At 38.2% G+C, this 144179-nt stretch overlaps 4 protein-coding genes across 9 annotated transcripts in view; 3 read left to right on the forward strand and 1 right to left on the reverse strand.

The window, feature by feature from the left end:
• The first annotated feature begins 9616 nt into the window (after positions 1–9616).
• smarcd3b (SWI/SNF related, matrix associated, actin dependent regulator of chromatin, subfamily d, member 3b) lies at positions 9617–51449 on the forward strand. Of its 4 annotated transcripts, XM_036596336.1 has the most exons (15): positions 9617–9794; positions 23445–23656; positions 26687–26776; positions 32718–32760; positions 36279–36401; positions 36601–36723; positions 39018–39113; positions 40797–40817; positions 43508–43609; positions 45795–45956; positions 46080–46177; positions 46729–46864; positions 46988–47110; positions 47811–47912; positions 48027–51449. In XM_036596336.1, the coding sequence occupies exons 1-15, from the start codon at positions 9717–9719 to the stop codon at positions 48078–48080; spliced, it is 1563 nt and encodes a 520-aa protein (XP_036452229.1). In that variant the 5' UTR covers positions 9617–9716; the 3' UTR covers positions 48081–51449. The 4 variants fall into 4 exon arrangements, with proteins under 4 accessions (XP_036452229.1, XP_036452230.1, XP_036452231.1 ...); XM_036596337.1 differs by lacking the exon at positions 40797–40817; XM_036596338.1 differs by lacking the exon at positions 26687–26776.
• Positions 51450–61355: 9906 nt separating this feature from the next.
• Positions 61356–75890, reverse strand: chpf2 (chondroitin polymerizing factor 2). The gene is made up of 4 exons (XM_036596137.1): positions 75256–75890; positions 71153–71717; positions 69719–69901; positions 61356–66570 (listed from the first exon to the last, which is right to left on the reverse strand). Exons 1-4 carry the CDS (start codon positions 75528–75530, stop codon positions 65299–65301), a joined length of 2295 nt encoding a protein of 764 aa, XP_036452030.1. The 5' UTR covers positions 75531–75890; the 3' UTR covers positions 61356–65298.
• Positions 75891–78774: 2884 nt separating this feature from the next.
• abcf2b (ATP-binding cassette, sub-family F (GCN20), member 2b) lies at positions 78775–93495 on the forward strand. Of its 2 annotated transcripts, XM_036596139.1 has the most exons (16): positions 78776–78945; positions 79096–79140; positions 80792–80970; positions 81529–81741; positions 82736–82918; positions 84753–84924; positions 85125–85220; positions 86156–86258; positions 87822–87917; positions 88547–88666; positions 89145–89234; positions 89667–89777; positions 89924–89986; positions 90165–90293; positions 91238–91441; positions 91552–93495. In XM_036596139.1, the coding sequence occupies exons 3-16, from the start codon at positions 80823–80825 to the stop codon at positions 91666–91668; spliced, it is 1845 nt and encodes a 614-aa protein (XP_036452032.1). In that variant the 5' UTR covers positions 78776–78945; positions 79096–79140; positions 80792–80822; the 3' UTR covers positions 91669–93495. The 2 variants fall into 2 exon arrangements, with proteins under 2 accessions (XP_036452031.1, XP_036452032.1); XM_036596138.1 differs by lacking the exon at positions 79096–79140 and having other exon boundaries at positions 78775–78945.
• Positions 93496–108183: 14688 nt separating this feature from the next.
• prkdc (protein kinase, DNA-activated, catalytic subunit) overlaps positions 108184–144179 on the forward strand; it is a 47735-nt gene continuing 11739 nt past the window's right edge. For both annotated transcript variants that reach the window (XM_036596564.1, XM_036596563.1), the window contains exons 1-66: positions 108184–108451; positions 109065–109141; positions 109236–109340; positions 109501–109575; positions 110721–110829; positions 110973–111085; positions 111169–111268; positions 111390–111445; positions 112362–112392; positions 112477–112634; positions 112725–112871; positions 114048–114212; positions 114369–114537; positions 114621–114670; positions 114865–115008; positions 115764–115913; positions 116102–116214; positions 116384–116543; positions 116741–116821; positions 116946–117065; positions 117578–117737; positions 118065–118171; positions 118418–118508; positions 118707–118870; positions 119035–119187; positions 119531–119638; positions 119964–120190; positions 121017–121111; positions 121210–121309; positions 121443–121576; positions 121718–121948; positions 123191–123420; positions 123560–123768; positions 124321–124453; positions 124546–124704; positions 124815–125018; positions 126460–126648; positions 126801–126905; positions 127000–127167; positions 128169–128296; positions 128389–128596; positions 128748–128926; positions 129523–129691; positions 129868–129933; positions 130033–130096; positions 130735–130880; positions 130979–131116; positions 132534–132653; positions 132806–132949; positions 133775–133926; positions 134208–134339; positions 134509–134620; positions 134713–134840; positions 134938–135087; positions 135874–136047; positions 136405–136503; positions 136680–136890; positions 137042–137234; positions 139554–139757; positions 139862–139977; positions 140063–140194; positions 140373–140552; positions 142146–142357; positions 142554–142692; positions 142921–143109; positions 143897–144121. In XM_036596564.1, coding sequence (XP_036452457.1) covers positions 108274–108451; positions 109065–109141; positions 109236–109340; positions 109501–109575; positions 110721–110829; positions 110973–111085; positions 111169–111268; positions 111390–111445; positions 112362–112392; positions 112477–112634; positions 112725–112871; positions 114048–114212; positions 114369–114537; positions 114621–114670; positions 114865–115008; positions 115764–115913; positions 116102–116214; positions 116384–116543; positions 116741–116821; positions 116946–117065; positions 117578–117737; positions 118065–118171; positions 118418–118508; positions 118707–118870; positions 119035–119187; positions 119531–119638; positions 119964–120190; positions 121017–121111; positions 121210–121309; positions 121443–121576; positions 121718–121948; positions 123191–123420; positions 123560–123768; positions 124321–124453; positions 124546–124704; positions 124815–125018; positions 126460–126648; positions 126801–126905; positions 127000–127167; positions 128169–128296; positions 128389–128596; positions 128748–128926; positions 129523–129691; positions 129868–129933; positions 130033–130096; positions 130735–130880; positions 130979–131116; positions 132534–132653; positions 132806–132949; positions 133775–133926; positions 134208–134339; positions 134509–134620; positions 134713–134840; positions 134938–135087; positions 135874–136047; positions 136405–136503; positions 136680–136890; positions 137042–137234; positions 139554–139757; positions 139862–139977; positions 140063–140194; positions 140373–140552; positions 142146–142357; positions 142554–142692; positions 142921–143109; positions 143897–144121 — 9378 coding nt within the window. In that variant the 5' untranslated portion in view covers positions 108184–108273. The remainder of the gene's footprint in view (positions 108452–109064; positions 109142–109235; positions 109341–109500; positions 109576–110720; positions 110830–110972; positions 111086–111168; positions 111269–111389; positions 111446–112361; positions 112393–112476; positions 112635–112724; positions 112872–114047; positions 114213–114368; positions 114538–114620; positions 114671–114864; positions 115009–115763; positions 115914–116101; positions 116215–116383; positions 116544–116740; positions 116822–116945; positions 117066–117577; positions 117738–118064; positions 118172–118417; positions 118509–118706; positions 118871–119034; positions 119188–119530; positions 119639–119963; positions 120191–121016; positions 121112–121209; positions 121310–121442; positions 121577–121717; positions 121949–123190; positions 123421–123559; positions 123769–124320; positions 124454–124545; positions 124705–124814; positions 125019–126459; positions 126649–126800; positions 126906–126999; positions 127168–128168; positions 128297–128388; positions 128597–128747; positions 128927–129522; positions 129692–129867; positions 129934–130032; positions 130097–130734; positions 130881–130978; positions 131117–132533; positions 132654–132805; positions 132950–133774; positions 133927–134207; positions 134340–134508; positions 134621–134712; positions 134841–134937; positions 135088–135873; positions 136048–136404; positions 136504–136679; positions 136891–137041; positions 137235–139553; positions 139758–139861; positions 139978–140062; positions 140195–140372; positions 140553–142145; positions 142358–142553; positions 142693–142920; positions 143110–143896; positions 144122–144179) is intronic.

Below are 144179 nucleotides of genomic sequence, written 5' to 3' on the forward strand. Positions count from 1 at the left end.
TGAGAAATTTTATTGTTTTTTGAAAAATATGTGCCCATTTTGAATTTGATGCCAGCAACACATTTAAAAAAAGTTGGGATGGGGGCAAGTTTACCACTGTGTTTCATCACCTCTTCTTTTAACAACACTCTGTGAGCGTTTGGGAACTGATGAAACCAACTGCTGTAGTTTTAAAAGAGAAATGTTTTCCCGTTCTTGTTTGATATAGAATTTCAGCTGCTCAACAGTTCAGGGCCTCCTTTGTCATATTTTTCATTTCATAACACGCCAAATGTTTTCAGTGGTGACAGGTCTGGATTGCAGGCAGGTCAGTTTAGCACCCAGACTCTTTTAATATGGAGCAATGCTGTTGTAATACATGCAGAATGTGGTTTTACATTGACTTGCTGAAATAATCAAGGCCTTCCCTGAAAAAGACGTTGTCTGGATGGCATCATATGTTGCCAAAACATGTATATATCATTCAGCATTAATGGTGCCTTCACAGATGTGCACGTCACCCATGCCATGTGCACTAATGCACCCCTATACCATCATGAATACTGGCTTTTGAACTGTGCACTGATAACAAGCTGAGTGGTCTTTAGCCCGGAGGACACAGCATCCATGATTTCCAAAAAGAATTTCAAATGTTGATTCGTTGGACCATTGGACACTTTTCCACCCCCCCCCTCAGTCCATTTTAAATGAGCTTGGGCCCAGAGAAGGTGGCAGCATTTCTGGATCCTGTTTATATATGCTTTCTTCCCAACTTTTTTAGAATGTGTTGTTGGCATCAAATTCAAAATGGGCATAAATTTTCCAAAAAAACTTTGAACATTTGATATGTTGTCTTTGTACTAATTTCAATGAAATACAGGGTTTAAATGATTTGTACATCGTTGCATTTTGTTTGTATTTATATTCTGCACTGCTTCCCAACTTTTTTGGAAATGGGGTTGTATATCTTTAGATCATAAATTTAGGATTAACATTTTTTTTTATGAAAAGAAATAACAAGCATTGCAAACTTAATTTATAGCATCCATAGAGATGCACCTATATTGGAATTGTGGGCTGATGCCAGCGTCCAGTATTTTTCACATACATATTTCCCGATGCCAGTACATTAACATTTATATATCTACTTTGATTTCTGCCTTTATGTATCAAATCTGCTCAACATTAATGAAGGCCTGAATGTGCTTTGAGATTGAGAGAAGTTTTCGGAATGCATTAATGGCATAGATTTGGGTGCCTACTGACTTCTAGTCTGTGTAGGCAGTGTGAGCCTTGTAGCTCCAGTGCTGAACTAAAGAAGCAAAATTTGGACATCAGTCTTGTCTTAGCTGATAAGCTATACCTGGAGTAAGTGGAGAATCGAGCAAATCTGATTTTTCATTCCTTTCATTCCTTTAAGTAAAGGTGGGCAAAATAGCAAAAATATAGCATTATGATACTTCCAGCCTTTTCATGATGCACGATATACATCATGATAATTAGTTTTTATGAAATTTTGAATCTCATGAAGCTAGAAAAACACTAGTAGCACCATATTTAAACAATATTATCAAAACAATGTTTGGTGAATTTTATTTAACATTTTACTTACGGTGTTGCACTAAATCCGTGTTTTTTAATGAAACTTAAGAACTGACGATATTCACAATACGCTCAGATAAGCAAATTGTGACACCCTAACCTTTAAAGGTGTGTTTCCCCCCAAACTAACTTACTTTAATTTTAGAATTGAATGTAACAACTGAACTGGCTCTTTAGTATGTTCCCTAGATATTCATGTCTGGCATTAGACCAAGACATGGCCTATGAAGCTAATGTAGTAACCAGTAAGGAAAATGTATACCTCACCAATTAGATGCAAATTATCTTGGTCATTTGTTGTAAGGGGAACATTTTTGGTTTTAATGTATTTATTGGTTTGCCTGCCTCTTGGTAACTTGACCTTTTGTGCTTTGCTTTGCTTTACTGTGCTGTCTTGCTACGGTATATCATGTATTTGTGTCACTGATCTGATAAAGTTTCACATTTCCTCTTGTACGCATAAAGGACAAAGCAGCATAGCCAGCCTGCTGGCCAACATAAATAACGTACTAGAAGCATTTTACACAAATTTTATACTGAAGGCATTCTTTGGCCTTGCAATTCATTTAGCATTTTATGCTAACTCCCCTCACTCTTCATTCAGGTGAGTGCACTGTTACAGAGAACAGGAAAAGCTCATTAGTTTGTCCCAGAACAGCATGTCCTGTGCGCTTAGGGTAGGACGGGGGTGAGCTTGGGGTTAACTGTGAGGAGTATGTGATGGCTCAGCTCTTTCAGCGCAGATCCTGCCAGCACCCAGAGGATAAAGATGCTTTGTCCCAAGGAGCCCTGCAAAATCTCTTTTGCTTCCCCCTGCCAGCCAACCCAGACTGTGACGACAGCGTTGGTGTCTTTTTTCATCTGACAGAAGTGTTTTAGTTTGGTGAGGCAGTCGAGCAGGAACTGTTTAGTCGAGTCACTGGATTCATCATATTTTCACTAACAATCTAATAACAATCTCAAATTCATCCACACCATTCCACTTTAACTCGTACAATTATTGTTCTTTAGCTATACATTCAATTTGCATTTTATAAATAATAAATATCAGTAAATATGATGCACAGAAATGAAAATTCTTGACCAAAAACTGAAAACTGAAAGAAAGAGTTCTTTTACATGTAACTTGCCATTTTATTTATGTAATAATACATAACATTGCTGATGTTGAGGGATAACATGAGGCTTGTTGTGAAAGAGAACTGACAAAGAACTAGAGGACTAATTTAGTTTTAAACAGCTAAATAATGTTAAATATTTAAAATGATGAAAATATAAAACTTCATGGTTTCCTAAAGGCATCTAAAGATAAAGTACAACCCCCCCAACCCACGATATAACGACGAAAACATCTCCTTTTTAATACATAAAGCATGAGGATGTGGCTTTGGAGCTCCCATGTAGCAGTCTGAACTTTCTCCAGCAAGGGGCGCTGTTAGCATGCAAGCACTTCAGTGTGTATCTTTTAGAGAAGAAACAGCCGTGAACCTCAGCAGAATCTAAAAATGCATGTGTTTGCAGTAACAACTTTCAAAATGAGAAGTGAATGAGGTTATTACCAAATGATACTGAGTGACTTAGTATTATTTATGTGATTTCCATTAATAAATTAACTACATGAGTTGCTAAATGCTAAATACCATATAGGTTGTATAGATTGATCTGCTGCTGTTCATGCTTTTTGAACGCGTCTGTGTTGACCAGCGCTGGAGAGCGAAGGCAACAAACTGTTTTTAATCACTGTATCACAGTTTCATTATCATTCAGATTAAGTGTTTTGCTTTTTTGGCCAACAAACAAAAGGGATGTAATTTTGCATCAAGTAATATTTATATTGTCGCTGTCCAAAGAAAAACAAAATAGTAACTTTCACACATAAGTCAGTGTGAAGATGTTTAAACTGGCTGTTTAAAAGCACCACGGAGGACCTTGGAAGCGTAACATGGCTTTGCATTTGTGTTTTGAAGCATTGGTATCTCTACCCTTGGGCACTGTTTGTCTGCTTTTGCTCAGATTTGTCTCAGTATCATTAGTTTTATTCGACTAAATGTCTGACATTTGGCAGGGAATGTTCTGTTTAACGACTTCTCTGTCTGTCTCTAGTGAAAGCTTTTTAATTATCACTTCACATTGCTGCTGTTTTATGGCCTTATAAAATCTTTTGGTTTGAGCTGCTTGGTCCGGTCACCTTCTGCTGGTTCAAAATCCAAATTATAGACTTTTAAAGTTTATAGTTTAGGGGAAAATCAAATTGCCCTAAATGTAGTTGATCAGCCAAGACATGTTTGGTGCCTGAAGTTTGCCTCTTTAGTTTTGTAGCGGAGCTACGAGGCTAATGTAGCTAACAAGCAATGGGAGCTTATAGCCACCAATTAGTATGGTGCAAACCCCTTTTCCTAAATAATGACCTGCTGGCCTCAAGCCACATTTAGTTGTTAAGTCATCTCATATATTTGCCTAGTTGGTTTCTAACACTGTATGACATGCTGTTATCTATACAATGGACAAATTGTGGACACAATTCAGGCCTCAAGAAGGCCACTAGTGCAGTTTTTAGCTATATGACATACTTTAGTCCATTTTCATATTTCTGTGAATAACAGTAAGGGGAGGGGTTGTGTACATTAGATTTTTTTGATTAAGTATGTCTTTAAAAAAACATTTGTGTTGTAAATGCATGATATACTATAACGTCTGTCTATATCTGCACTGCAGAATGACCATTGTTGGTCCCACCTATGATGAAGGTCCCCCTTCCTTTGACCTGCAGAAAAAGCACAATGCGTGATAATGCACCAGTGTGTGTGGCTACACTGCGTATTACTGCAGTGGAATATGCTTTTCACAGGAAAAAAAAAACAATGCTAGAGGGCTGAGCTCTCGCATAAATGTTCTTTTTTGCCCTCTGCAGGAGAGATAGAGAACTGCAGCTGAACAGCTCTCCACCCCCTCCCCCCCCCAGTCAATGAGACTCGCATTTGGTGGGGGGAGAGGAGACAGAGGGGAACCAGCAGGGGGTACTCAGACAGACGGTTCTTTTCGTCTCTCAAACAGAGATTTTCCTCCCCTTAGTAGTAAGCTGGTCCCCCACATGGATGGTGCATAAGAGGAAAACGGCTGTTACAGTTCGGGACTAGTAGGATATGTAAGATTATTGGATTTGTACAAGACAAGGCTATTCTAATCATTTGATGGTTCTATTAGATAAGACAGTGTTCAGACATGAACATGAAGACCTTTATCAGTCATCTTTGGAACATAGATCAGTATCATACACAATGTGTATGTAACATATACTGAGATTACAGTGTAATTATGTATATCAGTTCAAGATATGTGAAATGCATCTCATAAAGGCAGAAATGCTTGATTATCAAGCAGTAATGTACAGCACAGAAGCACAATGCAATATGACTAGATCAAAGCATGCATTATGTGCCAGAGCAGCAGATTATAAATTCATATCTGTTGTAAGATCCATTCTTTGTCAACAGGGGGCACTGTTGAGTCAAACTAGAGCTTTCTAGAGCTCAGTCTCAATTCCCCTTTCCAGTCAGAACAGCTGTGAGCAAGGCTCAGTTTGAGGGATATGCAAGGGGGACCACCCATTCCTCACCCTTTCCATCCCCTTTTGATAAACATTATGTAATATAACCTAAGTCTATTGTACATCTTTTAATGCCATCTGTATTTGTGATTTGTTGGTCATATTTGTGACCTCCAGCCCTACCCAACTGTTTGAACCCACGCTTTTACATTCTGACTACTGGCTGTTATCTAGCCAATGACGCTTTACCTGTGATAGAAATGTCAGTTGAAGGTACAGTTAAAGGAGAGAACTGAGCATCCTTCTTCGAGCATTTATGTAAAATTGAAGGAGATGTTAGGGAGAGCTGGGTAAAAGCTGAGTTAAAACAGTGACAGTACAATACTGGATCTTTTTTCTTTTTTAACCTATTAAATGGCCAGGGCCCACCAGTGGGCCCAAAGTTTTATTACAACCTTCTATAACCTAAGCATAGCTCAGCTAGTTAACATTGAAGTCCCTGTAGTTACAGAGTAATAAGCCTTAGTATATAATAAGTCTGGGATTTTATTGACTGATCTATCGATCGATTGATTGGTTGGTTGGTTGATCAGTGATTAAACTCTGCAAACTGCCAAATAAATTTTTTCTTCTTAAGAATCCAAGGCATCTGTTTTTGGAGGTTCTTCAGAAATTAATTCAGAATGAGTTGCACCGTCTAACAGTTCCCTGTATAACAGTTAGACTGCATTTGGTGGGAAGTTTTTCACAAATTCGGTTCATTCAGGAGAAGAACACAAATAATTGACCTAAGAGATCTGTGTGGGAATCTGTGGAAAAATTCTGTTTCATTTACTTTGGATGTTGAGATGTCTCCAGCTGGTCTTATCTTGTTTAAAAAAGGCACAGTCATTTAAGTTAGTGCTGTGAATCATTGCTTTAGATGGCGAGGCATCATTATTAAGTGTACGATTAGGCCTGAGAATTATAAATAAAGTAATGCTGTGAAGGCAGTTGTAATGTAATTGGTCAGACATGTTCCTTGGTTGGTTAAGTGTCTGCATGAACACTCCTTAACAGCACAACAAATGTGGTTGGTAGTTATTGTTGTAGGTGAAAAGTACAGAATACATAAGTGAGTAAAATGGTCATAGTACATGGTCATATGTATGCCTGAAAGATCGGTTGTTTTTATACAGAAATTTTCAAGAGCTGCATTTTTAATTCTGCGCCATATTGTCAACCGTTTTGTCTTTGTCAGTTTTTTAAGTGAGGACATTTAAGAACTCTGAGCTTGTCAGCTGCCTGTAGATGCAGTTTAGGAGCAACTAAACACCCATGTGCTGTGTTCATGACAACATAACCACAACTAACTGTCAGTCTGGCATTCTTCATTCAGAATTCAAGCCTCAAACCAGAAAAAAGTGGTTATGCTGGTCTTCCTGGCAATTTGTAGAAGAGAATGGTCAGAAAAAACACAATGAGATATTTTCCCCAATTCGTTCAGTTAGTCTCTCTGGGGCAAGTCTCGTCAAAGTAAGATGCTAAAGGGCTGGAAATCAGAGACTGTGCCAGCAGCCAATTAGCATTTAGCATTTAGAAACATTGTCATTCGAACAGCCTTATGAATAATTCAGCATCTCCCTGTGAAGGTATGGGGATGAAATAAGGCTGTGAAGTGGCGTCACACTCCAGCTAATGACTCACTGTGCTATGGAAATGTGGTGGCAGTTGATCTGGACTGGCTGTTTTTTCAGTTTCCATACTTCAGTGCTTAGAGTGCACTTGACTGACTATTAGTCAGCGGGACAAAGAGCACTCAGAGTATGCAAGTACAGAAGTGGATGAACGGCCTTTGTCTATTTTACCTGATGCAAGCTTTTGCCACCGTGCTGTTAAGTAGTAGCTGTTGCACCAGCCGTATACATGAACCCACTGCAACCTCAGGTCACCCACCACTCTCCAAAAGTCTCACCTATAGTTCTCAACACTAAAGCAATACAACATGAAATAAAACGACAGTTTTTGGTTAATGCTTGTACAGCACTGCTTGAATCATTTTTCATTTTATACAGTAAAGAAGCCGAAGCTCCATCTGTCTGAGGTGGTATTTTGTTAAAATCAAAAGCATATTTTATATTGAGTGTGAAAGCAGGTAGTTCTCAGTAGGCCAGTAGCCTGTATGTTGTGGACTGGCCTAATTAATTAAAGCTGCAGTAAATGGACATTTCTGTTCAAACCCACTGAAATATTAAAGCAGACTTCCATGCATAATCCATAATTTAATACATGACTCTTTACCTCAGAGGTAATTCAGCAATGCTGAGAGGACCAGCGAAGCAGTAATATGCAACTTCAAAGCAAAATGTTAAAAAAATGAATGTATGTATGTATTCTGTCTTTAGGCTTCAGTTTATATATATATGTGTGTATATATTATATCAGTATAACATCACAACCTTATCTTTTATTGTTGACATGTTTGCTTCTTTATTTTTGCACATGTACACTCATCAACATGGGCAAGATTATGAAGATTTTTCTAAATTAAAATAAGACAAAAACGTGTCAATGGCTATAAACAATAGCATCTGAAAATGCCCATAGCCACAGTGAGAGTATTAATTAACAAGATTAAAACAACCAGAGCTGTAGCAAACCTGTGGACGCAAGTGTAAAAATTCCTCCAAGGATCACGAATCGAGATTTGCAGAAGGTGGTAGCATTTTGTGCTCACCAGTTCTCCAAAACTACAATCAGACATCACTTTCATGCCAACAATCTTTTTGTAAGGTGTGTCAGAAGAAGGGCTTGACCACAAATGGACAGAGTTTGTTAGATGCTCTTGGAACTTTCACTGGAATGTAAAAATTGGCAAGAGAAAAAAAAAAGTACAGACGAAATTCCTACTACTGCTTCTTTTTTCTGCTATATGATGTGTTTTTGTTGATTTTAATAGATAACAAAAATGCGGTACAGTGTCTAAACCCACATAAGCAAGTCTTTTTGACATTACTTAATCATTCTACGTGGTTTATTTAAGGCAAGCATATGAATATTTCCACCTGCAGTTTACATAATGGTAATTGGTGTACATCACTTGTTAGCCAACCAAACATGTTTTGGGGTAAGGAGGGGAGGAAATTGTGTAAATTTGATGTTTTGCCAAACTTTGTCTTAGAGATGGACAATATAATCAAAGTCGTATCAGTATCGGCAGTTTGTTTAAACAATATTGGCATCAGACAGATATTTAGATTTGACCGATATTTCAAAGAAATATTTTTTGTACTCTGGAAGATCACCGTAAAACTAATCCATGTAGATCTTTTCTACAATTTATAAAAGTTTTTGTATCAGAATCGGCCTGTAATTCCTATAACAGTGCATCCCTGCTTTCCCTTTAATCTTAAGTTTCCTTTAAAGGGGAATTCCACAGATTTTTCCAAATTTCTGTATTATTAAATTTTTGAGACTAAAGTCATTGAGAGTATTTTGATGTGAAATGGACCATTCCAGAGAAACATAACGACTCTGATTTCTTTACAGTGATGAAGAACCATTGAATCTACATGTTTCTTTTAAATTTAAATTTCAATAAAATTGAAATAAAATAAAATAAATTGAAATAAAATAAAAATATTTTTTTAAAGTTATTTTTAAAATTTTACATTTTGGGCCACAATCTTTTCTCAGAGGTTTTGATGTATGTATGAGGCACATGCAATTGTATTAATTACTATTTCATACAATAGCTTTCTGTGAGACATTAAACTCTTCAGACGTCTGGTTCCTATCAACTCTCCCATTTTTCAAGAACGTAGCATGTCACATTACTCTGAATGTTAACATAATTAATTTTGCAGAAATTTTTCAAATTTGGTGGAAGTCCCCTTTAAGTCTTTAATATACAAGGTTGTAAGTCGATAACGTTTAGCCTTATTATTATATTATATTGAACTAACACTGCTTCAGATCCGGGCTTTCAAATGACTGACATGTCAGTTTTGCTGGCTGTGACTGCAGTGAAGGAGAGAGAGAGAGAGAGAGAGAGAGAGAGAGAGAGAGAGAGAGAGAGAGAGGGTAAGTGGCTTCACAGCAGTAACCAGTCAGGGAGCATTCCCTTATCTACTGATGGAATGCAACAGCTGCTGGAGCCTATGGGAGTGTGTGTGTGAGCACGTGAGAGAGAGCGCGAGAGAGCGTGTGTGTGGGCCGGCAGGAACCCCCCTGAAAGCCCCCCAACTCTCAACCCCCCACATTCCCTCTCAGCCGGGAAGACGGCTCAACCAAACGTGAGCGAGAGAGAGAGAAAGAGAGAGAGAGAAACCAGAGCAGCGCGTTCCAAGTGGAGCGAAACAGAGAGGGAGAGAGAGGGGGAGAGGAGGAGAGGAGGAGAAGAAGGAGAGAGTTAGAGGTGGAGGAGGGCAGAAAGCGAGGAAGTGGAGTGAGTGAGTAAGAGAGGGAGCAGGAGGAGGAGGGGAGGTGGGGGGGGTTGAGGAGAAGGAGGAGGAGGAGGTGAACGGAGGGTGAAGAGGAAGAGAGGAGAAGGGAAGGAGAGAGGGAAAGACAAAAGAAAGAGGAGAGGAGAGTGGAAGTAAAGGGGGAAATGGCTTCGGAGGACACAGCCGGAGGGGCGCGGAAAGCCACCAAGAGCAAACTGTTCGAGTTTCTCGTCCATGGAGTGGTGAGTACCCTCCATGTGTGTGTGTGTGTGTGTAAATGCAGTCTGTGTGTGTGCGCGTGTGTGTGTGTGTGATCGCTGGGAAAGCCGTCCATGTGAAGGTTATTTCCAGTCCTAGCATGCTGCTCTTTCTTTTTAAAGCAGAGAGAGGGAGGGAGGGAGGGAAGTAAGTCGAGGGAAACGAGGCATGCGTTTGTGTACAGAAAATGAGAGAAAGATCAAAAGGGGGAAAAAAGCAAAGAAAGGCTGAGGCTAGCCGTCCAGTCATTGGAGGACGGATGCCATGGACAGCGTGCTCCAGAACGGCGAGTGTTTTCATTCAGAACAATGCGCTCCTTCAGCCCAAACACAGCACACTGACATTATTCTAACTCTTCTGACCACATGAACGGCTGCTCCAATAACATTCGAGCATGCAGCATATTGAATGGTAGGTTCTCTGTCAAGGGCTGGCTCAATGAACTACACCCAAAAAAGGGATCTAAGGAGAACTACTTCTGGTTCCCGAAAGAGCCTTTGAGTGGGTTTAAAGAACCATTTTTGTAAATGAGGTGTGTAGACGTAAAGAACCTTTTTGAAGTTTAAAGGATCACAATGTAAAGCTTCTATTCCAAGTAAAGGTTTTGTCAGAAACTGTTCATGAGTGTATTTTAACACATAGATTTCATAGAATAAAGTTAATAGTAAATAAGCTTTATATTCAGATATTGCCAAAATTCTGCTTAGAAAAAAAGGTTAGGTCAGAAAGGTTGAAGTCTTTCAGAGTGGTTTGATGTGAAGTGCACCCCTGTAGAGAAGCTTGACGAGTCAGAGTTTTTCAGTGGTGGTGATAGTAACCAGACGTCCAAAACATTAAATACCTCATAGAAAGCTACCTCACATACAAATATGTTACCTGATAATAGAGACACTGTTTAAAATAGCTTTGAAATAAACTGATCTATAAAAACTTTTTAAACATGATTTTTTTTTACATTCATAGTGGAAAGGTACGTGGAAGGTGTTGTGAGGCAAAATAATAAATAATAAAAAATAATAAGTACATTTTTTTTTCTAATTTACCATTATTTTGCCATCAGTATTACATACAAAAACTCAGAAGACACTTGCATGTTCACTGTCAGAGGGGTGTGGAAAGCCACCGAGAGCAAACTGTTTGAGCTGAGTGGCTTGATGTGAAGTGCACCATTGTAGAGAAGCTTAATGAATCAGATTTTTTCACCAAAGCAGACCTTTTGAATAGTTAGTAAAATGCCTATATTTGCATTGCAGACATTGAAACCCCTAGTTCCAGTCACCACCACTGTAAAGAAGTCTGAGTCTGTAATTTTCTCTACAATGAACTATTTCACATCAAACCACTCTGAATGACTTTGTTTACATCACAGCGATTATGTTGAACTTTTGAAACACGGGTGGAATTCCCTTTCAACTCCACACTTGCCGTCTGAACCTTTTGTTCATATACAGCGCAAGTGTAATCTTTTATTTATGATAGCTAATGCTTCGTCTAGACAGGACCTTAGACAGTATCAGTGTGTTGTCAAAGCAGATTTGGAGAGAAGCAGACACACTTAACATACGTGACATATGAGGCTGAACTTTACATTTGCGACCATAAAACATTTGATGAGTTTTGAATTTGTAGTATCAATGGAAACTGAAATCCATGGACATTTTCAAGCTACTGCTTTACTTTGCCTTAGCAGCAGATGATTTCAATGTCGTGAAACTCAATCAACAAAGCAGCTCAGCTTTGGACCACATCAGCCTTTTCTTCTTTACAAGAAAGATCTAGGCTGCAGTACAGTCTGATTTGTCCTTTTTTGGTTGGATCTGAGATTCTGGCGTACGCTTTTAGTGATTACTTTTAGGAGAGTGAGCCCTGCTTGTTATGTACTGCCAGCAGCAGTATTGTAAATTCACTGTAGAAAGGTCTTTAACTTGCTAAATTGCTCTAGAATGTCCCAGTGATATTTAACAGTTACAGTAATCAGCCCTGACCTACTGCACGCTAATATACTAATGTATGCGTGTTCGAGAATACAGAATGAAGCCGCAGACTGAGTGGGCAGCAGGCAGTGAGCAGAAAGGCAAACTAAAACTGAGTTGACGAATGAATGAAGCAATCACGTCTCTACAGACTAATTAACCTTGACGAGTCTTTTCTTCCTGGCCGAATGTTTCCAGCTCCTTATTTTCGCTTCCTCTTGCCTCTTCACCTCTCCATCTTTCCATCTTCGGTGTTCATTACCTTTATCTCAGCTCTCTACTTGTCATCTTCCCTATATGTTGTACCTCACCAGCTCTTTCTCTCTCTGCTGCTGCTTTAGTCTCTTTTTAAGCAGTACAGGGGCATGGCAGTGTTCAAAAAGTAATCCACCATACTCAAACAGGAGGCTCTTACTGTTGCTATCTCGACTTTGGGTGAAAATGTTTGGCTCTGGAGGAAGAATGTGGAGGTTCGGCCTTGTTTCCAAGGCAAGGAACAGTGTGTGCATATCAAGGTTTGCAGTGAAGAGGTGATTTGAACAGAATCCAGCATGAGTCCTCAGCTTAGCTGCCTGTTATATACCAGTGGAAGGAAGTCTGTTGCCTACAAATTATTTGATTTTTACAGAAATGCTGATAATCTTAAGTGTTCCTTTGCAGACTTCAAAGATAAGGTCAATGAATACAGGTTTTGGTTTAGAAAAACTAGCTGATGACAGTCTAGTAGGAACTAGTAGATGATCAGCCCTTTCAGGCTTATGTGTGCATTCTTTGCATATCCTTTGCATTTATATTCTTTCTTTTTTATATAGTAAAAGTGTTCCTCCAGTCACTGCTGAATTGTTTTGGTTGTAGTTGCTTGTGTAGGTGGAAAACACAGTGCATTGGTTAATGACAGACTGGCCTTTACTGTGTAACTGTGTAGATAAATAAAGATGGCCTAAGGGTCACTCAGGGGGTGGAGTTAGTTGGACCATGCTTTCCCATTCATTTAGATCTGAAGCCCTACACTACTGAATAGGCATATAGGCCAGTGGATTAGAATTGGCCATATGGTAGTATAGTAGCCATGCAGTGGTCATATAGTGGTCATGTAGTAGTTGGCTGTATTGTGGCCATTTTGTTGCCAAATAGTTGGCCATATATATCATGGTAAAGTGGCCATGTAGTAGCCATTTAGTGTGTATATAATTGGCCATATAGTGGCTGTATGGCAGCCATATAATTGACCATGTAGTGATCTTAATTGGCCATATAATGGCTGTATAGTAGCGATATAATTGGCCATATATAGTGTCCATACGTGGCACCATGGCACATAAAGTGGAGGGAAAATAACATGTCATTTTAGTCAGACTGTTTTGTAAAATTAGGGGTAATTTGTAGTTAATTTGAGCTCTAGGGTACAGTTTAACTGGTTCTTGTGGAATTCCTTAAATGACCATTTCATTCACTCTTTCATTTAGGGTAATGTAGAATCCTTTCAGCTGAATAACTTTGGAAAAACTGACTTGAGAATGCATGAGTAAACCAGCAGGCTACTAAAGATATCTTTTTCTTTTCATTTCAAAATGTGACATTGCAACATGCTCTCAGAACAAGCCAACTTTGACCCAATTGAAATTCATGCTTGACTTTTGTTCAGCTTGTGTCGTTTGTGCAGGAAAAAAAAAACCTGTAACTCAACATGAGTGAATGACATTTTTCCCTTCAGTGGTAATCAAGGTACATCTAAGGAGCTGTCAAATCAGCTGTCAGTGTAATTACAAAGACAGGAGCTTCAGCAGGAGACGCGAGCGTGCCGGCGGGAGAACGCTGTTTATCGACAGGGTTCAGCTACAAAAGCCTGTCAGTCAGGGTTGATTGGCAGCTCAGATACTGTCCCAGTCTTTCTCCAGTGCAAAAACATGCTGTGGCTCAACCTGACAAATTAGAGAGAAAATATGTGGAATGAACCATTTTCCGTTTTGCCTTCTTGCTCAACTCCTCCTCAAATGATCTTTAAACATAGAGGTCACAGTGAGAGGAAACCTGCATTTGTTTGTCATTATTTCAAAGTTTGGATTCCAGGGTTAACTAGGATAAATATTCATTTCTAAAGGCAAGTGTAGGCTACATTTAAAGCTAAACTCTTAGTACCAAAAAAGGCTCACTAACAATAGCGGAACCCTATTTGGTGCTATATAGAACAATAGGTTCATGAACCATTCAACCAGTTAAATAACCATTTATGCATTCAGATAGTTCTTTGATTTCTCATTGTTCTATATATAACTGTTGCCTTTACTGATGCCTTGAAGAATCACTTTTTAAAGGGTGTACTTGCAGATAAGAGGAGTTCTGTCCAGTTTTCGATTGGAACAGCCTCATTTTCATTATGGGTTAAAATATAGCCCCCCTACTCTTTTAGGTCCACTTGCCTAAAAGCAAGTTTTACAAAGAATAACGATAAAAATTGATACACGCTCCATATACCCATACACACACGCGCACAGTGGAGTGCTGAAGGTCATGGTGTTCTTACCCACCGCAGCGCTGTGTGTGTCTGTTCATTCAGTGACACACTCTCCATGGGCGGGCCTGAGGGCTGAGAAACGCTTTGGTGCGTGGAAGTTGACGGAGACAGAGGGTCAGAGAGAAATAGAGTGTGTGTGTGTGAAACTTTGGAACAGGGATCAGTGTCTTTTTGCAGAAATCATAATGTAATTATGCAGAAATGCTCTTTTGGGCACTTAATACACATATGCAATATACATGTTTGTCCTGTAAATAACTGTCCACTAAATGGCCAGTGGATTTTGCCAGTCTTCTCCTTTTTCGATGTAAACTCGGCAGTCCTAATGCTAATCACACAAATAGTATCCCCACCCATCAGGCTGTGGCTCCTCCCGCCCTCATATCTTTAACAAAACTGTGTTCCCCAGTGGTGTCTCTGTGTTCATGCTGGAGAAATTTACAGAGCAAAAGCTAACAAGCAAGCGAAAGTTAACCTAACAAGCATTGCTATCAAGCTAGCTCTGTCTGCCTGTTGTCTGTCCATCCATTTGTTCTACCGGGCCCACCAGCTTTTCCTGGATGCACATGCAGCAGTAAAGTGAATAAGAACGTTACCTTTTTTAAGATGTCAGCATATAAAAGCTTGTTTTTAGTGAGTTATACAGAGCAGGGATAGTCTACACCATCACCTGCTTATGAAAAGCCTTTCACTCATTTCTCCCTCCTTTCAGGCAGTTGTGCTTAATTCTGCTTCAGTGATGTAGCAGGCTGGGAGCAGTGAACTGAAAGATGTCAATCATGGCACACTCATCAGAATATTAGGACCACACTCACACATTTCTCAGATAGCTCTGATAAGTGATTTTTAAGCCAAGTTTATTACACGTTTATCTTTTCTTTCATTTAAACTTTCCTGGATGTTTAATACAGCATTCAAATTTGCACTGTAAAAAATGGCTCATCAGTTGAACCTAAACTAGCTAACTAGTTTTATTCAACCTAAATAAATACTTTGAATGAACGATTCTTTCACTCAAAGAGTTGAATAAAACGAGTTCAGTTGCTTGTTACCACATAAAGTAATTTTTCAGGCTGAACTGATGAATCATTTTTACAGTGTAGTGTCATACAGATATTGTTTCTATTTTACACTGTATTCCCTAAGACTGTAAGCTTGATAAGTTGAAATAGATACTGTGCACTAGCAAAACAGCAGTGTGAACAATACCGTAAAAACTAGAGATGGCACGATACCACATTTCTTTTTCTGGTACTGATATTAAAACCTTCAGTATCAGCCAACATCGGTACCCATTAAAACTACCTAGCTTTAAAATACGCTGCTTTTAATCAAAGCAGTTCATTGAAGATGGTTGTCCAAAAGTAGGATATCATGCTCAAACACTCTGCTACACCATAGGAAGAAATGCACAGCTAACATCATCAAAACAGTGGGAATCTGTGCTATTTCAGGGTAGATCTGTCACAGGATTGGATCAAATTCATTCTTTTTCTTCTCGGATATAAGATCCAAAATTTTCTGCCAGTGTTAGCCCTCATTATGCCATTACTAATAAAAAGAAAACATTGAGTTTAAAGCAGTGATTTTATGCGTTATATTCTCTTGAGCTCCTGCCATTGTACACAGTTAAAACTGCAATTTCCCAACAATACAGCGAAACCTTAGACAGCTACACCAGTCTTAGCTACACCTCTTTTTACTTAAACATACTTTCTTTTTGCCTATAATCAGCACAATTTGCTCAGAAAGTGTATTTATGGTGTAATTTATCCTGATATCGATGTCATGTCACCCCCAAATAATCTCTTCAACACGTTGTCCCATAACCCATTTGGTGGTGTGTGATGCGGCGGTGGGTGGTGGGGTTTTGTGAGCCTGTGCAGCGAGAATAAGAGACACTGAAGTTCTAATAATGAGAGAAATTTCAGAAAAGGCCACAGCGGTGGTTTGCTCTGTGTAATTAGCTATTGGATTATTCCTAGCTGCCTCGGTCCCACCATTCACAGCTTTGTGGAAAGGATAACAAAAGCAGTACAACAGCAACCGGCAGAGAGAGCAGACAGCTGTTCCAAAGCAGTGAGTGACAGCAACACCTGGCAGCTGACCAGACAGAGAACAGAGATGCTGCAAAAACAAAGGGCTACACAAAGGACAGCTACTTCAGAAATGGAGTTTCATCATCTGATGCAAACCTGAACCAACGATCACATTTACACACATGAGGGGACAGCTGTGGTGTAGTGAAAGCTGTCCTGGAGTCTTTTTCTAAGAGTTCATGAATAAGTAACCAGTCTATTAGAAGGGGGCTGTTTCAGGAGGAATGGTCAGAGCATTCTGAAGGTGACCCAAAGGTTATTAGCTTGACTCCTATATATGCGGTCTGGAAGATAAAACAGTAGTGATAATTATCTAATTTTTTTTTTTTTTAATCAGTCATGCACGATTGGGATATGTTTACCTCAGTCTAGTATTAGCATCACAGTTAGTCAACTAGGTGCCAAAATATGACTTATTCTTTAGATGGGGAGGAAGAAGTCTAGCTGTTTGCTCGTAACAGCACAACAGTCAATGTGAATCAGAATTAATAAAGTAAAATCCTTTCGTACAGTGACGTATGTTGGACTAAAAATCGAAAAAAAAAGTCCACACTATCAGGACAGTCAAGCATTTTCCCATTGATGATAGGTGGGTGTGGTGGGAGACAGAGCTGAAACATGACATAACTGGTTAATATAATTTTTCCTCACATGGTGACGTAATCAAAAATCAGAAGGTGATTTAGAAGTGGGCAAGCCTCACTAAGCTTTGGTGGAATGTCATGAGAAAAGAATTTTAAATTATATAATGAATCATGTTTAATATGACTAGATAGCTGACCATGTATAGGGTTATTTTAGTTTTCAATTTTTTATTAGTAGGGTGTTTATTTTATTTTAGTTTTAGTTTCAGTTAGTCTCAAAGGTACATTCGTAGTTTTAGGTAATTTTTGTTTTCTGAAAAGTACAATTTTTTAGTTTTTATTTTGTTTCAGTTTAAGTTTTAGTTTTTAGTATTATGATAGTGAGTGTTTGATAAGAGCAGAATAACATTAACACAACAGTAGACTGAGCTCAGCTCAGCTCCAGCTCTACTTAAAAACAGCCAAACGCTGAAGGGATCCACTTCTAAACTTTCATCCATTATAGTTTTTGTGTTTTTAAAAACTGTCATTTTTATTTCTATTACAGTTAACGGGCACATTTTTTTACTGCTGGTTTTCAATTTTGTAATAGTTTTAATTGACTATAAACACATGAGAAATTACCTAACTAGGTGAAAAGGGTGAATTTTAATTTTAGGTTGTTAAAAAAAAGGCTGTGAATTTGTTGGAAATGCCTAGGAACGAAAGGAGACAGTGGGGAAAAAATGTCCACACATCACTGTGAAATAATCAGTGGAATATCAGGTTTCTTAAATCAGACGAAAGACAGAGCAACTAGAATGATTCTTCAGAGTTAGTAATATTATTCAGACTTCAGCGTTAGTAAATGCTTATAATAATTATCGATAGTTATCAGCATGTTTTGGCAAAGATATCACATACAGTCTAAGGAATAGCTTGACTAAATATACCAATATGGCTAATAATGAGTGGTAGCTTGTAGCCAGCAATCAGCATGATGTCATTTACGTAATGCTAAGCGGTGGCTGTTTGTTTTCACAGATTGTTCGTCATAGCTTTTAGACTGAACTATATCCTTTGTTTATGTATTTATGTGTTTTGGTGTCCCCACTGGACAACATTGCACATCACTGGCTCTAATTTTGCAACCCATCTCTGCTTGATTTGCTCTTATTTCACAATAGTGTAGAGTCCAGCTTACAAGCCTGCAGGAAAACACCACCACCCCCCATGCCAAAAACACACACATACTACTGTACACACACCAAAGGCAGTCACATTCGGTTGTGATGGGGTTGGAGCGTTAGTCAGTGGTTCATCAAAGGAGCAGCTTGCGGGAAAAGTGCCACCACCGTTGCCTCTTGTCTCTGCAGTGTTTCCCCCCAGGTGCTAACCTTAGCCGTTATCACACCAAACACAGACCCCGGATCAGATCAGGAGATAACGGCCACACTCGCGCTTTCACAGCACATTCCTTTGCTCGCAGGGTTCAATGGGAACACTTCCTGCATGGCCAAAGAGGACACGTCTTTCTCACATTAAGGCCACTGGGTGAAAGTAATAGTCCTTAACACCACAGCTCTGCAGCAGTGGCTGAATGACAAAAAGTTTGAGCTTGTTGGAGGAACTTTTGGAAGCGTGTTGCTCTCTACCTTTATCTAAACAGGAAACACTGTCAGTCGAAAATCTCTGATTAAAATTAAGCATGTGAGCAAAGAGGTTTTATTCAATATCACAGTATCGGACTTTATTGAAGTTTGTATTAATGAACTTAATGAGCCTATACTACCTGAAAATACTCTTAGCAAAAAGGGTGCAGTATAGTGTCAGAGGTTTTTTAGCTTGTTTTAAAAAAGTTCTTTCAAGTCAAAGAAAAGGAAAACACTGTAGGTCAATCAGTCAGAGGTCGCAGGTCGGAGATTTTTTCGGGCCACATCATTTCTCCTTACAAAAAGGAGGTTACATGCAAAGGATTTATATATATATATATATATATATATATATATATATATATATATATATATATATATGTGTGTGTAAATATCCTTTGCATGTAACCTCCGTTTTAAATGCTGCTAAAAAGAATGTCCTCCAAACCTGATATAGCTTGTTTTGATTGGTCTGTTTTATCCTGTTTCCTCTCTTAAAATAACACCAAAAGGAACCTTACACATTAATGTATATGTTAACAAGACAAAGGCCTCTATTTTTAGTAAGGAAACATATTATTTGTTTTCATTTTATGCATTTTCAACTGTTCTTTCAAAACAGTCTGTAGCACCCTGCAAACATACATTGAAGTTTATGGTGATTACATCATGGCTATCTATCAAATATAATTCTAAAAATATCACTAAAACTGAAAAGCAATATCACGATATACTAGTAGCACCACTAAGAAGATATTTCAAATACAAGCCTGTTGCGTTTGTGCAGACATTATTGAATCACCTTTTCATCAATGGACCAACGTTACAGCTGATTGTTGTCACTCCAAAATTTTTCCTGCGTGATTCAAGAAAAGCTTTGTCGGCCTACCTGATAGCTGTCTGAGTAGTTCGGTACAGCAAATACAAGTGGCCTTGGCTGTGTATTGTTAACTGAAGCACTCTTGGTTTCTTTAATGGCAGGGTTAAATCCATTGTTATTTTGTTTATTTTATGAGCAGCAACTAGCTCTCACAATACAATCAAAGAGAAGTGGACATATCTCAAAATCAGCAGCCCAGCTTAGAGGAGATTTCTGTTGTTTTATGCTAGCAAACCACATGACTGCACTACAGTGGATGAGGACTGATGCTGCAGGGAATTGTTGTCACTCCAAGCGTTTTCCAATTGTTTGTTTATGTCGTCACAGTGAAACTCATAACCAAGACTAGCTTTATCTTGACCATCACTGTATTGAACAGTTCAAGACTAAATCCTGTCAGCCGTCTTTGCCAGTCATTTTTCCCTTTACCATGAACATAGTAGATCAAAACATGTTTGGTGTCCAACGTTTGTTTATTTAGTTTTGCAGTGGAGCTACGAAGCTAATGTGGCTATAACAAGTAATGGAATCATGCTTAAATGATCCACGCTTACCTCAAACCTTACTGAGTTGTTGTGTAGTCCGGAACATAAATTAGGTGATTTAAAAAATAATGCAAAATAGTTGCCTCAAAAAATTAAGTAAAGTTACTTAATAGGTTCAAGTAAATAACTTTATATTTGAGTTATGGGTACTGTTTATTTTTCAGTGATCAACACTTGTGCAGCAAGCAAAGTTAACTAATTTTAAATCGTTTCAGCTGAACTAGCAGAACTCTCAGTTCTGTTTACTCTCAATGTAGTTAGGTTAACTTAAATAACTAGATAGGTTAACATCTCATTTAATTGCCCTTTGCTGCAAATATTCATGTGTGCACAGTGCACTGGAATCAACTATGAAGCAACTCTAAAACAGATTGTTTCATACAGTAATGAACGAACAGCTGCCTGTCCAGTAGCTACTTATCATCTTATGCATTTGTTTACAGTGATGAAGAAAGGAATTAAACACGAGTCACTTATTTCTGAAAACTCGGTTTCATGCATCTTTGCAATTCTTTTCAGAAGCTCCTCTGGGCTGGCATCAACCGTCTGAAAGCGTTCGTGGCTGTAGGCTGAAATAATAAATACCATCATGGTGAGAATAACAAAAACATGTAAAATGCATCCAAACGTAACATGAGAATATGCTATGACACAAAAATAACATTGTGCAAAATGTTTTAACTAATTTTAATTCTTTTTAATTAATTAACAGAAAGCAACAAACTGCTAAGAATGTGGGGAAGCTTTTTGGGCAAAAGCCTCTTCAGTCTGTAGTCCTTATCCAATTAATTGATCTTAACTAGATTTACCTCAGTAACTAAAGATTATACAAGAAATAGTAAGTGTTACTAGATTTGCATTAGTAAGTTTAACAGATGAGTAAAGTAAACCAAATAAATTATGTGAGTGCAAGTGTTACATTTTACAGTGTAAGCTTTCCGGTGGAGGTTTGCACAAGGCTGTGTTTTCAGTCCTACTCCTGCAAGATTTCATCCCGCTTCTGCAGAAAATCGGAATCATTCGTCCTGCTCCCGCCCATAACGGAAACGTTTTGTCCCGCGAACTGATGTCCAGTATCTGACACAGTATTTTCACAAATACGTTATCCTCTGCTGAAATAACACAGTACTCATGGTCATCAGACTCACTGTGAAGTATCTTCACCAAACACCATTTATTCCCAGTAAATTGAAAGCAAGAATTAAACAGAATGGTTGTTTTTGGTGTTTTGCTGGGCAGCTGTGGCCGTCAGACTGAAGGCTCCACGTCTCTGTAAGCTACAAGAATTTGTATGTTGTTCACACGACCAGTTGCTTCGCAACCTTTTAGGATGACCCAATTAATTTTACTTGTCTTACTGTCATCATTTTATATTGCTTATATACATAATTTAGTGATCGTTCGACTTTATTTAGGCTATTAATTAAATTGCAAGATTTCTCTTTATGCATGCCTCATCCCGCTCCCGCCTGCAGTGGGCTGGTTACCCACCCGCTCCTGCAAACAGCAATGAAAATTAGTTCCATGCAACAAGATATTGTTGTGTGCCCCGTGGATCCCACCACAACCCACGGGAGAGCAGACCTCTACTTTCCAGTGTACATAACCGTCTATTATTTAAACTAAGGCAGCAAACACATCTCAGTTGAATGGCTTGTAGGTTTGATTATATCTTTTTAAGTAATGCTAGTCTTGTATTGTGAACTGAAGAACTGTTGCTTTCTAATGGTAGACCTTAATCCAAAAAGCTGTCATTTTATTTCTTGCAAGAGTTTAATTTAAGCCAATAGCTCTGAAGAAACAACCTAAACGTCCTGTGCCTTTCTCTCCTTACAGAAAGCACACAGTGATGCCTTCATCCTACATAATCAATGACATAGCTCAAATGTCCCACACTCACAAACGTCTGGAATTAGATTAGACTAAATTCAACTGTGCAAGCATAAAGAGATCCTCTCAAACTTCAACTGCTCCACACATGCTGGCTGTTGCTAGAGGAGTGAGCAGCACAAGTGGAAGGGTGTTGAGACATTTATTGTGCTAAGTCATTTGTGCTTTATTGAGTAAGCATGGCTGGTGAATACAGCTCCTTTTGTTTGCCAGACAGACAGCTGTCTCTTGTCCGTGTCCAGTTTCACTGCTAGTATGTGGATTATTGAGGTTGGATGGTGTCTGTCGTCATTGTAAAATGATATCCATCATCCCCTGCCACAGATTTACTCCAAAGTCTTCAACACACACCTGCTAGCACAAGAGCCCCTTATTTAAACCATGACTTTATAAAGTCAGAGATCGTCTTCCATTCCTTCAGGCTTCAGTCAAAATGAACATTAAGTACAAATTATTGTTTTGACAGCATCAGAAGAAAACAGGAAACGTGTTTAGCAGAAATTTATAGTAAAGCCTTCAACACTAAATATAATATCAAATCTGTCCGTATTTCATTTGTCTACTTTTTAGTTTTGTGCACTCTACTGCCACACTTCCATCCTTTCAATCTAAAAGACAGCCAGTTTTAGCTGTGTCCTCCCAACAAATCTGTTCCCAAAGAAGTCACTGACATTATGTTCGCCCTTCAAAGAGACCCCAAAGGATCCCAAAGGACCCCAAAGAGTCTGAAAGGATGTAGCGCTCAAGATGTTACTGAGAAAACGAGAACATTTGAAACATAGATTGGACACACCTAATACTGAAACATTTGATACTTCTATGTAATTTTCTTGTTTTCCCAGCACTGAAAATGAATGACTTGTATTCAGTGGCCAGTTTGACTATGAATGAAATGAAAGGGTGGTCTCTGACTGTGAATTATCTAGTTATGTGCTATCTGCTGAAACTCAATTGATTCTCAGTTGCTTTAGGGTTAGAGCCAGATTTAGACTTGATGTGTTGAGTTAATGTTAGGGTTAAAGTGAGTGTTGCATTGGTTAGGAACATTTAAGGTGACATTAAGATTTAGGTAATGACAGGGTGCACACCCACAAAGCAGCTATAGCAGACTTTCCAACTTCTATAGGATGCCATAATTGTTAAAATTAAGGTTATATTATCAATAAGGTTAATGAATCTATGTTTCCTCAGTGCTCGTACTCAGTTATTATCTACTTGCCTTCAGTTTTGATTGGACTGTTTTTTTTCTGTTTTGTTTCTTTTAAAAGGACAGCAAAGGGTATTTTTCAGTTTTGTGAACATTAACCAAACACAAACTATATTTCCACATTGCGGTTTTTGTTATCTCAAAAGCTAATAGACAGCAAAAACGAATAATTAATATTATTATGTGCTACCAAGAGTACCCAAGAGTACTGGTATAGACTGCAGTAAGAAAGGGAGTTTAAAGGTTTTTTTCTGTCTTGTCTCTGATTGATCTCCCCTGTTTCTCTCTCTCTCTCTCTCTCTCTCTCTAGCGTCCCGGCATGCCGTCAGGTGCGAGGATGCCTCATCAGGGGGCACCAATGGGGCCTCCAGGGCCACCATACGGAGGAAACCCCACCGTCCGGCCCGGACTGACCAATCCGGCCATGGAGGCCAACCGCAAACGTCCCGCACCCTCGCAGCAACAGATGCAGCAACAGCAGCAGCAGCAACAGCAGCAAGCCGTACAGAACAGAAACAGAAAGTGAGTATCATAAGCCACACCCGCGGCAGGGAGTGGAGTATTGGGGCTGTTACCATGGCTACAAGTCTGGAGGACTTGTTTGAGAAAGACTTCCAAAAAAAAATTAGCATAAATAAACTAAAAGATGTTACTATGACTACCAGGACTTGGCTGTAGTCTCACCTACAGCCTTGACGCTTCCACAAAGAGTGTGGCTCAGAAGCTGTTGCCAAGACAACAGACAAGTAAGCCGTTACCATGGCAACAGCCCCAGGGCTGTTACTATGGCTGCAGGCGTTAGACGGCAAAGGCGCGTTGAATGCAGTTGAGGAGTCTGCACGGCTGAGCTGGAAGTGATTGTGCAATTGGTTGCACTCCAGTTTTGTACTTTGCCTTTGGTGATTTTTTGGTCGTAGGTAAGTTGTTTAAAAAGGTGCAGGGATTTAAAGACTCATGCAGCCATGTGAGTAATCCTAGTAGTCTGTGCCACGTTATAATAACAACTCGGAGATTTTCTAACATCTGAGTAAAGCAGCATTTCTATGAAAGCCACATCCCAAACATGACAGTTTGTTTGGACACCACTGAACTGCCTATTCATATTCTATAAGCTAAAATGTCCAGTATTTCAATAGGCATTCACTCGTATGGCTGCAAATTGCATGGCTTTTCTCTTTGTGCATCTTTAATGATGCAGTTTTCATTTAGATTCCATACTCTATTTGGGGAAAACCCCACTGAGATTTGTGACTTCTTTCAGGATGCCCTGAACAAAATGGCATGGCAGGTTACATGATCTCCCAGCACTAAACAGTATAATGCTAATCCTTCCCTCAAATAAGGAGCTGAAAAGGCTTGACCCTCCTCCAAATCTCTCAGCAGCTTCTTATAAATAATGAACGGTCCCAAAGAGAGATAAGGCATGAGATGATAATGTGTTGAGAAAGTGCTTTGTAAATTTCTTTGCATCAAGAGATTTTAGCCTATTTCATTTTAAGATTAAAATTCCTCCATAAACTACCAAATGCCATTAACATTGATGGTTATGGAGATGGTCAGCAGGTAAGAAATAGAGTGCAGGGACAAATGTAGAGGACTGGAGTTAATATTACTGATGTAGTGTGAGGAGAGAAGACTACAATCAAATAACAATGGTGTTGTCACAATTACACATAAATTTAATTATAAATGCATATACACAGTAATGTCTAGAACCATGACCTTAAAGAGCCAATGAAACCCTAAAACGGAATTGGCAATAAATAAGAATAAGAACCATCCACAAAGTGAGAAGTGAAGAGAATAGCAGCACTGATGGCAATGTTTATAAGTGTTTTATATTATTAAACATTATTTGAACAGTTTAAAAGCCCTAGTTTTAGTCACATTTTATCAATGTCCTCATGAAAAAACGTCTATTAGAATTTTTCAAAACACATTTTTTTATTGTTTGGCTTTATTTAAAAAAAGGTTTCTTGATTACTCAACAAAATAATTGATAGATCATTTGATGTACTAATGTAATCAAAAGTAGCTCTAATTGAACCTAGTGATGGTCTCTGTCTACTGCTGTCTGTACAGTGTTGTGGTCAAATGCACAGTATCATGCAGAGTCTGCAGACAGCTTCAACTAATAAGTTATTGTTTTAACCTGCAGACTCTGTTTGTAGTGGCTGCCATTACTTATCAGTCTGCCCCCCAATCTCTCTCTATCTCCTCACGCACCCACCCGTTAGCTGCCCTCTCGGTTTGATTGATCCACCCACACTCACTTGCTCTCTTATCCTTGTCAGATACTGTAGTGAAATGTTATCTTGCATTAGTAGTATCTGTACCAGCTCTTTCTGCTCTCGGCCAATCGATCACCACAAAGGCCGTGTGTGTTTAAACGTGTATATGTGTGTATGTGCTGTTGTGTCTGTTATGTTAAGCTGTCTGTAGACCACACATACACTGTGTGTTAGCTGTTCTGCCCCCTGCTGACTGATCTGAATGACCCGAGGTTGATTTGAGGGTGTTCAGATTGACCGTTTGTGCTCTTTCACACGGTGCTATTACAGGGTTCATATGAGGGCTTGATGAATATTAACATTTTGTCATGATATGAATTCTGTACCTATGGAAGCTCATTCCTGCCAGATAGAGACAAAAAAACGCTCATGTTTCTAGTAGTAATACTAAGTAAGATACTAAGACTTAGTATCTCAAAATAAGTATTGACTTAATATTTAAAAATAATTACTTATTTTCTCAAATTTTCAACCTAGTATCTCAAGATAATAATGTATTTTCTTAAAGTTTTGATGTAGTGTCTTGAAATATTGACCTGTTTTGTTGAGACTTGGAGTTATTAAGATGAAATTTATAAAATAATTAAAATGTTTGGATGACTAAATTTCAAGAGAATAAGTAATAATTTTGGGATAATATTTCAACATAAGTCAAAAATTCATCTTGGCTGACAGGAATGAGCTTCTATGAATAACCAATACTGACTGCAAATATAATTTTTTAATGGTCAAATATTCACCCCTCATAATCCAAGCTTTTTACATACTAAGGCTTATTATTCAGTAACTACAGGGACTCCAATGCAAACTGATTGAGCTATTCTTATGATATACAAGTGTGTAGTACAACTTTTAAGGGGTTAAAAAAAGTCTAATAGTTTTAGTCAAACACTGAATTTATATGATTGTCAGTGGTCAGTTGTTAAATGCATGTTCATATGTCTATTAGTGCTGTATTATATTAAACCAACTGTTCTACCAGAACCTCAAGACGATAACCAAGAAACGACGGTAGCCCTTCTCATACTTATTCTAATTGAAAAGTAATATCAAGCTAATTCATTTCTCTGCTTTTCATTTGTTCATGTGTTTTTGAGTTCTTTTTAGTTTGAGACGTCCTTTGGCCGTCTTTGGTGTCTTAATCATTTCCATCACCCATAAATGGGCTAAAACCCTAAAGACATTCAAAGACATTCTCAAGAACATATTTAAACCTCAGTACTCTCTAATGAAGGACCCTTCAAATCCCATCGACTCGTAGGAAGCCTGTGGGATTTCCTGGAGCCAGTGAGATGCCAGGGAGGCAGATGGACATGAGAGAGGCCCAATCAGATCCCACGCTTGGATCAAAGTAGGAGTTTATCATGCTGCATGACAGATTTTCATGCATTTTTTGACCCCACCCCCGTCCCTCTGACCCCTGCACACCCCTGAGGTCTGTCTCATACCAAACCAGTCTGAGTATCCCTTAACAAGCATTTTGCACCTCACCCTTAAAGACTGCCTTCAGTGTGAAGTGAGAAAGGTCAGCTCTCATGAATATTCATAGAACTAATTTTAAGCTCAGCCAAAGAAGATTTTAAAAACCGAAGAGTCTAAAGTGATCTAGAACCGCAGCCACGTTTGATCATGTATTTTCTGCATCAGTTTTCCTGTCTCACACTGTTTAAGCATGGATGTGCATGACATATGCTGCTGCTGCATGGCATGATGGGAGATGTAGTTTCTGAGAGATTTTGATTTCAGTGTAAATTCCAAGGAGTTGAACTCACCAAATGCAACATGTTCACAACGTTGCAGGACTCAGCGTGTCCCAGTTGCTCTCCATGAGTCACTTTCAATGACTTCAGATCACTTTAAATGACTTTAAAAATTCAAGACCTTCTGGACGTTGAGTGTTAAGTGCTTCTAAGATGCAGCCTGTGAGGTAGAAGGTCTGCTCTGCTGTTTTGTTTAAGGACATGAGATCTTTTTGATGGTTTTTGTTTTAGGCATGGTCAACTTGATGCTCTTTGAGTATGTATGCGTCTGTGTGGTGTGGATCAGTTACTCTTGGCTTTGTCTGTTGAACATGCAGTGTCTTTTTAGTAGAGGTGGGCGATATGGCAAAAATATGTCATCACAGTACTTCAAGGCCTTTTCCCAAAACATAATATGCACAATATTGAGTTTTTCTGAATGTTATTAGTTTTTTTATTTGAGGGATAAAACAAAAAAGAACCATGATTAAAAAAATACTGTAAAAATGATGAATAAAGTAAATTTTATAAAGTAAATGTTTCACATACTGAACTGTGGTTAATTCAATTAAACAGGGTTATTTATGATCTTTCGTTGAAATATGCTGTTGGTCATTGTCCTTTATATACTGATGATATCCACAATATGCTAAGAAATTCTTATTGTGGTGTAATTTATCACAATAACAATAAATATTGTCATATCGCCCACCCCTACTTTGTAGTATGACTGAATAATATTGTATATTTAAAAAAATTGACCAGATAAACTATTCCCAAATGAAGCTAATGATCACTCTTTCAATGGAAAGTGTTCATTTTGGATTGGGGGAGTATATGCAGCAGTTCAGTATTCTGATTAAGGCTGCATAATATGGACAAAATAACAGATTTCATTTATACTGCAACATACCTTCATACTTTCCAGTATATTAAAACCACTCTAGTTGCTGCTTGATGTGATGTAGTTAAAAAAACATATACACTATTTACAGTGGGTTCCAAACGTCTGAAACCACATTTAAAAATCTGGGAATTGACCATGTTAAAATGAATTCCATGATTTTTTAAAACTTCTGTATAATTCAGTGTTTGAGAGGTAAACAAAGTCATTCATAGTGGTTTGATGTGAAGATTTCTTCACAGTGGTGTTGATGGGAACCAGGAGTCACAATGTCTACAACACAAATATAGCCATTTTATTTACCATCCAAAATAGCTCAGTCTCAGGCAGCAGACAGAATATTTGTAACCATTTCATGTCTGTGAGGGAGTTTTTAGAGGCATTACACTTTTCAGATGTCTGGTTCCTATCACTACCACTGGGTCCAATTCTGACTAGGTAAGCTTCTCTAGAAAGGAGCATTTCACATCAAACCTCTCTGAATGACTTTGTTTCAACATTAACCATTTCATTACAGAGAACATTTAAAAAAATGTCTTTAAGACTTATATACAGCAAAGTTAGATATTTTTAGTCTTATCTCTTTCACTGAATCTCACGTTCAGACAACTTTCATGTGAATTGATCTGTTCATCAGAGGGTTTTCTTCTGGAGTTTCTTCTTGAGCACATGCTGTCATCAGAGCAAAAGAGGGACATAACAAATACTAAGAAATTCTGAAATTCATTTAAATCTTAAAGAAATTCTTCTTTTCACTCAGATTGTTATGCTGATATAATGTGTAATGAAAAAGTGTGTTATATTAGAAACAAACCCAAAAAATACATGGTAAAGAACTGATGTAAATGTACAACAGGAACACTGCAGTAATCTACTGTATTCCGTAAATATAGCAGATTGTTATAAAGTATGGTGCATTCTGGGAGAAACAGGTTAAATATCTTGTCAAAGAAGTTAAAATGCCTGATTTTACAGTAATTAGCTTTTATTTGCAAAGTATTTTGGGAAAGTGACCAGTACTTTGTGACGGTCTTGAGCAGCCTATCTTTGAATATTTTAGTGACGAGAATGGAGCTTCCCAGCATTCAATAGCTAGATAGATCTGGCCTGTTAGCATATATCTTTAAATGTTTTACTAGATAGTGTCATAAAACTGAAGACCCTCAGACAGCTGTGGGTTCACATTAGAGCACATATGAGCTGTAGAAATACAAGAGTGCAGGAAAAAACAACTGCGTTCAGAAGTACAGAAAAGTACCATCATGTTATAATACAGTATAAGTACTGTAAATAAATACTTTATGTTTTGTAGTGTAGAAGTATTTTCACTAGTGCTCTCAGACCTTTGAACCCCACTGTGTGTTTGTTGGATATGAGCGCCTTGATTCATCCAAACACCAAGAGAACATCTATGATTGGTCAGGATGCTCATTGCACACAATAAGGACTTTAGGCATTGATAGCTGTTGTTACGGCTGCAGAGACCATAAATCTGTATGAACATAGTAGCCTTGTTACTAAGCAACAGCAGGACTAAACATGACTGTGGGACAGAGTGTTTGACAGTCTTGCCTGACGACATACCTTCACAGAAATGGAAAAATCGACTGAATTATCCAGTGTCCTTGGAAACTTTGCACTGAACTCTTTGAAGAAGTGGTATCCTATTCAATACTTCATGAATTTATCTTGCTGAAACCCCATGTTTTAGGGACTGCAACAAACTGGTGTCTGTACTGTAGCAAAACAGCAGGATACCACAACAGTAAGAAGCACATTTAAGCATGAGCACAGCAGTGTGTTTATTTTGAAGTTACAATAGCAGTCCCTTAAAATCTCTATCACAAAATTCAGTAATTGGTTAGAGGCTCATTTGTTCAATGCACACTGCATTGTTACTACTGCAAAAGCTGGTGTCATGATAATGTTTAAAGAACAATATATCGTGCAGCAACTGACTAGATACAGAACAAAAAGCGGGATTTGAGCTGGATTAGTTTTATCAGGTCCAATAATGTACTTTTGCAGGATTCGACTGGCCAGTCCAGACAGGAAAAAGTGTCTGTCTACTTTCCCCCAAATTACCCCAGATAGCCTGGATGTTTGTGTCAGCATTAAGATTAAAATTAAACAGGTCCCAACAAACAAACAGCAAAAACGTACTCCCAGTTAACACAAGATCGAATTTGGCTAGTAAAGTGAGCTCGTTCAACTGAACAAGTGCCGCCCAACAGGACAGAAATCACACTGTTCTGCGAGAAAAGCTTTCAGATATTTCATTTTCATTGTCCTACTAATTAGGCCATCAGCAAAAATTGCTGTAAATTACTGTTGTCTTGTTTTGAACTTGCCCAGATAATTTAGTGCTCAAAAGCTCTGTGATGACTCAGGAGGCTTAATGGTGATAGCGTTTGACACAAAGAAGACATGAAAAATGGCAGAGATAAAGCAGAGATGAGAGTTTAGTTGCAGATAAACATGAGCAGTATTATTTTGGCAAATCTGAGCAAAATATGTGGCGTTATTGAGGTCTTAGCTAAACCTCAAGAGGAAACACGTGAGAAACACTGGGCTTTTTCTCATGAGAAACATCTGAACAGCAGGAGACCTCAGCAAAAGTCTCCTTTGTCTCTCCACCTGGTCTCGTTGTCTAAGATGGGTTGGCAACCCAAATGTTAAGAACAGCCATTTTGTCCCTTCAACAAAAAATCAGAACACCTTGGGAGCCACAACATTTTATGTCCATTTTACCATTTTGGCTGTAAATATGTCTCAGGAAGTGCTAATGTACTTGCATAGGCTAAAAATTATACAAACGAAAATACATACTTTGCTCTGCTTTAAGCTTTAGCCCAGTTAGAGCCGCTTTTCTCACATCTCTGGCAGGAAACTTTTCTTCAAAAGTAGAATATTTTCTTGTGAAAGTCTCTAAACGTTCAACTTTTTACGAGGCTAAAGTCATCTTCTCATTCGGCAGCTTCCTGCTTGAATTTTCCCGTGCCACCTTAAATGGTGCCTGAGGTGCCAGAATGCAACTGCTGCACCATTTAAGGTGGAACGGGAACAAGAAGCTGGCGAACAAGACAGTAACTTTAGCTTCGCGACTTTTTAGTGTTTGACAAGCTGAGTGCTTATCAACTCAAACAAGTCCATTTGTCTCCAAATTATTGATGTTCATCTTAAATCTCCCTCTTTGCCTTTTCATTAGCTACTAGCGAGATGACCCCTGACATAAAGGAACTATGCCAAGTCTAGCTCAATTTTAGTCTTGCCCTCCGGTCGCTGGATTACCAGGCTTTGTTATTACATTGCTATTACAGAAGAAGCTCCAGGTTTGATGAATTATAGACAGTAATTCCCTCTGGAATTACAACTTAGTAGACTACTGACCGCAGATTTGTACATGCGTTAAAATCACAGATCTCGTTGGTTATCACTAAAATTACAGCACCTCTCCAGCTAAAACTAACCCAGCTCCAATAGGCCTTATCTTTTAATTTACAGTAATGATTTGTATTGCATTTAGACATGAAGTTGTCTCTATGAAATGAAGTAGTGAGATCATTAAAGAGAACTGAGAGAACAGTTCCCAGTTGGAGAACTGTTTAGAGTGAGTGATGGTTGAATGGTGATGAAAATGCTGAAATGCTTCTCATATTAAAAGAAGAGTAAAGCACAGGCCTAATTGGTGGGTTATGCTTTCTTTTACAGCTCCCTAAATTCTAGATATTTGTGAGATACAAACTCCAAAGTACTACATAATGCTTTTGAGTAGCATCATGGCAATTTCTGAAATGCCCAACAGGTTCTAGCTATTGAGCTGGTAAGATACATAGTAAAATATCATTGTTTTAGGAGTAACAAGGTGGTGAGTACAAACATAGTCACCCTAGATTTCCATGTAATGTCACATGTTTAAGCGGGAAAGTAGATTAGAAACATCTCCAAGAGCCGAGTAAGTTATACGGCTTAAAATGATGTAACCAAGTACACAAATAGAACCGTGGTACAGATCATTACTTTCTTTTACAGCCCCGATCATTTCGTTCATAGGTGAAAACAGGTACATACACTGTAAGACTCTTTGTAATTTATTTGTATACTGTCTTTTTATGCCATGTAACACTTTACACAAAATAGTTACGTAATGCTCACACTTAGTCAGTTAATATCTAGAACGTGCTGGGCATTTAAGTGTAACTTAGTCAGACTGCTTTGGAGCTTACTATGATGTTACCTAGAAGAATTACCCAGTACTATGAAGTTTGTACCTCACACTTACCCATACTGAGAACTTAAGGGACTGGAAAAGAAAGTGTTACCAAGTGCTGAACAAACCCAAGCCCACCTATTTCAAGTCTAGATTCCTGTTTAGAGCTGTTTTCCAAATTCCATGGTGTGAAGCGGTGGGTGCCACTCTACTACCCGTCTCTGTGCCCATATTGGCAGGCACCATCTGGGCTGGCATCACTTAAACACACACACACACACAGTCGCGCGCCGCCGGCATTCTTGCATCCTGGACCAGCCCCAGAATTTTAGCAGATGTCCCGGGTGCTACACTATCGGTCTCCATAGTAACATCTCTTTTTTTTTTTTCTCGTTCTGTCTTTCTCTCTGTCTCTCCTTTTTCTCCCTCTTTTCTGCAGCACCAAGAGGAGGAAAATGGCTGATAAGATTCTTCCACAAAGGGTGAGTGGGAAAACCTCAGCGATTTGGTTATTTGGATATGTATGCGTGCCTGACTGCAAGTGTTTGTATGTGATTTTGATCGTGGCCTTTCAGAGAGATAATAAGTGATGTGTTTTGGGTGCTGCCCAGAGAGAGAGAAAGGGCTTTGGGAGGCTCCCTGTACATTTAGGTCACGTTTTTCAATCAGCGGTCAAACTTAGTAGGGACGATGTGTTCTCGCAGTGACATTTGTATTCAGAGAAGAGCGCCAAGCTTCCACAGGTGTGTAACCATAACCCAAATAACGGGATGAAGAATGTCCCAGAGCTGGCTGCAGGTGCGCACAAGGCAGCATTAGAGGCTCGACAGTGTTAGCGTGTTGACTTGGCTTTGTAAACTAGCACTGAATCTGACGTAGGGATGCTCCGATATGGGAATTGTGGGCTGATGCCAGTATCTGAAATTTTTCACGTACGTATCTGCCGATGCTGATGCCAATACATAACATTTATAAAATGAAGAGCTTAGGACAAGATCCACCTGGATTAACATTATGGAGAAATATGGCATGTATTTCTGTTGGGTTACAAATGCAGTAATATTATTCAAATACAGACAGTTTAGCACAGTCGCCCAGCATCGCCTAAACGTTCTGCTCTTCCAGAGTGCAAGAAACACATCATCAAATATCGATCAAATCTATTTTTTTGGCAATTAACCAACACAATCTGATATTATCGTTCATCCCCAAATCTGAATTCTAAACGTGTTTTTAGACTCTTAAAATAAGGTGCCTGAAAGTGTTCTTTGTGATGCTTTAGAAGAACCATTTTTGATTCTCAAAAGAACCTTTTTAAGGATGGTTCTTTGGAGAAACCATTTCTGTAAATAAAATGCATGAGTGTTAAGAACGCTTCTAAGGTTGAATCAACTTCCGCATAATATGAATGTTCTAGGAAGAACCTTTAAATTGATAAAGAACTGTAACATAATGTGAAGAGATTTTATACCTGAAAGGTTCTTCATACTCATGTGTCTTCTTTACATTGTTCTTTAGAGAACTAAAATGCTTTTAGTTCTCTTTTTTTATACTTTTTTTATACTTTTTTATACTTTTTTTTAAAGTCTTTGCGCTAGAGGCAGGCAATATGACTAAAATATAATATCACGATACTTCAAGAAACTTTCACAATACACAACACGTCACAGTATTTGTTTTTGTTTGTTGTTTTTTCTGGCAAAAAAGTTGCAGTAGAGCCACATTTAAAAAATACTATCAAAAACTGAATACAAAGGTACAACCCTCACTAAATTCAGTTCAACAGGACTAATTATGCTCTTATTGTAATGAAGTATGCAGTTGTTCAGTGTTCTAGAAGCTGATTACATCCACGTATTGTGGCATATTGTGATATAATTTATTATGACAACTGTAATTATTGTCATATTGTCCACTTTGCACTGTTTGAAATCAACAACTGCCTCAGGATGCATGGAAAAACATAAATGCTCCATAAATGCATTACTTGAATTAAAATCTCATTCTACTTTTCCCTAAAGACCCTTTCAGTGGGAAAAACCATGTTTGTAAATGAGATGTGCAAGTGTGAAGAACCTTTTTAAAGGTTAAAGAACCCTCACATAATGTAACCGTTCTAGAGTTGGCCCGTGAGGACGTTCGATTTGGCCCACCAGAAAATCACACAACCCCATCCCATCACCCAAGGAGAGAACAAACATATTTTTATTCAATATATTGCTTAATAAATTCCTATTTTTCCATTTAAAATGGTACTTTGATCTCATTTAGTAACGAAATACTGTGTGAAACTTACCTAACTTCTTTATCTACATACTACTGTTTCATCTTTTTTTGGCCCAGCACAAACGTAGCACTTTAGTAATTTGGGCTCCCCTGTTCTAGGAAGGACTGTTACATTTGCTATAAAACCTTTACGTTTTGTGAAAGTTCTTTTAACTTTTAAAAGGATTTAATTCTCAGATCTACTTTTTTTCAAGTATGGTTCTCATTGGAACCAAAAGTGGTTCTTTGTGACACCTTATTTAAAGAGTGTATGACAGTAACAGTATATACATTGTCTTTCTAATCTGGCTTTAATTCAACCAGTTGAGCCTTTTTGTCTTTGTTTTTGCTTTTGTTGTTGTAAAGCACTCATGAGAGCAGAGATATGATAACCTGAGTGTGTGTGGATTTTAAAGACAGAATGCAGGGGTCAGGCCTGTGTGTGTGTGTTTGTGTCTCAGTCATTTGTGTGAGAGAGTGAGTGGGTGTGTTATCAGACGTGTGTAGATACGGCAGAAACACAGACGCCGGTCACATTACTCATAGACTGAACACGTCTGCGGCACTCTACATAGTCCTGATAGAGAGAGATAGATAGATAGAAAGAGAGAGAGGAAGAGAGGAGAGAGAGAGAGAGAGAGAGAGAGAGAGAGAGGCTGGTGCAGTATCGGAATCTATGGGTTTGTGCCCGGTATAGAGTGAAGCTTCTGGAACTCACATCCTCCAACCATCTGTGTGTGTGCATGATAATGTGGCACTGGAAGGGTTTCTGTGGATTCTTGGCAGATAGCATGCACACACACACACACACAACACACACACAGCACTCCTAAACACTACTGCGGTGAGTGGTGGAGGGGTCATTGAATCTCAGACAGACAGAGTGAATAGTCATGCATATAGATGAATAAGAAAGCTTTTTGAACATACATTAATGTGCAAAAGTGAAAGACCACCCTTCATTTATTTTATTTCCAGTCCAAATGGCCATTAAGTGCATGTGGACTGACCACTGAGTCCAGATCTCAACAAAACTTAAAACAATAGAAGCTATAATAAAGGCAAAAAGTGGACACAATAAATACTGAAAAAGTGATATTATATTTAGTTATTGAGGGTTCTGTGTATTTTTGTTAAATATGTTTCCTGTTTTTCCTGACACTGAAAAATTAATAACTTGTACTTCATGGCCGTTTTGACTGGACATGAAAAAAATAAAATTTTAGGTTTTGCACAGTAATGCACATGCACATACACACACCCAACGTAGACGAAATGAGAAGTATTATTTAATCTCTTAAATTCCAGGCTTATTATTCAACTATTAATGTTAACACTTCCATATCATGGAAAACTGACTATTTGCCGCCTTTTGTAATTAGAAGAGTTTTAAAATGTCAAAAACTACCATTCACTCCACAGTCCATACATGGAAAATAAACAAAACAGCCCATTTTGATGTGACAAATGCCAACACCATCAGCAGTTTTGCCCCGCCCGCTTATTCAGTCCACCCTGCCGTTTGAATGAGTGCAGGGCAACCAATCAGAACAGAGCTCGTTCATATATATATATATATATATATATATATATATATATATATATATATATATATATATATATCAGTCTTAAATGTATAACAGAAACAGCCTGTTTAATTGTAAGGGATTGAAAATTGGTAATATGTGAGATACGTAGGATAGAGGACGTTTTGAACTGTCACCTCCTCCCACAGATCCGTGAGCTAGTCCCGGAGTCCCAGGCTTATATGGACCTGCTGGCATTCGAGCGCAAACTGGACCAAACCATAATGCGCAAGCGGGTGGACATCCAAGAGGCACTGAAAAGACCCATGAAGGTCAGTAAGACCATTATCCAGTAGCAGTACACAAACTGTATTATTTATTATTTAGTTTAAGTTGAACTTTTATAAGGGATCTGAGAGACTTTTTCTGTGAATGCATTTTGAAGGACTAATGTGGAAAGCATTCAATACTAGTCATGTTTAAAGTTTACATGGAAACTTTGTTTGGTTCAGGGTTATTTTTCTATTGCAGCAAAAACGCAAACTGCGAATCTATATCTCCAACACCTTCAACCCAGCCAAGGCTGACGCAGAGGACTCCGATGGCAGCATTGCATCATGGGAGCTGCGGGTGGAGGGCAAGCTACTGGATGATGTGAGTCAGTCGATGCAGTATATACATGCTCACTTACTTTCTCACTTCTTATAAAGTGTGATACGGACATATACTGACAACAGTAACTCATATCAGAGTTCTCATTAAGCACTATTTCATATAAGGCTATTCATAAAGTACTATTGCTTCATATAAGGCTATTCATAAAGTGCTATTCCTTCATATAGGGCTATTTATAAAGTATTTGTTTTTCATATAAGGCTGTTCATAAAGTACTATTCTGTCATAGAAGGCTATTCATAAAGTGCTATTCCTTCACAGAAGGCTACTCATAAAGTACTGTTCCTTCATAACGCTATTCATAAAGTACTATTCCTTCATAAGGCTGTTCATAAAGTATTATTCCTTCATTAGGCTATTCATAAAGTACTATTCCTTCATTAGGCTTTTCATAAAGTACTATTCCTTCATTAGGCTTTTCATAAAGTGCTATTCCTTCACAGAAGGCTACTCATAAAGTACTGTTCCTTCATAAGGCTATTCATAAAGTACTATTCCTTCATAAGGCTGTTCATAAAGTACTATTCCTTCATTAGGCTATTCATAAAGTACTATTCCTTCATTAGGCTTTTCATAAAGTACTATTCCTTCATAGAAGGCTACTCATGAAGTACTATTCCTTCATAAGGCTATTCATAAAGTACTATTCCTTCATTAGGCTTTTCATAAAGTACTATTCTGTCATAGAAGGCTACTCATAAAGTACTGTTCCTTCATAAGGCTACTCATAAAGTACTATTCCTTCATAAGGCTATTCATAAAGTACTATTCCTTCATTAGGCTTTTCATAAAGTACTATTCTGTCATAGAAGGCTACTCATGAAGTACTGTTCCTTCATAAGGCTACTCATAAAGTACTATTCCTTCATAAGGCTATTCATAAAGTACTATTCCTTCATAAGGCTATTCATAAACTACTGTTTGTTCATATAAGGCTATTAATAAAGCACTATTCCTTCATAAGGCTACTCATAAAGTGCTATTCCTACATAAGTCTATTCATAAAGTACTATTCTTTCATATAAGGCTATTAATAAAGTTCTATTCTTTCATGGTACTTAATTTAATGTTTCTGTGATTACTCTGGAGTCATGTGCAACATTTGGGTGCCTGGTCAAATTTACATGTTTATAAATTTAACATATTGGGAAGGAAAGTAATACATAAAATATTGCCCATGCAAAACTGTTTTGTTTTTATGTTTCATGTTTATCCAGCATGTTAAAATCAGAATTCAGTTCGGTCTGTCCTCGGACCCTTTCACCAAACTTCTATTTGTCTCTTCTTACACTGAGTCTGTGTAACTTAAAGAAGCTCATTTTTATATTGAACTATTCAAAATTGCTGACTGCTGAGGTATCTGCTAATGAGCTACTTATGAAGCTCCTCAGGCTCCCGGTTCTCACGCCAGCATCAACACCAGAGCCGGAGGAACTGAAAGAGCTGAAAACTGCGGACCCTGTGCCTTTGTCTGAGTGACCTCATAGCCGCTGAATGGCAGCTATGTGTGTTTTACAGTGGTGGGGTTAAAATTACTCATGTAGACTCCAAGTTTCCACCACGGCAGAATGCCCCACTTACCAATGAGGTCACTCGCCCGCTCCTGTGCAAACATTAACGTTCTTTGACTCCTTTGACTTTCTAGTTTTATGCCCCGTTTCACTGACTCCATGCTTTATATCTGAGTAAAGTTGCGCTCCAGAAACATCATGGAGCAGAAAGTTCTCTGACTATGGAAAAGACAACACAGAGAGAACGGCCTCCAAAAGCATTCTCTGAAAGTTCAAAAGGACTTTCTCTACTTTCCGCCATAAACAACCATGGTGTTTAGTCTCAGGATACATTTATGGGATGTTTGGCCAGTGATTAGCTCCAGCGGTTGCTTGTTTTGCTTGGATAAGAGTGAGGCTAAGAGTGAATGGTTTACCAAAGAGGTAGTAGCCAGAAGTCCTAACCAAAGCCTGAACGTCTGGCCAAGTGCAGCTTAAGCATATGCTCCGTAAGCACCCAAGTGGAAACAGTAGTCATTGATGACAGTTTTATACATTAACACCACACTTTGGTTTGAATGCTGTGATATCTTTCAGTACACCAAACTTAAGTGAGCCAGCTTTCTACTGAATCTTTCTGCAGTTTCAAAGAAAATTCAGACTCAGAGTTTTCTGAAACAGCATTAAAGCAAATGAAAGGTTCCAGTTGCACATCACAACACACATGCACACTAATTAAAACCCTCATTAATTTGTTATCTTCTTCTTTCCTGTGATTCTCAGCCAGGAAAAGTGAAAAGGAAGTTTTCCTCATTCTTTAAGAGCCTGGTCATTGAGCTGGACAAAGACTTGTATGGACCAGACAACCACCTAGTGGAGGTGAGCATTTACTACTACTGTGATCCAATTGCTGGGTACTCTTCATCTCCCTGTGAATTTATAGTGTATCTCCATTTTCATTAACTCGTTTTACTACAAACACGCCTCTCACCACAGAAAGCTTTTAGTCCTTTTGCTGAATTTCATATATTTTTTTATTAGGGATGGGCACATTAGGCATATTTGCTATTCTGATATTCCCATGTATAAGCAAATAGTATTCAAACACCCCAATGATAATATGAATCCTAATGGTTATAGCAAACTAAAAACACAGAAAGGTTTCTGTTTTTTGTATATTGGATCTGACAATTCAGTTAATTTAGTGATGTATCTTTGTGGTTTAGGTAGAGAGACACAATAGCAATCCAATATTTTTTTTCTTTAAACACTACTAGGCTTTAAAATGAGCTTTTATTAATTGAAGCACTTCACTTAAGATGAGCCTCTAAAAGTAGGCTATGGTGCTGAAACTACTCAAAAAACACAGGAAGAAATACACACTAACAACATCAAATCACACAGTGTGAATCTGTGCTATTTCAGGATCGATTTGTTACAGCATTGAATCAGATTCATTCTTCTTTCCCTCCAATATTCAATCCAGCATATTCTGCTGACCTAGCACTAATACTCAATATCAGATCAGTGCCAGTTTTAGGCATATGTTTAGTACTACCAGGCCTACAAAATAATAACACACACGTCTTACAGTGTACAAAATAATCCAGTCTTGTTTTTATTTGCCCCCTTAAATGGCCAGGGCCCACTGGCAGGCCCAAAGTTTTAATTACACACTTCTATAACATAAGAATAGCTCAGCCAGTTTGCATTGAAGTCCCTGTAGTTACTGATTAATAATCCTTAGTATGTAATAAGCTTGGGATTTTAAGAGGTTAATATATTTGGAGGTATAGCTGTTAGATGTAGCCATTTTACAGTTATCAGCTGCCTTTGCACTGATAGATCTGTGTTACGTGTTCAGCCAAACACTTACTTGAAAACTACAAGATTTATTTTCATTTTTCCGTACACCTTATATGAGCATCCAATTAAGTGAGTTCAGTTAACCATGTTGCTGGATCGGATCTTGTAGGGAAAAAAGAATTAATTTGATTTTAATAACCACGCCCATCCCTAGTTCTTTTAAAAGTGCTCGGTCTTCTCTTGTGATTTTAATGTTAATTTGGTGTGGATTGAGGTCGGGTTTGTATTTAGCTCATCAAGAATTTGAAAATTTAGTAGAAGTTACCTAACATATGTAGAGTTTGCTGCCCCCCCCCTGTTTAAAAAGAGCTGCACTGCTGAAATACACGTTTCACATTTTCATATCCGTCCCTGTCATGTTCTGTCCTGAATGCGAGTTTATGCTGAGTAAGTGCATGTTATCTAGTCAGTAATAGAGAACATCGGTAGACTAGCCTTATTTTCCAAGGATAAAAAACGTACAGGGCCACAGACTGCATCATCTCGTTCTGCACAATTACAGCATCATCTTCCAGAGACATCCTGTCAATAGATGCACTATATACCCTGTTATTTGCCATAAGTGATCATCATATAGACTTTTGCATGTCAGGGTTAAGTAGTACTTGGCGTTTGTAGTTGCTAAGCGAGTGTTGCATGCTTTAGTGAGTACGGTTACCTTGAATCTCTGGGAGCTTGAAATGTTTTTCTTTTCAGCTGCTGAGCAGCAAGGCTCAGGTAAGATCCAGCCTTGCTCACACCATAAACAGAGTCTGTTAAAGTGGAGATTCTTTTAATCTTCCTTTCATTCTCAAGTACACATGAACAGCATGAAATAGTCTGTATTGTACAGAATTTGAGTAGTTTTTTCAGGTGAACATGCAACACATTACAAGTTGTTAGACATTCCTACAAGTACTTAAAGTGCAAGCACGAAAAATCTATGTTTAAATTATATGTGGGCAATTTTCATTTAGATTCTTTATTATAGACTTCAGAATTCATATTATTAGAACATTATTGCTATATAATGTAGCTGTCTCGGTGTTAAAGCCACTGATTTCAAACGTCTTTTTTCATACACACATTTTTACACTGCAGGGAGAATTTAAGTTCTACAGAATTTTTTGTGGCTGTATGTGCTTTGTTCCTGTGCTTGTATTTATTAGGGGTGGGAATTTTTTTGGCATCTCATGATTCGAGGTGGATTCAGGGTTCCAAGATGCGAAAATAAAACAATTTGGTAACTCTGTAATAACAGGCCACTATATATAGAAACACAATTATTATCTAATAGTGTTTTAATGACTGTTAATAATTATATAGTTGTTACTTGTGCATTAATAGACTACAAAAATCTTATCTTGGCAAGTAAAATTATCTTCAATCTAATCAATATATCTAATATTTCTCATTTTGACATTGTTTTAAGCTTATTATAAGTATTTACGTTATATATAGATTCATTTTTCTTGTTTAAATAATTTTATCAAGTGCAATCATCTCACTGTATTGGCAGATAATTTAGCTTATTTTAAACAAGCAAATTTATCTGTCATTATAGTAAGATCATTTCATCATTTTTAATATTATATTAAATATTAGATATATTCACTAGATATGATTTCACTTGCTAAGATATCTGCAGTATAAGTGCCACCATTTCAATTATTAATTGTTTAATTAGTGGCACACAAATGCTTAAAACACTGTAAAAATGTAAATGTATCATATTTAAGTGTAATAAGTAACACAAAATCTCTTTACAAATACATTTTAATAAATACTTTATAATAAGGGTCCAGTTAATGATTATTATTGTTAAAAATTACATATTACCCACTTAATAATGATTAACTAAGAATGTTGTACCAGAAAGTAGCAAGAAATAAATAACGGCATAATTGTTTTGAAACAGGGCATAGCCAATTAATTATCAATAATGATTATGAAATGTTTCTATGCAACTAAGCAAATGCTTATTATTTCAAGTTATACAATTTATGAGTAATGATTATGGAATGAAATGGAAATGAATGGAAATCATTATCAACAAACTGTAATAAGTTAATTGGTTTCTACAATACAAAATAATGATTGGTTATTATAATATGTCAATAATATTTGATTATTATTGATGTGTCAGTTATTGAAGATCATTAAGTAAATGGTTAATTATTCAAATGGTGTCATTTATTAATTTTTAACAGTCACTAGCAAATTATTGATGATAAAGTTGAAAATGATAAAGTTATTGTTTATCAGGGTCTGTTGTCATAAAGTATTACCAACAATTCTTGATGCATCATGATTTTTTATATATATGTAGACTATCAATAACTAGTAGTGTTGGCTTAGGTTAGGTCTGTACTCCTGTTTCACCAACTAATCGATTTAAACTAAAATCTGGAAAAGCACTACATTCATATTTGATATTTGATATTTTGTTTCTTTATTTTGAGTCATTTTTTTGTACACAGTAGTGGTTTTCAACCTGTGGGCTCTAGGCCCCCTCAGTGAGCTGTGGTGGTACCATTGGCAGTTTTTTATTTTATTTTTTTTTACTGCGAAACTTCATTACAATATGTAGACATTTAACCCACCATCATTTTAGATGGGACAAGTATACATGTGATGATTATTTTCAAAAATATTTCAGTTGATTGATTGGTGTGGGAAAATGCTGGAGTGACATAAGCAACATAGCTAGGTAGTTATGTGGATATTTTTAGGTCAATATAAAATATTTCTCTTTTTGAACTTATGGAATTTGCCTGTCATGGATAAATCACTTCAAGCAGAATTTTATGTGATATTTTTAGTGCTTATGATGTTACGTGATATATACAGTCAAGTGAAGTTCAGTATATTTTATTGTGTTGTACTTGTTTGTATTTGAAATGATTGGGCTGGTCAAATCTTTTCTGTGGGCTGCAGAAGCTGTGACTCTTTAACTCAGAGTGTTTATTTTTCACCAGAAATATTAGGAACTGATAAAAGTGTTTGTTAAAAAAATGTCTGAATAATACTAGATTAGGCTGTTAGCCTGTTTGGTGGTTGTTAATCAAAGCCATGTTCTTATGTATGTTTACTACAGTTAAGGTCTTTAACTTCATATAAACAAAATTTGCGACAAATATGTGACGACAAACACACATGCGCTGAGAATGCAATGCATGTGATCCTGCACCAAAATATCCTACTTTATAAAGCCTGTAGCCACATGTGAGTTTATTTTAGTAGGCAGAACACAGAGCCTGTATAAAAATACAATTATGATGTTCTGTGAATTGAATCAGAATCTTTAAAAAGAGACTCGCGATGCTATAAATCTGTTTTCCCACCCCTAATATTTATGCATGAATTTGTATGTGTGTCTTATATATTTTTGTAATGTTAACAAGACTGATTTCTGTTTTGCGTCTTAGTGGCACCGCACTCCCTCCACTCAGGAGACTGATGGCTTCCAGGTGAAAAGGCCGGGTGATGTTAACGTTCGCTGCACTCTGCTCCTAATGCTGGACTACCAGGTGAGGGTGCCACAGAGCACAGCTCAGTAAGGGTGCCACATAGTGCCTACTGCAGTGTTTTCCAACCTGGAAGCTTCTTGCTGTGCACATTCTAGTACTTTCCCTGCCCAAACACATCTGATCAACCGAATCAGCTCAATAACAAGCCCTTACTGAGTTGCAAAGGGTGTGTTAAAGCAGAGAAAGCTTTAAAATGTGCAGGGCACAGTGCCTGCTGTATTGAAGATCAGCTCAGCAGTCATGAAAAGAGATGCACAATGATATCAGCATCACATCTGTATCAGCAGATTTTTTATATAAAAAAACAGATGATTAGATTAGACCAGTTTTTCCAAGTAATTATTTATGACATATTTTGTGTACTCTGGGGGCTGGATTCTAAAATCCCTCACAACCACCATAACCCACTAGGACCATAATTTCTTCCCAGCTTGATCATAACTAGCTGCTCCAGCAGTTCTCAGAACATTTGAGGCACAATTTACACCAGTCTTATCTGTGGGTGTGATTGTAATCAAATTTAAGACCACCTCAGAGTAATCTTAGCAGATAAAGGCAGGAAATTAAGGGTTTAATTGCACAATGCATTATAGAGCACTTATAAGAATTTTTTTATTTTTTATGATATATGTTGTTGGGAGTGAGCTTTACTCATACAAGAAATATTAGTGCTTTATTATGATTAACACCACCTGTATTAGAGACATAAAAATGTCTGTTATTCTTTTCAAAAACATGTTGTGTCCAAAACTGTTACAAAAAAATATACAGCATTTTTGATTAAAACTCTTTATAGATTTTTATGATCTTTCAACATCATAATGACGAGAACACTCCCTCTTGTTGTGAACCACACTGAAATCAACTGAAAAGCCATCGAAACACATATAGGACAATTTTTTAATTTAACGTATGAGAACATTGACTTTACTTAAAATAGCAGTAAAGAAAGTTTTTTTTCCCTGTATTTTTTATATACCTCCTTTTAAAGAACACAGTTAAAGCTGCAGTATGTAAGTTTTGGGGATTTGGAGACCTCTCTGGTGGAAATATGCAATTGCACGCAATGTTGAGGAAGAACATTTTGTAATGTCAGTGGTGCTTCGGACCCCTGATAAATCTGTTGATTGTGAGTGCGTTAAAGAGTATTGAAAGAGAACTTGGTGAAGGACGTGTCTTCAGAGGACAGTAGTCATTATATCTTCAACAGTATAATGTTGATTTTGAATTTGAGACCTAAACATTGAGCCAGACCTTCTTTTTGCGTCTGTGCATGTTAAATTAATATGTTTTTTTTTCCTCTTGACTCAGTAATGCTACTTCTTTCAATTTTAACAACAAAAATCTTACATAATGCTGCTTTAACAAAATGATTAAAATATCATATATTATAATAAATTGTCATAATACAATGTTAAATAACAGTAATGTAAAATAAAGAAAACCTGTCCATCACACTTGTCTCATCGTTGTGATTTAACTGTGACCCCCAAGGAAGTTCTTGGCACTTTTTTCCAGTATTTATGATAAACAAAAATAACAGGCATTTGTGTTATGCACATATGCATATATAAAACATAAAAAAAAAATTAAAAATGCAAAATTTAATGTAAGTTCTTGCCATTATTTATACTAGGCCAAGCATGCTGACGTACCATGCAGGCTTCCTCACTCTCTTTTTCCATTGACTGTGTGCATTTTGAAACGCTGTCTGGCATTGGTAGATAGCAAAACAGCTCACATGTCCCTTTCCTTTAAGGTTTGGCCATGGCTACCTAATGATGTCCTATTCTTCTTTTGAGAATGAGGCATGGGGAAGGTCTCTCTAGCTGGTCACAGAGCAGTCCTGGGTTAAGAAACTGATAAGGCTGTTATGACGGCTTTCGTTAGAAACCTCCATGACACTTTGAGAATCCAGCAGAAGAGCAGAAGGTTTAGTTAATGCTGGGCTAACTGTGCCAAATATCTGCATTTTATTCAGTGTACTGCATTTGCAGCCCTCTCCAAATAAACGTTAAATATCACTGTAAAGCTAATCCGAGTAGATTTAGTCACAATTTCTACATTTTAGAAATGAAGTGATTAACGTTTTATAGATACAGTGAAACCAACAACAAACCAAAATGTACGTTTAGATATACGTTTTTGTATTAATTTACACAAAATATATTGTTCTTGTGTGCAGCCCCCCCAGTTTAAGCTGGACCCACGGCTTGCTCGTCTGCTGGGCATCCACACACAGACCCGCTCCTGCATCATCCAGGCCCTGTGGCAGTACATCAAAACCAACAAGCTGCAGGACTCCCATGACAAGGAGTACATCAACTGTGATAAGTACTTCCAGCAGGTAAGAGTGACCAAAATAGTCACTCTGTACTAACCCTGACCATGCTGAGATTAGACACATCCCCTCTGATAGCTCATGTGCCGCTCCATTGTTAATGTTGCTAACGGAAACATGCTCACTCAGATTTTTGACTGCCCTCGGCTGAAGTTCTCCGAGATCCCTCAGCGCCTCACCAACCTGCTGCTGCCCCCTGACCCCATCGTCATCAATCACATCATTAGGTCAGTCAGTCTGTCATATGAAATCTGCCTCATTCTAGTGTAGTTCTATTCTTCACATATTGATCTAAATTTATATCTAAATATATATATATAAAATGAAATGAAATCTAACCTACGTAAGTAAAACGTACAGGTTTGGACATTACAACATACATGGTGAAACTGCATTCTTTCAAATTCTAATAATGGTAACTGTCTTGCTTTTAAATTCAATAAAATGACTGAATTTACATCTGCATTGCAGTCAGTGACAATTGTTTTTATCAAGTTTTATCAGTTTTTACATTTATTTTATAATATACTGTATGTTTTATTACTAAAAGTTATTTACAATTTTTTTTCTTAAAAGAAACAAAGAAGCTAAAAACAGAACTTATATATAAAATATATAAAAAAAACACTTGTTCTCTCACTGACCAAGTAAGTGATTAGCTGGACAACTTTCTGGTGAGCCTAATTAACAGGCCCCATGCTGTGCAGCCTTTAGGCTATCTGTGACCATTTGAATGTAAGCGTTTATTAAAGATGTTGCATTGTGTTGATGCTTGTAGTGTGGACCCTAATGATCAGAAAAAAACAGCCTGCTATGATATAGATGTTGAAGTGGAGGATCCACTCAAAGCCCAGATGAGCAACTTCCTGCTCTCCACTGCCAATCAGCAGGAGATTGCCACCCTCGACAACAAGGTACCTCAAGCACTTAGTAACACGTTGCCATTATTATAGACACCTTTTGGTTTATACATTTACACTGTCACTGTAGAGATCTTCAGGTATGATATTTGCCATTTCTTTTGTAACATTTTGCAGATCCATGAGACCATTGAGTCCATCAACCAGCTGAAGATTCAGAGAGACTTCATGCTCAGCTTCTCCAGAGATCCTAAAGGCTACATTCAGGACTGGCTGAAGTCCCAGAGCAGAGACCTCAAAGTTAGTTTTTAGACCTATTTGAGCTGGATTTTATCTGGGGAGGTTCTATAGTTTAAGGGATCACAGACACGATCCAGCAGTCTGCAGCAGGGGCAGTTCACCCATTTAAGCCATTAAGCATGGCTTAATAAAAATAAAATGGAAAAATCAAAACAAATTCAAGATCGTAACTTATTCATATATAATTTTTTTGTGTTTCTCTATATTTGGCAAACCTAAATGCTCCACCACACACTTCACATATTTTGTCTCTGTCATGTGCTTAATACTGAAACTTTTCCACCAGCCTGATCTGCAGAGTTTGTATTTTTGGGATCCATTTGTTAAAATTTCACATATATTTTATCCTGTACAAATTTACAAATTGACCAGTCAGATCTCTTACACATTACGCAAATTACATTACAGAACATCCTCTGGTAAAACTAATCCAGCTCCAATAGTGCTTAACTCTTCTTTCAGCTCCAGAAGTGCATTGATATGTTGTCACACTACTGTACTACTCAAATGGTGTATATCCGTACATGGATTTAGATATAGCTATGAGCTTAATAGATTGTGGGTAGTTTTAGAGGCATACATAAGCAAAAGAATCACACATTTAACACAGATTGAAGAAAGTGGATCTATGCTAATTGTGACACTGTCAGAATTCTGGGGGGGCCTAGCCTGCTAATGAGTACATCCTGATTGTTTGCAGTTGATGACTGATGTTGTTGGGAACCCCGAGGAGGAGAGAAGGGCCGAGTTTTACCAGCAGCCCTGGTCTCAGGAGGCAGTCAGTCGCTATTTCTACTGCAAGGTGAGACTGCTTTCTATCAGATCTATTTCAAGCATTTTTAAGAGTGCTACCACCAAGGAATGTCACTCTGTCACGTTTAGGTCAGTCTGACTGTTTCACATGTTATTCTCCTAGATTCAGCAAAGGAGGCAAGAGCTGGAGCAGGCCCTGGCTATGAGGAATACTTAGACTGCAGCTAGACCTCAGCAACCACTCTGACAACCCTTCTTTAGTCTGAGCCACATGGATGCCCCTCATTATCCTCATATGTTTTTTTCTACAGAGAGTGTGTGTGTGGGTGTATATGTCTGTATGTGTTTGTCGTCACTGTGACCCAAGGCCCAATCACGCAAAGCCGTTTAGAGGAGCTCTCCCATTTGTCCCTCTCAACCAATCCTGGTGCTCTGACCCATAACATTTGCATTAGAGTAGAATACTGATGAACCTACAAGTCACATGATTGATTTTGTAATAATACCAGTACAATCTATCAGCTGCCAGTGGATGTAATAATAAGCTCTACACTGTACCCCTGATTATATATGTATAAACAGAAGTGAACAGTTTCTGTTCCCTTTGCAATCTTGTGTTTTAATAAGCAGTAGTGGGCAGTATACCAGTTAAACTGGTGTACCGTTTGAAATTCTTCCTCAGGTATGGATTTTGTCATAACCGTTACATCTGTATGCTACAAATAAGCGCAGATAATGTGACATGTAAGCAGTTCAAACTACGCTAACGTTCGCCCGTTGTGTGGTCAGCTGTGTAATCTGTTGCATATGAAGTAGTCCACTGTTTTTGGGCCAGTGGATATAAAGGAATGGCCGGCCTTTTGGGGATAGCTTTAGTCTAATATGGATACCAGACTGATTGCCATGCTTCCTCTCATACTGCCTGAGATACTGCCTGACTATAAGCCACACTTGACGATCTGAGGCACTAGTATATGGGACACAAATGACATGGGAAATTGGACAAATTTCTCAAGTCATTTGCTGCTAAATGTTCTTGGACGTTTTAATTTCTACAAGGCTGAGGTTGGCTTCATATTGAGCAGTTTCTTATTCAGATTTCCTGTTCCACCTTAAATGGTGCAGCAGGTACATTCAAACGAATTTCTTAAGTCATTTGCTGCTAAACGTTGTTTGACATTTTCTTTTCTACATGGCTGACGTTGGCTTCTTTTTGGGCAGTTTCTGATTTGAAATTCCCGCTCCACCTTAAATGGTGCAGCAGTTACATTCAGGTGCCTGTACAGGTGCCAGAATATAACTGCTTCTTAGTTTGAAGTGGAAAAAAATTAGAACAAAAAGCTGCCCTATGTGTTAGAAAGTATTAGACAGCAGTATTGACATAGGTGTGGTGTGAAATATGGTTCTTATTTAAAAGTGAAGAGATAACTCAGAATAATAAAAATTGAGGGTTTACTTAAGCGTCTAAAATGGTTTATATTTGGAAATATACATATACAGTTATATATACCAAAACTGTCCAAAATTTTAATATACCATGATACATATTTTTGCCCACTACTACTTTAAAGTAATTTGAATTGTTATCAGACTCAAGCTTGTCATGAAAATGGGACATTCTTCTCTATCAGTTCTTGCTTCATTAGCATTTATAATGCATGGGGCCCATAACGTATGTCTTGGCATTCTGTACTATGAAGTATATCAAGCTGAGCCGCTGGACAGCAGCAGATACAGGAAATTCTGCCTTCTACAGCAGAATATTAGCATTTGGCTGACATTATTGTAATAGCAAAACTCAGTAAAAGTATTTAAAGATTGTTTTGCTGTCTTTAGCTTATCTTGAGGGGGACAGATGAAAGTTGTTGTGAACACAAGAGGCACATTAGACAAAAACAATACTGTCCTGTAATTTAAGGCAGTAGTGCAGCCGCTTCATTAAACAAGGTTAAATTGTGTAAATACTGGGGCGCAGATTCATGAGTTGTCTCTCCGATTAGCTGTAAGATATTATAAATGTGTTTATACGTTTGACCCAAAACATGGACGTTGTGGGACATGAACAGTACTGTTCTCGACATCTGTTTCCGGCCTGTTTTGAGAGTCCCTTCGTGTTTGATGTCTACCAAAGGTCACAAACTCTTAGGTTTTAAGTATTTATTAAGTCATTTCATAATGAAGGGCACCAACTAGTTGTTAGACATTAAATATATAGAAATTAGACAAACTAAATATCATGTTTAGTTTGGAATTTGAAGAAAAACACCTCAGTCACACACCACACCTTTTAAAACCTTTTGCACTAAGTGGTTTTTCATCGTTAACTGTCACTTGAAACAAACAAGGGAATGAAATGAAGGACAGCTTATTTTGTTAATATAGTCCCGTAATCTCATTGGCTGTGCGTGTTCTCAGCCCTCTACTGGATCTTAGCATTCAGGTGGAGGCTGACCGGTGTCATCCAATCAAGTACCTGAGATCATCAAACTTCTTCTCGTTGAGGAGAGTTATGTTCACCCGTTTTTTGTGGAACCTCAAGAAGTTAAGAGGGTCTGTTTCATTTTCTAAGGCCTATGCATGCTGCATGGACAGAGCTTTTTATACTTTCATACAAGGACGTTTAAAACCCTTCTGACCCAAAGGGAGGAGTTCAGAAGAGCACTGGCCCATGGTGACTGGGTCAAACCTACGAATGGACTACGCAGAGACCCATTTGGGTCATCTTACTGTTAAGTCTTCTGTCTTCTTGTTGTTTTGTCTTTGTAAAAGACCTAGTGATTTTAGTATTGGGAAAGAAAAATAGAAGCACACAAATTGATTTCTACCAGGACGCGGACTGCTTTGGTCTGGTTCATCATCAAGACTAGAGCGCCTCCTACTGAACCTCCTGAATCCAGCATCTACACTGAAGCATCACCACTTTGGAAACTGTGGTAGCAGCTAGCTGTTTCAGTATCAACACTTTGGACTTGTGGACTCGACCTTCAACCCTTAACATCTTTTCTGTTTCTTTTATCTCCTGAATGATTTGCTCTCCAAACCAAGTGCTACGAGGGCCAATTAGCACTGTTGTCAATTTAGCGATGGGTTCACTACTATGTATGCCTGTGGCTCAGGGTAGAAGTTGCCCTTTTTCACCAGCTCAACCTCCTAAGGTGAATCTTCCTGACCAGTACACTGGAAACATCAGCACTGGTCTTACATCTGCATTAAAGGGCAACTTCCACCAGCAGTGTGCCTCGGCGATATAGAAGTTGCTACTAACTGTTGATATAAGATCTATGAGCTTTTAGTAGAATGAAGAAGACTGATTGAATGTCTTCAGATAGGTCAGTTTGTACACAGTCAGGGCACATGAAGTATTAGAGAGCAGTATTCTAGGCCTTGTTAAAGTAGTTGGTTGAGCAGGTTGTTTCCAGTGGTTGACTACGATTTCCTTTCTATCTGATTCTGTTGTACGTTTGTTGTATCACCTTGTTCCAGTTTCAGCGGAGAGAAACTAGTGTGAGAGCCACAGCTGTGACTTTGTGGTACGGCGTGGATGTAAATAAACAAGCATTTGCCAAAGTTTGTAAAAGGGACCCGATTCTGAGGCTGTCGTGAGTTTTATTTGAGTGCGCATGAACTGACTGTAAGCTCATTCTGAAAGTCACAGCATACTTAAGAAAGCAGCATATGATACCTTAAAGTGCAGCTAGACTTGTGGGACTTATGTATATACTCACCGAGCATTTTATGTCCACTCACTGTCCACTCTATTAGACACACCTACTTTGTTGGTCTACCTTGTAGATGTGAAGTCAGAGATAGTAGCTCATCTGCTGCTGCACAGTTTGTGTGTCCATGTTTGTTTGGTTGGTGGACTATTCTCAGTCCAGCAGCGACACTGAGGTGTTTAAAAACTCCAGCAGCACTGCTGTGTCTGATCCACTCGTACCAGCACGACACACATCCATGCCACCACCCCGTCAGTGTCACTGCAGTGCTGAAAATGATCCACCACCCAAATAATACCTGCTCTGTGGTGGTCCTGTTGTGGTCCTGGCCATTAAAGAACAAGTTAAAGATGGATTACAGTCATCAGTGTAATTGTAGAACTATAAAGTGCTCCTATATGGTAAGTGAAGCTGATAAAATGGACAGAGAGTGTAGAGACAATGAGGTGTTCTTAATAAAGTGCTCGGTGAGGATATATACACATGTTCAAAAGTTTGGAATCAACTCAAAGGTTTGGAATCACTGTTAATTTTTTTTATTATAATAATAGGATGCTGTTACTCTACAACTTTGCATTCTTCAAATCATTTGTATGAAGCTGTGAAAAAAAGGTAGATGTAGAGCTGTAGATGAGTCCATAATAACGGAGAAATTGTAATAAAATTAATATCCAAAATGCCTCATGTTTGAAACATGGTTATCTACTCTATCAAGAGATTATTATAAATAAGGAATTACAGTATATTGCTAACTATTTAATAACTTTTTGATGTTCCCAAAAAAAGAAATAATGAACAAAACCTTACACTTACACTCACTTGCTTACGCTTACTGAGCACTACACTAATACAAAGAAGGGCCTCCCTTTGTTCTCAAAACAGCTTCAGTTTATCTTCTTCGTGGCATTCCTTCGGAATTCTGGTCCATGTTGACATGACATTGGCAATTCCTGCAGATTTTTCAGCTGCACTCTCATGCTGTTAATCTCCTGTTCAACCACACCCCAACGGTGTTCTACTCGATTCAGATCCAGTGATTGGGCAGGCCACTGAAGACCACTGAACTTAACATGTAACCAGTTTGAGATGACCATGCTAGTAGTAGCCATTAGTAGATGGGTAAATTGTGGCCATGAAGGGATGCACATGGTCAGCAACAATACTTAAACAGGCTGTGGCATTCAAGCCATTGATTAGTCCATGGATTCATGCTGTTGGTGCCAAATTTTGACCGTACTATCTGTGTGTGCCTCAGCAGACTTTGAGATTCATCAGACCAGGCTACGTTTTTCCAGTCTTCAACTAGGTCTGATGAGTTGTGCCTTCTGAGATGCTTTTCTGCTGACCACAAGTGTACAGAGTGGTTATCTGAGTTACCATAACCGTAGCCTTACCATACCTCAACCCAGCTTGAAACAGTCTGGCTTTTCTCCACTGACCTCTCTCAAAGTGTTTCCCTCCAAAGAACTGCCACTAACTGGATGTTTTTTCTTTATTGCACCATTCTGAGTAACGCTAGAGTGTGTGTGTGTGAAAATCCCAGATGTGCAGTTACAGAAATCTGCAATATAAGATCATTTTCACATAATTGTTAGTATTATGTCAAATGCAATGTCCTCCATTCTATTCTGAAATAAAATATATGTTTAAATATATGTTAATATAGAAATGTAGGCTACTATTTCACTTATTTCAGAATATTGCATTTGACATAATGTGTGTGTATATATATATATATATATAGGGTCTGTATCCCTAATCCACACTTGAGTTCCTCCCTTTCATAACTACAGAACTTACTTATTAGTTTCATAGTAGTTTCTAATTTATGTGTAATATTTTCTGAATAATAAGATTAAGATTAATAACTGGATAAAAACCTGCAGATTAAGGGGCTCATTTCTCAGACCAGGTCTGTTATAACAAATCCTGTGCAATAAATTTCTTTGACTTCACAGATAAATCACAATAATCTCTTACTGAAAGACAACAAAGCAGGCCTACAGTAAGTCTTTTGTGATGGATGTGTGCACGTGTTGCTGCGTCCAGTGCAGACAGATGTGTCATTGTCCCTCTCACTGCTTCCCTCTGTCCTGGGGAGGAAACAGGTGGCCGTTTGTGCAGCAGTCTGAGTGCGCATTAATAAGGTCCAGCCTCCTCATCATAAAAAGAGCCCTTTCACTTGCTCTCCTGTTCTCACCCACCCAATCTCTCTCTCTCTCTCTCTCTCTCTCTCTCTCTCTCTCTCTCTCTCTCTCTTTATTACGAAAATCTAGAGGAGTGCAGTACTTAAAAAAATCACATTTATATTTAATTCTACAAAATTGGTTCAAAGTTGAAAACATATTTTTTAAGTGACTTTGACTTTAGACTAGAATCCTTTTGCTTTGAGTGACCTTCTGCCCTCCCTGCTGAAAAAACAGAAACCCCTTTATGTCCTCACCTAAAAAAAAATCGTATGCAGACATCCACAGACAGAAGTGCCCACAGTTTCATTGTGGTCATCCTGTTATAGAGTGGAATCAATGCTTCACTTTCACAACGAACGTTAACCCCAGCTGCCAGCTCACCGTATGTAAATGACTGTGCTTGACTGGTGAAAGAGAGTGACGTAAGATGTGATTTAACCCTAATTATGATGTGACAGAAGTGCGGGGGTGTGACTAACACAACAAAAAAAAGCAAATTAAAATAATTTCAAAATGTAATGGGACAAATTTGGATGACTGTAACATTTTTTTCCTTACAAAAATGTAAATAGATCACTATTAATCCCAGGAAAGTCGTCTTTTACAGCAGCACAAAGTACAGTAAAGAGCAAAACAGAGCAAAAGTATTGCCATAAGCTTTTATACAGATGCATAAATAGAAAAAGTAAAGATATATAATAAAATACTAAAACAACCATAAAACATAATGTGCAGTATAAAAACAAGTAAGTAAAATCGCATAATCATGTATGTGACAAAGCAGTGGTGCATGTCACGTCCAGTGAATGAACCGAGTGACTAAACACTGTAAACGATAACATACGTTAATAGTTGTGCAATATATATACAAACATAAAAGTATAAAGTATCTATTTAAACACACATAAGCACCGAGCTGGTCACTGTAACTTTTTGGAGTAAGCTTTTGTTGTCACTGTGCTACATTTGCTCTGAAACATTTGCTTAAATAAGTACATTTTATTTCAAAAGTTACTTAAAGCAAATGTAACAGAGTAAATGTAGCCTGTTACTGTCCAACTCTGTGACCATCTGTGTGCTTATGTAATGTACTTTTGTTTGTTTTTTTAGAGATAATGTGTCATAAAGTCTATTTGAGATTATTGTATCTGGGAAAAACATATTCTTACTCTTTTGAAATAGAGTTTGATGTAGTATACAAACACTGTTAAAGGTTCAAATCATGTTGAATCCACAGTCCATGTATTTAAACTAAGCTGCACACAGCGCATTTTGAATTCACTGTTTTTGTAATGTTACAGAAAATGTACATATATTTAACTATTCAGCTTAAAGCAGGTTAGCTCAAACTGAAGTCAGAAGGTGCTTGGACTGCATTCAGCTTGGACTGCTTTTTGAATGCAGAGCAATGCAGGACTGCCAATCAGAAGAGAGCTCATTTACATATATCAGTCTTAAAGACACAGTAAAAAGCTTGTTTAATTCTAAGGGATAAAGAGAGGTTGGAAAATGGTCATTTAAAAATGAATTATGACTGTTTATGGTGCATAACACCACACAAAGGTTATAAGCGCACCTCCATTAAAAGATAAAATACAATACAAATTCTGGATATAGGTCTTTTAATAATTTAGCTTGATTTGACTCCAGTGTGTGATGATTAAAATATGGAGTTTGCACAATGCTAATTGGTGGCTATAAGCTTCCACTACTTGTATTAGCCTTGTAGCTCCAGTGCAAAACTAAAGAAGCAAACTTCATGCACCAAACACTGGCTGATCGATTACATTTGTCTCAAGTATTAAAACAGTGTACATTTTTTTGTGGAACTATCAGTTTAAGCTCTCTCTCTCACACTGTCCCTCTATTTCTCTCAGCCCCTCTAGACATGCAGTATGCGTGCTGAATTCCAGCCAGGCAGGAGAAGGCCTGAGGGGGGAAGGGGGGGTTTGAGCCAGCAGCAGCAGAGCAGAACTCATTTACAGCAGCAGCCGGAAGCTGCTTCAGCACAGCCTGCTTACTTCTTTTAGTACTGCCGTGACACTGAGGAGCAGGCAAATTTAACACAAACCCCCAACCACCTTACCTGAGGCTTCTTCTGAAACACGCACTCCCTGCAGAAACCTGCATTTCAACCCGCAGAAGTCATGACAGTATTTCTTTTGATAACAAAAGCATGGTGTAATTCCATATGAATTATTTCTAATATGTAAAAACAAGTAGAGAAATTCTGTTAATTCAAATTTTCAACCAATGCCACACATGTGTTCATAAGTTCAAGAGGAGATTTTTTTATTATGATCTATAAGTGTGTGAATAAGTGAATATGTATGACATCGTCTTAAAATCTCCAGCAAAACACCTCTGACTTTTAAATTATTATTTCAGGCTTTACAGAGTGACTTACACACCATATTTTAGCATGTTTCTCCTGAGTCAGTAATGTGACTTCTTTCAATTTTAACAAAAAAAATCTCACATAGTGCAGCTTTAATGAAAAATTATCGCTGTGTGAACAGTCTTGTTCTATGGAAAAAAAAAAATATTCTTTACATTTTTGTCACATTCTTGTCATTTTCATCTTGTCAAGTCAGAAAGGTGCAGACTCAAATACAGAATGTATTGAGTACATGTAACTCATCATGTAACTCGCTATGTGATTAAAAGTACGATTATTGTCTTTCACAATTTCACAATTCACAATTTCTATGTATTTGCTAATTTAAACATATTGGAAAAAATAAAACATAAAATATAAAGTGTGCAGAGCTGTGCCCTCATGTAGAGGATGTTTTAACTTGGTTTCCCTGAGAAAACCAACAAGGCATGTCATCTGCCCTGGGGCGCAGATACTTTTGCATACAACTGTAGCACAACAACAGCAATAACTTGATTGCTGAGGGCTAATAATCTAATATGTATATGTGTGAGTGCCTTTAGTATGTAGACACTGTGGAGGCGCTCTGTGAATAAGTGAACAAATGCCCAGGATTGAATTCTATATAAAGATCTACTTATTTCTCACAGCCAAAAACTTGAATTGGGAAACTTCCTTCAGCTTCAGATAGAGAGCTCAGAATCCATACGTTCACCCAGACGCTTATGAGTTCAGTTTGGTTTGCTTTCTTTCATTATTTCCAACCATTTAGATATAGAAGCAAAGTTCTCTCTAAGATAGAATCTGCTGCTGTTTCTGATATTAGGACCTGGTATCTGGTGTTGTTCCAATTGATCCACCCCTGCAACACAAATTAGTCCAGCTAACGGGTCAGGGGAAAACCACAATGTAATATTGTACATGAATGTTTGAGGATGGCTTCATGAGGCCTCTTTGGCACTATAATATGATATTTTTGTGAAGACAAACTCACTGCAGAATATCAGCATTTCCCCAGGATTATAAAGCACATTTAACAGATCGTGGAGAAAACTATTTTTCTTACTTTTTAAATAAAGGAGTTTGATGTATTATGCAAAGATTTTTGAACACGTCAGTCTTTACGACACAGTAACAAAAACAGCCTGATTAATTCCAAGGCATTAAAAGTGGTTGGTTAATGGTCATGTAGATATTAATCATAATTATTTTTGGTACATAAAAGCACCTAATTGTCAGAAGAACACTAGGAGAAAAACAAAAAACAAGAAAAATGATATGAGCATACAGGCCCTATTACAGTGAATACTGGTATTATATTATCAAGTAGGCCAATGTTTTTCTACCACTGGCCGCAGACCACAAATAAGCAAAGAAGCACCCTCTGGTGGTCCTTGGGCCAATACTGAGGGGGAGCCAGTGGACCTTTTTGTTTTGAAAATCAGTGAAAAAATAACTGACTTAATAATAAGACAAAGATATTAAACATATTTTAAATCGCTAAAGAATATTAACACATCACCTGCAAGAACAGCACATGAAGCAGCTTCATCTATTTCTTGCCTCCCCTGATGTTTCACTCTATTCACTCTTCCACGCGCAGAGTTTCTATGCTGCTGAAACAAGTACAAAACAAGTTTACATTAGCCTAATATTTAATGTCATATGTTACATATCACTGTATTGAAAATTCCCAACTACAACAGCCCTAATATCAACAAAGCACTGAAACAGAAATAAATGCAGAAAAAGCTTTTTTATGCACGTTTGAAATAAAATTAGGTCTTGACCGAATCTCCTGGACAGTGGGCAATGACAGAGAAGTCAGTGCTAAAGCTCTAAACACAAATTTTCTTTTCTCTTATAGATTATTTTAAAGATGTTTCCCTTAATAGTCAATGTCAGGACCTGAGAAATTTAAAAATAAGCAAAAAAATTGTTCTTTCTTTCTTTGTTGCTTTCTTAAGATAAATAGTTGAGCCTTGGGGTGGAAAAGGTTATCCCTGATATAGACTGTGTGATTAGAAAGCTGATACAGAACAGTAAGGGGTTGCAAAGCTACAGACAGACACAGTGCAGCGGTATCCAAATCGCATAAAACATGAGATAAAACTGTCTGGAAGATTTCTAATAGTGTGAGCTAAATTACTCTGAAACGCATTCAGAATACAAATGATAGCCTTTTTCACAGAAAAAGCTCCTCCTGCCATGACTGAATACCGTTAGTATTCACTTTGAAGCCCTTCAGACAGGAATCAGAGCCTGAGCACAAAGTTAAATATGTCTCAGAACTCTAGAGTGCAGTTCCACTTCTCACAGACCACAGCGCTGCTGAATCAGCTGACAGTTAATAGTTTTAATGTGTAGTAAAATGCCACATGTGGGCCGCACTTCATGAAATGTTTGTTCTAAAAGGCTAAAAGGAGTCAGCATGTTTTACTTAGATTGTGGCTGCTGTTTGATGGAGCACAGGATATTGAACTGGCCTCACATGAAAGCTAACAGGCATAAAGATGGTAAGAGGACGAGAGGCCTCGAGACCTCTATCACGAGAACGCTAAAAGCAAACAAACAGGTGGAGCTGCTTGTGTGCTGCAAATCCTAAATAAGAGTAAAGATACATTATTTTAGGCATTTAAAAACAAATAAAAGTGTCACATTCATTCACTGTTGCTCCAAATTACCAAACCAAGAACATAAATAACACAAACAAACTGTCCTCTGAAGACAAATGCATTTAAATACACCAAGTCTAAGGCTTTGGTCACACTGCAGGCCAAACCGGACTTGTTTTCTTTATAATCCTTTTAGACTGACTGTTCAAATTTCAAGCTACAAGTGACCAAATCTGATTTGTATAGTCAGACTGTAATTCCATTGTTTACATATACACATTGGTTGCCATAGTAACGATGCACGCATGTGTGCGCTGACCAGGTAGGGGCAAACCTAATGGTCTAACTAGCTAACAGAACAATCATGCTCTAATTCACAACACAGTTACACAGTTTAACTACAGCATGAACAGAATTTACCGTTAGCGAAAGCTGACCTGGTCAGCACACTGCTAACAAGCTCAGAGACAGGCTTCAAGTTCAGATCATTCAGCGAAGTAATCACTGTCAACAACAGAGTAGTAAAAAGATGTTACCTAAATTGCTATTAAAGCTTTTACTCTAGAAGTTTCCCATTAATATGACCTAGTATCTCATAATCACTTGGTATCTCATAATTATGACTTCCTATCTAATAATAATGAGATACTGTCATGCTTACGACTTTTAATGATTTAATATCATAGTTATGATTTAGTACGTCATTATTATCACTATTTCTTAATTTTGACTTGCTCTTATATTTATGACTTAGTATCTCATAATTATGAGATAGCAAGTCATAATTATGAGATATTAAGTCATAACTATCAGAAACTCATCATGAGGCATTAAATCATAATTATAAATCATAACTTTCTTAGTAGTCAGTAAGTCATTATGACACAGTCACCTTTTTTCCTTTAAGTGTCAGTAGCAGCTTTCACGAGTGTGAACGTGCACCAGTGACCTTCTTGTCGCACATTCTAATGTCATTAACTGCTGCACTCCAATGATAAAACACATATAATCTGAACATTTTAATCTGATTTGGCTGTAAATTGCTGGCAGCTTTGGATTTCAGATGGTGTTCTTCCAGCTCTGCTCCCATCTGCCTGACTGCCTGTCTTTGTGGCTGCAGATCTGTGTTTCATACTGGTAGTGTGTGAGTAGGAGAGACACTTCGCCATCATCATGATTGTTTGTTTCTACTTTGTGACTTTTTTCTCTTTACTGTATTTCTAAGTCAGGGCAGCTGTGTAGGGGAAAAGGCCTGCTTTCTTTTGGATGGGTTCCTTTTTCTCCTGTTTACTGGATAGACAGGGTGCGAGGGTAGTGATTTTCATTTTGTTTTGTTTTTCTTTTTTAGGGTAGGCTTAGTTATAACAATTCATGGTCAGTTAGTGGGGGTTATGTTTATTATTTTAGGCATACTTATCCCTGACGATAACACTGCTATGAAGTAAATAAACATTCTGTTTGGCTTGTATTCTGGTGTGGGAGCAGGAAGGGAGGACAGGGGGCCTGTCTTCGGCTTGGATTTCTAGGCTGTGATATGTTTGTATGCAACCAAATCAGTTTTAAATTCTTGAAAGCACTGATTTCAAACTTTTGAGTGATTGAAAAAAAAATGGCCAGACTGATGCTTAGATTTGGTAGATAATTCAAACCAATATTTGATGCTGTGTTTATTGCATTCCAGAAGAGCTGAATGTCTGCTTTTTGTTTATTTTACTGCATTTTTATTCCTACACACTTCTCAATAGGCCTAAGTCAGGCTGATGTAGTCCCAGGTTCTACATTTTATAAATGTACAGCATCGACAGATTCAGTCACATGCTAAAGTTATCCATCCATCCATCCATCCATCCATCATCTAAACCGCTTATCCTTCTGGGTCGCGGTGGGGTGCTGGAGCCTATCCCAGCTGTCATTGGGCGGAAGGCAGGATACACCCTGGACAGGTCGCCAGTCCATCACAGGGCAGACAGACACACACTCACACCTAGGGGCAATTTAGCACATCCAATCAGCCTGACTGCATGTTTTTGGACTGTGGGAGGAAACCGGAGTACCCGGAGGAAACCCACGCAGACACGAGGAGAACATGCAAACCCCACACAGAAACAACCCTGGTCATGCTAAAGTTATGTTTGTGCAAATTATGTTTGGTCATATTACATGTTTTGAGTGAAAATAATTTAACACATGCTCTTCTGAGAATAAAGTTCTGCACCTTTTAATGCTCTGTTTGTTAAATCACTGTTTGCTTGCTGAATTTTACCATATTGGGGGAAACCTAAAACATGGCCTGTGCAAAAGTTCTAAGTTTTATTTTTTCCAATATGTCAAACTCAACTAATACACAGAAACTGTGTACTAAAATTTGCAAACTTAAATAGCATATTTAAGTTCTCTGTAGAGTATTTGTTCATTCATTTTCACTTAGAATGTCAACAGAACATGAGCAAACTTTTGCATGCGACTGTAGGAACATTAATAATATCAGTTAGCAGCATCAGCTCAGAATCCCTATATCAGTGCCTCTCTTCAACGAGGCCTACAATATATATAAAGGCCCTGGTCTACACTGTGTATCAAAACTGAAAGACCACATTTTCACAAATATTCAGGTTTTTATTTGACATCAACAGGTTCAACACATTTCATTCAAATCTCATACAATCATGTACGTAAAGAAAGGCAAAAGGCTCAAGGTGCGGTTGAAGCAGGAGCTTAAAAGGACAGTTCAACATTTTGGCAAATAATCCATCTTCTGGTTAGTCATAAGTATGAATTCATTTTTCCCCTCACTGTACAGTCTAAGGTAACAGAGAGGGAGGACCTCTCAGCTTGGCAAATTTAATGGAACATCTCACTGTAGTTAACGTTATACGTTATTAAACAGCACCTTTATTATGATCACAGTCAGAGTGTATATAATTAGCAGGGCAGGGACGAGTGGTTAAGGCTACTGACTACAAACTGCTGGTTTTAACCTGTCAGGGCTCTGTGAGTGAGTCTGAAGAGTCACACTGAGCCGTTAAAAATCTTAAGCAAGGCACTTCTTACAACAGGAGCCAGATGTAGTTCCCTTTTTTCACTGTAAAATCTAATTAAACAGGCCTAGGTTTCCCAGAAATATCTTAGCACAAAAATAATTCTTAAATGGTAGAGTGAACATCACACTGAGCACTCTTTCTCTTCCAGTTAAGATGATCTTAACACTAAGATTCTTTTGGGAAACTGGGCCTAGAGCAGTTGTGGAGGAACTCAATGACCCCATCTTGGTTACAAAATCTTCATTTTTGATTCCCTGTGAAGTATTTTCAACCCAACTGCGCCAACTGTTCATTCCCCTAATGACAAGGGTTTAAGGCTTTGCTTCTCAAATGACAAGAAAGCTGTAGGAAAGAATGCACCTAAGGAAAGTAGTCTCAGCATTATATGTAAAATTAATTATTATTATCATCATCATTATTGTTAGTATTACAAGCAGTCAGATTGATTCTGACTCCTGGCAACCATATGGATAGTGCTCAGAAAATCCTGGCTCGGAAAATTAATTTAGCAGAGAAAAATATACAAACTGTACTGCGCAAACGTTTTAGGCACATGAGAGAATTTGATTTAAAAAGCTGCTTTAATTGATCAGCCTTGTAGACGCCAAGTATTAACTACAGTTCTCATCCAATACCTGGTTCACTTAATCAATATTTCACTAACTGTGCTGCTGAAGGAATTTAGTACATCTATGTGATGACTTTGGACCTCATAGAGAAATCTGGAACCAAACTATGTTCTTCAAACTAGCTCACAAGACATCAACTCCTTCCTTCAAAATTAGAAATGCTTGTTACTTTTTACTAAATTTAAGTTTATTTCTATTTGTTCTAATGACATATGGTGATTTTACAAGCACACTTATTTAAAAAACACACTTATTGCCAAGATAGACGGTTTTAAACAATGTGCTGAGGTGCCTAAGACTTTTGCACAATACTGTATTTATTTGCCAAAATGCTGAAACGTCTTTTTAAGATCAGAGTTCACTACAATTTGTTCACATATAATAAGTCGGTGTCTCTAAAGATTTATTGAAATGATGTATTCAGTAGATGTGGGCAAACTGCACACTGAGGGCCGTGTGCTCAAGTACCATTCGTAAGAATTTGTACCATTTTAAATATTTTCTACCTGCAAAACGTTTATATATTTCTTAAAAGGAAATACTTTTTACTCAGTAATGTACTATTTCTCACATCTAGTTACTGTTCAAGTTCAATGTTTGCGTTTAATACAATTTTAATTTTGAATTTTTATGCATTGTAACTTGGGTTGTTAGTAAAAGCTGCTTTTGCTTCTACTTAGGTCAATGTTTTCAACAATTTAGTTGAGTTGCAACCAATCTCTGTAAAATGACACCCAACATTACAGTGATAAAGCATTAAATGTTAAGTATTACGCTAGTACAGTACATGACTACATACCCCGACAGCATGTAATCAAATACAGCATTACAATGTACTTGCATAGCACTTAGGTTATATTTATAATGCTAATAGTAGATAGACCTACAATTAGGGACACCAAAACTCAAGTTTGACCAGTAAGTCAAATGAATTCCTTTTTTTCTTCCTAGGAAACTGATGACCGTTAAGAATTTAATTCAGTTAACCGAGAATTGAACCACCCAGTTTACTATAACCAGGTGGAGTAGTCATGTACACAGAGTTGAGTTCACTACGTTTCATTTCAATGAGAGTGAGTCACTATGACCCTGTTTACACCTTTTCATTTAATGTATCTTGAGTATCAGGATTACATTCAGATAGAGATTACCCACGTAAAAATGCCAAAACTCCTCTCAATACTCCCTCGGCCGCTCTGCATAAGGGGCAAAAACCCCCACCATACTGCCATGTCTAAACAGAGACATGGCGCTTTCATTACAGCTCCACTGAGTTTAAGTCAAGGGAGTTAAATAAAATAGAGTGGCAGTTTGGTTAATCTTTACTTCCCCATAATGTTATTTACTGTCTTGCTACATTATGTTTTAATGCATGACCTAGGAGACTAATTATTCAAAAAAGCCTATGAACGTGAGAGTAAGGAAATTAATAACGTCATGCAAAATTATGATTTTCAAAGCAGAAACAATCTTTCAAATAGAACAGGAAAAACAAGGAACAACTCAGACAATCAGTTGTTGAGCTGATTTGCATATTATGCACCACATGGAAATCAGATTTCAGTCTAACCAGAGAAACATTTGACTTAGTAGTGGGCAGTAAAAAAATCCACAGTATAATTAAAATTTCTGGTGTTTTCAGTATATATCACTGTATATATATATATAGACATAGACATATAACATTTTAGATGGCTAAGGTAAGCCTATTGTTGCAGGCTAACAGGAGCTTATTATGCTGGGATGTTCCTTCACTTTTTCGTAAGAAACATTTTTAACAACCAAATTAAACAATAAATAATTTTGCTATGCAAAACAGTAATAACAAAACTGAACAAAACATAGATAAACCTATGTCAGTATTGCTTTGTAACTCTAACCTCTAAAGTGCCACCTTAAATGGTGCAGCAGTTATGTTCAAGCACCTGAATGTAACTGCTAAACCATTTAAGGTGAAATAGGATATTCAAATAAAAAGCTAACTTCAGCACAAGTCAATTGTCTCATACTTGTGTCCCACAGACTTGTGTCTCTGACTGTTTGGCATTTGGAATTTGGAAAACATTATAGTCATTTATGTTTCAGTACCAGCTGATCCACAGCTTGTTTCACGCACAAGGCCCCCACCGCAGCATTATCTGGCCAAGTCAGGTGGATTCTCAGGCAGTAGCAGTGGAAATAGAATCACGACAATTGCTTTGGTGTCCATGTTAGGCTAACCCCAAATGACCAGCCATTCCTTTATGTTCGCTGCCTCAGACACAAAGTAGACCACGTGAGATGCAACAGACTAGTCAGGGGAGGGACTAGATCGAAGGACTGCTACATATTTATTTTTACTTGAAACGTGACAACCATTCCTCGCTCAGCCAGTCAGCTACTCTTTTTGTGCGTCACATTATCTACGTGTGGCACACAGGTGTAACGATTATGAAGAAACTCATATATACCAGTATACCAGAAAACTGCTATACTGCCCACTACTAATTTAATAAGTGTAAATGCATGTGGTTAAACTCTTATCAGGTAACAATCCAGATAAAAAGACACATCAAACAGGTGTAAACAGAGTCTAAGACTCTATGCATCGAGTTAAAAGATCAAGCGCCATCCAGTCAAGTTCACTTTATGTAACAACCAACAGGCTAAACCCACTGAATAAGTTCTTGTGGTTTAACAAGTCCCATTCAATGAGCAAGAAAACCTTGACTGAGTCAATAAGACAACCTCATAAAATCTGAGTCATTCAGTGGGTCCAGGTCAGATAGTTACAGTTTTAGTTGCTGCTTAAGGTCCAGTAAGGCCCGTTTGTTGGTAGAATGAGATTCACTGAGTGTGATTTACAGTCACAGTAACCAGTGTTGGTTCCTAGGTACTGTTGGCCTGCTCTTGCTCAAACAGTGCCATAGCCAGATGAGATCGAGAGGCCAGCCCCTCTAGATTGCTCAGCACACATCGATGGTAGATGTCTTCACTGAACCGAGGGTTACAAACTCGACGAACGTATTTCTGCACCAGAGCTGGCTCCACCGCCCGGAACACATGCAGGCCCGAATAACGCACAAAAATCTCATACACATCCATGCTCTCCAGCATCTCGTCGTTGTCCAAGATGTCAGCCGCCATTCTGGTGCGGGCAGCCATGTAGTCTGCATTGTAGAAACAGGCCTCCTCGAAGACGTGGCGGTCAAAACGGCCATCGCGCAGAGCCTCTGAAGAAAAAGACGAGGCAGCAGAAGGCTGCTGGTCGCGGTAAACAAGAGCAGGGCTGTATTCTTGGAAGTGGATGGGGAAGAAGACCTGCCAGTTGCTGATGGCGTTCATTCGGCAGCGGTTCAGAAAGTCAGCATTCACCTCAGTCCAAACGCTGGCCAAAAAGAACAAGGTGTCCACTGGATGCTTCTTGGAGATGATGTCCATAAGCTTGACCTGTGAGGGTACCTCTGTTTTGACGCTAATCCACGGGATCTTCACGTCACTGTAGCGCTTCTCCACCTCGCCAATCATGGCCTTGACTCCAGCAAAGACGTCCGTTTGGCTGACCCTCTGTGCATCGAAGGGATCGTATACAAACAAGAAGGTAAGCAGAGCATTGTCACGAGTGTCCAAAGCATTCATGACATATGTGTCCAAAAAGTTGCCTACAAAGTCCTGATCACGTGCCGTTACTGGAAGGATGACCTGCACCCTTGTTGCTTCAGTCACGTATGGCATCGGAATGATCTCGATGGCACTGAGAGGCCTCAGTAGGCCAACTCGCTTGGCAATGACCTGACTGTGACCCTTCTGTGTAAAGGCCTCCAGGGCCAAGTCCAACATGTACTCCATGCCTCGCGTAGGGTCAAAGCGGCGGTAGCCATTCAGAAGCCGTTGCTTGCGGAAGCGTAGCTGCGGTTGATAACGCTCGTTCAAGCGCTCCACAGCCGTCTCCAGAATGGAGTTAACGTCCGCGCGGTCAGCTCCACGGAGTTCACACTTTGGTGAGCTGTCTGCGCATGAATAGATGTGGTCTTCGGTGAAGTACTCCCAGTTAATCACTTCAAAGCGCGTCTTGGGTCGGAAAGGTGGGTTGACTCCAATGGGCCACGTGGCACCAGCTTTGCCCTCTGGAGTGAGCTCACTCAGGTTACTGATTTGAACCTGTGAGAGAGCAAACAACAGTTAAAATGTCTACTCAGAAAAGGCTTGTTAATTATTTGATTAGTTGGACGTTTAGGCTGTAAATGGTCAAAAGTGGCACTTTCAGTTTTTAGCCAAAGGAATAAAAGGATGAAAATGTCAAAAATATCTGTATAGAGATTAAATAGGACTACAGTGAAGTGAAAAAATATAACACAACAAATCATCTGAATGATAATCATCTGAATGAAAATGAAAAATAGTGATTAAATACACTCTTAGTCAGCACAGGCACATTGACCAGCTAGGGTTAAACAATGGAAAAAAGTCAGCTGGAAAAATATTTCGTAGTTCCTATGAGGACAATACACAAATGATTTATAATCTCTGTTCATCATGAATAGCAAGAGGTGGTATGACACTTAAGAATTTCTCCACTACAGGTTTGTTACCACTTGAAAACAAGACATCTCCCTCAATACACAGAGAGACAACCACAGGTAGCCACAGGTTTTAAAATGACAAAAAAATCTCAAGTGACAGTGCAAAGTTTAATTAAAAAATAACGGAATTCATTACCTTGGATGAAATTCTGGAGCCTACATAGTGTAATCATTTTACCATTTTTATTTAATGCAAACTTTTTATTTGTTGTCAACTTAGTTTTGTCTTATTGAAAATAGACTTTGTCAATAATAAAAGTTTTCTTTACTTTCTTTGTTAACTTGTAGTTGTCATTAATATATTTATGCAAATGCCTAAATAGAACAGGAAATGTTAAGATAAACAAAGAAAATGTTCTTTCCGTTCTTGGCTTCAGTTTTTGGCTAGGTGTGTCTTAAATTTTGATTTCGGCCAGGAATTTTTAGTGCATCACTAATGTTTTATGTAATGTTCCAATCGTCTAATCAATGCAAAATGATTAATTTTATTCAGATATGAATAGAAATTAAGAAATTAAATTGCTCTATCCATGCTCTGCACACAAATGCATTCTTTCATAGCAACTGCTCTGATGTACATGCATTACATAAACGTAAATCATATTCAATGAAATTTAGAGTGCACTATTAACTGATATTTGTTTTGAATGCATGTGAAAAGGCACACTGTCACACTGTAAACAACACAGTCCAGCTCAGAACCATAACATTTAAATCTGGGAACTCTGGGAATATTGTGTTGCGACTCTAAATGCCAACCTAAATTCATTCGGTTGAATGGAAAATGCTGTAAAGCTCCTAACAGTTGCTACCTAAGGAACACATTTATGGAAAGAGCATGGACAGATAAAGTGCCCAACACTTTATCCACCACAACAACAGATAGTAGAGGAAGTGAATCCTAATTTACAGCAAGTAAGTTTACTCTAGTTCACTCTGACAGTGGGTCAACTATTAAATTCCTTCTCCTCTGCAGGCACCCTGTTCACCCTGATCTTCAGCCACCCCTGTGAACTGTTTGCTCAGTCTGCAAGGCGAGCCTCCACAGCTAGCTTGGTAATCCAGCAGTGGAATATTAGACTGAATTTCCCAGTGGAACAAACATCTATGAGCCAGCCTTTCATTACCCATCACAGTAATGCCTTTCTGCTTGCCTTTCAATAAATCAGCAGCGTCGTAATAAAGTGGGAGAAAACTATTTAGTACTCTTTCCTAATGACTACAGTTTCACCACACATTATTTAGTCTGGTCATTAGCATGGTTTTTATGTTTGACAGGAAGCTGATTTTACATGTGGAAGGTTAATATTATTGGGGCCTTTTCATTACTTTCAAAAAAAAACAAAAAAAAACAGCAGTAGTGACCTGTGAGAAAAATGAACTACTGACAAATTGCTCAGACGCTAAGTACACTCAAACTGTCATCTAGGCTAGACAAAACATGCAGGGGGGAAAAAGAGCTTAAGGCTAAAATACCAGATATCTATGTGAATATTTTTCTGTGGAAGCCTGGACAAGAAAAAATCCCATACATTCGTCCAACATAAGATTTATTCCCTATATCTAATATCCATTTTGATGTTTATAACATGATACAATATGATAGCCTCCTTGTAAACAGACACTGTGGCATACAGTCTTCAACCAAAAAACAAGTTTCAGGTACCTTATATATTTTAGTTTTGAGCATAATTTGAAAATACCAGCTGTCCTTTAAATTCTATGAAAACCTCATGATGACCAAACTAAAAGAAACTGTTCAAAAACTGCTTGGATCAAAATCTCTGTACATTAACTTACATTGAAAGTTAAGAAAAAAATGTTTCTCCTTCTGTAAAGTTACCATTTTGGAGATACAAGGTTTTTGTTCAACAGTGACGATATAATTTAAAGCACACACTAACATATGGTCCAAAAGCCTGAGACCACAAGTGAAAATGCTTCTACTTTGCTTTCTTTTCTAATTTAACTAATAATGTCTTTCACTACAAATTATATTAGCAATTTAACATACTAAATGAAAAGTACAATCTTTGAAATATAACTTAATATATGTTATTTACTTATATATTATATATATTATATATATATTTTTATATATATATATATATATATATATATATATATATATATATATATATATATATATATAAATAACAGAATTTCTTAGTATGTGGTACTGTATGTCCCCCTTTGCTTAAATGTCAGCGTGCACTCGAGACATGAACTTCAGAAGTTTGTATAAAAACCTCTGACAAGCAAATAAAATCCACCTGCAAGTCGTCTGAACAAGAGTTTCAATAAAACAAATAAGACGTTAAAAAATCTAACCTTTTTGTACAAAAGCCTTTACAATATCACAAATGTGCTTAAATTTGAACGTGACCTAGAAATAATATAGAATTTTAGGTATTTCTTCTGCATTTTACTCATCATAACTTCTCTTTGTTTTCATTTTTTCAAAATTTAAAAGTTTCTGTTGTTTATTTCCAAGTTGAAAAAATGAAAAAATCCAGATCTTCAGCATGGTCAGATTTCACTGTAAATCGCTGGACGTCACTGTATTACTGCATGCTATTATATTCTGAAATCAAACACTGCGCCAAAAAGCAAAATCTAGCATGAACATATTATTGCTATTAATCAGTTTATACTGCCTATTATTATATGCAAGAGATTTGTGAAACAAAGGACAGTTTACTACAGTAATTAGGCTACATACGCACCTGCAGCTGCTGTATTTGAGCATAAGTCCAGTCCAGTTCAATCTGGCTGTAGCGTTTGTGCAGGCGGTACATGAGCGTTGGCTCTGAGACAGGGTGCACAGTGAAAGCGTTCTTGAATTGGGAGCTGTCTTCACGCTCAGGGTCTGCGTTCTTCTGTAGCTCAAAGTAACGGTATGTCATTTCCTAAAGAACAAAATGCATGTGATAGGAAAGTAAGTACAATATTGTTTCATTTGCAGTATGAATTTAAAATTACACTGTTGTAATAATAATGAGAAATAATCAAATAGGCCTAGCTGTAATGTAACAATGCAAAACAGACTCCATCTGATCCTGGTTTAAACGACTCAATGTGAAAAGAGTTATCAGCCTTATAAAAAAAAGCCCTGCCGCTACATGAAGCCAAACATGTGAATCCCATTTAGACAAGCATTAATTCTGTATTAAAGTTTCTCTGATTGGCTTGTGTTAGACAGCAATTTGGACAGCTTTACTGCTCATCATTATCAATGATGCTATCCAAGTTAAAGTGACGACATAACACCACAGGGACACACTGGACTGTTAGGAGCACAGCTGCAGGTTCATGGCTAATCCTGCTGTTCTAACCGCTAAATTGCACAACAGCCATTTGAAATAGCTTACATACAAAGTCTGAGTATTAGTTTCATACAAAGTCTGAGGAAATGAGGAACAACGTCACAATAGATGATGGGTTTACTGGAGACTTTCTGGTCAGGTAATTTATGGCAATTTATTAAATGTTAATTCTTAAAAGTTACACTTATCAGCAGAGATAACAAAAGCATGCTCTAATTTTATATTAGTTATTTCTCACTCTCAGCTCATTGATACTAGCACTAAAACTGAAAACATGTAAAACGTGTATTCAAAATGTTAGAAGAGGAAATATTTGATTATGATACAAATTTGATTTGATAGTTTTTGTTGTACAAATGGCTTTGTGGAAGAAAAAAAAACATCAAATAAAATAAAAAAATGTAAGAAGTGCAGACTAGCCTATATTACTATTTATGTAATTAAATTACATTTAAACAGTAATAATATATTGTAACTAAGTAGTAACTGAAGACTTCTATGGATTTTTTCATCACCCTAATGGAAATTTAAGGGATTCCTTTTCATGTAAAAGCAATTTTCTTCACTTTTTTTAAATAAAAGACTTTGATGTAGTATGTAAACATTGTTAAAGTTTCAAAGCACAGATTATTTACATATATCAGTCTTAAAGGCACAGTAGCAACAAAAGCAGCCTATATAATTCTATGGATGAAAACAGTTTGGAAAATGAATGACAGTTTTTGTTTCATAAATCCAGGCCCTAAGTGGAATAAAATACAAGACAAATGTAGAATATAAATCCTATAAGACTACACCTAGTCTAGTGCATATCTGTCAACTGTTCTGCCTTACCTGATGCTTCTCCACACAGCTCAAACCCAGGTAGTCAATGATGCAGCGGCCAAGCCACTCATCGGGCCTTACGCTTAGGATGTCGTTGCGGCAGGAGTCCAGGTGGGGCTGCAGTCGCGCCAGAAGGCTGCGTGACAGCAGATAGCCGTATCCACCGTGACAGTAACGAGCACGCTCCTCGCCACCAATAAACTCCTCTGCACGCCCCATATAAAGATCCTGCCCTGCACTCAAATGCCCCACGAGATCCATCACCCGCTCCGCCTGCGTGTACGTGTCGTCTTGCGCCAGGTAGAACCAGTCGTATTCATTGCCATGGTGCTGATGTAGGTGACGTATCGTCTCATACATCAGCCACACGGGTCGGTCGTCACCGTGAGCGACAACAGTCATACCATGAGGTATCTTAGTGCTTCGGAGGCCGGTGAAGAAGAAGGTTCGGTGGAAGCGGTGAGCCACTGTGCGGTTGACTGCTACACCCATTGTGTTCAGGGTGGTGCGCGAACTCAGGATGCCCACCAAAAGACGCTCTCGAATGCCAAGCTCTGTGTGGATATAACGCGTCCTGCACGGGGGGGGAAAGGAAGAGATGGGAAAAGGTTAATCCAACCTGTCAGAGAATCCACAGCTTTTTATATTTTCCTCTCAGTTTAGTCACTGCTAATAGCCAGGACTGCCTCCATCACACACTGCTACCAAACTGAGAAGGTTAACATGTACTTCCTCTGAATCACAGGAAACCCTGCTGTGCGCATGTCCACCAGGCTTGAGCCAACAGACAACAGTTTTAACATTTATATGTCTGAAAACACACCAACTGTGGGTTTAAAATGCACAAAAGTAACTATGTCACATGATCAGTTTTGTTTGCCCGTGTCCTGTAACACCTCTGACATGTTGACTAGCATCAGAACATTCTGTAGCAGCGTGAGGTAGATCTTTTTTCTCCCACCCATTGACACGTTCGTTAAACCGATAAAGCCGTGCTGCAGCCTTCCACACACAGAATGGCTTCCCTCACCAGACAGGAAAGGAGGCTTAAAAGATTTTTATACTGTAAATACATCAGATATCAAAGGCAAAAAAGATAAATCACAGCTACAGTAACAGTGACCTTTAGGGTACATCTCTAGGTTAAGCTTTAACCTTTCTGACCAGAAAGCAAGTGCTGGTTTGAACAGTCATGCTTAACTAGCTGTGCTGAAACCGGTTATTGGAGAAAGGTGCCGTAAGTGTAAGGAGCAGCCTGTAGTCTGTATTTACAGCTCCTTTGTTCTGTGTGTACTGTTACTGCAGTCAGGTGATGTGCTGATAGCACAGGAAGGCCCCCCACACGATAGAAGACGCCACCTTTAACTGGTAATAGCTAGGGTCGCGATCAGACAATGGTATATTGCACACAACATCCTAAGTCTAGCGTCCACTCTAGTTCCACCCTGTGGATACTGTATGCACCTTTGTCTTGTCAATCCCTGTTTGTATAAATATCACTTGTTCTGTGCTTTTAGGTTTTAACTCCTGCACGTATGCATGCATTCCACTCTCGCAGGTGTAGGTTACTGTCTTGTAGATTCATTTTTGTAGTTTCTGAGCATATGATCCTGTCCCAGCTGTTTCTGAGTTGTTCACCAGTTTTCTTGCTTCCCCATTCTAGTTACTCTCATTTTTGACCTTTGCTGTCTGTTTATAACTGTGATTATGGATTAACCTGTAATTACCTGCTTATTACCTGACCCCTCTGCATTATGCGATTATTGGAGAAGCCCCTATTATGGTTCTTTCACGCTGTCTTCTAGCCCCATATGTTACACTACTTGAGTGCCAGCACAACACTGCAATTTATTCTTGTTTACACATTTTACGAACAGGACAGGGAAAGCTTCCAGCCCCCTTTACGACTGTAACAGGGACAGATTGCTGAGGGCGTGTTTAAAGTTCTAACCAATATCTCACTAAGCATCTGCAGGAAAAGATGAATAGCAATCACAGTAATCGCAAGAGCTGTGGTTCATTTAGATAATTACTCTGCAAAGGTGGGACGTTATATTCAATATATTGACACTTAACCTCTACCAGAGCAGATTAGAGAGAAGAGCAGACACCACGACAATTAAACTCGTACTAGACAGTAATCAGCTTAAGTTAATAAAGAAGCTTTGATACAGACAAAACAAGATTGAGTTCATTCTTTTAAATCAAGACAAGCTGAAAACTCTTCTGCTAAATGTAGTCTCTATTCTCTATTAAATATTTATGCACACTTTTATTTATGTTATGCCTTTCTATGGTCTTTGATCCACAGGATCTTTGTGTCTGAAGCACAAAAACGATAAGACAGAGGTTCAAGCCTAATGCATACAAGGAAAACATCAGCAGAGACCTACTGCTAAGAACTGCTTAACTACAGATTAATCAAAGCTTCTTTCATTAAATGAACTGAAGTGAACTGTCTGCAGGCATAAAAGTATGTTTAATGGGTTTTAAAAGGCAGGCAAATTTAAATGTAAAAGTCAACCCCATATGTATTATGCAGAAAAATGAATCCTCAGTAACGTGCGAGAATAAAACAGACATTCACAAAATTACTGAAGTATTTGGCTGTGGGGGAAGATAGAAGCAAACTTCACACCTGAGCTTAACACTTCGTCTCTACTTAGATATCATTGCTCCTCTGAAATTGTGTAAACAAGAAAACAATCTACAAAACTGGTTATTCATTCATTAATTGGCCATTTGGACAAAACTATATGTAATAAAGCAAACATGACAAAATAACAGCTGAGATTAACAGCAACAACAGCTAAGATTAATGGCTTTTCCACAATTGGTCATGATCACCATCATACTTTGCCAAATACAGTGGAATATTATCACATTTTCCCTTTGTCATATTGCCTGTGACATACCAAAGATGTGTTTCAACAACTCAGCAGTCGATGAAATATGAGACTATCCCTCTCAACGGATGACTTGTTTAAAGTCAGAGGTCTTAACATAATCTATCATTAAAGGTCTTTTTGGCAGGATACAGGAAATACTGTATATCAGGGAATGGAATTCACAGCAGGGCATGAATTTTCCACACTGGTTGCAGGCATGCTAGGCTGCCATTAATCATGCAATAAAATGTTTCTGTGATACTGCACACCTTTTAGGCAACAAACCTATCTTTTTTTCACTCAGATTTAAGATGATGTACCATTAATGACACTTACACATATGGGTGGGTGATACAGCAAAAATATTATGTCACAATATGATGCACAATATCAAGATATTTGGTTTTTGTGAGATTTAATAAGTTGCAATATAGAACCTGTAGCACTACATATAAAATGTAATCATAACAATAATAATACTCCTACAACTGCAATAATGTTTATTCTATGTTTTACAAACTGCATTGCACTAAATACAGTTAAACAGGCCTAATTATGCTCACCGTGCAATGAAACGTAGTTAGTCAGCGTTCTTCTGACATTTTCCGTGATATACTCAGAAAAGCATATTTGACACAATTTATCACAATAACAATGAAATATTCTCATATTACTCACCCCTAATATTACACTGGAAGTTTCAGATGTTATTTACCATAATGTACCAGTCAGTAATGTGGACACATCTAGTTACAGAAGTGCTTATTTTTATAATAATGGTGAAAACATGAAAGCTTTGAAAAACATATGGAAGTATACAGTATCCATCAAAAAGTGTTAAATCATAACTCTCATACTTTAGATTCTTCAAAGTCGACTCCCTTTGCCCTGGGCTTTGAACACTCTTGGCATTCTTTCAAGCAGCCTCACCTGGGATGATTTTTTAACAGACTTAAAGAAGCTCCACATATGCTGAACACTTGTTGGCTGCTGAAAAATATTTTTTGGGGTGTTTTGATTTATTTATATTTGTCTTAAAAATAGATTAAAGCATAACTCTTTAGATAAAATGTCTGTAGGGTCTGTATGGACATACGGGTGTCCATATTTTTGACTGGTACTGTACAATTCACTTCACAGCCCTGCCTCAATAACACCACACCCTGGGGTACTAGAGTGGACCCATATCATAAAAGAACTGTGATATCAGCCAACTTTACTTACCTGAGAACTTTCTTATGTGGCTTGCTGGGATCTTTGTGATAGGGTACAATACGTGGCTGGAAGTCTTCATTCCCATCCCCTCCATTGGCTCCCTGGTGCTCCCCAACATGACTGCCCTGAAGAAGACCACCGTTCACCAGTTCATTACTGCAGCCCTCCTCAGTGTCTCCCTGTGTCCATGACACCATGAGCAGACTGAGGCTACAGCCCAAAGAAAGGCCCAGGATGAGAGGCAGGGCAGGGCGGAAAACAGCCAGAAAAGAGGAGAGGCGCATGATGAAACAGATGGATCAGTGTCCTCCAAGCCTCTGGATGGCAAAAACAACCTTGAGCAGCCTTGACTCAAGTCACAGTGCTGTGAAACGTTTGCTTTGCAAACAGTGTAAATTGTAACTTCAGGAAGTTATGAAATCCTCTCAGGGATGTTGTAAGTCACTGTGGTCATCTACTGACCGAAATGCTCTATGGGATGCAAGGCTGTGAGCATTTTCTCTTAAGAACAGACACTTAAGTTACGAGCATAAGGTAAAACAAAACGATACGACATTTCTTAACACTTAATAAGTAAAATATTGCATCCCATCGTTTAAAAGATCTTTCAGTCTCTAAGTGTACAATGCAGCTCTCAGTTCTTCCTGCTGTAAGAAAGTCATACACGGAACTAGCTAGCTACTTCGACAAGAAAAATGTCTTATATTTCTTAAACTAGCATTCATTCTCGCACCAAACTGAGTCTCTTAGTTCATGTCGCCAACATTAAAGCACACATTTTACCAGCATTTCGGATTTCTCCTTCGCTAGTTCAGATACTTCAGACTTCTGTTTTTCTTTATCAAACGGACATCCTCCATCCAGTCTCCGAGGAAATAAAACACACAGAATCGAAAAATGTACGTTAATCTGAGCTGACTCCTCTCTCCTCTTCTGTAATCTTTCTCGACGTGGTCTCCTCTTTTCTTCCCTGCTCTTCTCTCAGCTCCTCCAGCTCATCAGTCCTGCGCTTCGTCCTGAAACGTTACTCAAACCGCGACCGTTAAACGGTCGTTTGTTTCTCTCGCGCGGAGGAGAAGTGCTCGTTTTGTCCTTCGGTAGTAAAGTTCGTCTTTTCCTGCGAGTAAAACTGGACTCTTTATTTAAAAATGGACTGGTGTTAGCGCTCCAGCCTCGACCACCACATCGCTCACATCTCGGAGAGAAACAGGCCGGACACATCCACACGGCGGGTTCAGTAACAGGACACCACGGGAAACAAAAAACACACACACAACGTTCCACACCGTCAGCGTCTTAAAGGGGAATTCCCCCATTTTTTAAAAACGTCTGCAGAATACAGTGGTTAAGATGTAAACAAAGTCATTTAGAGTGGTTTGGTGTTAAATGATCTGCTGTAAAGAGAACTTACTGAGCTTGTTCATAGTGGTGGTGAGAGGGTCCAGACGTCTGAAGTGTTTAATGCTGCCTCACAGAAATGTATTGCACAAAATTGTTATAGATATGCTGCCTGATGCCTGAGACATGGTTTTATGATAGTTTTGTGATAAATTTGTTTTCTAAACTGTAAAATAAATGTAAATGGGAAATAATACCCATACACTTTTTAATTTGTTTTTTATTCCAAACTATTTTACTATTATCAACGTTCCATATAAATATAGGTTAGTTGTCATTTTGGATAATTTGTCTGAATAACATGTATATATTTACACTGTGAACACCATGACCCCTGGTTCCTACCACCACCTCTGTAAAGACATCTGAGTCGATAGGTTTCACTACAAATGCACCATTTCACTTCAAAACAGTCAGATGTTGTTTACATCTTAAAGATTAATTTATGTATAAAATTTGAGAAATTTTAGAACTACCCTTTAAAGTGGAATTTCTACATAATTCAGTGGTTGAGATTTAAGCAAAGTTAAAGAGGTTTGATGTGAAATGGTGCCTTTGTGGAGAAAGTTATCAACTCAGATTTCTTTACAGTGGTGTTGATAGGAACCAGGGCTAGCGATGATCACAACACAAATATATAACCATTTTATTACCATTCATAACCAAAACAACTAGTGAATCTATGAATCTACATGTGTTTCCTATGTTTTTATACATAATGAGAGGTTTTCTTTTGGTACTCCATGTCATACAACAGACCGCATGTACCTTTCATGAACGAATTAAAAATAGTTTGCTGCCAAGCCTTTATCTCAAAATTATTGTAGAGCAACCACTCAGGCATCAGGCAGCGTGTTTGTAAACTTTTAAACTTTTGTAATAACTTTCTGTGTGCTCGCTTTTAGAGGAAAACTCTTAGGATGTCTGGTTCCTATCACCACCACTGTGAACAATTCTGACTCAGTAATTTTTTCCTGAAACAGAGCAAACCACTCTGAATGTTTACATCTTAAGGTCACACAAATGTACTGCAGGTCTGCAATAAAATACATTTTTTAAGAATGTATGTTAGTGAGGAAATGAATGTGTATTTACTCAGTTACATTTTAGTCATTAACATTTAGTTACTTATTCATTTTTGTGTTTGATTTCATTGTGTTATGTTGGTGGCAGCATCTGTACTGTGTTGTGATTAGTCACACTTAGAAGTTTATCATTTTATTTCAGACCAAGAGTGCATCAAAAAGAAGAACTACACCTAGCAAACTTCAGTTCCTCTACTGATAGACGATGGAGTTCCCCTGTAGTTCTAAAGGTTTCACAGAAGTAACAGTTCTTCTGAATGTGGGTTGAGACGACTTTACCCACCTGTGGAAATATTCGTATGTGAAAAGGACGATCCATCCAAATTAAATAACATACTTAAAGGGGAGCTCCACTAATTTTTAATTTCTGCATAATTCTGTGTTTCATATGCACACAGTGTCACTCAGAGTAGTTTGATACGAAATGGTTCATTTGTAAAGGCTCTAATTTCTTTACAGTGGTGGTGATGGGAACCAGGGATCACAAATATAGCGATTTTATTTATTTATCCAAAACCACCAGAGTCTTCTGAGTTTTTATATGTAATGTTGATGATGGTAAAATAGTGGAAAAGCTGAAAAAATAAGTTTTCCTTGGGGACTACTTTGCCTTAGAATACTCTTCTTGTATCTTTCCACCATTAAAATATGTTTTAGACCAAAAGCTTTATCACAAAACTACATCAGGCATCAGGCAGTGTACTCATAACCATTTCATGTAAAAACTTTCTGTGAGGAAGCTTTTAGAGGTGGACGTCTGGTTCCTATCACCACCACTGTGAACATTTCTGACTCTTTAAGTTTCTCTATAACAGAGCATCTCAAATCAAACCACTCTGAATGACTTTGCTCACATGTTAAACATTTATTACGCAGAAATTTGGGAAAATCGGTGGAGTACCTCTTTAAGTGACAGGATAAAGTGACTGAATAAACCTGACAGACTGGTGTTGTATTATTGTGATTTAGTTCAGCAGCATTACAGTTGCGTGGCTGTCGCATGGAGGAATCGGTCCCGCCCATGGGTGGGCGTGGTCTCTATTCTCTCTGCCCAGACCCAAACGCGGGGCTCCAACAGTGGCCAAGTAAGGAGAATAGAGCCGGGTTCTTTAACACGGGCGCGGACTACCACATTCAGAGTCAATTAAGGAAAGTAGAGCTGGGTCTCTGTAACAGCTTTATAAACTGTCACTCACATCAGTTATCGCTCAACAAGGTAAGTAGAGCCGGGTCTCTATGCTTATGACTTACTTTATAAACTCACCAGTTGACAGCACTAGCTTAAGTGTTTCACGCTTCACGTGTCCGCGTTAGTCTCTTTTTGTATTTCTCTCTCTCTCTCTCTCTCTGCTGTCTCTGCTGTCAGCTGGTTCTCACATGCTGCCGCTGCTGATGGTAATAGTGTGAGGGGGTAAGAAAACATACTGGGTTTTCTGTTTATAATCTTATTTTATGCACGTTAACTTAGCTGTGACTCTAACCCCGTCTTGTCTGTAGTGTTGTTTGAAAACTAAATTCACTGTTCTTCGTAATAAAGTCCTAATATCCGTAGGCCGGTTAGCTAAGCTAACGTTAGCATGTCGGCCGGTTAGCCAAAGCGCCGGTACAGACATGCCGCAGATAGCTGGCTAAATAACTTACATTCTGCAGTAACTTATTGTTTCAGACAGATTTTCTAGAAATAAATGTTATAAAACGACCCATAAGGGTCGGTGTCATGTCTCCACAAAGGGTAAAACGAGCTGCTGTAGTTAATGAGTGGTGGCTAAGACCGTTAGCTGCCCGTGTTGAGTGTAAGTGTAGCTGCAGTAGGCCCGTTTCAGGCTGCTCACGGTAACCTACATGTCAGACTGCTGCGCCACAGAGAAGCCTCTCTCCGTACAAACTGCTCTGCTCAAGGGTTTCCCTCCGTCCTAAATTACCTCTGTTAATACAGAAATAAACTTGAAGATGACAACTGACAGCTAACACATTCCTTTCGTCAGTATCAGCGAGCTGTTAAACTGTTATAAAACAGACAGTTTGGAAAGTTTGGAATCAGTGTTTTCACTATGAAATCCAGTGTGGCTGCAGATTGGCGTATAAGGTGATGCTAATAAACTAGTCCATACAATTTGACAGGTTTTACATAATTATTAGGACACTAGGAAGTTGTGCATAAGAATAAGATCATTTTTGAGGAGCTGTAGAAGATTGTAAAATGACTGAAAAGGCTGTACATCACTGATCATTTTTAATAAAGTTATCCAGAATTCATCATATTTTAAAAGTAGCAGCATATTTTAAAATCTCAAGGCAGATTACAAATGAATGTATAGATAATTACAGTACATTATTTATCAGTGTATTCACTTCTTGTTCAACACAATCATGAAATATTGAATCAAATTTCAAAATAGTCTGTAATGTTTAAATCTACATTTTGTTATTATTGTACATAAAAAAACATTATACAACAATTAAAATTATTGCTTTGAATTTACTTGATTCAAATGTGGTCCCACACAAATGAAATAGGTAAAATCAACACAATTACTGTCATTTATTTTACTTACGTTTGGCAAGAATGGTACTGATATGCGTTTTATTCATGTGGAACTGATGTACACATTTGAATCAAGTAAATTCAAAGCTGCACTTTTTTCATTTCACATTTTCATTTAGTCCTTCAGAGTACGTGTTACAAATTTCAAAGACCATGATTCTTTTTTTTTTGCCCACATATGTGGTTGCCTCATAGTTTATTTATTTTTTTAACAATTCATATCAGTGTAAACTTGAACTGTTGACTGTGCTAATGAACCTTTGTGGAAGGACTGGTACGATTTGATCCAGTATTTTCACCCCTGGTTTATTGCCACATCTTGGCAAAGTTTCAGTTTGCTAAATGATAAGCAAGCTTTCCTCTGTTAACAGTAGAGCAACAGGAATATCTGAGATCCTGCTCATTTTGCTGAGTATTGTATTTGTATGTAAGAATGCAGACCACTGCTAAAATTACGACAATTACTGTGACCTTTGCAGTTATAATGATAACGGTTAACACACAGTATACTGTGTAGCCCTTCCCCTAGGTTGCTGTGCTCTGTGGCCATGCCCTCAGACCTTGCTAAGAAGAAGGCCGCAAAGAAGAAGGAGGCAGCCAAAGCTCGTCAGCGTGTCAAAAAGCATGAGGAGCTGAGCGTGGAGGCAGAGCAACCAGAGGAAAACGGAGTGGTTCCAAATGGGGAAGCAAACGAAGGTGTGTTTTGTTCATCTACTCAAACTCGGATAAAAATACTAACAGTGAAAGACACAGCAGCTTCATTAATGCAAAACTTAATAGTGTAACTACACAGTAACTACACTTGAGATGAGTTTTCTCCCTAAAAAGGTAATGTTAATGATTTTGCTGTGTACTCTCATTTCTTATCGCATGCAAGATGACTGGAAGTTAGTGGGCTATTCATACACCTTGGAGACGTTGTTATTCTAAGCTACAGGGGGTGGAAAAAATAACAGAAACGCCAAATGATATATTTATATCAAGTACCAAATAAGGAGTAGGATCCAAAGAAGATCCCTCTCCTGGTCCAGCCCTTCTTGGAATGCAAAATCTTTATCCTTCAAAAAGAAATTCTCCAGATATACCTCCAATTCTGGGCTCTGGAATTGATCATAATGGTTCAGTGATACTTACTATTTACTATCTCTGCCATGCAGTTGAACCATTTTGTGGATGTTTTACAGGGTACTACTGTTTGCATCTGTTTGTTCTTTTCTCTCTTATCCATCCCTCTTCTTGTTGCACTCTCTGCAGATGTTACTGCCTTGGCTAAAGAGCTGGATGAGTTTGAGTTGCGTAAGATGGAAGCTCGAGCAGTCACAGGCGTCTTGGCATCCCACCCAAACAGTACAGATGTTCACATCAGCAGTCTTTCACTTACGTTCCATGGCCAGGAGCTGCTGAGTGACACAAGCCTGGAGTTAAACTCGGGCAGACGCTACGGTCTTATTGGCCTCAATGGCACAGGTATGGCAGCCACTGTGCCTTATACTGTTGTAGTAGATACTGAAACTAGATAAAATTTGCAAGCGCCATAGTCTGAGTATGTTAAAAGAATTTTCCATTTTACTACCAAATCTCTGTCAGCCACAACTGTGTCATACCATCAGTTACCACAGACAATAGTTTCATAAATTATAAATAAAGTTTATATAAATAATACAGATTTACAGCTTAAAGGGCCCATATCATGGAAAACTGAATTTCTCTTGCTCTGGAATAAAGGAGTTTGAAATAATATGTAAACATTGTGCTGCAAAAACAGTCAGTTTTGAATTCCTTGTTTCTGTGAAACTAATTTACCTATATCCTCCTATTCAGTCTATACAGCAATTTAGCCCCATTAAAAGAGGCACAATACAGGGCAGCCTGTCAAAACAGAGCTCATTTACCTGTATCAGTCTTAAAAACCTAGTAACAAAAGCCTTTTAAATTTTAGAATTAAACAGCCTTAGAAGATTGTAAAATGAATTATGACTATTGTTGGTACATAAACCCACACAAATGTCATAAGTGGAAATAAAATGCAAGAAAAAGTAGGATATGAGTCCTTTAATGTACAAAGGCCTTTGAGTGAAGGATTCATGAATGTGTTCTACAAAAATAAATGTCTCATATAATTTTTTGCTGATGGAATTCAGCACCAGGCCAGTGTTTTTCATACATTCGTGCGCACATTTTGATTCACTTATCTTTCTTCATGGAAAAGTACAGAGAAACTTACTGGAATTATTGTCCATGGTAATTGACCACACACTACAAATAGAGATTAGGCTGAAAATACTAACAGACCCTGCTGCCTCAATAAGGCTACTGTAAATTAGGTAATAAAGATCTTTATGATGTATTGTGCTCCTGACAACCTGATGCTTAAAACAATAGACTTTTGAGCTAAAGGGATTGACAGCAGTTTGATAGCTATGGACAACATTTATCAGTCTCTTTATGACAATTTTGGCAGGAAAATCCATGCTCCTGTCTGCTATTGCCCATCGAGAGGTTCCCATCCCAGAGCACATAGACATCTATCATCTGACACGTGAGATGGCTCCCAGTGAGAAGACAGCATTGCAGTGTGTCATGGAGGTTGACGAGAAGAGGATCGAACTGGAGAAGGAAGCAGAGAGACTAGCCCACGAGGACTGTGAGTTACACATTCAATCAGATTTGGTCAAAACTGGAACAAAATAAGATGCAATTTTTGGCTGCAAATAGAAAAAATTAACAAAGTGCTATAGTGATATGTAACCAGAGTGTTTTTATGGTTCATCATATCCACAGAACATATCACAGAACACAGTGTAGTCAATCAACCAAGGCATATTGGGAGTCCAGATTTTGCTTTTTTAGTATAAAACTGAAGCTATGAGGCTAATGTCGCTAACAAATACTAGAACTGAGTAGTCATTTGGATGGCCCCATATTTATTCTGTAAAAATGCATCCCCAAAAACTTCTCTCAACCCGCTCAAATTGCTTCTAGGTCATGCAGATTTGCTGATATTTCCAAAAAAGTTTGGACCCTGTGGAAATAAATAAATTTAAATAAAACCATAATGCAATGATTTGCATTGAAAGTGAGACATTTTACCATTTCATGAAAAATATTAACTCATTTAGAACTTGATGGCAGCAACATATCTCAAAAAAGTTGGGACAGGGGCAACAAAAGGCTGGAAAAGTAAGTGTTACTAATAAAAAACACAGCTGGAGGAGAAATTTGCACCTAACTCACATGACTGGGTATAAAAAGAGTATTTTAGAGAGGCAGAGTCTCTCAGAAGCAAAGATCGGTAGAGGTTCACCAGTCTGCAAAAAACAATTTCAGAAAAATGTTCCTCAACTTAAAATTGCGAAGACTCTGGATATCCCACCATCTACAGTACATAATATCATCAAAAGATTCAGAGAACCTGGAGAAATCCCTGTACGCAAAGGACAAAGCCGACGGTCAATATTGGATGCTCGTGATCTTCGGGCCCTCAGGCGGCACTGCATTGAAGACATGCATGGTTCTGTACTGGAAATCATTGCATGGGCTCAGGAACACTTCCAGAAATAATTGTCTTGAACACAGTTCGCCGTGCAATCCAGAAATGCAAGTTAAAGTGCTGGAACACTGCCGTCTTCTGGACTGAGGAAATGGACTGAGGCAAAATGGAAAACTTCTGTAGTCAGATGAATCAAAATTTTAAATTCTTTCTGGAAACCACAGATGCCATGTCCTGTGGACTCAAGAGGAGAAGGACCATCCAGCTTGTTATCAGCGCACAGTTTAAAAGCCTGCATCTCTGATGGTCTGGGGTTGCATTAGTGCCTATGGCTTGGGCAGCTTACACATCTGGAAAGGCTCTATCAATGTTGAACAGTATACAGAGGTTTTAGAACAACATATGCTCCCATCCAGACAGCGTCTCTTTCAGGGAAGGCCTTGTATATTTCAGCAAGACAATGCTAAACCACATACTGCATCCATCAATACAGCATGGCTTTGCAGAGGAAGAGCATTTGAAGCATCAGGAAACGAAAAAAAAATCCAGCAAAGAATACCCAGGACTGTTGAGCAGCTAGAATCCTACAAGACAAGAATGGGACAACATTCCTGTCCCAAAATTCAGCAATTGGTCTCCTCACTTCCCTGAGGTTTACAGTCTGTTGTTAAAAGAAGAGGGGATGCTACACAATAGTAGACATGGCCCTGTCCCAACTTTTTTGAGATGCGTTGCTGCCAAAACAAGTTAATATTTTTCATGAAATGAAACTCACTTTCAACATCTGATCTGTGTTCTGTGTTCTACTGTAAATAAAATATGGGTCTATGAGATTTGCTGATCATTGCGTTCTGTTTTTATTTACATTTATTTACATTTTACACAGCGTCACAACTTTTTTGGAATTAGGGTTGTTGTTTACAGCAGAGTATGGAAAAAAATAAACCTAATAAACAAATTGAATCCTGTGCTCCTCTCCTTCCTGTAGCAGAGTGTGAGAAACTGATGGAGATTTATGAGCGTTTGGAGGAACTGGACGCAGACAAAGCTGAAGTTCGAGCCTCGCGGATTCTGTTCGGTTTGGGCTTCACTCCAGCCATGCAGCGCAAAAAGCTAAAAGACTTCAGTGGTGGCTGGAGAATGCGCGTCTCGCTGGCCAGGTAAAACATCATCAAAATTTGGGAAAAAATTGTGTGTGATTGATTTGGAAAAGTATGAGAGAAAGAAAAAGACATTTATTTATCTCTTTTAAAAACACCTAAACACACATATTTATCATAGTTTGTATCTGGTATTTACTTCTATCTCTTTTGCTTTTTCTTTCCCACTCCTTGTCTTTTTGTGTTCTCCACACTCTTAGAGCTCTGTTTATTAAGCCCTTCATGTTGCTGCTGGATGAGCCCACCAACCACCTTGACCTGGATGCCTGTGTGTGGCTGGAAGAAGAGCTGAAATCGTATGTGCTGCATTTCTGCCACTCACTACATCTCTAAATTAAAAACTCTCTTTTGAATGATTTGAGTATTTGTTCAGTACATTGGTTCTTGATTTAGTATTCGTAAGCTTTGCATTTACATTTACATTTACATTTACATTTACATCATTTAGCAGACGCTCTTATCCAGAGTGACTTACAAAAAGTGCTTTGTCTATCCAGAGAAAGTATCTTCGCTAGTTACCGATAGGTTAGAGAGAAAGCCAGTCCTGAGCTCAGATACTGCTAGAATCAGAAAGTCATTGACACCTAGAGAAAAAGGAACAGAGTTAAACACAGAACAGTGCAATACAATACAATATGTAAGTGCTGTACAGTACATTACAATCAATACTTAATTCAGTGCTCATTTAAGTGCTGTATAAACAGATGTGTCTTCAGTCTGCGTTTAAAGACAGCGAGAGACTCTGCTGTACGGACAGCCAGTGGAAGTTCGTTCCACCACCTGGGTGCCAGCACAGAGAACAGTCTTTGCCATTTGTCACGCTTTCCATGTGGCCATTTAAACATAAAAAGTACAGGTGCCTAAGAAATAATGGGAGCACTTTAACAGGAATCCAATATGTGTCACCTACGATCCTAAAAAAGGATTGATTTTACTGCCGCATTTAAAAGTAAATAGCAGCCCAGGATGTTTCGCTAAATCTTACCTGCTGAGCGAGCGGAAATCTCAGTCTGTATTTTTTGAGGTGGAGGTGAGGGGTCCATTTTAAAAAAAAGTTTTTAGGGGCCCAGCAATGTTATCTATGAAATTGGACACTGATTGGCTACATTTGGGATAAGGAAAAATTGTGTACATTTGTGTTGAGCCATTTCTTCAAGGTTGAATGCCAGTAGCCTGTATGTTAACATTGTTGTCAGTGTTTTATTCTAATGGCCCTTTTCCTCCGTGCTAGGTTCAAGCGAATTCTTGTACTCATCTCGCACTCCCAAGACTTCTTGAACGGCGTTTGCACCAACATCATCCATCTGCACCACAGGAAACTCAAATACTACACTGTGAGTAATTTCACATGCACTTGTAGAAGGTGAATGAGGGGTGGAGGATATGGCAAACATATAACATCATGATACTTCAACACTTATTATAATGCAGTATTATTTTTTTTCTGAGGTTGTAAAGTAACAGTAAGAAAAGTGCCACTTTTAAAAATACTATCAAAAACATGAATACAATGGTCTTTAACAGGGATCTCATCTTTCAACATTTCATAGAATTTAGTTGTGTTGCAGTAATACTAATTAAACAGGACTAATTATCTTTGTAATGAATCATTTTGTTAATGTTTTTTTTGTAATTGATTGTAACGATAAATGCCAGCATAATGTCCACCCCTAGTGAATATAGACACCGCTCTTGAAGGTCTACTAACCTGCTCAGCTTCTCCTTTGAACTTGAATGTAAAACACATATTATTGTTCTGTTAACTTACTATTAGAAGTTCAATGAACTCAAAATTTTAAGGCAACCAGGTTACTTACTTTTTTAAGCTAAAACCTTGCATCATTTTTTACAGTGTATCTGCATTTAATTAACTGAATTAGTGATGCTTCAGAATTAAAATTCTTGGCCTGAAAAAACAAATCTGAAAACTGAAAAAAACTGACAAATAGAAACGGTTTACATAAAAATGTTACAGCATGTAGGCTACAGAATATGCCACAAAGAGAACTGTTGGTCATCCAAGGAAATGAATCCCATTATTTTAATAATATGTTTAGGAAGAACCTACCCCCAACACTAGAGCTGCATATATGATTAATATGTGTTGGAGATACTCTGCACTGCAGAAGATCTCCTGGAGAAGGAGAGGATAGTGCTCTTTGCAGTAGTACCATTTACAGCTGTTTTACTACCACAAGTTAAAAAAGTAGTTGAAAAGTTCTGTTGCACAGTGTTAATTTTTTGTCTCCACAAGAATAGCACCCCTCAGTCAGTAGGATTATCTTATCATTTCTCTTTTACTTTCTTCTGGCTTCTTGTCTATGTTTAGAAGGACTGAAACATGATGCTTCTGTGAATCTAATCTGAAACTTTGAAGCCAGAACCTTATTATTTTGCATTTCCAAGTGTATTAACTTACTAGTGCTGTCTGGAGAAACAATGTCACTCAGTGTCCCTCAACATTAAAGTCCTAAAAGAGCCTGTGCTTCCTGTGTCCTGCTTTTTGCTCTTCAAACATACATACATATATACATCTTCCAACCGCTTATCCTTCTGGGTCGCGGTGGGGTGCTGGAGCCCATGCCAGCTGTCATTGGACGGAAGGCAGGATACACCCTGGACAGGTCGCCAGTCCATCGCAGGGCACTCTTCAAACAATATTATATTATCATTTCAGGTCACAAGACTGCAGTCATTATATACTCTGCTCTCTGTTAATCATTTCGGAGAGCACACTAGGTTGGGCACTGTATCATTAAGTGCAGTGATTTCAAATAGGAACAGCTTGATTGTCGCTATTCATTTTGCCTAAAACTAAAGTAACAAAAAGAAAGTGAAAGGACTGTGCCTTCTTCTGTCTACTGTGCACTGACAGATGGGTCTGTTTTTGATTGAAGGGTAATTATGACCAGTATGTGAAGACAAGGGAGGAGCTTGAGGAGAACCAGATGAAACGCTACAACTGGGAGCAGGACCAGATAGCACACATGAAGGTAAAACACTGCAACCCGGTGGACATGCTTGGAACTGCCTCATAGTGCTCTGTGAATGTAAAAAAAGATCCGATCATTCTGTTCCTTTAAGATTTTCTGATAGTGGTCTTCTCTGTCTTACTCTAAATCAGGGGTGGTGAACTGTGGTCCTGGAAAGCTGGTGTCCAGCAGTTTGGTGATTTTCCCAAATGCTCTAAACACATCTACTCTACCTAGCCGAGTTGAATGTGTTAAATAGGAGAGTTGCTGAACTCTGGCCCTCTAGGACTGCAGTTTGCCTCCCCTGCTCTAAATCACAGGACTCTGGTCCTGGTGTACATTCTGGTCCTGATCTAGCACACCCACTTCAGCTCAGGAAGGGCTTGTAAATTAGCTGATTAGTAGGATGAGCTGTGAGCCTTCTCCAAACAACATATATGACGAAACCAATTTTTGAAAGTGGCCTATAATGCATTTTTAAGTGGATCCCTTCAATTGTGTCTTTCCCTTTATAATACTATTTCATCTCTTATTTATGTTTTCGGGAGTATATTTACTTTAATTGCGACCAGTATGTCAAACAATAATTCTCACATTCTTTATTAAACAGTGAAATGAACTTTTTTCTGTGTCTCTCTTTCTCCATATAGAACTATATTGCTCGATTTGGTCACGGTTCAGCTAAGCTTGCCCGCCAGGCTCAGAGCAAAGAGAAGACGCTGCAGAAGATGGTGGCCTCAGGCTTGACTTCCCGTGTAGTCAGCGATAAGGTCTAGCACGCACAAATTCAGACAGTCACTCACTCTAGTCATGGTGGAACTTCTTGTCACGTATCTTGTGTACCAGTAGCCATTACCCAATATGTGATGTTGAAACAGAGCGATGTTTGATAAATTACTTTGCCATAGATGCCTTAAGCATTTTTTTTGTGTAACTACATTGAAGTCAGGGCAGAAAGTCTTGATCAGTGCTGTTTATTTTGTCACATTAGAAAAAGAATTGGAAAAAACTGGATGTTTGGCCATCTAGTTCTCCAATGTAAGACAAGGCCTCTTTTATAAACTTGAAATATATCTCCTTTTACATGTGAAGGAGCTGTTTGACTTTTGCACAGTACTGTTTATTTTATTGATGTAGGAATGATATACACATGTGGATTAAGTACACTCATAGCTTTTTCTGTGTATTTTTGTCATAAGATTGCTTTTTTTTTTTTTAATCCAGAGCTTCTGTTCTTCCCTTTTCCAGACTCTGTCGTTTTATTTTCCTCCCTGTGGGAACATCCCCCCTCCTGTCATCATGGTGCAGAATGTTTGTTTCAGATATTCTGAGGACACGGTATGTATGAAGCCCAGCACAAAATTGTCAGCTAACTAACCGACTCAGATTTTTTTTTAAACATATAACTTATGATTACAAAGCAGTCCAATAAACCACTATGATACACATTTATAGAAGTATATCAGTAGGAAAATTAAAATGACACAATTATTACATAATCATATTAAGCATAAATATGTAGTTCATTTTCCATGGTAAATGTAAGTGCAAACATGCAAATACATTGCCATTTTACATATTACATTTTCATTTGAATTTTGCTACTGATATGCTTCTGTACACAGAGCTATAGTCCTGATATGTTTGTATATTTCATGGTGCTAATATTTTTACAGTGCTATTATGTGCATGCATGCGTGTATATACATTATTTGTATATACACGCATGTAATAACAACTAACTTACATTACATTGTTTTTTTGTGAAAGCCATATATTTATAAGAACTTGGAGTTTGGCATTGACCTGGACACACGAGTGGCTCTAGTGGGGCCCAATGGAGCTGGGAAGTCCACACTACTGAAGTTGCTGATGGGAGAGGTCAGTTAGGGGTGACATTATTTCATTAATAAATAAATGTTATTTAGGCAGTTTTATTTACTTCACGTTGATTGTCATGTGTATATAATATACTTAAACCTACATTCTTTCGGCTTTTTGTTCTTTTTCTTTCTCTTTTTTCCTAGCTCCTCCCAACTGACGGTATGATCAGAAAGCATTCACATGTGAAGATTGGCAGGTATCACCAGGTGAGCCATATAATAAACCACTGAGTGTTTTTATAACTGAGATTTTATATGTTTGTGAAATGCTTGCTGAGATATTCCACAAAGACTTTAATGTAATATCTACGTTTCCGCTAATATTGTTTTCTTGAAATGTTCTGACTTCTGAGTCATTAAGTTTTCTATTGTTTGTGTCCTGCAGCATCTGACAGAACAGCTGGAATTAGATCTGTCGCCTCTTGAGTATATGATGAAATGCTACCCAGAGATCAAAGAGAAAGAAGAAATGAGAAAGATTATCGGACGCTATGGCCTTACGGGCAAACAACAGGTGTGTGAGTGAATTCGAGATGATTAATTATTATGTTTGCCACTGTTAAATCAGTTTAGGTGTCGTGAGTGTTAAAGCAATAGTTCGGCCAAAATTCTAATTTACACGTTTTTCACAGATATAATTCAGGCTTCCAGCTGGCAGTTGCTATTGTGTTGGCTAAGTGAGATACTTTTGCCCACTGTTTTACAGACCTCTCATTAAGTTCCAGAAAACATATAAACAAATCTAAACAAATCTATATGAGATTACCTGATGTGGTTTGAGGAAAGTGGGCAAGTGTATAATCATTTAGCCATGCACTTTGCACAGTGCTAACTTAGTATCTATCTATCTATCTATCTATCTATCTATCTATCTATCTATCTATCTATCTATCTCTATCTCTCTCTCTCTCTCTCTCTCTCTCTATATATATATATGTGTGTGTGTGTGTGTGTGTGTGTGTGTGTATGCTTTCTGATGCCTGAAAAATTGTTTTCTGAAAGTTTAGAAATAAAGTTTTAGCGTGAATGATGTTTTTTTTTTAAATACATTCATGGCAGACGGGTACATGCAGAGTGTTTTAGGCAAAGTAGTTCTCAAAGAAAACATAACTTGTTTCAGATTTATCCCTCTTTTATCATTACCAGCATTACATATAAAACTCACAGGAGTAACAGGTTCACTGGTGGTTTTGGACAGTAAATTAAATGACTATATTTGCTGTTGATGCCATGACCACTGGTTCTTATCACCACCATTGTAAAGAAATTAGAGTCAGTAAGTTTCGATACAATGAACCAAAGAAAAACTTTCTTTACATCATAACAACTGAATTATGCCCAAAAAAAACCCCATGTGGTGATTTCCCTTTGAAGCCCTTGATTGTAATTAGTTTTCAGCAATGTAAAGCTGTAACAAAAACAAATAAAATGTAATATGATACAACACTTCTCCTCCAGGTGAGTCCCATTAGGAACCTCTCAGATGGTCAGAAGTGCCGTGTTTGCTTTGCCTGGCTGGCCTGGCAGAACCCCCACATGCTGTTTCTGGATGAGCCGACTAATCACCTGGATATCGAGACAATCGATGCACTGGCTGATGCCATCAATGAGTTTGAGGGAGGGATGATGCTGGTCAGTCACGACTTCAGACTTATCCAGCAGGTATGGATTACTTTTGTGGATAGAATCTTCAAAGCTTTCAGCATTTAGCGATGGAATGATTGTCCAGATATTAAAAATGCTGAATGTAACTAGATTGCATTTTATTTCAGGTGGCTAAGGAGATCTGGGTGTGTGAGAAGCAGACCATCACAAAATGGAATGGGGACATTCTGGCATACAAAGAGCATTTGAAATCAAAAATCGATAAACAGACGCATGACGTTTAAAGCTCTAAAAACTGGACTCTTCCTTCTACATCATGGATAGATTATTTTCCCTCGCTCCTCTTATTATATGCATGTAATCTAAGGACTTCAAACAGCACTGTTTTTTGGACTTCCCCCAAAACGTTTGAGAGTGGATTGTAAATTGCATTCCAGTGCTCCAATGTCCAGTCATGACAGCTCAAAAATAGACTGCATACATCCTTTGGCCCTTCGACATGTGCATAATTCTACACAAATCAGCCAGAATCTAGCTATCAGTGTTGGTTATGTTTTTATTTAATATCATAAATGCAATTACATTGAATAAATCAGAAGTTTGGCCAACATGGTTGAAATGGTAAGGTCAAGAGTTCTATCTTGATACAGTTCAGTTGAAAAGGGATGCAGAAACGATTCAGAAAGCACATCGTGTTGTACAGGCTTGGTATGAATTCAGCTTTCTCAAATTAAATATCCGTTAAGTATCTTTACTGTTCCAGTCTACATAAGCAGACCTACTGCCATCTCCCATATGATCAATGCTCATCTTGCATATCTGTCAGCACTTGGGTAACATAGCAAAGCATAACCTTAAAGAGAAATTCCATTGACTTTTCCAAAATATATCATAATTAAATGGTTAAAATGTAAGCAAAGTCATTCAGAGTGGTTTGTTGAGAGATGCTCTGTTCTAGAGAATTTTCACAGTGGTGGTTTTAGGAACCAGACATCTCAAGAGTTAATGTCTCTAAATCCTACCTCACAGAAAGCTATTACATGAAATGGTCACATATATGCAGCTTGATGTCTTAAGACACACATGAATGGTGGAGATAAACATGGAGGGAGTTGTAGGGTGAAATATTGCCCAAAGAAATTAGTATTTTCTCAATTTATTACTATTTCACCACTTTCCCAGAGCTTTTAGAAATACAGTTTAGACCAAAAACACATCTTAAAACTCTCAGACATAAGGCAGCATCATTTCATGTAACAACTTTCTGTGAGGTTTCTGTGTTTTAATGGCATTAAGCAAATGTCTGGTTTCTGTCACCACCACTGGGAAAAAATCTGACTTGGTTTCTCTATAACAGCACATTTCATATCAAACCACTCTGAATAACTTAGTCTACATTACAGTTACTTAATTATGCAGAAATTTTGAAAGACTGATGGAAAGTCCTTAAAGAGTAACACTTCATTATAAGGTTAATTTCATAATGAAATAGACTTTACAAGCTGTCATTCATTATTGGTAACATTTGCATTGTTGGGTAAAATATTTCTTTAAATCTAGCTTTAACAGAATAGCACTACTATATCTGTTAACACTGTCAAATTATTTGGTCTTTTAACTTGCTTTAGGAACCAGGCTGCCTGAAAAAAATTTGTTCTATTAAACTTCACACAATAAGTTAACAGAATGTAAGACAGGTTATTGTTTTGTTAGCTTACTATTTGATATTAACAAAAATGTTAAGGCAGCCAGGTTGCTTAAAGTCAAAGCAGTGAAATTGTTTTTACAGCGTAGCAGACCAAAGATTCCCCACAGCAGCTCAGCTGGATTTTTAAAATATATCCATAAATAACAGGACAGAATATTTTGATATTCAACATATACATTTATGTTGTAGCTGATTTTCAGTGGGAGCACTGCACCATCAATAAACAGTCACCAGTTCACTGTCTAATAACAATCTTGTGGTGATCTTGGATGATGAGCTATGATTCAAAAACATAAAACAACACAGATTGTTAAGCACTAAAACCCCTGTTTACTGTTTTCATCATTTTCTTCTATTATTTATAGTTTTTGTGATGCTTTTAATAATAACTGGCAGAGAAAGAATGTTGTTGGTCTTTTCTGTGGAGAATTTTTTAAAATATTATTTTGTCATTTTCTTCAATTCGATTTGAGTTGGGTGGGACAAAATTTGGCGAAGGTCATGTCAGATCTGCCAAAGTACCAATCAGACTTATTACACCGTTGTTTGTAGCATAGCTAAATACTGCTTCTTGCATTAGCCTCCTGTCGCAGGAGTGATTAACTTAATTTATGAGAGCGTGATTAACTTAATTTATGATAGCGGCCCACCTTAACTGTAGGAATACTCTACCTACAGTTAACCCCCGAACATCAAGGCTAACAGTGTTTCCTCACACCTGTACTTTACGTGCAAGAAGGCACACAAGAAATTTCTCTGATGTCCGCAAATATGGCTGTGCCGACTCACAACGGGAACGTGTGCCCTTCTGAAGCACGACTCAGAATTTTTGGAGCGTTTATCTGGTAAATGCTTTTTCAGCGGCGTATTTTTGCTATTAAAATAAAAAAATTAAATATTTGAAACCATGTTGACAAGGCCTTTAAGATAAAGACTACATGCTCATATCTCACAAGCCCTTATGCTATCTCACTCTGTCATTCACTCCTTTTCTCTTATTTTGAATTGTGTAAGATCTATTTCTTTATATAATTTTGTCAGACGTTACAATTCAGAATTAAAATATTGCACAACATCCAGCTTTGCTGTGTCGTGAACACAGTTTATTTTTTGTCTTCCTTCTCCTTCCCTGTTTTTGATAAAACACATGCACATGCTCATCTACCATGTTTCTGCTCCTATTTAACAATTACACATTGTACATTCCTCTCCTGGTTCTTGGTGAAACAAAATTTCAGGCCAGTAGTAAATCACAGTCAAAGAGTTACAGTTTTTTTTTGTCTGCTGCATGACAATGAGGCTTCCTCAGTCACTTTCCACAGGGCTCACTTAACCACTTACTGAATTCATCTAAAGTCATAAAACGTACACGTTTTCATGCTGTGTTCATGAAATAAACATCTACTTTCTTATAACAGATTTGAAATGGAACCTTTTTTTTTTCAATTTTTACCCGATTTTCTCCCCAATTTAGTCGTCTCCAATTCCACCCGCTGGTTAGGACTCCCCCAATCACACACGACGCTATCAACGCTAGGAGGGTGAAGGCTAACACAGGCTTCCTCCGAGACCTGTGAAACCAGCCACCGCTTCTTTTCGAGCTGCCGCTCACGCGACGTCATTGGACATCTGAGCGCGCTCGGAGGAAAGCGCCAACCGCCAGTTCTGTTGTCTGCGCTGACTAAGTGATGGGGGGAGAAAGGCAGCCATCCCACCCACCCAGAGAGAGCGAGGCCAATTGTGCTCTCTCGGACTGATGGCTGTAGCATCACCAGGGACTCGCGATATCCTAATGATAGGGCCAACGCTTAGACGGTTGCGCCACTCGGGAGCCGAAATGGAAACTCTTGGTGTAGTTTAGTGGGTAACACCTCTGCACCCTACACTATAACAATAAGAGTCCTTGTGCAAGACTCTTGCACTGCTGCACCATTTTCCTCACCCAGCCAGGTTGCTCTTGGCGTGGTTGGGCCCATTTGGAAGGAGATAGGCGTAACGGGGTACTGTCTTCTCCGCCAGCCATCACAGAGTTTAAGTGCCACTCTTCACTGCTTGGTGGCGCTATACCAGTTCTAACATCAAATGTGGCGTCCTGGTGGAGAAGAACCAGAAGAGACCCTTATTTCTGCATCAGATACGCACGTCTATTGAATAAGACAGAAAAAGCCACTGAAAAACAGCTAGAATAGCGTGGATGGTCTCTTTTATATCTAGCCGTACATCTTCTCTTCATGGTAGACACTGATACCCACTTTAATTATCTCACAGTCCAACACAATAAAGCACAAATAACACAAACATGTCTTAAAGCTAACAACAATAACATTAACAGCAATAACAAAAGCACAGCTTTGCATACCAGGACCCTGAAGGGGGGCGTTTCACTTAAAACTGTATCCATCTGCCTTATACCTCTTGTAATTCAAAGTAAAGCGTTCCATTACATCAAATCACAAAATACTCACGATGTTAACTAAATAATGTAACAGAAACAAAAAAACTAAATAATGCACGAAAGAGAAAAAGCTTTTTGAATGCCTGACGGAATAATGTGACAACGGGGCCCTCATTCCCTGCCTAAACTGAGACCAGAGAATGAATGCATGAGCATCAGTGAGCCAAAACTGTACTGTGTTGTAGTGTGTGTAACTATTTTAGCTTGCTCGCTAAGCTGACAGCTTCCAGCAATGAAGAGTGAACAGTGGAGCAGTTTTTCAGTTTGTTGATTTTCTAAGTGAAAATAATGTACACATCCTGTACAGAGAACACACTTCTGCACATTTTAATGCACTGTTACTTTTTATTGGCTGAATTTAACATATTAGCAAGGGTCAAAACCATAAAATATAGCCTGTACAAAAATTATAGCACATTTTAAATTTTATGTTTCATTGTTTTTCCAATGTGTTAAACTCAACAAATAAAACGAATAAATAGAGATTGTGCCCTAAAATTAGCAGAAAAATAGTACAATTTTACATTGCAGGGTGTGTTAACTTATTTTTAATTAGAAAATCAACAAAACATGTCATTGGCCTGGGGGTGTTCAAACTTTTGCATACTGCTGTAATCATAATAAGCCATCCAAGGGGAGTTAACATTTAAAACAGACAGTTTTTCTCAACCCATGTCCTGGAGGACCCCTGCCCCACACATTTTAGTGTTTGCCCTGCTCCCAACACACCTGATCCAACTAATCTGCACCTGCATCTTAACAAGCCCTTCCTGAATTGAAGTGGGTGTGTTTTGGCAGGAAAACACAAAAAATGTGCAGGGCTGGGGGTCCTCTAGGAGCAGGGTTGAGAAGCAGAGTTAAAAGCCACGTTTTTGAGGGTTTTTTTTTTAAAGACCAAATCTTTTTTACAGTTTGTGTTGGTTTCAGGTCATGCCAAATATAAGGCCTTTTATTCTCTGAGGGACATAAACATTTGTTGCTGAATGCTCAGTTCTTAATACTGCAGTAACAAAAGCTTTCAAGCCATTTTAATCAACTGCATCTCCTAAAATATGTCAGTTAAACGGTGTTGTTTCCTCTCTGTGAGTGACGACAGAGCTGGGTCCAGGCAGCCTTTTGAGCTATTTTGTAATTCTTATTAGATTAGATCTTTATCATTATTTGCCGCTTCACTGTCTCCAGAACTACAAGAAGAACTGTTTGAACTTAACACAGGAGCCAAATCTCTCTCATCTGAACACAGCGCTCAGTCAGAACTCCACACTTTCTACAACATTGTGTGAAAATGAATCAAAAATCTTTTGTACTTTTGGCAGGAATCGTTTTTCTGTCTGCTCATCTCTGCTTTGCTGGAGTCATTCAATTAAAGCGGGTAAGATAAAGTAGAACTTTGCTGTATAAATGAACAGATTTTTACACATAGTTAATAAATGACCTCTGTCGTAACCGTTATGCAGTCATATAGAAGTTTAAACACCCTCAAGCAAAGTACATGTTTTGTTGATTTTCTAAGTTAACACATCCTCTTAAATATTCAATATGACTGTTTTTTGCAAATTTGAGTGCATGATTTCTATCTCATTTGCTGAGTTTAACATATTGGGAAAGAAATAAAAAATGTAATATACTTTCCATAACGTTTGTTTAGGTTTATTATTATGTTTTATTTTTATTTATTTATTTATTTATGTTAAATTCAGCCAATAAAAAGCAATTGTGCTTTAAAATATGGAGAAGTATGTTCTCTGTAGAGGATGTGTAACTTAATTTCAACAGAAAATGTCATTTGACCAGGGGTGCACATCCTTTTGCATACAACTGTATATGTTTATGATACATAATTCATTGAGTGATGACAGTTTTAGTGATGATGGCTACTGTTCTCTCTTTTTTGTGTTTTTTAAGGGTGATGAAAATCAGAAATGGGACTTGTGGGTAAGAATTTATTTACAGCTGTGCTGTTTGCAATATTTACAATTTTATAAATACTTATAAAAGGCCTTTGGTTTTATTTATTTATTTATTTGTTTGTGTTATTGATACTTAATCTCTGGGAATCATGGGTTTAAAAAGTAATCATCATTTTTATTCAGGCTTCTAGGTCAGCTCTGGTGTTTGTAAGAAAAAGGCATTTTGTGTTATTGTTGCTTAATGCAGGATACTTTTTAGCAATGAAAGCTTCACAATTGTGTGATTGTAGTAACTGTTGTTTTCTATTTGCCTGTTTTTCAAGAACTTCTGGTTTCCAGTTACAAAGAGAGTGACTGTATGTGCTCATTTACATCTTTTTATTCTGAGACCAAGCTTCTAATTCTCTGATTTATAGAGTATATTGTTTTTTGGTTCTTCACTCCAGCACATTGGATTTAATATGAAGCAGTGACTTCAATGACCGCATTTTTCACTTCAGTGCAACTACATCTACATTACTATGCAAAGTTAGAGACCACCCTTCATTCTCATGTTAAAATGGATGTTAAGTACATGTTATTCATTTTTCAGCATCAGGAAAAAAGCAGAAAACATAATGGAAGAGAAAAGTACACAGAAGCCTCAATAGCTAAATATATTATACATTTTTTAGTATTTAGTGTGTCCACTCTTTACCTTTATTACAGCTTCTATTCTTTTCTGGAGACTGCAGGGCTATTTTTCCACACTTCCAAAGTTCAGTCTTAGAAGTTGGTTGCAGGTTCTGCTTCTCACCATACAAGTAATCCCAAACACATTCAGTGATGCTGAGGCCTGGACTGTGGGGTGACCAGTTCTGAGAATGCCCATCTTATTTGTTTGATTTGTCCTTTTCTTTATCTTGTAATCATTAGCTGAACTCCAGTTTTGGAAACTCTTGTCTTTCTCCTACTTTCCTTGGACTTAACACTGTTAATCTCCTGAAAATGAACATCTTGTGGTTGTTTTGACTGGAAATGAAAGAACTAAAGGGTGTTCTCTGACTTTTGCACAGGTCAGTGTTTCTCAGCCCTGATCCTGAAGGCCCACTGCCCTGCACATTTTGATGCTTTTCTTGCATTAACACAGCCACTTTAACTCAATAATGGACCATTAATGAGCTGATTAGCTAGATCAGGTGTTTTGGAAGTGGGGAAAACATTGCAAAGTGCAGGCCAGTGGGCCTCCTGGACCAGGGCTAAGAAACACTGTCCTGGATGAAATGAAGGGCTGTAAAAAAAATATACTCCTACGCAATTGATCTGACATAGATGTGAATACCCTTAAATGCTGCTCTGTAACTTTATAGTAATTGTTCTTGTCAAATCCAGTGTGCTAGAGCAAAGAACCAAACCAGTGAAAACTGGTGTTTTTTAGTCAAAGTTTTTTAGCATGTCCTGTGGTTCTGCTTTTGAATTGAGCTAAACTATTGAGATGAGCGTTTGCATATTAAAAAAAACTCTCTTTGATCTCTAGAAACAGCCTTTAGCTCTATCTTTTGCTACATTTGACGATGTTCCAGCTAACGATGTAAGCACATGATTCCCTTCTATTCTATGGACATTTTGATCAAATATGCATGTTTAACAAGAACGACAGTCATGTCTGTGCACTTTTTATCTTTTTGCTTTAATTATCAGGTGACAGAGCCCTCTGGAATACTTGAATCGGATAATGGAGACTATTTTTACACATAGGAGCTTGTATCTCCTGAATAAAGGGAACCATGTTAAAAGGTATAAAACCAAACATGCCTGAAGCCATTTATAAAGTTTATATATAAACTTATATATAAATTGTCTGAGTTCTAATTTTTATGTTTGTCTTTTTCCTGTTGTGCTTGGGAAATCTCAAGGAAGGAAGCGGTTCCAAAATGAAGATTCAAAATAAATGAATAAAGTGGGTGATAAACCTCCATGGCCTTCAAAAGTGATTGGATTAAGAGTGTAATGTGAAGTGAAAATGTGAAGATGCTGTAAGATTGGCAATAACTGTTCAAATAAACTGATGATTAACCAGCGTAATCTATTGATATGATGTTAGCATGTTGGTAATTCTTTCTTTCTTACTTTCAATATATTACCAGGATAAAAACTATCAGCATTTTAGAACACAAATGTAGAGTCAGCTGCAATGAGGAAATTTCAGCCTGAAAGGTGGGGGTACAGGTTGGGTTACCCACTGAATTTTTTGTCATTGAGGAACTCAGTTATACTAATAATATAACAATAGACAATAACTTATTCATGTAATTGGGCAAATATGCAGCAAATATGCTTATTCATGCTTAAGTCTCTCCTCATCCACACCCTGCCTCTGCTTTATCTGACCTCTGCTCTGTACTGAGGGTTTGATTTCTACTGATAATTCATGAAGTATCTTAGCATGATGGCTATTACTGAGCATTAGTCCAAGTACAGGTAGGTGACAATGGAAGAAACAACCTAAATTGTCTTAGGAAGGTATCCAGGCACCAGAACAGCTTCAGTGGTCTTTCCATAGATTCCACATCACTCCTCCAAAAGATCTCTGTGTTTCGATGATGGTGGTGGAGAACTCTGTCTTACACACTAGTCCCAAGTCTCCCATATGTATTCAAATGGGCGAGATGAGGAGATCTGGTGACCCTGATGGCCATAGCATATGGCTTACATCATTTTATACTCATCAGTATACTCATTCAGTGACCCCTCATGGTCTGTGGATGAGGGCAGTATCATCCTGGAAGAGACCACTCCCATCAGAAATATTTTAGGTGATCAGTCAGAATAACTTCTTAATTGATTTGCAGCAGCCCTTCCCTCTAAGGGGAAGTACATTTACATTTACATTTACATTTACATCATCTAGCAGACGCTCTTATCCAGAGCGACTTACAAAAAGTGCTTTGTCTATCCAGAGAAAGTATCTTTGCTAGTTACCGATAGGTTAGAGAGAAAGCCAGTCCTGAGCTCAGATACTGCTAGAATCAGAGTCATTATTGACACCTAGAGAAAACGGAACAGAGTTAAACACAGAGCAGTGCAATACAATACAATACAAGTAGAACCAAACCACACCAGCAAAATGCCCCCAACAGTATAATTGAATCACCAAACCCCCTCACTGTACAGGTCAAGAATTCAGGAGAGTGCATGGAGAATAAGATGAAGTATGACTCATCTGATCAATGCCCTCTTCTACATCAATCATTTTTCTGCACTGCAACCGTACTGTAACATCCCTATCTGTTCACGTCTTGCATTGACCAAAAAAATCCAGCTTAGATTGTGAGCTTTGTAGTATTTGTGTTACTTGAACAAAGAATTTGTAAAATATTGTAAATGATAATTTTAGTCCAACACAACCTACCTTAGCACTCAAAACACATACAAAACATCAGTATTCATGTCTTGCAGTTTAACTTACATTTATTTGTGCCTGACCAAACATCCTTGAACATCAAATAGAAAGTTATAAACACAGCAATATTGAAAGCTGTAATAAAGGCAAGAAATAGACCCATTAATGTCTTAAATTATGTTATGTAAATTCAACTGATGTTTAATGAACCTAGATTTTTAAGTCAGCCATGTTACTTACTTTTTAAAGTTAAAACAACAGATCCTTTTTTCTCAGTGTATTATACATTGCTGAACACTGATATTTTAGTATTTCAGGGCCCCCAAGTGGGCGGCACGGTGGCGCAGTGGGTAGCGCTGTCGCCTCACAGCAAGAATGGCCTGGGTTCGATTCCCGGCTGGGTGACCAGGGTCATTTCTGTGTGGAGTTTGCCTGTTCTCCCCGTGTCTGCGTGGGTTTCCTCCGGGTACTCCGGTTTCCTCCCACAGTCCAAAGACATGCAGTTAGGCTGATTGGACATGCTGAATTGCCCCTAGGTGTGAGTGTGAGTGTGTGTGTGAATGTGTATGTCTGTCTGTCTGCCCTGCGATGGACTGGCGACCTGTCCAGGGTGTATCCTGCCTTCCGCCCAATGACAGCTGGGATAGGCTCCAGCACCCCACCGCGACCCAGAAGGATAAGCGGTTTAGATGATGGATGGATGGATGGAGGGCCCCCAAGTAGTCTAACCATAATTAACGAAAAAGATAAAGATAATCTAAGATAAAAATATGATAAAACCCGGCTTAAAACCGTTGATCAGACTGACAACTGTGTGGACGTGGCTACAAGCAGCTTGATTGTCAAACACTCCTAGCCTGCTCAGCCACTCATACAGAACTAAAATCATTTTTCAGCTTTTATGTGATGGTAACTGGACGAAAAAAATCCTGAACAGCCATGCAGATGGACTAATGAAGAAACAAATGAATGGATAGACAAAGCAATTTGCGAAGGAAGGGATGAACAGATGAACAAACGGATGGATGAAGCAAAGCGTGAAAGGAACGAACAATTTATTGGTCACTGAAACATTATTCAAAGGGTTTACTTAGCACATGTTTATGATTGCCTGCAAGAACAAGATTAACCAAATTAGAAAGAAAACACAGATTTAGTTTGCCAGGGTCTTTAACCCAAAAGATGCAGAGGAATAGGAGACACAGAAAAGCAGCTGTTCCTCATCACTGTACAAAATGAAAAGCCACCTCAACTTCAAATTATAAGTCAACATCACACGAGCATCAGCAGCATGAGCGTCATAGTCTGAATGTGGCCAACTCTGCCAACTCTGAGAACCCCCTCTCAAAGTCACTTAGATCTTTTCCTCTTGACATCTTGATCCAAAATCCAGGCCCAGTGTGGACCACTTTATGCAGGGCCTGTGTAGGTTTGCAGGTCCAAACAGAAATATACAAAGTTGTCAGATGTAAAATGTGTTCACTTCTGGTCACTGATACGTTGTCTTACTCAAACTCTGTGCTAAACCAACATACATTTTCAATGAGTGCGCCACGTTCTGGTCTTAAATTCAACCAAATTAGGGTTCAACACCTTCATTGGTGTTTGCAGGTCATGACAAACATATAGCATCACATTCTCTGTGGGACATAAATACATCACTGCAGTGCTACTCCAGTACCAGGACCCCACTGTGTTAAACAGAAATTATCATTTTTATTAAACATTTTATATTACATTGCTTATAATAACATTAATGCACTGTACTTTCACCATTTATGATAATCATAGTGAAAATTCATGTTGTTTTCTATTTGTCTGTATTTGTCTTGTGTATTTTAAGATGTTTGGGGAAACAATTCTAATAGCAAGAGGACATCAAAATCCGGTTAGTGCCCTTTTACATTTATTTACTCTCAAACAAGGCTTTGTAAGCTGCTCACACGTTAAACTGCAAGGCAAAATATTCAGCAGAAGAATGTTGGGCTGTTAGGAGCAATTTGACAGTTTATGTAATCAAACAACCTAGTGAATATTTTGCTAGTTAATTGTGTAATCTGTTGTTTTTCAAACAATAAAATGGCCGATGCAGGTTTTTATACTGTTCAGGCCAGCTCTGCTAAAACACAGACATTTGAAGCACTGGAAACCTGTAACAGAAATTTAAGTGCCATGTTCTACAAGACTCAATGCATTGCAAAATAAAAAATGAGCTGCCAATGCAGTTCTGGCTGTTCACGCTCACTGATGTCATGAACGTACAAGAGGCACCATTTTAAACTCTTATAACTTGAGTTCAAAGCGCTTAAAAATATAACAGCAGTGTTAAAATATTTTCTGCTGTTCTGCCTTTAAGAAATTAATGTATTCTTCTTCTCGTGGAAAAAAAAACGTTTCTGACTTGGACATACAGTTCTGGAAAAAACTATGATTTAAATGAAACATTTATATTATGTAGAGGTTCTTTGAACTTTTAAGTGATTCTTCACACTCTGTCTATATCTCATTTGTGACTGTTTGCAGCTTCTGGAAGTTTTACTGGAAGATCGTATACCTGACAATTACTTTGGGAACAGTCCTGTGTCTGATGAAGTAAGCCTACGATTCCCCTCTCTGTTACTGAAATTATGATCAAAGATGATCAAACTGTCATGTCATTTTTTATCTTTGTGCTTTAATCACCAGTCGTCAGAGCGTTCTGCAGCTGAATCTGAATCTCTGTTTGGATCTGGACCTGGCAAGCAGCTTCATGACGAGCCACCTGAGATGCTTTTCCAACAGGACTGAAGAAGATACACACGTGCTGATACCATGTTGCTGATGAAAGTTAGTTGTTGGGGGAGCTTCTTTAACACTTCTTGTAAACACCTCCAAAGTTCTGTCCCAGAAATCAGTCACATTTTCTTACAATCCAAGCCATCCCAATTACAAATGTAGACTTGTACATTAAGAGTTAAAAGAAGTGTAATTAAAAATGTCAAGATACTGTGATTTACAATAATAATCCTAATAAACCTTCATAAAACAACCATAGCCTATTGATGTGAGCTCCTCTATGTCAGTAATTGTGCTTTAGATGACAGTAACATCTTTCTTTCTCTGAAATATTCAGAATTGCAATATATCCACATACTTACTTATGCATTTGTAAAACTCACATGTAGAGTCTGCTGAACAAATAAAATGTAGCTTTCATAAATCTTAACTCCAACAAATGTTGGGACAGTATGTGAAATACTAACAAAAGCAGAGAGCAGTGATTAGTAAATTCTGTTTGAATTGTATTAACCCCTTAAAATCCCAGGCTTGTTACATACTATTGCTTATTATTCAGTAACTACAGGGACGAGCTGAGGTATTCATAGGTTATAGAAGTGTGTAATAAAACGTTGGGGCTGCTGGTGGGCGCTGACCATTTAAGGGGTTAAATTGAAAATGCTACAAAAAACTCAATTTCCACTGCAATATATGTTTCCACTGTGCATCAGACCATCTCAGGTGAGCTCAAGTGTGTTTACTGAGAACAGTTGACAACAGAAAGATGCCAGTTTTAATGTAGTGCTACAGGTGTTCAGTTATGGTTTTGGTCTTGCCCTTAATGTGCACAGATTTCTGCAGATTCTCTGCACATTTTGAGGATATTATGCCCTGAGGAGGGTAAAGTATCTAAAATCCTTGCAATCACTTTTTGAAGAACATTGTCCTTAAACTATTGGACTATTTGCTTATGTATTTTTGGCAAAATGGCAAACCTCAAGTCCTCCTTGCTCACAAAAGACCAAGCCTTTGCTGGATGCTCCTTTTACAACCAAGCACGATTACATCACCTCTTTAAGATACATATTGAATATTTCACAGCGTCTATTGAATATTTCACGGCGTTACTTAAATTGCCCCATTCCAACTTTTCTGAAAGATGTTGCAGGCATCAATTTCAGAAAAACAAGGTTTATAATATGAAAAATCAGATATCTTATCTACAGTTTTTGTTTAAATACAGATCAAAGTGGAATCACTGCTTTCTGTTTTTATTTGCAATCACATTCTGTCCCAAATTGGCCTATTAAAATGGTCCAGATTGAAATATTAAAGATCTCAGACCAAAAATGCCATGTTCACTTATCATATCCATTTATAAAGTTGGTCCTGCTTCACTGTTTGAAGTTGTTTTCCAACCTTAAATGTTTTCGAGAGCTCAGATCAGCTGTTTATAATTAACAGAAAAGGGGATATAATACTTTACAGGCTTTCGGTTCAGAATTGTTATTTTTTTTAAATGCATTTAGGCTTGGTAGTATATAATCTATTAGTGTACTCTAATATCACCAATGGGGAGTCATTTAAAACCACGTTCCAGTAAAACTACTTATACTTCAATTAAATACTTCAAAATAAAAGTGGCTAATAAAAAAAACAACACATCCAGAAGCTCCTCAAGCACTGAATTCCTTATATAACTGCAGTGGAACGTTTTATACATCCAGCATCCATCAGCAGAGAAACTGAGGTCTTTGTGGGATCCTTTAGGCTAAAAAATAAAATACTAATGCTCAAAAGCAAATTAAGTAACAGTAAAAAGGTCAAGTTGCCAACAGAACATAATAAAACACAATAAAGCATTAAATTAGCAATAAAATGTGAAGAGCAGAGTTAGATCTGAGGAAGGAGGATCACAGTCATGGCATCAGTCATTCATGGAGCAATTCTGATGACCCATGGCCTTTTTTTCTGAAGTCATCATTAATAAAATAGTGAAAATGTTTGTCAGTCTTTATCTGACTTTAACACCTTTAGAGAAATCCTGATTTCAACTCTCTTTATTTTTGTGCCTTGCCAGTATTTTAAAGACATTACTACGGCTTTAAGGAATAGTTTAGCACAGGATCAGATTTTTCCTCCTTGTAGTCGACCACGACTTTCGGTGTTCGGTATCTGAAAATTGCTTCTTTAATTTTGGACTGGATTTATGAGGCTAATGTAACTAACAAGTAATGGAAGCTTATTGCCATCTGTGAGCATTGTGCTACTACATACCTAAATCATCACACATTTATCTCAAGCTGCACTGATTTGTTAAGCAATCTTAAACGGGCTTTCTTATGTGATTTCAAATATCGTATTTACTTATCTGTAAAAATAGACAAATGTGCATGCGAAACTCAGGCTTCAACATTGCTACTATGTTTTTAATATGTTTGTCATACAGTGTTAGAAAACAAATAAGTCAAATAAGACAAAAGTACTTTACTTAAGTAAATTACTTAAGAACTCAATGCAGTTTGAAGAAAGTATGTGATGATTTAGGGATGCAGTTAGCACAGTGCTAATTGCTGGGGTATGACATTGAGTACATTTTTAGTAGATTTTTTTTTTTTTTGCTACACTATTCATTTCAATCCTTAGAAAAAGATTTTTGCAATACTTTGCAATACTTTAAGATTTCTGTAGTGTTCTATAATAATGTAAAATATATCCTGTTTCATATATAATGTTCATAATGGTAAAACAATGGTAAATCTGAAAAAATACATTTTCTTTGGGTACTTTTTTGCCTTGCGTACCTCTCCACCTCGCGTTTCAAAAAAACGTTTGGCGTATGCGTCACAAAACTATCTGTCTCAGACACCAGACTTCATAACCATTTCATGTTTCTTTCTGTGATGTTGCTTTTAGAGGAATTAAACTCTTCAGACATCTGTTTCCTATCACCACCACTGTAAAAATTCTAACGATTTAAAAAAAAAACCTGGTGGTATGATTCAAGTCCCATAATGCCACCCCTGCTTTTAATTTAATTTAATTTAATTTAATTTTCTGAACACTAAATCGCATAAAACATTTTAACACTACTGTTATATTTTTAAGATCTTTTAAACTCAAGTCATATGAGTTTAAAACAGCACCTCATGCACATTCATGACATCAGTGAGTGCGAACAGCCAATGAGCTGCTCCGCTCACAAATCAATGAGCGCTCAGTAGCAGTAATGCTAGCATCCTGCTGCCCAAAAACTTTTAAAAAATTAAAGGAAAGTCCAGACTGTTTTAACTTTTCGTTTTTAGCTATTTTAACTTTTTGTTTTGAGCTCCATTCACTCCCATTCATTGAGGACTCGCTCGCGGGTGCCCTCTGCTGTTTTGCAGTCATGATTTAGATATAATGGGGGAAATAGGAAGTGGACAGGCTCCTCATAAACCCCCAATAACTGGCTCTGGCAGTATCTCTAAAACTAGGTGAGCAGTTGGTAGAAGTGGTTAGTAGATAGCAGCAGCTAGCCCCCTCTGCTGACCAAAATGAGCACAACGCCAGATGTCTGCCCGTCTGCTTTGCTGCCAGGCTTTCTTAGGACTTTCTGGCGTGTTTTGAATTCACAGTTAAAAACGGGGACATTTCCAGGTACAGATCCAGCCGGGGACAGGCCACCAAAAACGGGGACATCTGGTTACCCTAATTATAAGTTAGTCACTGAAAACATTGGAAATCTATTCTTTGTACTTTTTGCCAGACAGCTCAAGTTTCAAGAAAATGAACATATCACAGATTCTTGTTTTTATTATATTTTACAAAATGTCCCAACTTTTCTGTGAATGAGGTTTGTTAAAAAAATCTAGATTTTGCCTTTATAATATTCCTGTAGTATTGTGCAGTAAACTGTAGGACACAATAAGGTAAAAGAAACGCATCTCACGATATTTCACAGAATTTACTCATGCAATGCATACCTTCAGAAATTTCTTTCTGTAATACCGAAATGGTAACAATTATGTTTATTTAGCAAACTTGTTGATTTTTTAAAACTTTTTGCTAATTAATTCATATTATTAAGACTATTTGTGTTATTTATTTTAGTTAATACAGGTCCTTCATGATGCTATTAGGCTTATAGCCCTGCTGGGAAAACTCCATTTGTACAAAGCCAGAATCACCTCCAATAAACCTAAGACTGTTCATCATAGGTTTAAAACTGCTATGTGATTCCCTATGTGATTAATATACTCTATTAAGCAAAAAATATCTGTAATATATTATATAAATATAAATGTCTATAAATCCTGAAAAGATTGTACTGTTGCTTACTATGATTTTTTTTTTTTTCAAACTCATTTTGCTCTTTTTTGGTACCCCGTACTGTCTTTGTATTGTGAATTTGTGATTTTGGAGACTGAATAAATAAAAAAGTAAACTGTAGTAAACTGTAGTAAACTGTAGTAAAGGTGCTATAATCGCTATAAAGTCGAATCGTGCAGAAATCCTGCAGCGTTGCTGTAGCTCTTCTTCCTAAGCTCTCAGTGCTGCGTCAGTCTCTGGTGAAGCAGCTCCCTCTGCTGGCCGTGTCGGGTAGTTTTAGGAAGTGAGGCTGGTTTCGCGGCTCTGTGTTTAGTGATCTGTGTTTTGGCGCTTCAGCGCGCCGTTTGGAGTTTTGGGGACAGAAACATGTCCGCCTCCTCCTCCTCCTCTACTGCAGCTGCTGCTGGTGGGATTCAGGGCTCTCTCCTCAGACTTCACTCTTTTCTAGGAGACACAGAAACCAGAAATGCCGCTCTCATATGCCACGATATTATCGGAGACCTGGGTCATGAGTGTATGATGACCAAGAGCGAGAATGAGCTGGGTAAGAGGCCAAAACTCTCTCAGTCACTTCAGCCTGCAGTACCTGTGGTAGCTAGCAGAAACTGAGCTCTTCTCAATGCTCACAGTCTGTTAAGGCAAGCTAACCTGAATGTACTGTTATTTACTAACTAGTCATATTTGATTAGCTGAGAGCTCATCTCTTATGTTTACAGTGGTTAGTTTGAAAAGTGTAGTAAGCTACGTTAGGCTGTATTTCGCAGGTGTATTCAAAAACTGTAGACTGTAAATGTTGTAAAAAGTGTTAATAACCAAGCTTTGTTGTGTTTTAATGTTACTTTCAAAAATTACATGTTAACTCCATTCACTCACTCATTCATCATTCATTCATTTATTTCATAGCTAGCTAATTTGCTATGTTCAGTCAGTTTGATTATGTGTAAGAATAACAAAGACAGTTCTCTGGCTGTTTTCTGATGCTATATTTAAACACAACGGGCCATAATGGTTTATAATGTCCGTAGATAACGGAAAAAGTCAACAGAGTGCTGCTTTTGACACCTGTGGATAGCCATACTGACCATTGCTTGACCTGTAGACCATTACCGAAAGATGTACTGTTTTCTCTGTCATCCTTCTAATGCATGTCTTAACAGTTTTTCAGACCTCCTTGTTGTTTGCCAAGGACGAGGGGCTGCTCAGCTTCCTCCGGAAGTCCTTATCCTATGAAGAGGTAAGATCCTTCCTGGCCAGTCCTTCAGTGTTGGATTATCTCTTTTTAATGGTGTGGTAGGTCTGTGTGTATTGACCTTTGCTCCTGATTTAAGTTACGGGACGCCAGGGTCGACATTCTCAACCTGTTGGGCACATTCCTGCAGAGGATGGCCGTTGGTGTTAAAGGATGGGAGAAGAACTATGCTGTCGAACTGAAGGTTTATCTAATTCACTAAATCCTCTTGGCCAAAACTGGCTTTCAGTCTTGGCTGTATGTAGACTAAAGTTGATGCAGCCAGCACTGAATGTTTTTTTATGTATGCTTATGGTATAAGGTTTAAACGCTGCATGCCTGTTTCTTTTTCTCACTATGAACAGGATGTTTGCCTTGTTGTCTACACGAAGGATAAAGCTGCAAAATGTAGAGGGCCTGCTTTAGAGTTACTTATCAAGGTGGGTCCTTTACCTGCTGCTGTAGATCGATCGTGGGAAGATGGACATAGAATATTATTATTGTGTTTTTGCCAGTGGTGGACAGTAATAAAGTACATGTACTTTATTTTACTTTTTGTGCTTTATCAAAATATTTCCATTTCTTTTGACTCTTACTTTCTCTCCACTACAATTTAGTGTAAAATATCCAGCCTTTTGCTCCACTGCTTTCTACATAAATGTGTCATTCCCCATTACTTTAAAGTGAATATATTACAACTGAATTTATTTAAATATCTGAAAAAATATTATACACTTTGAAACTGAAGTAACCTAATCATAGGACACCTTTCACTAAACCCCTCCCCTAAATATTGATTAAAATATTGGAAGTGTAACTTGTAGTAAATGCCTTTTTTTAAAAAACGTTTTTTGTTGTTGGTTTTTTAATCTTTTGCCATGCAAGTCTTAATGGAAATTGTTTGTCAAAATACTATAACATAATAATAATTAATAATGATTTAATTAAAATAACGTAATGGCTAGCATGTCTCTCAGTGCTCAATAATTTTTACTTAACTGTGCTTAAAAGCAAGTACTTTCTACATTAACTCAAGTTAAACTATAGAGGACTTTCACTCGAATAATATGTTACGAAGTGTGTCTCTACTTTCACTTCATACAGCACTATTGTGCTATGACAGAAAATGAAAGAAGTAGCAGCACTGAGTCAGGAGAAGAAAACATGCCAGGTAAAAGCATCGGGTCGGATTTTGTCACACACACAGGCTCAAAAAGAAGGTCTGTCTTGATGTTTAGGTCTCAGATGCAAAATCAACATTATATCGAGGAAATATGATGACAATGGTAGATCATTCATTAACATCCTTGGAAGAAACGTCACAAAGTTCTCTTTGAATACTCTTTGAATGCGCTCACGATCATCATTCAGAATGTTCTTTTGCACATTCTGTGCAATTACACATTTCCACCAGAGAGGTCTCCAAGTCCCCAAATCGTACATACTGCAACTTTAACTAAGTTAACTAGTTCTTGTGTACTTTGTCCACCACTGTTTTGTATTCGTGTCCTTCTTTACGTGCTAATTATGTTTTGGCAGAGTAGACTGTAGTGCTCAAACTTCTTTGTTTCAAAAATGTCACCAGGTGCTCTATGCGACAAAGGACTCAAGTGTTGCTCAAGGCTTCAAAATAGGGGACATGTTCAACAAATTTTATGGGGAATTGGGTCAGAAAAATAAGTTACCTGACACAGGTAAGTTAAAATAATGCATCCTCACACACTTCAAGGAACGGTTGTGACTTGTGTGATATAATGTCAGGTAGTTTTATAGTAAAATAGCGTTCGAAACTAACATACTACCACGTGTTCTGTAATGGTTCTCTTTTTCCTTGCAGTGCTGGGTAATCTTTATGAACTTCTTGGAGTGTTGGGTGAGGTGCACCCCAGCGAAATGGTCAACAATTCAGACAAACTGTATAAGGCCTACTTGGGAGAACTGAAAGGACAGGTACTGTATAAATCAGAGCTTGTCTGACAAATCATAGCTCACTGATGCCACTCAGTTTATTTTCAGTTGTTGATCTCCTCTAGATGACCTCGACTACGAAGGAACCCAAACTTCCTGTTGTTGCTGGTTGTCTAAGGGGCATCACAGCACTGATGGTGAACTTTACCAAATCAATGGAGGAAGGTGTGTGTGTGTGTGTGTGTGTTTGTGTGTGTGTTTGTGTGTGTGTGTCTGTATTTGTATGTAAGAGGGTGAAGACACTTGCTTATCAAATTTAATGTCCCACATCTTGTTCAAAAAACAGACCCTGTTACCTCAAAGGAAATCTTTGACTATGCACTGAAGGCTATCTGCCCACAGGTGAGTGCAGCAGTGTTGACTTACAACAGTTAAAAGGGTGGGCAATAAATATGACAATGTTAATTGTTATTGTGATAAAGTATTAAGTAAAGTAGTAAGCTTTTCTGATCTTCTTGTGATATTGTAAGTATTTAAAGAGCACTGCATAACTTGTTCAATGGGATTAAGTGCAGTGTAGTATTTAAAACATTGAATAAAATGCAATGTACTTTTTGTCTGTTCAAACTTACCAGACCTCAAAAAAACTAAATATTGGGATACGTATTGTGAAAAAGCCTTAATGGGCCCATATTGAATGCATTTTATTTTTTGTCCATGTATAATTTTTATTTGGGTTTATGTAAGGTAAATGGTCATTATTTATTTTTATGACTATTTTCTTCCCTCATCCCTTTGAATAAAATAGGCTATTTTTATTATGTTTTTTTTTATTTTTTTAAGCCTGATATATGTAAATGACTTTTGTTTTGATTGTTTTGATTGGCTGCCTGTATTGTGCCTCATTCAAAAAGCAATCCAGTCCATTTTGTTGAAATGCTCTTGATAAGTTCAGCGTGGATGGATGGGCTAAACTGCAGTAGGCTGAATAGGCAGATGCGTTGGATTTTGTGACATCGCAAGAACCCTGAAATTGGTTGTTTTTGCCACTTTTGTTTTATCTCAATAAACGGACTGTATAGACTGTGGCAGTAATGGTAGGCTTTAAAACTTTATCAGTGGTTACATGCTGCATTAAACCCTTTTATGCTAATATAGAGAGGAAAATTTGATTTCCCATTATATGGACCCTTTAAAGTATCATGACAGTATACTTTTGCTGTATTGTCCTCTAATCAGTTATGGCTCTGTGTGCATTAACCCTTTTAACAGTTATGACTACATTTACAAAACCTCTTTTTCTTCATGATCTCTCCAGACTGAGATGAAGCGCTATGCAGTCACGTTTGGTAAGAAACTGTCATTTGCTTGACTACAGAATCTTTACAAAATGCGTTTAAAAGTCCACTAAATCTGTACTCCTGCCCTGGCAGCTGGACTTAAACTCTTTGCGAAGCATGCAGCCCAGTTCAGCAGCTGCCTCATGGACCACTACAGGACGGTGTTTGACATCATGTCAAAACTATGTGGACACATAAACGGTGAAATGAAGAAGACAAGCTACATGGCTCTAGAGTCTTTCCTTAAACAGGTGAGTGTCATCAGCTCTGTGTTCTGCTCTTATATGATTTCATGTTGTCTAAAAGTTTATGGCTCTTTTTGTCTTTTGATCTTCTCCTAGGTTGCCATCCTTGTGGCTGAGAATGTTGAGCAGCATCAAAGCAAGCTGAAATTCTTCATGCAGAAGTTTTGTTCTATTATCAGGACAATGGACTCCAGTAACAAAGAGCTCTCCATTGCTATCAGAGGATATGGATTTTTTGCTGCTGTAAGTGTATTACAGCTTTGCTTGAGTATTATTAGTGTAGTGAATCTTACATCAAGTAGGTCATTTTTGGTGTCCTGTCTATTTTGATTGCTTTCATAGTTTCATACTTAACCCCTTAAAATCTCAGGCTTATTACATACTGAGATTTATTATTATTCAATAACTACAGGGACTTCAGTGCAAACTGGTTGAGCTATACTTGGGTTATAGAAGTTTGTAATAAAACTTTGGGCCTGCCAGCAGGCCCTGGCCACGTAAAGGGTTAACTTAAAATTGGAAAGTCTGATAATTTGCTAACATATCTGTTTTAAGGCCTGACTGGAAGACTGAGAATGAGCAACATTTTTGGTTTCTGAACCTCTGGGATTTGAACTTGTGATCTCCCAATGAAAATCAAATTCACCCTCTGAAAAAGCCCTCAAAAAGGCACCCTCTGTTTAAGCGTAACACAAGGCTGAACTGGTAAATTTTGGCACAAAACACCATTATTGTTTAAATAATACAAACATGAAAAATATATATCCAAACTTAGGCATAAAACAAACATGTAATATCACAAACAACATTTTTTGATTAAAAAAATGAATAAATCCACCCCAGGGCTACAGTAGGGAGTATTGAAATAACTAAATTTGTGAGGGGCATCACTTCTGAATATCCTATAAATGTCCATCTCTGCCTTCCATTTTCCATCCAGTTTACTTAGTCTACCACCACTCCCTCTCTTCCCTGTTCCTCAGTTTTCTCTCAGTCAAACCTCTTTTCATCAAGTGGGGTTTGGTCTTCTTTAGCTTAAAGCAGGAGCCTTCTAGAAATCACAGAAGTTCTCACCTCCTAGTTTGGACTACACCTTCAACAAATAGTCATAGTGTGAGAAGAGACTGTAGCAGAGGAGAGAACTCTGACAACACCAGGCCAAGTTCTCAAACCTCTGTCCTGCTACAGTCATACAATCTCTTATATACTATGATCCTATGTTGAAGGTGTGTTCTGAATTAGCAAAATGTATGTTATTTTAGAACGAGAGTTTCTCTTGTTTATTTCTGTCTAAGAAGTGTGACGATTGAGAAATGATAGTCATCTCAGTTAGTAAAACATTGTTTAACTAACTTTCATATTGTTTGGGCCCTAATCTGTCCAGGCTAATCTTTTCTTTCTTTCTTTCTTTCTTTCTAGCCCTGTAAGGTGGTGTGTCCTCAGGATGTAGATCTGATGTACACTGAGCTTATCCAGCGGTGTAAGCAGATGTATCTGACTGAGTCAGACCAGGATGATGATAATGTTTACCAGCTGCCTAGCTTCCTGGACTCCATAGCTAGTGTTCTGATCCACCTGGACAGGGTAAGAGGCAGCTGCTGTTTTCTGATCAATTATCTCCTCTGTCCAAAATCCACTGTGTGTGTGTACATTGATTTGGGGTGTAATTATATGGTCTCTAATATATTTTGGTCTTCCTCATTGAAATTAATTGTCATTTGTTTTGTTTTGCTTTGTCAGGTTCCTGAAGTGTACACATCAGTGCTGGAGCGTCTTTTAGTCGTTCAGATTGACACCTTCCCTCAGTACAGCCAGAGGATGCAGTACGCCACGTGCCGCTCCATCATCAAGGTGCTCATAGCCATGGCAGCCAAAGGCCCAGTCCTTTGGAGTTTCACCAGCTCTGTGGGTAAGACTCAACTGCCAAAACCTCTGATGCCTGAATTCTAGGACAGCTTTACCAACAGTGACGTTGTTTATTTCTTCACCCAGTTCACCAAGGACTGATCCGGGTGTGCTCTAAACCAGTTGTTCAAGTTCAGGTGATTTATTTTGATGTAAATCTAATCTGGCAATATAATCTTTCTCAGCCATCTTGTTGATATTGTCTACCAGTTGACAGACTCTGAGGCAGTATTAGGTCCTGGTTTACAAAACTTATGGAGAGGTTTCTGAGATCATGCCTCCATATCATTCTCAGTTTAAATATTGACTACAGTGTATGTTTCTTGCGTAGGAGGAAGGCGCTGCTCAGGGTCAAGCCAAGAGTGAGGAGGATGCTGCAGAGCCCACACTGGTGCGCTCTGGGAAATGGAAAGTTCCGTCATGTAAGGATTATCTGGACCTCTTCAAGGGGCTTCTAGACTGTGAGAATCTGAAGGTGAGAACTCTGGTGTTTGTTAGGCCATGAGATTTTAGGTAAAATGAAATGTTTAGTTTCATTTTTCAAGTCAGGTCACAATAAACGCTTGATCCAGTTTTTTTCCAATGTAAATGAAACTAGACTTTAAAACAATGCCTGTTTTTAATCTCTGTTTTGAAGTTTGAACACCAGTATATGCTGATTGAAGTGAAAAATAAGTTACCACATCCTCTACAGAGAACGTAAATATTGCATTTTGCATGTATCTAAAGAAATTCTTTCTTAATTGTTTTGCAAAAATAATCATATTAGATTTTTATTTTTATTTTTCAGAGGTGTTAAATCCAGCAAATAAACAATAATTGGTTAATTAAAGTGTGCTGGAGTATGTCCTCAAAAAAACCTGTAATTTAACTAGGATTGCCCAAACTTTTGCATACGACTGTTTGGCAGTGTCCCAGTTGCCTTGTGGTGTAGTTTCTTATTTCTATTTTGAGCGCTTTACTCAGGGTATGCAGGACCTGACAGTTAACTGCAGCTCATTTCATTACCTGGGTTCTTCAGATTGCTTTGAAAGAACAGTCCAATCAAAGCAAGCTGTGCTAGATTATAATATGTGCTTTTTATCATAGAGTTACCAGTACTCAGGAAGTATGAGCTCATTAACTTTCTTAAATAATATCATCTGATGCTGTGAGATCATGATATATTTGGAAAATGTTGTGATGTTGAATTGTAGCAATACCACTCATATACTTTGTTTTCCTATGTAGGACACTGGATTTCTTGATGGATCTGCTGTAACCAAGAACTATAGCCTAAAGGCTCTGAACAGGCTCTTATATGATGCACTGGTGCAGTCCATCATGAAGATTGTGGAGAAGCTTGATCTCTCTGTGCAGAAAGTGAATGCAGAAGATGAGGTACAGTTTAATGTGGACTGAAGTACTACAGTAAACATAAAAAGCAGTAACTTTGTAAAATATCATGTCACTGAGAGAAATTAACAACTTTAAGTTTGCTTTTGGGAACCTTCTACCTTAACATACATGACTAAGCAGCTTTGTCGTAGTCAAGATTGTGGTGTTGTCTCATTTTCTGTCTTCCTCAGGGACAAAGCGACGTTGGCTTTGACCTTATTCCCTCATCAGATCCCACCACTAACCTGATGCCCAACAAACCCAAAGATTTCACTGCCTTTATCAATCTGGTGGACTTTTGCAGGTACCACGATGCTGAGCTCATCTCTGCTCACAGACTGTGGCAGTCTAGCAGACATTGTATGCTAAATGCTACCTTGATGAGAATGCTAAATAGCAAGATCCATTCTGTATAGGTTACTTGTATTTATTTGACTGTTTGAAGAGGTTATTCATTATGTGTGGTTTTATAGTGAATTGCTGCCTTCAAAGAACCCTGAGTATTTTACTCAGTGGATGTACCCACTGTGCCATGAGCTCATCCTACAGTCCATACGCTTCCCTCTGGTCAGCGGCTTCTATAAGCTCCTCTCTCTGTCTATGACTATTGGCAAGAAGATCAAATACTTTCAGGTATTTTATGCACTGGCCTTGATAAAACATCCTCCCATATGCAGATGTCCGTAACTCTATTTCATTATTGTAGACTTTGAGCTGACCTATGTCATGTTACAAAAACATGTTCAAGTAGGCTGTAACTACTCATCTTTGGTTTCTTTATGTTTATTTGAGAAATGATGGTTGAATGCTTTGTTGTTTGTTATTTACAGGGTCAGGGACCCAAAAGCGTCAGTGAAGGCTCTCCAGCTGGACATGCCTGTTTTGCACTTATCTCAAAGTTTGGGAAGGAGGTAGGATGATGCTTAATCTTCAGTTTCTGTCTGCCTAGTTGGAAAAACACTGAAGTAATGTTTCATCTTTCTTTGCTTTCTTGGTCTTAATGTTTAGCTTCTTGGTATGTGTTGTTCCCCACAGGTGTGTGTCCGTATTAAACAGTATAAAGACGAGCTTCTGGCAGCATGTCTGACTTTTGTGCTATCTCTCCATCCTGACATGGTGGCTTTGGACATCAAAGCTTACATCCCTGCACTACAGGTTAGACCAGAAGACAAATTCTGTCAATCTAACAATAATCAGAAATGGTCTTAACCAGTTAGTCCATCTGTTAATGGTGATGTTGATGTAGATTAATGGTTAATGTTTTGCTGAAAAGTTGTCAAAATTCATTGTCTGGATATTCAACTTGCCTCACTCAGCACCTGGAAATGTTTTTTGTTCATTTAAGTCAGTGTCCATTTGGGCACTAAAACATTGGAATATAAAATATTGAAATATGAATTTAATACAATGTAAAATAAAATCTAAAATATAAAATCTAAAATTATATCAACTGATATTATCAGAATTCTTTCCCCCTTAATATCAGTATGGGTTGGGCCCTTGACTGCAGCCCACTAAGACTGGAATTGAAAACCCTTAAAAAGTCTAATAATGTTTTCTTGTTGTGGTTGAGCAAACATTTAGTTTCTGAGTCAGAAGTAAGCTGAACCTGCCTTTCATAATGCAGCACTGATTGCACTTGCGTGTTGAATTTGGGTGTGTGTCAGGCTGCTCTGCGGCTCGGTCTGAGCCACGCTCCTCTGGCTACTGCGGCGCTGGATGCCCTGGAGTCCTGGTCCTCCCACATCCCCTTCTCCATCATACAACCCCACTATGCGGACATACTGCCCCACCTGGATGGCTACCTCAAAACAGCCGCCGCTACCGGTGAGATCATATTCTCTGATTCAAAATGTGAAGGCTTAATTAGCTTACATGCACACAGTCAGTGACTTTGCATAATCTTATTTTTTATCTTTACTCAGAGGCCAGCAGTGTGATGTTATATTATTGTTATTTGTGCTAAATTTTATTTTCATGATGAACAGTATGCTTCTCTGAGTATATCGTGAATATCATCAGTATTTAAATGTGTATTGTGTATCAAGAACATGTCTAATATTTTGTTATGATATTTTTGCCATATCGTCCAGCTCAACCGTTATCTTATTTGACTTTATCTATGTAAGTTTGCTTTAAATGTCTTTGTGTCAGATAAAGATGAGAGCAGTATGAATGTTACCTTTGTGTCATCGGGCACTCAGAAGGGCTACGGCAAAGTAATGATGAGGCTTCTGCAGAAGTCAAAACACCTGCCTATGGTAACCAATCATTCATTACGCACACTGTGCATTTATCTCAGTTGTCATATAAAAAACATTGAGAGAGGCTACTTTATAGCTAACTGTGAGTTGGGTTTCAAGATATTTTTAAGTTTGTAATTGATTGCATGTTTTTCTGAGCACTAAGCAAGTCCACTGAATTGAAAGCCAGTTATAGTTAAGTTTAGCCAATGTGCAATTTGCCCTCTTCTTATTTATTTATTATTTTTTTTTTTTTTTGATCAGGGGGACGAGTCTCCCATTGCTGCAGTGCGCCGGCGAGTGGTGCAGCTTTTGGGCCATCTTGGAGGACAGCTCAATAGGAGTCTCGTTACAGGTAAACTGCTTTGAAAGCACTCTGTGTGTGAGGTCATATTGTAAACACACAGTACATTGGTGTGGGAAATCTTAAATAATTCCTACTATTCATCTAAATTAAGATTTTCTCCTACAGTTTTGCCATCAGTATATTTTTATACCTTTTTCCGTAATCCTCAGAATATGTGTACCAACATGAGACCATTTCTCATTCTAGCCATTTCTGCGGAGGATATGATGAAGCGCTTTGTGGCATGGGACAGTGAGAAAAGACTGAGTTTTGCTGTGCCCTTTAAGGACACTAAGCCTGTCATCTACCTCGACCCTTTCCTGCCACGAATTACTGAGCTTGCACTGTCCTCCAGCGACAGGCAAACTAAGGCATGATATTATAGCAACATCTTACCTTCAGAAATTTCATGTTTTTGCTCAACTTTAACGTTATATCCATGGTGTCTGTTATACCGACCACTTATTACTAGTTGAGTTAAATTATACCCATTAGTGCTGATCTTAGTCACTGAGTCACTTCTGTGTTTGATTAGGTGGCGGCTTGTGAGCTCCTCCACAGTGTGGTGGTGTATATGGTGGGAAAAGGGGTTCAGATGGCTGAGGGGGGGACGTCCACTCCACCCATGTACAATCTGCACAAGCGAGTCTTCCCAGTGCTTCTACGCTTGGCCTGTGATGTCGATCAGGTTGATAGTGTTTTTTATAGAATTAAATTTTATTCTCATTGTACTTATATGCAAGTGTACAGTGTAACAAAATTGTTTGAGCTTTTCTCAGATATATGCCAATATATGAGTTATGTTTACAGTATTAAAGTGTGCAAGAGCGTACCTACAGTATTCTGTAGTGAAATATAGATTCTACAGCAGGATTTGCAGTGTGCACGTCATCCTGTAAGAAACGCTTGATTATATCTACATATTCAGAAATAATGTAAATAATGCCTCAAATTGTTTAAATTATAGTCTTGAATTGAATTACCTCTCTTTGAATCGCAGCCTTTATAATATTTCTTTTTTTCTGTTTCAGGTGGCAAGGCAGCTCTTCGAGCCTCTGGTGATGCAGTTGATTCACTGGTTCACCAACAACAAAAAATTTGAGAGCCAGGACACAGTAGCAGTGCTGGAAGCCATTCTGGTATATATTGCTGTCAACTGTAGCCAGAATGTGTATATGATAAATTATTTTACTTAGAAATACACCTGACATAAAGACCTATTCTTAAAGAAATGTACTTTTATGGCCATGCATGGAATTAAGTGTTCTTATTCATGTGTTGTTTCTATCAAATACTTTTTAAAAAGTGTCCATGGAATCAATCATAGAGTCAGTTTCCCCCTCAAGCTTTTGTTTATTTTTTTTCTGAAAAAGACAGAAAGGAGGAATGCTTTCACATGTATTGTTCATTTTAGTATATGTTTAAGAAATTGAATGCCATGTTTGAAACATTTTTTAAATGCAGGATGGAGTGGTGGACCCCCTGGACAGCACTTTGAGGGACTTCAGTGGCAGGTGCATCCAGGAGTTTGTAAAATGGTCAATCAAACAGACCACCCCAAAGCAGCAGGAGAAGAGCCCAGCCAACATCAAGTCCTTGTTCAAGCGTATCTACAGCCTAGCCCTGCATCCCAATGTGTTCAAGAGACTGGGAGCTGCATTAGCCTTCAACAGCATCTACAGGCTCTTCAGGTCTGTCTCAACTGTAGGCTTCATTATTTAAGGGCCAAGTTCAGAAGCTTAGTAGCTCTAGGAACCGTCCTTTATATGATCACCAAAAGTCATGAAGTGATGTTCCAGTCCAATTAAGTGAATCGGGATTGTTGCTGATTCTGGCATTTTTTTTTAATTACTGAAGTATCGGTCATATTAATCCCAATCTGATTCTAAAAGCTTGTTTCTTTTTTGTGCTTTGTTTTATGCAGCATTGAGATGTGTTCTCAGAAAAGAACAAAGCGGTTCTAATTTCTGTACTGTTGAGAAATCTTTAGTGGAAAATGACTAGAAAGAAGAAGAAGAAGAAAAAAAGATATTTGGATCAGTATGCACATTTCACTGCAGAATATTAAAGTAATTGGTAGAAAAATAGTCAATTTATTATGATCCATATTAAATGTGCTGTAAAATAGTCATTCAAAAAATGCCAAAAAAACAAAACATATCTATTTACAGTTTCGCATTATGCATATACTAAAACAAAGTGATTTTACTGTAGTATTACTTTGCATATCTAATCTGACCAGAACTGTGTGATTGGATTACCAATGAAATTACATACTGAATTGGGTTTGCATGATACTATACATTAAAGTACTCAAATTGGGGGGCAAGAAAAAAACTTCATTTCTTCTGCGTGCTGACTAGGATCAAACCTCTCTTCTGCACATTAAAGGAGCTGCTGGACCACAGAGATGTGTTTAGGGGTTTCAGTGTAGTTGTGATGTTTATACCTTTGTCTAGCTGATAACTTCATGCTGAAGATGAAATGCTTGTCTAAAGTTTGATGTTTCTCTCTCAGAGAGGAAAACTCTCTTGTGGAGCAGTTTGTCTTTGAGGTGCTGGTGGTGTTTGTGGAGAGCTTGGCTTTAGCGCACTCGGATGAGAAATCCTTGGGTAAAAGACCAGTTGTCACCTCTTCTTTGTTATTTTAGTTGATCTGATGTGTGGTCTCTGTAATGTCTTTCTGCTGCTATTTTATATTTTACTAACAGGAACTGTTCAACAGTGCTGCAGTGCCTTAGACCACCTCAAGAGGATAATCAAGCACAAGGCAGACTCCCTTAATCAGAGCGCCAAGAGACGCACGCCCAGGTATGAGGACCTACAGTGAAAAAACTGATTCTTTGTTTATTTGAAATGTTTGTTGAACTTATTCACATTTTGCTTGTTTGCAGGTAGTTCTTTTTAAAATTCTGAATCACTCTTCACTCTTTATGCTCCACAGGGGCTTCCCGCCAGAGCAGACGGTGCGTCTCTGTGATGTGGTCATGTGGCTGCTGACCCAGTGTGGGCGTCCACAGACCGAATGTCGGCATAAATGCATGGAGCTCTTCTATGAGTTTGTCCCGCTTTTGTCAGGTAACTGACATGAACAAATGATATCCTAAAGCAGTTTTACTTGTTTTACTAGTGCTTGTCACACCCAGTTATGGAGCTCAGTTATCATAGCAAGATCACAGTGGTTTATACACACTCAGATTGTCTTTTCTTCATCACCAGGTAAACCCTCACCTGCACAGTGGCTGGAGGAACAGGTTAAAAAAGAAGGGCAGAGGTTTCTAATTGCACATCTGGAGGGAGGGGGACTGCTGTCTCAGCCCACTCTCAGAGAAGTTGAAGCTCCATTCAGCGTCAGAGCTGCCCTGCAGTGGATGGATCTCTTGCTGGCTGCTCTTGACTGCTACAACACATTTACTGGCTTGCGCCTCATCCAGCCCCAGAGAATTCTGGGTGAGTCTGACCTTCCAGTGTAGAAGAGGCATGTCTTTGCAGTCTTGGAAAAACTTTGTATGAAATGATGCAATTACATTGAGAAGTTTGGGTGCCCAGGTCAAATCATGTTTTGTTGATTTTCTAAGTGGCAATAAGTTATACGTCCTCTACAGAGACACGCTACTGCACACTGTAATGCACTATTACTGTTTATTTGCTAATTTAACATGCAACATAAAATAGAAAAATAGAACATAAAGTGTGGGTTTTGCAAAAATGATGGCACATTGTATTTTTTTCCAATATGTAAACTCATTATGCACTAAAATTTGCAGAAAATGGTAAGTCGTCTGTAGAGGATGTTATTTTCACTGATGATCAAAACATAGTTTGACCGGTGTTGTACAGACTTTTGCATATGAGCTTCTTAACCCCTTAAAATCCCAGGCTTATTAAAGGGCATCATTCAGTACTGCTGGACTGCAGAGCAAACTAGCTCAGTTATTCTTAAGTTACAGAAGCGTCTGATAATATAAAAACACACATCAGTATTTTTGTTGGCTCATCATGAAATGTTCACACAAAGTCCGTTTACATGCACTCGGGTAATCAGATAATGTGAAAACTCTACATGATTCAGGCAATATCAAGATTTCTGCTTTGCAACAGGCCAATAAACTCACAGAAGAAAACATAAACGTAACGCAAAATTAAACTTCATGCTGCTTTAAACAGGGATTCACTTTACTGGAAAATATGTATCATTTAGAAGATAACTATTAATCAAATTCATCACTTCATCGAGCATATAGTTGGTTTCAGCATTGCTCCAAAAGTGGTTTATTGTCATTTTGTGGGTGCTGTGCTAAATGCTGCTTGCATTTTTTGGGGCATTGCTCTGTCTTCACACATACGCAGACTGAGAAAAACGAAAGAAATCAGAGTGAGGGTACACATTTCTTGATAATGGCCTTAATTCGATCTAAGCATATTCTGTTTACATGCTGGTTACATGGTCTGAATAATCAGATAACTGCTAAAATCTGATAATGGTTGTTTTGTTGGTGTGCATGTAAACAAACTCAATCTAAAGGGTAGCTGATGTATAATAATAATAATATTGAAAGGCATTGACAATATTGTTTGAACTGTGACTTGCGTTCTTTATGTGCAAGATCTATAACAAAAATAACCAGTTCAGTGAACAGTGAGCTCTTAGCTGCATCTCTGCAAATGCATGATCCTGTCTCTGCCTTTCAGGTTCTAGTGAGAAGTCCAGCTTTCTGCCAGCAATCCGTTTCTTCCTGACAGAACTGGCTATGCACAACATGAAGGCAGCCTCAGCCTGTTTCAGAGTGTCTGACTCTACTTCACCTCACTTCAGCCCTAGAGAAAGAGAGCTGTACAACTACAACAAGTGCACCATTATTGTGCGCCTGCTGGAGTTCTCCACTATGGTGCTGCTCAAATGCCAGCAGGACCTTTGGAAGGTAGAATCATCCTGCGCTTTCTCAGTTTCCATTTCTCCGATGAATTAACCTCTACAAGCACCATAAAACGTTGTGATGCATCAGTGTGCAACTCTGATTCAGTGATTCTGAATGAATCTGAATCTTGCTTTCATTCCAGCTCCTGGAAAAGGACATTTTCAATGCATCCTTCTTCACGCTGCTCACCATGACTGTGTGTGAACCTTCTATTGTTGGTTTCAACATGGCTGATCTGGAGGTGATGACTCGGCTGCCTGAAGTCTGCGTTCCGCTGCTGAAGGCCCTCGTATCAACACCCTACAGGACAGATATGGAGAACAGCATTAGGAAGAAGATAACTGCTCAATGGTAAAGTAATAATAATAATAGTAGTAGTAATAATAATAATAATAATAGTAATAATAATAATGATAACAATAGTACACAAATGTTACATTGTAGTTTTCTTGAATTCATATCAAGCATTTTTTGTCTTTTGTGTTTTGCTGTTATTATATTTTGTTCAGTTATTTTAATTCAGTTAATATCAACATGGCTTAAGCATATCATTGCTGTCCAAAAAAAATATATTTTTCTCCAGTATTTGAATGTGGCAGCTATCCTTTATATTGTGTGAAACTTTACTGATGAGTGGATGAATAGAAATGCTCCAGAATCACTTTGGGGGGAAAAAAAACTCTTTACATTAAAAGTTAAGAAAATTTTTGTCTTCTCCTGTAAAGATACTGTTTTGTTTTTTCCCATTTCTATTCTGAGACTGAGTTTTCTAGCCTTATAGGTAATGTATCTTGCATATATCATGTTTTTCTCCCACATTTTCCCACAATTTTTGCTGTCTTTTATGTCTAATTTTTCCATGTGCATTTGTATGTATTGCATTATTTCTTTTTACCCTAATAGTGTGGAGGAGTTGTGTGCGGTGGATCTGTATGACCCAGATGCTCAGGACAGCCATGCCAAGCTGGAACTCCTACTCTCAGCCTGCAAACAGCTTCACCAGTGTGGTCTTCTCAACTCCATCCTTCATAGCCAAGTATGCTTTGTTTACCTGAATTTGATTGCAGTTATGTTTTTGAATTTTGTATAGAGGCATACATATATGTATATATATATTTTTTTTTACAGGATGCAAGTTATTGCAGCTCTCTAGGTTCTAAACTCCTCACTGCAGTCTACAAAGGCATTGCACCTGGAGAGGACAGGAAGTCCTTGCCCTCCATGGATGTTAACAGCAGGAAGTTGGCTAATGGTTTGGTGCAGCTGGCTTTCTCACTGGGTGATCAAGTAAGTTCTCAACTTACAGAAACTCCAACAGTAGATTTTGTAAAAATTGTCAGACATAATGAAAGGATCTTGCATTTATAGCATGTTTTTCTGTTGGCTCTTCCATACAGACTGAGCAGCTGGTTGGCCTGTTGCTAAACTCAGTTACTCTGTCAGTGCCTCTTTCGGGCAGCCTAAACCCTCATTTCCTCAGTTTTTCCCACGGAGAGTACTTCTACAGCCTCTTCCACACCACCGTTAACACAGAGCTTCTGCGCTGCCTGGACTGCTCTGTGCTCCTGCTGCTCACTGCGGCCACACAGAGCCCCAATATGGTGAGACTTCCGCATGAAAGAGGAAAAAAATGTATGCTCCTCTGATATCATGTCGAGTCAGACCTTGCCTCTTCTCGGTTGCTTGTGAACTGAACGTAAGATCATATGTGAAGTTGCAAATATGAAGTGCATTGAAAAGCTCTGCTTGTGAGTGGTTAGATCCAGAGGTGTAAATGGCCAGGTTTTACTGGGAGACCTCTTGGTGTTTTTTTTTTTCTATTTATTTATTTTTTGAAAACATCAAAACATGAAATGCACCTTAAAATGATCTTTCCATTCATAGATTTCATAGACCAACCAATATAATCTTAAATCTAGTGCATTCCTGCATTAAAAATAATAGGACATTTCAAGTGCTGAAAGCTTGACTTTTTTCTTTAAAGCATTTATTTCTATGGAGAGCAAGAACTTTTATTAAGAACAGTCTGGGAAGTATAGCAAAATCTGACTCTTCCTCCAAAAACAGCACTGAATTTGTGCATAAGCTAAGAGGTTTAGACATTTTCTGAAATTGAAACTAAAAACACCTCCTAAAAGTTAACAGCACTTTTGTTAAAACTTAAATCATGCAGGGATCTAAACAAACTTTCCAACAAAGCAGAGACTAAAAAGCAAACTGTCATACGCTTGTCAAAACAGTCACTGTTACAGAAACACTACTTTTTTGTTATATGATCTTCTAGACTGTCAGAACCATTCATAGTCCAGTTACTTTTACTTTAGATACACAGTGAATGGCTGATATTAGCAGGCTAGCTGGCTGGGTATATGTCATTACGCTGCATTATATTAAAGTCACGTTAACTAACATACTACATTTTAGTGGGCATTTTAAATGCCCACTGACTGAAATTCTCGGCAATAATCACTTGAGTAATTACTTTAATTAGACTACATATCCAACCAAATGGCACCATGGTTTGAAGACAATTAGAAGGCAAAACTTACTTTACTGATTGTGACGTTTTTTGGCCTTCATTTTCTACTGACAGTCATTACCATGGAGACTGGGTGGGTGGACCCAGCTGCAGCACTGTGACTTTCTGTTGGCTGAATAAGTTGTAGGTTGAACTTGAGGTGCGTTCAACAGACGCTTTGCTTCATGCACACACTTTAAGAACAAAGGGGAAAAAAATATACACGGTTTCTCTAAAAACAAAAAATAGTTACCAATGTTTTTGAAATTTGAGCCATTCCATCTCCACTTTTACTCTTGGAGTTCCAGAACCATTTCCACCCCTGGTTAGATGGATATGTAAGGCTATATAGCTCTTCAGCTGCACATGTACTGTTTTAAAAGCAGACATGTATGCTTTGTATTATCAAGATTTGACCAGTGGGTCATTTTGAATAGCACGTTAGCATAGGTTCCTGCGACATGATCAGTTTTGCAGTGATAAAATTTGTGTACGTATGTTGTTTCCCCCCCACCTCCCCTTAGGTTAGTGTCCTGCTCAATGGCATGTTGGACCACAGTTTCCGTGAACGTTCAGTTAGGAAGACTCAAGGCTCTCGACTGGCAGAGCAACTACTGAAGGGGTGGGGCTTGCTGAAACCATGGTGGGACAGCCCGGCCTCCTCACCGGAGAGCAAAACCTCCATCCTCACATTGCTTTCCAAAGTTCTGCAGGTACCAGAAATGCACCTGCATGCCTCGTCCTCCTAGACCCTTCTTACAGAAAATGTGATCAGATTCACAAAGTTAATTATGTTTACATTTTTCTGTGTTATTAACTTGTTTCATGACTCTTCACTTACATTTATTTTCATCGTTATCCGCAGATTGACTCTTCGGTTTGCTCAGACACCAGTCACCAAGCATTTAATGCAGTCTTTTCTACCTTCACCACTCTCATCACTGACACAGCTCTGCCCTTAAATCTGAAGGTAATGAAATCTTTTGCTGAAAATAAGGAGGAGTTGTCCTCTGATGTAAAAAGCCAAAACTACCGCAGTTGTTTTTGTCTGTTCTGTCCCAAAGAGCCAGGCCCTGATCATCCTGCCCTTCTTCACCAAATTACCTACCGGCCCTCTGGAGGAGCTACAGAGAGCTCTGGAGGCTCTAGTGGCCACACATTTCCCCATGCAGTCAGACGAGTTCCCACGTGGATCGCTCCAGTGCAATAATTACATGGATTGCGTTCGTAAGGTAAAAGGCTACAAACATAGCAATCTGTCTCAGGTTAAATGGGAAAGGGCTTGTATCAAGAGTGTCATGATTTTTATTTTTATTCTCTTCATTGAAACTTACAGGTACCTCCTTTAAATGCTATTCTTTGTTTTCTTTATGTTGTCATTACATCATGAATTGTAAAATTTCACCTCTATTTGATTAAGTATGATTCAGTATAGGGGTGGGGAAAATGATCAATCCTTATATGCATTGCGATTGTCTCTTGAAAGGTTCTAAATCGATTCACAAAACATCATAATTATATTTTTAAATAGGCTCTTTGTAGGACACCTTGGTACAGCCCAACCTGGAGAAAGAAAGAAAATGCAGGATTACACAAAAGCATGTGTTTGCAGTCACAGATTTCATATATATTGAGTAAAAGGCCTGAAAACATTGTGAATGTGCTGTATATAAGAATGTGGCTATGTTTGAAAACCACCGCAGTTCTAGGGCACCTCCGCTGTCAGGATTGAAAACATAATGTTAAATTGATTTTTTTAAACTATATAATATGTGACTTCCATTAAAAAAAAAACAAAAAAACATTAAATCAGTTGTCATCAGTCATATGTCTGTGTATGAAAAAAACAATGTAGAATGTAGAAATAAAAAAAAAAAAATGTAGGCTATAGAAATTAAAACTGAAAATTCATCAAGATGTGGCGAGTTGTGTCAAGATGCATTGAGAATGGGTTTATTGTTGCATCATGCCTAGAGATTCCCATCTCTAATTCAGAATAATTTTGTAGATTTGATGGAATATTTATAAATTGCCTTTATATATTAGCAAAAGTACAAAAGTAGAGAATTTTGTTTCGCCTGAAAAATGAGTGTTTATTTTAATTAACAATATTATAATCAAATATAGTTCTTTTGAAACGTTGTACAATTGTTGCACTTGAATCACCATCAACTTCAGATGCATTTTTACATTCTTTAATAGCAGCTAATCCAATACTGATGACTGGCTTCAGTTTTTAGATGCCTTGGAGTTGTCTCAGAGTCCTGTCCTGCTGAAGCTAATGGCAAAAGTCCTGTGTCGTGACAAAAAGCACATCATGGAGGACCAATTTCAGACATGCTTCCAAAGAATTGCCCGACAGTAAGACAGAGCAACACCATTGTTTGTGTGAGCTTCTGCTTGTGCACATATGTTTGGATCTACTATTTGAAGCTTTTTCTCTTCTCCAAAAGGTCGAGCTGTGAAGGGCAAGTTCTCCTCCTCTGCACCGTCTATCAGATGTTCCAGGCCAAAGATGTTCCCATGAACTCCATGCTCATGGGTTTGCTGGACAGAGTGCTTGTCCCACTGACCACTTACTGCAGTGCTAAGGCTCTGTCACAGTTTTTCATCACCAATGTGGCTGCCATCATGACTACTCTACAGGCACGCTTCACCAAAGTGAGCAAAATGACTGCAGTCATAAGGGACGAACATTACACGTTGCATGCATTTGTAATCATGGATTTGTTTTGCACTTTTTCCATGAAGATTTCTGTAGTTTTTACAAACTGTTTTATTACATTTCGTCTTTTGCCTTGTCTTTCTCTAGGCTGTAGAGTCTGCTTTTGAGAGCCAAATCATCATGAAGATTGGCTGCTGTAAACTGCTGGAATTGCTTTACTCTCGTCTGCCTAAAGAAGAGGTCTACTCCAAAGACTCGGCTGTCAATCAGGCCTTCTGTGGACCAGTTAAAGCAGAGGGAAACGAGCTGTCCAAGAATCTACTCAAGTGAATTGAAAATAGAACTTGTTTTTTTCTTGAGTCACTGTTCAAAACAGTGCTAAGTGCTGAAGTCATTAAATAGAGCTGCTGTTTGCATTTTAAGTATTTATCTCAACTTCTTGGTGAATGTTTTAAAGGGCCATGAAAAATGAAGAACAACTTATTCATATATCCACTCATTTAATCTACATCAGTTTAGCCCTGCCAATTTAAGTTAAAGTTATAAGGAGTGCTTCAGCTTGAATTGGTTTTTATTTGAAGCACAATACAGGACATCCAGTCAGCACAGAACTAATTTACATAAACTAGCCTTAAAGCCACAGTAACAAAAACAGCCTGGGATAAAAAGAAGTTGGAAAATGGTCATACAAAAATTAATCATGGTTGTTTTAAGTACATAAAAAACATGAATGTTATATGTGGGCCTCAGGGAGAAAATAACAAACAAGAAAAATGTGGGCTTTTTTGAAATTTTAAAATTAAATTTGAAAGGAAAATGTTTAGAAGATTTTTTTCTGAAATTCTGTACATTTGGAGGAAAAAGCACAAATGTAAGTAGATAGCTTCTAGCCACTCTTTGAGTTGTCTTTATGCTGTGGCAGGTCATGTTTCGAAGCTTTCACTGAGAACATGGCAGGAGAGACCACTCTGTTGGAGCTGAGGAGGCAGTTTCATTGTGCTGCTTACAACTGTGCAGTCGCCCTCATTAGCTGTAGCTTTAACGAGACAAAGTTCTACCAGGGCTTCCTCTTCACTGAGAAACCAGAGAAGGTGAGCACTGACATTTACTTACAGTCGACTGTATACATACTACAGCTTCTCCCAGGGAATACAGTTCATACTTGAAGCAGTTACGGTAGTGTTATTAGCACTCTGTGTTACTGTTAACTGATTTTTCTCAGTCATTTTGTTTATCTTTGTATGGCTTTGCATGTCTTTCCCCACAGAATCAGTTCATTTTTGAGAACCTCATTGACACACAAAGGACATACAATTTTCCCATAGAGATTGAAGTACGTTTTCTTATTTATTAGTATTTTAAAAGAATAAATTAGCTACAACGTTTTGGCTGTTGATGCAGTGTATGATATCATTTGTTTTTTTGCAATCAGGTTCCTATTGAAAGGAAGAAGAAATATGTAATGATTAGAAAGGAAGTGAGTGGAGAAAATGGAGGTAAGGAATTATTTAAGACTAGGTTTTCCCTATACACATTTGCAGAGCAAGTTGCAACAACTTTTTTATGAAGCTGGATTTAGAAGTGAGATTTGTTCATTCACTGAAGGATATGTTTGCTTTTTTGGGGTCTATTTGTTTCTCTTTAAAGCTGCATTATGTAAGAAAAAAGAAAAAAACACACACTAAAATATGGTGTGCATGCACTGCTGTGAGTTGCCCTGTAAAGACTAAAATAAAAACTTAAAGTCAGAGGCATCAGGTCGGATTTCACAGTTTTTTAGACTACATCATACTTCTTTACGTATAAATGTCACATGCACAGACTCACAAAGAAAGTCCAGCTGGATGTTTAGGTCTCAAATGCAAAATCAACATTATACTGATGAAGTTCTGATAATAGTAGATCAATCAATTACATTTTGAGAAGACACATCCTTCACCAGGTTTTGACTGGGTCCTTTTTAAACACTCTTTCAATGCATCATTCATCCGCTTGCAAAAGTGGTCTGAAGCACAACTGACGTTACAAAATTTTCATTGTGCACAATTACACATTTCCACCAGAGAGGTCTCCAAATCCAGAGAGCTTACATAGCGTAGCTTTGATCTTCTAAGCATTTGTTTCTTCCTCTCAGATGCTCCAGTGTACCTTTCGTCCCAGTCCTACATGGCTGACAGCAGCCTCAGTGAGGAGATGAGCCAGTTTGATTTTTCTACTGGAGTCCAGAGCTTTTCCTACTCCCAGAATTCCACAGGACGCCGTGGCGGCAGCAGAGCAAGGGTGGGTGAAACGTGAAGTGTTCCTTCAAAGTGCTTTCAAGTATAGAAAAGAAAGAGGAGAATTTTAGTATGAAACTATTTTTTCCTGGTTTGTTTTAGGAGCGTGTGGAGGTCCTACATGAGGATGAAACTGTGGAGTTGGAGATGGATGAGCTGAACCAGCATGAGTGCATGGCCTCCATGACTGCTCTGTTCCGCCACATGCAGAGAAACAACATCACACCTAAAGTTGAGGAAGTGAGTGAGATGTGGGAGGGGACACCTGTCAGCGATATCAGGCCTGATACAGTGTTCCAAAGTAGACTTGGGACACTCTCTGAATACAATTTGTATCTTGTTTATTTATTACTTTACAAGATAAGTTATTTTGCTGCTGTCGGAACAAAACCTTGTATATCCGGTTTGGTCGTTTCTCAGTTTTTGACATAATTTGAAAATGTGTGTTGCCCTTTATATTGTGTGTAAATTTCGTGATGAATAACCAAAAGAAATGGCACAAAATTACTTGGGGAAAAGTCTGGTTCCATTGACTTAAGTAAAAGTAAAGTATGCTTTTCCTTGTACTGTAAAGTTACCATTTTGGTGATATGAGGTTTTGTTCTGACTGCAGCGATTTATTCATTCATATCCATCAGAAAGGTTATAACATTAGCAATAATGAACAGATTTACTAATTGAAACTCAAAATGATCCCACTTATTAACTGAACACTTAAGGAAAGAAAAAGCGCAGACACATTAGTAGGCAAAACATCAGGGTCTCTTTCCTTTATGTTGGTGATTATGTTAGTATGAAAGTTAGTATTTTGTTGCATGTCCACTCTTTTGGTTGACAGCTTGAAGTCTTCCAGGTGCATGAGTTTGCACAGCTGGGGCTCAGACTTGTTGAATGTTCTGAACACTTCATGTCTCTTTCCATGATTTTAGTACAATTTCCACAATACATTAACAAATAAAATTAGTTTGAAAACCAAATAATAGAAGCGTCTTAAAACTACTTTTGATTATTGTATGCTATTTACAGTGTATTTGTTTTTTTTTCTTTAATGCTGGGTTCCTTCAGATCCCTAAAAAGTCTTATGAAGTGTTTATAATCTGTGAGGTAAATGTGAGAAAATGAGGTATTAAATTCTAAGATAATTCCCAAAACTGAGTTGAAAGTGTCACTGTATACATTAAACTAATTCATCTGCCAATCAAAAATATACAGCTGACAGCAGTCCTGTGGTCAGAAACTGAACAGTGATGACGAGCTACAGGACCGATAACAAAGTTAAACAATGAAAGGAGGGAGCAGTTGGTGGAGCTAGACATGGAAATTGAGAAGACAGCTGGCTACAGCATGTGTCATGGCTATATATAAAAGTGTAAATAAATGTTTGATTTTTAACCATCTGTTTGAGTAACATAGACATTAATACATGGAGTTTGAATGTGTTTTGTGTGGTGAAAATTGTGTTTATTTTTTCCCTTTGTTGGGGTTTTAACAAAGTAGTAAAATGAATTGCATTTGAATTCATAAACTTTGCTGCAGTTGAATGATTTCATATTATGTCCTTATATGCTTGCAGCGTGGTGCTACTAAAATGTAACAGTGCTTAAGATGGGATGTGTCTTGTTATTAATTGATCCCTATGTTGTCTTGTCTTTTTAAGGGTGTGATACCCAGTGAGCTGCCTCCCTGGATGAAGTTCCTTCATGGGAAACTGGCTAATCCATCCACTCCTCTGAATATTCGCCTGTTCATCGCCAAACTCATTATCAATACAGAGGAGGTGGCTGCTTTTATTCTTTCTTACCCAAGCACACTCTACGTTTAATAGAGCTGAGATTATAAATTCAATAAATAAAATGATAAATTCTGATATTAATAATTGCTGCCAATTAAACAGCCATTTACTCTTTGTTGATGCTCATTATTGTGCAGATGTTCTGTCCCTATGCCAAGCATTGGCTAGGACCACTCTTACAGCTGGTGGTTTCTGGCAACAATGGAGGAGAAGGCATCCATTTTATGGTGGTGGACATAGTGGTCACTGTGCTCTCTTGGACCAGTGTGGCCACTCCAAAGGTTTGTGTGTGTGTGTGTGTGTGTATTTGATTGATTCTTTTTTTATCGCCACATAACGTCAATGGTAATTGTTTCTGGTGCAATGAGATGTAATTTAACTTTGTAGTAGCACAGTGCACATAAACATACACTATAGCACACATACAGTGCAAGACAATATACATTTAGTGTAGATGTATTTGTTTTGAAATTATTTTTAAGTAATTGTATTTAGTTTTTATATGAATAAGTTTTAGTGGTGTCAAAGTTAACACGTTTATAACACATGCAGCCGCTGTTGCTCTCACATCGTTGGCAATAAAAATTGGAAACTGCATTCACGCTGTGGAAATTGTATGATTTTCATGTTCAGTTCTTGTGAATTCTGCATTCACATGATGAAAACAATTATTATTGAATTCTCAAAAGTAATAAATACATTCTGTTGAAGCATATTTTGTCCACGTATATAGCTGTAGTCTCAGCCACCACTCACATGTAAGGGACGGATAGAAATCTGGCTTGTGAGATTGATATAGCTATAACAGATTGCAGTGATTTTTAAATGAAAAAGTCTGTCATAATATGAGTCAAATATGAGCAAATAAGTTAAATGTGATTATGGCAATTAACTGCACAACATAATGTGACTAATCAGATTGAATTGAGATTGAATGTTTGAATTTTTTGAGGGCCCTAATAAATTGCAAACACTTTTAACCTTAAGCCTTTAAGGTACAATGTAGGATCTAAAAAATCAATTTTGTATTGGCATTGTATATTCTGTTTTTTTGTTTTTTTTTTATATGGTCTTTGTTTCTTGTCCTTTGTTATTTTACTTCTCAGGGAAACACTAGAGATGAAGTCCTGGCCAATCGTCTAATAGAGTTTCTGATGAAAAACTGCTTCCATGCCAAAAGGGCAGTGTTCAGGCATAATCTGGAGATTATTCGCACCATAGTGGAATGCTGGAAAGACTGTTTGCATATCCCATACAAGTACGGAATGATGTGTAATTTGTTCAGATGTAAATTATGTTGCTACATGTAATTGCATTGGTAACTTAATGGCCCATTTTATGGCCCATCCAGTCAAGCAGAGAATGTGTCCTGCGCCTGACCATGATAAAATTAGTTTTAAAATAGTTTTAAGAGGTAACTACTGAGAATGAGTCTGTGTATTCTGTAGTTAGGTACATGTGCATGCATATATTGTAGCATGAAAGTATTCCCGAGTGGAATACTTGCCAAGACTGAGTGTATTTTTTTCTTTTTTGCAGTCTAATATTTGAGCACTTTTCTGGAGCTGACCCCAACAGCAAAGACAACTCTGTTGGGTTGCAGCTCTTGGGTATAGTGCTGGCCAACCACCTTCCCCCTTATGAAGCTGCCTGTGGTGTTGACCATGACAGGTATACGCTTAATTCGGGCTACATTTCCTTATTGTATATGACTTTTTCAGGAAAAAATGTGTTCACTGCTAGAACTTGAAATAAAAAAAGAACTGCTATGCTCAGTTTAGTGGATGCAGTTTGATTTGCTTCAGTCTTTAACAATTCTCCAACAAATCCATTATTACAGGTACTTCCAGTCTTTGGCCAACAATCTGTCCTTCATCAGATATAAGGAAGTCTACTCTGCTGCAGCGGAGATCATTGGGTTAACCCTAAACTACATGAAAGACAGGGAAAATGTATGTGCATTGTACATTCAGCTATTAATCTGAAAGCTCATTGCTATCCATATTATGTGTTTTAATGCCTGATAATGCTTATTTTCATGTAGCAAAACCAGGTTCCATTGTTAGATGCAACAGTTTCAAAGCTGAATGATTTGAAAAAGAAGGATCTAGGTGACAAGTTTGTCATTTGTTTGAGCAAAGTGTCCAGGCACTTCCCACCTCTGGTAGCTCGGTAAGTTAAGGTGGACATCAGAGATTTTTATTATGTGCTGGCTTTTGAAATTTCCTTATTACTGAATGGTGTATGTGTGTATCTGTGTCCACGCCAGCTTTGTGAATGCTGTTTTCTACCTACTGCCGAAACTACATGGCATGTTGAAGACTCACTGTCTTGAGTGCGTCCTTAGCTGTGCTGACTCCATTCCTGATATCTTCATGCACCTCAAGACCAAGGGCTTCGTCCAGATTATGGCCCACAGGTGTGTCCAGCTAGAAGATTCTAATAGAAAAGAATTTAACTATTTAGTATTAATATACATTTAATAATGCACAGTTTGGGTTGAATTTCTCAAAATTTGGATTGTAATGTGTTAACCGGTTTCCTAGACCTAGAATAAGCTTAAACCTTGACTGACCAGTACCTTCAAAGTCAATATTTAAACCATAAATAGTAATCCATGTTGAACAATAAATTGTTAAATATATTTATGTAATATGTAATTACAAGACGACTAAAATGGCATAGGATCATCCCTGAACAATAACTTTTATTAAGAATGTTGAATGTTTATGACCTACACTGTGTGATTTTAGCCAGTTTTAAACACACAATCATAGCTGTCTCCCCAATATGAGTGGAGACACAAAGTTCAGCTAAACGGAGATTGAAAAGTCTACATTTCCTACCAAAGTTCATATAGGCTTTACTTTGTTTGACTGACTAAACTAGTGAGGTATAAACATTAATAAAAGCATTTTTTTTTTTTTATTGTAAAATAGGCTGTAGAGACAGTATTGTCTTACCCGTGTACATCACTGCCTGGCTTTTAGCTTCAGTGCACAGTGTTAGCAAAAAAAAAACATATTTTTAAGAGCAAAGGGTCCTTAATGGTTAAGCATTGTTGGCATTGCAATTTAGTCCAAGACTAGGATACTTTGTGGCCAGGAAACTAGCCCTACATGCTACAGATTGCATTAAAGGCTATGGGTGCTACACAGCTCTCTGGCTATCTGTAATTATGAATGTTGTACAACTACTTTTTCAGAGACGAGGCGAGGCAGCGGGTGTGCCTGGACATTGTACATAAAATCTTAGCCATTCTGAAGCCAGAGGAGCTGAAGGAGATTTTGGGGGCTGTCAGTGCCTTTGTCTCTCATCCCTCCCCTGTGTGCAGAGAGAGGATGTATGACATCCTCATGTGGATCCAGGACAACTACAGGTGGCTTCTGCTCCCTCAAGCTTCTCTTCTTTGACTTCAGTAACATCCTTCCTTTTGTTATCTTCTTTTTCTGTTTTATTGTCCTTTTTAGTCTGTTTTTTTTGTCTTTTGCTCTTTGAGGCTCAATTCTCTCCTCTCCCAAGCCTAATTCTTCTTCAGTTTTTAGATTCATTTGCACTTCCAGTCAGTCATCCATTTTTTGTTGTATTTTTCCTCAAGATAGTATAAATGTCAAAGATGAAAGTGAGGAGTAGCTAGAATTTGCCCAGTTGACTGTCTAGATCAAGTGAAAAATATGATGCAGGTCTGGAAGGAATTAGACTGTGCTAATCTGTTCCTGTAATTCTGTGTTCACAGCGATGCTGAGAGCAGGGAGGACAGTACCTCTGTGGAGGTGCTCAATGCAGCCAAAGAAACACTTCTCCAAGGTCTGACAGATGAAAACCAGGGGTTGCAGTGAGTCCTACACATACTGCATAACAGATTTAATGTATAATGGAGATATCAACAGAGATACAAAGAATTTAACGATTTCTTAAAATCAAACTCTCTGCATTTCAATTTTGATCCCCAATAACAATGATAGGCCCTGATTTTGCTGTTCTTTTTTAATGCCTGTGGTATTTTCTCAGGCTGTATGTGCGTAACTTCTGGAGTCACGAGAGGCGTTTGCCTCCTGCCACACTGGAACGGATGCTGATGGTGCTGTGTTCTCTATACTCGCCTCGCATTGAGGACCGGTTTCTTAGCCTGGCTACAGATTTGCTACTGGAAATGACCAGTCAGAGTCCTGACTACACACGCAACATATTTGAGTTCCCACTTTCTGAGTGCAAGTTTCAGGTAAGTCATGAGACCAACTAACAAACAGGTGTAAGTGAATTTGTTCAAGTTACATGGTTCTGCACTTATCATTATGATATTGGCTATGAAGCACATCACCTTTTTAGGTTCTTAGGTTCTTTACATGCATTCTTTTGTGGTATATCTGCAGGACTACACAATCGACTCCAACTGGCGGCTACGGAGCACAGTCCTCACGCCCATGTTCATGGAGACCCAGACGACTCAGGCTGGGGGTACTCAAGGTTCAGACAGTGCACGGTCGCAGGCGGCCATCATGAAGGGCCAAATCCGAGCCACTCAGGCCTCTTTGGAATTCTCCCAAACTCAGGCTCCTGGTGCAGGTATTCTCTTTATATTGTTAGTTAAATTTCATACAGTGCTCTGAGGTACACAGATACTTGTTCTGCACACCCAGACAACAGTGAGCCTTTTGGAGCAAGACATAGTCATTGAACTGACAAAAGGTTGTGAAATTCATGACATCTTGCCTTTTAAAGGGACTGTCAACTCTCATTAAACATGTAACTCTAATTATTTAAAAGTAGCTTTTTAAAAAAGTAAAATACAAACCATGATAAAAGTGGAGCAAAAAGCCAGAACTTCCCTGCCTGATTGACTGAGTGACCATTTCAAACCACAAAGTGATTTTCAGTGATAGCAGTGGAAAGGTAAATAACGAGATTTTCCCTCTTATTTAAGCTTTAATTTTAATTTTCTATTTTGAATCTGTGTAGTGTCGGATTGCAGAGGTAAGGTTATGTTCAAACGGGAGTGACAACAGTCACTGTTAGGGGTGGGAATCTCTAGGCAACTCACGATTCGATTACGATTCAGAGGGCTTCGATGCGATTATAAAACGATTATCGATGCATCTCGATGCATCTTTTTTTTTCTATGTAGTATTTATATTTTCTCACTGTGTGAGCTCAAATTTCGAGTTCAAGTTTCAAGTTTATTTGTCACTTCCACAACATGTCAGGACATTTATGCATTGAAATGCTTGTGGTGAGGCTCAGCTAATTACTCTACAGAAAGTAAAAATAAAAATACAAGAAAAACCAACTGAAATATATTAAATATACACAAAATATACACAGAATATAGAGTCAAATGGAAGTGATGTGGCAAGTGAACTAGAAGGCTCTCATTCAGTGCTCTTGTTTGGAGCACGAGAAGCTGCTTAAAATGCGATAAAATGCGCAGTTACGGTGAAATAAGATCCAGTGGCAGTGGATCTCCACGCAGCACGTTACTATTCTACCCGTTTTCTTTAGTGATTTTATAGCTTCAGTTTTGGTCTCGTTGTACAGACGGGGGGATCACTGTGTCAGTAAAGTATCTTTGAGACGTGACGTGCAACATAGCGCGAAAGCCCTGTTTCGCAACGACTGAGAACCGGCGTGCAGACTGCAGGTCACATAGCAGCGATGCGTTATTCGCATTTATAAGCAGCGCAGTTGGTTTTCTGGTACGTAAATCTGCAATGAGAGACTGTCACACACTAAAAAGTGGCGAAGCTGAAGTCGCTTCTCTTTCAAATTCTCCCGTTCCACCTTAAATGGTGCCGCACGTTCATTGGAACGGGAAAATTCGAACAAGAAGCTGGAGAGTAAGAAGCGACTTCATCCTCGTAAAACAGTCGAACGTTGAGAGACATTTAACTGATCAACTTCTGAGGAAAAGTTTCCTGGCGGAGATGGGAGGAAAGCGGCTATAGTTAAAGCTTAAAGCAGAGCAAAGTAAATCTGCGTTTTTGTTTATATTGTTTAGTCTATACTAGGACATTATCACATACTGAGACATACTGGACACTAAATGTTGCGGATCCCAAGGTGGTCTGATTTTTGTTGAAAGGATAAAATGTTATCATTTGTGTTGTGACTCCTGATCTAACCTTGCCTTCAATGCAGAGGGAGCCGGTCGGATTTCTCGCTCATCCAGTTATGTTTTTGTTATGTGCCGCCACAGACTGTCCGGGCGCTGCACTTCCGCACTTCCAAGTTCCGCCTTTTGCGTTCCATCAACATTATGGTATAAATTAAATATTTAGAAAATCAATTTTTGACATTTGTGAATCGATTCAGAATCGTTCACGTCCGCATCGCGATGCATCTAAGAATCGATTTTTTCCCGCACCCCTAGTCACTGTATTGGTAAGTGTCATTGGCTAACATGAGTACGAGTTTAGGCCAAGACGTAATCCAAACACTGTGCAAAATTGTTGAAGTACGGTACTGTGAGCATTTGTTGGTTAAGCTAGACTTAAACTCAACTCAAATCTGACAGAAAACACAGAAGTGTTCTTTGACCTTCAAAAGAAATTCATGCAGAAACCTAAATAGAGTAACAAAAGTTGAAAGCAAAAAAAGCAGTTCCCAGTTGTCAGTGAACCTCTGTAAATCACTTTGTTTCACTCAGATGTGTTTTTAAAGTTGCACTGGTTTGACTATCACCTGCACAATCTGATTGGTTTACGTGTCAGTCACATGGCTTGTTCCTGGCATTGCAGGAGGTTCTTGGCCATGTTGTGCAACAAAACCTGCTACACACTATGACGATATCCAAAAAATGGCTTGCGAGAATTCACTTGAGATACAGTTCAGTTCCTTAATCTCTATCTGTACTGATTACGCGAAATGGGTACCTGATTGTGCTTTCAGGTCGGCGTTCAGCATACAACTGGTTGACCGGCAGCAGTGTGGACACTCTGGCAGATTACTCCCTGTCCTCGGACTCTTTGTCCTCTCTACTGGTGTTTGAGAAGAAGAGAGCAGAGCGGCCCCTCGCCTTACGAGCAGTGGGTGCTGGCTTTGGCTCTAGACGTCTCACTGCACCCTCTGACGAAACAGACAGTCGTAGTGCAGGTCTGTTGATAGTCAGAGTTCACTGTGCCAAACAAATAGTAAGCAGACAGTGAAGTGCCTCAGATAATACTGTAGTGAAATGTGAATGTGTTCTTTTCTTACAGCTGATCGGGAAAAGCGTGCAGACATTCTGAGACTAAAGCGAAGGTTCCTGAAGGACAAAGAAAAAGAGAGCATAAAGTTTGCCAAGAGGGAAATCCAGTCACAAAAAACTGAAAGGGTAGAAATAATATGGTAACTGATTTGTCTGTGGTTTTTTGTAAGTGTATGTTTTTTTCTGCAGCTCTTATCTCTTTGTTAAACAGGAGAAAAGGGCAGACCAGAAGATACGGCGAGAAGCTCAGGTCACCTTGTACCGGAGCTACAGGGTGGGAGACCTGCCTGACATTCAGATCCAGCACAGCAGTCTTATTGCTCCTTTACAAGCACTGGCACAAGTAAGTGCTGACCTACATTCTTTAAACAAAGTTTTCCAGTCAGTATGAAAATGTGTGTTGATCTTACATTAATTAGGACTCGTTCTCTGAATGGACAACAGAACACTTTTGTAAGTCGCTCTGGATAAGAGCATCTGCTATATGCCACAAATGTAAATTGTAACTAATTGTCCCTCAGAGGGATGCCACTCTGGCCAAGCAGCTGTTCAGCTCCCTGTTTTCTGGTGTCCTGGTTGAGATGGAGGGATCCAAACCATCTAAAGAGAGAGAGGGAGTTCTAAAGAACCTACTGCAGAACATGAACAACTTCCTGCACAAGAGCACTATGTACTTCCCCCCTTTTATTTCTTGTGTCCAGGTAAGTGGATAGTGTGGGTCAGCAGGTTAAGCATAAGGATTAAGATATTGTCACACTCTATGTCGTGGTGCGGAAAATGAGAGAAAACTTGACTGGTTTCATTGGGTTTAATGTAAATGTTTACTGAAGAAAGCTTTTTTGATAAATTTGTCCTGTGACTGTCTACTTTCTAAAGTAAGTAAGGAGATAAGAGTGGCATCTGAGATTATTGAAAATGTGCTGTTTGTTTTATTTAAACCTGGATAATTCAAACAAAGAAACATTAAAAAGGTAAATATTCAATATCCTGCACTATTTCAAGGTCACTTATAAAATGTAAGCAAATTCATGATTGTCTATGTTAAGGCCTTTGTATAAAAAGCCACAATTTTTTTTTAGTTTTATTTCATCCCTGAAGCTTGTGTTCAGATGACTCTCAAGTGGATTTGATGTAATTATCAGAGACTTTTGCGCTCTGGAGTCCATGCCAGCTTAATTGCACCAATTCCGTATTCAACTTTTTACGCAATTTGTTATGCTGATTACTATAATTTGTAGTGGAAAAATATTATACTAAGTTAGAAAAGAATGTCAAATGGAATCATTTATATATGCGGTCCCACTTTGGATCCCACCCTACATGCATACACAGATGAGCTAAAACATTATGGCCGCTCACAGTTAACGTTGATAATCTCTTAACAGTATGCATATCGAGCTCTGGGATATATTAGATAGTAAGCAATCAGTCGGTTTTTGTAGTAGATGTGTTGGAATGTGGAGAAATGGGCAGGCATGAAGACTTGAATGCTTTTGACATGGGCCAAATTGTTTTGGCTAAGCAACCGGGTAGGAGCATTTCCAAAATGGCAATGGCCCCGTCAGCAGTGGTGAGTACCGACTAACAGTCATCTGAGAAGGTACAAACCCTGAACCTGAGACAGGGTGTTGAGCACAACAGTAAAGTCAAATAAAGTCAAGTCTGACATGGGTAATTGTTTTCAGTCATGGCTAACGCAGATGGAAACCGGCTTTACACAACTGTGAGTGGGAGTGGGACAAACAGTGTAGGTTTTCTGGGGAGCGGGTGGGAGCAGGATGAAATCGTCCCTCACAGACTTCTACCAGGATGCACTATGGGAAGAACACAAGGCAGTGGTGGGAGTGCGATTCTCTGGGTGATATTCCCCAATGGCATTGGCCTCTTTCAGCAAGATATTATGCCCTGCAACACTGCCTACATTATTCTGGAATGGTTTGAGGAACATGACAAAGAGTTTAAGGTGCTGCCCTGGCCTCCAGATTCCCCAGATCTCAATTTGATCAAGCATCTGTGAGATGAGCTAGAGCAAGAAGTCCGATCTGCAGCAGCTCCATCTTTACAGGACTGAAAAGATCTGCTGCTAACATCTTGGTGCCAGATACCACAGGGCACCTCCAGATGTCTCCTAGAGTCCATGCCGGAATTGGTTTGGCAGCTCATGGAGGACTAACAACATATATAAGGCTCATTGGTGTATACTGTGTCCAGTTCTTGGACTGTTTTGAGGATTTTGCTCTATTTTCAATTAATTTAATCTTATTACACATGTCTGACCATGGCTTTCTCTGCAGGACATGTGCTACCAGCACAGAGCCTTACTGGACATTCAGCCTGCCAGTGTCAGTGCCAGCTGCCTGGCCAGCCTGCAGCAGCCCATGGGCATTCTCCTCCTGGAGGAGAGCCTGCAGCACTCCAGCAGCATGCCTGATGAACCTCCTTCCAAACGGGCTCGGGGCAAGAAGGAGCTGCCCCCAGACACAGAGAGATGGATTCATCTAGCAAAGTGAGTTCAGCTTCAGTACCTCTCCCTATCACTACCATGTCCTCTGATTTGTTTTGTAGCCCATTCGCTGTCATAGTTTTTTTTTTTTTTTTTTTCTTTTCATTGGAATGTAGAATTGGTCAGTATGTTGTCTGATTTGTAGATGCTGAATATGTTGCCATGCTTAGAATGTATTCCTTTTTTCTGTCACTCGTAGGTTGTATAGGTCTTTGGGGGATTATGATGTTGTGAGGGGCATCTTTGGAGGAAAGATTGGCACAAAGTCTATTACATGCACTGCACTGCAGGCAGAAGCAAAAAGCGACTATGCTGAGGCAGTGAAGCTCTACAATGAGGTAATGCCTTTGAGAGGGAAGATTTTAGGATAATAAAAGCATTCAGAATGGATTAGATAGAAGATATGTGACTTTGATGTATATTTGGAGGATTTTTGTTTTGTTTAAAGCGGAGGCATTTGTCTTTTAATATTATATTGGTCAGTAGTGAAGATTTTGATAATGTAGTTGAACTGAGGAGAATTTACTTGTGTCAGAGATGTACTTGGCAATAATCCTTTGGCTCAGGCACTGAATACTGAGGAGTGGATGGAAGGAGAACCCACTGACACAGAGAAAGACTTCTGGGAGATTGCAGCTCTAGAGGCCTACAATCACCTGACCGAGTGGAAGTCTCTGCAGTACTGTGCTACAGTAAATATAGACGACAGTTCGCCTATTAACCTGGATAAGATGTGGGATGACCCTTTTTATCAGGTAGAAAATTGTCAGTGATCACTATTGAGTTTTTCCATCTACAGTCAGCTGAAATTTCAGTATAATTGCAGAGGAGTGGGAGGTACACTGGTGTAAAAGTGAATACTGGTATGGCATTCAGTTACGAAAAGAATTCTGCCATACTGTGGTTAATGCAATAAAACCAAAAACAGTGAGCCACACATGCTGCCTGCCACTATAAGGGAAGCCTTGCTGATGTAGATTATTACTTTGCAAGAGTTTCTTTATTTGCTCTCGTGTTGCACTTTATTGGACAAAATACATATATCTTTACCTACTGTGAAAGACAAAAAGGATGAATCGACTCGTAAACACCCCCCAGTAAATGTGGAATACTGAGCTGCATTTATTTACACACAGCAAACCGTGAAATGTTTTAGAGACCAACATGAGACAGTAAAATAGAATTGAGGATGAGTGAGGTGGTAAAAAACAGGCTGTATGAGAGAACAACAAAGAGCTGCTTCCTTATAAAGGGAAATGAGTGTAGAGTGTTTTAGCATTTACACAATAAATAATAAAAAAAAAGTTTCAGCTTCAAACCATCTCACAATGTTTGGGTTTATTACGTTAAGAAGAAAACTTCTAATTATTAATTTTTAAAAATGCTTAGAAAAATTGCTAAAAATGAGAGCAGCATCAATAATTATTATTGTTGTTAATTATCATATCGTTAATAATAAATTAGCATTATCATATGATCATGTCATGATATATATCGGTTTCATTGGTGAAAAACATTGCTTTGTTTTTGAACATCTACCAGGAAACATATCTGCAGCACATGATGCGCAGCATGCTGAAGCAGCTGCAATTAGGTGAAAGGGACCAGGCTCTCCTGAGCTTCGTGGATGCTGCCATGAAGGTGGAGGAACGCAAACTGGTGATGGAAACGCACTACAGTCAAGAGCTGAGTCTGCTGTACATCCTGCAAGAAGACTACGACCGAGCCAAATACTATGCCAACAACTGCATGCAGGTTTTCATGCAGGTCAGTTTTGGGTTAAGGAATAGACAGAGAAGATTCAGTCCCATTGTGGCTAGTCGCA

Source organism: Colossoma macropomum, unplaced genomic scaffold, assembly GCF_904425465.1.
Source record: "Colossoma macropomum unplaced genomic scaffold, Colossoma_macropomum, whole genome shotgun sequence".
Taxonomy (NCBI): Eukaryota; Metazoa; Chordata; class Actinopteri; order Characiformes; family Serrasalmidae; genus Colossoma; species Colossoma macropomum.

Excerpts from the sequence above, each read along its gene's own strand:
- smarcd3b (XM_036596336.1), top strand. The coding sequence starts at position 9,717 with ATGGCTTCGGAGGACACAGCCGGAGGGGCGCGGAAAGCCACCAAGAGC. Across the intron at positions 32,761-36,278 it reads ATAAGATTCTTCCACAAAGG|ATCCGTGAGCTAGTCCCGGA; the intron begins GTGAGTGGGAAA and ends CTCCTCCCACAG. Across the intron at positions 39,114-40,796 it reads CAGACAACCACCTAGTGGAG|CTGCTGAGCAGCAAGGCTCA; the intron begins GTGAGCATTTAC and ends TTTTCTTTTCAG.
- abcf2b (XM_036596138.1), top strand. The coding sequence starts at position 80,823 with ATGCCCTCAGACCTTGCTAAGAAGAAGGCCGCAAAGAAGAAGGAGGCA. Across the intron at positions 90,294-91,237 it reads GCCTTACGGGCAAACAACAG|GTGAGTCCCATTAGGAACCT; the intron begins GTGTGTGAGTGA and ends CTTCTCCTCCAG. Across the intron at positions 91,442-91,551 it reads ACTTCAGACTTATCCAGCAG|GTGGCTAAGGAGATCTGGGT; the intron begins GTATGGATTACT and ends ATTTTATTTCAG.
- chpf2 (XM_036596137.1), bottom strand. The coding sequence starts at position 75,530 with ATGCGCCTCTCCTCTTTTCTGGCTGTTTTCCGCCCTGCCCTGCCTCTC. Across the intron at positions 71,718-75,255 it reads CCACATAAGAAAGTTCTCAG|GACGCGTTATATCCACACAG; the intron begins GTAAGTAAAGTT and ends CCCCCCGTGCAG. Across the intron at positions 69,902-71,152 it reads GCTGTGTGGAGAAGCATCAG|GAAATGACATACCGTTACTT; the intron begins GTAAGGCAGAAC and ends TTTGTTCTTTAG.